The sequence below is a fragment of the Podarcis bocagei genome, assembly GCF_964188305.1.
Source record: "Podarcis bocagei genome assembly, chromosome: 5".
NCBI classification, from domain to species: domain Eukaryota; kingdom Metazoa; phylum Chordata; class Lepidosauria; order Squamata; family Lacertidae; genus Podarcis; species Podarcis bocagei.
Window position 1 is genome coordinate 47,148,035 of NC_138129.1, and position 143,733 is coordinate 47,291,767.

The 143,733-nt window shown below is 43.3% G+C and overlaps 4 protein-coding genes and 1 long non-coding RNA gene across 14 annotated transcripts in view; 4 read left to right on the plus strand and 1 right to left on the minus strand.

The window, feature by feature from the left end:
• Positions 1-1,668, plus strand: part of LOC308587930 (small ribosomal subunit protein eS10) — a 6,020-nt gene extending 4,352 nt beyond the window's left edge. The window contains exons 5-6 of the mRNA XM_081195903.1: positions 434-489; positions 1,573-1,668. Of these exons, the coding sequence (XP_081052029.1) occupies positions 434-489; positions 1,573-1,614 (98 nt within the window). The 3' untranslated portion in view covers positions 1,615-1,668. The remainder of the gene's footprint in view (positions 1-433; positions 490-1,572) is intronic.
• A 9,544-nt stretch (positions 1,669-11,212) lies between these two features.
• Positions 11,213-37,669, plus strand: NUDT3 (nudix hydrolase 3). Its single transcript, XM_081195902.1, has 5 exons — positions 11,213-11,762; positions 26,073-26,183; positions 26,971-27,015; positions 27,849-27,933; positions 29,769-37,669. The coding sequence occupies exons 1-5, from the start codon at positions 11,664-11,666 to the stop codon at positions 29,939-29,941; spliced, it is 513 nt and encodes a 170-aa protein (XP_081052028.1). The 5' UTR covers positions 11,213-11,663; the 3' UTR covers positions 29,942-37,669.
• A 13,070-nt stretch (positions 37,670-50,739) lies between these two features.
• On the plus strand, positions 50,740-63,403 carry SMIM29 (small integral membrane protein 29). 4 transcript variants are annotated; one of them, XM_081195924.1, is made up of 6 exons: positions 50,740-50,874; positions 51,096-51,181; positions 55,655-55,826; positions 59,327-59,352; positions 59,821-59,926; positions 62,343-63,403. In XM_081195924.1, exons 3-6 carry the CDS (start codon positions 55,716-55,718, stop codon positions 62,403-62,405), a joined length of 306 nt encoding a protein of 101 aa, XP_081052050.1. In that variant the 5' UTR covers positions 50,740-50,874; positions 51,096-51,181; positions 55,655-55,715; the 3' UTR covers positions 62,406-63,403. The 4 variants fall into 4 exon arrangements, with proteins under 4 accessions (XP_081052050.1, XP_081052048.1, XP_081052051.1 ...); XM_081195922.1 differs by having other exon boundaries at positions 50,742-50,874; positions 55,651-55,826; XM_081195925.1 differs by lacking the exon at positions 51,096-51,181 and having other exon boundaries at positions 50,761-50,874; positions 55,651-55,826.
• A 2,098-nt stretch (positions 63,404-65,501) lies between these two features.
• HMGA1 (high mobility group AT-hook 1) lies at positions 65,502-92,701 on the minus strand. 6 transcript variants are annotated; one of them, XM_081195907.1, is made up of 6 exons: positions 92,287-92,701; positions 91,426-91,512; positions 83,418-83,526; positions 79,758-79,841; positions 72,553-72,603; positions 65,502-68,045 (listed from the first exon to the last, which is right to left on the minus strand). In XM_081195907.1, the coding sequence occupies exons 3-6, from the start codon at positions 83,523-83,525 to the stop codon at positions 67,989-67,991; spliced, it is 300 nt and encodes a 99-aa protein (XP_081052033.1). In that variant the 5' UTR covers position 83,526; positions 91,426-91,512; positions 92,287-92,701; the 3' UTR covers positions 65,502-67,988. The 6 variants fall into 6 exon arrangements, with proteins under 6 accessions (XP_081052033.1, XP_081052032.1, XP_081052031.1 ...); XM_081195906.1 differs by lacking the exon at positions 91,426-91,512 and having other exon boundaries at positions 92,287-92,700; XM_081195905.1 differs by lacking the exons at positions 91,426-91,512; positions 92,287-92,701 and adding an exon at positions 91,725-91,878.
• Positions 92,702-99,366: 6,665 nt separating this feature from the next.
• On the plus strand, positions 99,367-143,636 carry LOC308587944. Of its 2 annotated transcripts, none has more exons than XR_014008570.1 (3): positions 99,367-99,479; positions 142,210-142,381; positions 143,512-143,636. It is a non-coding gene; the product is annotated as an uncharacterized lncRNA (long non-coding RNA). The 2 variants fall into 2 exon arrangements; XR_014008571.1 differs by lacking the exon at positions 99,367-99,479 and adding an exon at positions 109,161-109,268.
• The last annotated feature ends 97 nt before the right edge of the window (positions 143,637-143,733 follow it).

Here is a 143,733-nt window from a genome sequence, read left to right on the forward strand (position 1 = left end):
CTGGTACCTAGGAACCTTCCCCTATTGGGAGTTGGACAGTCTCTGAATATGAGCGCATGAGCAGGGTAGCGCAGCACAGCCCTAATCCTGGGCTTTTGCGATAATCCTTCCAGTTGTGCTTTGGACTTGCGCTAAGATAAAAAGTGAAGTGTGACATAATGGTACAATTCCCCTCTGCTTATATTCTAAACTGGTGGGAAGGTTGGCTGGGCTTGTCAAGCTTCCCAGAGTAGGAAAGGGATACTGCCAGGGCAAAAGCATTTGTAGGGCAGGAATATTGTATTTATGCAATCAACTTGCATAAGTAATGTATGCCTAAATAATATCTTGACTGTTAGCATTCTGATACTTTAAAAACGCTTTCAAAGATTATAGATACGTCTCTACGTGGTACTCCTTGCCTTGAATAATGTGGAGTGTTTTTTCTTCTCAGCTGGTGCTGACAAGAAGGCAGAGGCTGGAGCTGGGTCAGCTACTGAATTTCAGTTTGTAAGTATATATAGAATATTTAATTTTATGCAAATGCTTAAAAGAACATGTAAGCGCCTCTGACCAAAATCAGACACTTTCATATCTTCCTTGTTGAGTTGGCAACAGTATTGCAGGCACAATTACATGTATTTCAGGCTTCTCTTTATATTGCTGGGGTAATAATATGGATGGCACATGCTAATAAAGCTATCTTCTGAGTACAATATGAATTCTAAAACAGCATAGGGTGATGATGATTAGGCAGCACAGACTCCAGGCAAACTGTAGTCATCGGCAGCTAGTCCCACATAATAACCCAGAAGCAGGCACATGTCCCCATTCCATTGAAAAATGCATCTGGCTAGTTTGGGGTCACCAATGCAGATAGAAATGGGGAGCCAAATATTCATGGGCAGTAAGTGCAGGTGTCTTCCCATGTGAGAATCTCTCTTGCTAGAGTTGCTGGATTAGACAATGGGGACAGCTGCTATTTTTGCAAATAACATATTTCATGAATAATAAAAGATAGCAAAATGTTGCCAGTGTAAATCTGGGATTAATATTGAGCTACCTAACTTTCTCCTAAGGTTTTTCATTTGTTGGTTTTTTACATTGTCACGTTGCACCTTGTAAATTCTTTATTTCCTAACCTAACACAATTTTATTTATGGCAAATTGATCCCTATGCAGTATGCATGCCCTGCCAGATAAATGCTGGTGTTTTTCAACTACTTGATAGCTTAAATGCATTGCTATGCAGTGTATTCACTTGTCCAATTTGGTGTAGAAATTTTGATAACACTTGACCTAGGCTCTCATTGACTAGAATAATTGAACTTGTGTCTGAGCTACAGCTTGCCTGCTTTTCACCTGTATGCTCTCCAGGCCTTCTTTATAGATAAGTGCCTTTGAATGGCCTTCTTGTACATATAAATGATGTTTTGTTGCGCTTTGGCCCCCATTTTGCCTATCTTAGAATTCAGGTAACTTCTGTTATTTTTAGCAGTGAGAAGAGGCAGTGATGAATCATGCCAATGAATGAAATGTGTTGTAGTTGTGGGTGCACTGATAATGTTTTCTTTTTCTTTTTTTGATTTACAGAGAGGTGGCTTTGGGCGTGGACGTGGTCAACCACCTCAGTAGAAATCTATTGCTGTTTGGTTGCATCTTGTGTATAATAAATAGGTGAAAAATGCACTTTGTAGCTTTGAATCATTTAATTATGAAGCTTAATGGGTGAAATAATTGCTTGTTTTAAAATGTGGAGGATAAACCCCAAAACATAATAGGAATGATGTGTAAGATGACATGTGGTATCTTGACTATTTACTTTAAAAGACAGATATCAAATCCTTGTGGCTCTTTCTAAGACTCCTAACTTGAAGAAAATGGGAAAGGATTTCTTGATGTCAGAGGGATGAAGCATTAATTGTTGGTATACTTATCTTCCTTATCTTATGGCCATTCTTCCCTGATTATGTTCCCCATCTAACTGGAGTCTCCATGTTATCCTCTTTGCCTCTAGATGCAATCATCATTATCTTGCCTCCTGAAATTTGATTAAGTTGTGCAGAATGAATTGAAATTTTATATACAATTTGTTCTGGCCTTAAATTTCAGGCTTGCATAGTTCACAACTTCGTGGATTGATGTGCCACTTAGCAGTCAATGTAATCATAGTTGGGCATCATTGTCCCACAAAAAGTAAAAGCAGTCATTAACACTATTTCTTGCTTGACCTCGGTCCTGTTAGGGGGGAAAATTAGAAAAAGGCAAACAATTTAATGGGACATATTTCTAGATATGTTTTGTGCATAGGATTGCTGTATTGGCTTTATAGTTTTTTTAAAAGCTTTGATTAACAGGACAGGCTGCTATATTTAGCAAGCTTGTGATTCAATCAACCGAGCATAAAAAGCTTTGCTACAGTATTGGGATGTATTTGTAATTGGGGGTTGTTGGAAGTATAGTCTCTCCTGTCCCTGAGGCTTGGTTCCATCCATTAAACTCCACAAAAGCTCACAATCTCCACTTTACTGATGGAGAACTGAAAATGAGATAGTGGACCAAGCATTTGCCAGTAACAACCATTTGGAGAGAACTGGAAGAAAAAGTGAGCAGCGAATATATGAAACCTTTTCTATTTATGAATTAGAAGTGTAAGGTACTATAGAATGCAGTTCTTAAATAAGGTTGCCAGACGAAATTAATCCGTTCCACGAGTCTCTTCATCTTGCGGTTTTTTCGTCTTGCGAAGTACTGCTATTAACGGCTTAGCGGCTTAGGGGCTTTAAGAAAAAGGAAACAAACTCGTAAGAACTCACAAGACGTTTCGTCTTGTGAAGCAAGCCCATAGGGAAATTTGTCTTGCAGAACGACTAAAAAACGGAAAACTCTTTCGTCTTGCGCGTTTTTCGTCTTGCAAGGTACCACTGTAGTTTCACCAGTAGATGCTGAACAATGTGAAAGTAGGGTATGATTTTTTTATATATAAAATAAGTATAGCTGAGTTACGGCGTTTAGCATGCCAACCATGTTTGCCTTTTACTATTTAATACCCATTTTACATAGAAGAGTGTTTGCTGTTGTAAAGCTGGAGGAAATTGGTCTAGTGTCCAGTACAGTGGTACTTGTGAACACGATCAGTTCTGGGGTGCCGTTCGTACCCGAGAAGTCCGCAACTAGAGCGGCGCTTCTGCACAAGCACATAGCGCGATAGAGTGCTTCTGTGTATGCATGCACAATGAAGGGTTTGCCGCGTTCGCAAGCCGAAAAGACAATATGAACGTAACACAACATGAAGTATGACTATACTGGGCAGTCCTTTACATGCTTCTTGCGTATATCTCGAGAACCATGATGCCATTGGTGCTAATGACCTGCTTTTTGCACAGTGTGGTGATGATATCCTGCTTATAGGTGCTACTTTGTTCTGGGCTCTTTAGAAGTCTGGAGACATTATTGGAAATCCCCAGCTTTCCTTTTTGGTGTGATATAAGGTGTTAAGGCGGAATGAGATCTCTGAAGACCATGCTCTCAGCCCGTCTGTTATTTTAACATTTATATTTCACATTTCCTCCAAGAAATTCAATGTGGTGTACATGGTTCTCCTCCCTATTTTATTCTCATAGCAAACCCATGAAGGATAGGTTAGGTTGAGAGACAGTGTCAGGATCATATGCTTGTGAAGATAGGCTTAAGTATGTGAGTAATAACCAGGGTTTTAGGACAGTAACAAATTGACAGTTGTGCATTGAGTACAGAATTTGGTGTCTTGAAGAAATTTGCATTGTGATTTTAAAGGACTAGATAGAGGTTCCAGTGGTGAGACAGGATTCTTCTGCTCTGCATAATTCCTGGTCCCTTCTCAAGACTTGCAAAAGCAGAATAAATCACACAATGCATACAGTATATACCAGGGTGGGAAATGTAAAGTCATGGGGCCATATGCAGCCCTCCAAGCCTCTATTGGGAATCTTTGCAGGTCACGCCCCACTTTCGCAGACCACATGTTAAGCTGCCTGATTAGAATGTGTCCTTAAACATGCCTCTTGCTTGTCTGGGTGAAGAATGAAAATATGCATATGTGTAGAAATCTGACTTGTGTTGCTGGAATATCTGCTTCTTTGACTCACACACTTTTTCTGTTCACCCTGTCCACACTTGCATGTAGCCCCTAGAAATTGCCCATGAAGGAATGTGGCTCTTGAAAAAGGTTTTCCATCTCTGATTCACACATACACATACCTCCCAGAATTCAGCTCTTGACTCTCCCCAACTTGCACAGAGCATAATGGCTCTGCATGTTAACTTTTCTGTGGTTGGTAATGTTGTGCTCCAACTCAATAGATTTTATTCTTTTCCAGCATCATTACTGAAATGCAATTAAACACAGTATTAACGAGGCTATAACAAGAAGTACAAATATATCAGCAGGCAAACATGGTTTAATGTTTTCTCTCTGCATTTTGTATTAGGGCTATGTCAAAATACACAGTGAGATGCAACTGTTTTCAGATTTGTGTTGCTAGTTTTAAAAATGTGCTCCCTGCTTAGATTGGGAAAGTTGGCATGCTTTCTAGTACTATGTAATGAGATGGATGTCCAGAGGGCATTTCTTTTGCTGCTTTGTCAGTGACAGTCTGGTGGTTTTAAGATTTTTTTCTAAATCTCAAAACGGTTTGAGCTTTTTGTGCTCATGGAATTGTCTACTGAATCACTATTGGGCTAAATATATAGTGTGTGGATTGCATACTGTGGCGTAATGCTCCATTAGGAAGTGTTTCCACCCATCTCAGGATGTCACTGAGTTGCACTAGATAAACCCACACCTAGCATGATCTGAGGCAAATGAAAACATCCCCCACTTCCCGCAACACAACATTGATCTCCAGTTATTTTCAGAACAAGATGAGGGCCCATCCTATGCACTGGGTCTGCTTTCCATTAGGAAATGCTTCTCCCCCAGCTGGTACCTGGGCTTGTGGCCCAAAAGCCAGCTGGAGATAGAATTCAGAGGCATCCTTATCCATTAATGGAATCATAATCTGGAAATTACTTTGTTGGTGACAGCAACAGTGAGTTTTCCACATTATTTACAAGAACAGTCACAGTACTAAATTGAAACCCTGTTGGTGGGTTCAATTTGTAGACTCAGTATTTTCACATCTCTTTCCCCCCAAAGGGACATGTGTTAGTGTGTTTCAAAAAGTTTTTGGTGCTTATTTCAAATTTAGGGGATATCTTGTACCTCCCAAGTTTTCTGCCCTGTCCTGGGTAACATAGGGCTTCATAGTATTCGACAGTCTTTCCTTTACTCTTGGATCCTCAAGGAGGTGGCCTTTAAGAAATTTTACGAGGACTTCAGTAGCTTTCATTTCCCCATCAGTTCACACAAGAGATTTAATTTTTGGACATCTCATTTACATTCCTTTATCAAGTAGAATACAGTGGTACCTCGGGTTAAGTACTTAATTCGTTCCGGGGGTCTGTTCTTCACCTGAAGCACCACTTTAGCTAATGGGGCCTCCTGCTGCCGCCGCGCCGTCGAAGCACGATTTCTGTTCTTATCCTGAAGCAAAGTTCTTAACCTGAAGCACTATTTCTGGGTTAGCAGAGTCTGTAACCTGAAGCGTATGTAACCTGAAGCATATGTAACCTGAAGCATATGTAACCCGAGGTACCACTGTATACCACAGGATCCGTTGGGCTACAGTACAATCTCTACACTCCAACTGCATTTATTTTTCTTTCCTGGACAAGGCCTTAAACTTGAACTCCTCCCACCCAAGTACTCTTAAAGCTACGCTGAATGAAATTCAGTGAAAATGAATTTCAGTGAAATGAAGGAACAGACTGGCAAAGCCAGATGAACCTAGGAGCTGCCTGCAACAGAACAGTCCCGAAGAGAAGGTGACAGAACACCATTAATCACCTATAGCTTTCAGCTAAAAAGATTCTGACATCGGGAGCTCATTCTGTATAAATTACAGGTTTTGGGTAGTAGCATTCTCACACGCTCCCTTAATATAAGGTCAGGGTGGGGAACCTTTTTCAGCTTGAAGCCCGCATTCTCTTCTACTTAAACCCTTTTCTATCCTCAATCCAGGCAAGCAAGACATCAAAGTTAAAGGAGAAATTCAAGCAAGCCAAAAACTTGAGTGTGTGAAGCAGGGCTGTAGCTTGGGTGAAGAGATACCGACAGAGACCTGGGCTGCATTTGCTGACCCTCACACCCAGTCTGAGGTTCCCTACTGATGTAGGAGCTGGGCATTTTTTGTTACTTAACTTACTTTTTAATTGTATACTGTTTTAAGCTATTTGTATGCTGCTCAGATATTTCATATGGTGGAAAGGCTGATAACAGTCTTGCAAAATAAATCCGTTAGTCATACCATCAGGGACTTGCCTTCCAGTGTGAAATGCCACATCATCTACCAATAATGACCTTTTGCTTTCCTCACAAGTTACAAAACAGGTTAAGCTCTCTGAAAAAGAATGGACACAGTAGTAATGTTCAGCTACTGGGGGGACATATTTAGGGTGGCTAGGGCACACTCATGTCATGGGTGCTGTTTTAATTCAGTAATTCCTTCAATGGGAAGTTCTAGTATGAAATTATTGAATTAGGATTTCAGTAAATCTATTCAGTTTTATTCTGTTTTTAATGTTTTGTTGAAAGCCGCCCAGAGTGGCTGGGGAAACCCAGCCAGATGGGTTGGGTAGAAATAGTAAATTATTAACTATTATTATTCTTGCCCTATTGTAGATTACTGTTACTACCAGCTACTGTTGTTGTGACTGGATCACACTAGTCTTGTAGTATACATCTGGGTTTTGTGTAGAAATGCCACTTGATTGGGAGAAAGGCTCATAAATTGTGGAACTTTCTTCCAAGTAAATCCATGTATTAGTCTTTAAAGGTACACAAGCACACAATAGAAGTATTGTGGTATAACATACATAGGTGACCTGAAATAGTCTCGCTGTCATTCAAAGGCAGCACTGCCTTTACATTGTGGTCAGCTAAATATAATTCTTAGTGCAAAAGTCTATTCTTACTTTACATTTCCCCTTTTGGTTGCAGCGTATACATGTATCATCACTCTAGATATAGTCTAGGATTTTAGTCATCAGTTATAAGTGCAATTGTTTTGGCTGATGTAGTTTATTCTTTAGAATTCTTTGAGTTTCCCTAACAAGGTTAGCTGCTGTTCAGATAACATAGGTATTATTAATGCTACTCATTTTGAACTTGTGCTTTATGAAGTCAACAAGAGGAACTGACACTTATAGGGCATAGTCAGCCCCTCTGGCATGCATGGACACTCAATGCTATGCTTTTGACTGAAAAGTAAAAACAGGTTTAATGGCGAAATGGAGGGTATGCACAGGCTTCCCATTTAATATAACAGCATGATGCAGTGTCAGCATATCATGAAGGCAGGAGGAAGAAACACAGCTTTTACCTCATGTGCTATGGGAATCCCTTCAGGTTTGGACATTGCATCCACAGTGGACTGGCAGAAGATCTCTTATTTCTGATTTATATGGATGCCTGCAACAAAGAAAGGCTGCAATCTCACATACACTGAACCTAGGAGTAAATCCCATTTTCTTTAAATAGGGCTTCAGGGTTGACACACATAGGATTTCACTATAAGCCATCAGTATGTTAATGACACTCAGTTCTATATCTCCATAACATCTGAATCAAGAGAACTTGTGTAGGTCCTGGACTAGTGCCTGAGTGCAGGGTGGGCTTGAATCCTGTCAGGATGAAGGTGCTATTCAGAAAGTGGCCAGCTGCTTGCCCTGGATGGAGTTGTATTTCCCCTGAAGTAACAGGTATGCAGCTTTGTCAATTGAGGCCCAGCTGGCCTTAGTGGCTAGGAATGCCTTCGGCTCGTATGACAATTGCACCAGTTGTGGGATAGCTTAACCACAGTAGTAGTAGACAGGAACTAGATTTACTGCACAATGCTGCAGCCCAATTACTGACAGGACTAAGTCCCCCTTCCACACTTGCTTGGAGAGCTACCTTGAACTCAGCAGCTTGGGACCAGTTTACGAAGGATTGCCTTACCACATAAGTGTCCATTTTGATCTGTGGAAGTGATACATTTTGATAAATGTATCTACCTGCTTTTAAAGTTCTGAGTTTGTTGGTATTAGGTATTTTTTTGTATTGCTTCAAGTAAACGACTTAAGAGGTTTTTGTTGATTAAGCGATATATAAACCGTGTTAAATAATAAATAATGAAATGTTTGCATGCTAGACAGTACATAAAATCTGTACTTTTAACATGGGGCCATTGTGTCCACTTAAGTTTGGGGGGCCTTTTTAACCTATAAAGCCTTATGTGACTCAAGGACCACCTCTCACCAAAACCAGGCTGGACCTCAGAACCAACATGGACCTTGCAATCATCATCTGGGCCCTTCCTCATGTGCTCCCTCCTCAGGAACTCCATAGGGTGGCAACATGAGAATAGGACTGTTCAGTGGTGGTAATCCACTTGTGGAATGCTCTCTCTGGGAGGCTTGCCTGGTGCCATTAATACATAGCTTTAAGTGCTAGGCAAAAGCATTTCTTTTCACCAGGCCTTTGGCTCTTATCCTGGCCCAACTGCACTGGCTACCAATTAGTTTCCGGGCCAAATTCAAAGTGCTGGTTTTGACCTATAAAGCCTTAAATGCTTCAGGACTGCAAAATCTCAAGGCCCACCTCTCTGCATATTAACTGACCTAGACCCTGCAATAATAATCTGAGGCCCTTCTTCATGTGCCGCCTCTGTGAGAAGTCTGGAGGGTGGCAACACGAGAACGGGCCTTTTCTGCGGTGGCTCCCCATTTGTGCAATGCTCTCCCCAGGGTGGCTTGCCTGATGCCTTTGCTATACATCTTTAGGCGCCAGGTGAAAACATTCCTCTTCTTCCAGGCCTTTGGCTAATTAAACAATCTATGGCCTTTTAAATTGTGTGTAGGGTGGGATTTTTTTTGTTATAGTATGTTTGTATTTTAAACTGCCCTGTGGTTTTCAAATAAAGGGTGGTATAGGTATTTAATTATCACCTGTAGCCTCCTTGAGTGGATGGGATGTTTTAATCCTGCCTTTTAAAAATAGGATTCTCTTTTAGATTTGTCTTTGGTTTTCCTTTATACCAGTTTTAATGCGTTTGTTTATATATTGAGTTACCTTGGTAAAAATTAACCAAAAAAATTAATAAATACTACTGATGATATAACTCATTATTATTATTAACTGAGGGTTTAAAATATCTTGCAGATATAATAGTAAAAACATTGTCAATGTTTTTAATTTTTATTTTATTACTGTTTTGTTTGCTGCCTTGGGCTCTTTTGGGAAGACAGATGGGATAAAAATGTACTAATGCAAGAAAACAATAATGACATCTGCACACCTTAAGAAAATAGAGATAAACTGGTAATAATACCAAATCCCGTCTCAAATTCTTTTATATGTGAGGACCATCAACCTCTGCTTTTAAAACAAATTCTACTTAAATGCCTAGGCCATGCTTGTAACCATCTGCAGGTTCTTTCTTCGTTATATGGCCTACACAGAAAGATTTAATAGTTTGTGTTGGAGATTTTCCAACTAGAGTGTTCTGTATTAGAGAAACTTTGCAAAGGAACCCCTTGCGAAGTTATCCTGTTTGCTACAGTGTGAACTTTTGGCTGTACACTCAGCTACTCCACACTAGTGGTTTTCAGTATTGGAACAGAGAACTGAATTGTACTTCTATGTCCGCTCATGGCTTAGGGTAGCTTTTGCCTGAATGTTTAAGCAAATGAGAGGGTGGTTTGCCTGTGGCCTTGATGGATGCCAAAGAGGGAGGCACCTCAATTTGTTATGCTCTGTTGGGCTGCAAGAGTTTAAAACAAGCTGGCTTGGTGTAATTCAAAGTAAGTGCCATTTCTTCTAACTGTAGGAATGAATGGGGACCTGCAATGCAGCCTTAAGCATTTCATGACAACCTCTGATATCCCAGTGCTTTCATTGGGGCTTCCTTGCGTGTAGGATTGTAGCTTTAAGATGTCAAAAGCAATACAGGGACTGAAATCACCCTTTAAAAAACACCACCATTCCCTACGGACAATGTAAAAACAATAGAGGTCTGGTTTGATTTTATATGTCAGTAAGGAAGAACAGAGTTTGTCGCCATCCTTTCCTCCTAAGAACCAACCTGGACCTTGCGATCATCATCTGGGGCCCTGCATATGTGCTCCATCCTCAGGACATCTCTCATTCAATTTGAATGTAATTAAAGCTGCCCTAGATGATGGAAGGTAAAATGCCATGCATTCTCTTCTTAGGGTTAGAAATGAGTCCGTGTCCTGCTGCTGTTGTAAAATGCAGGAGAGAGTTAACTTTGCTCTAAGGGGAAACGTTTTTGTCTGGCCTTAAAACTATTATTATTTGTAATTGCATCCTAGGTATGTCAGCTCGGAAGCAAGTTCTATTGAGTTCTGTGTGACTTGCCGCCTGGTAAGTTGTACAGACGGTGGGGGAGGCAGAAGAGAAAGACAACTTAAAAATAACATTTCACGCCGCTGCTCGCCCATAGACATCCCTGTATCAATGGCAGTCGCACAGAGCACACCTTGCAGACAGTACTCGCTATATGCCTGCTCGTTCGAGGAGGGCGGGGACACACCATAACTGGGGCAAAGTACTGCAGCCTGAGTGCTGGCAAAATTATACAGTATTTATTCGCAAAGGAGGCGGAAAATCCCTATAATTTTACCTACTATGCGCCCTGACTTCCAAGTAGGTGCACCTTTGACTTAACGAAAAGGAGACTTTTATATTTTTTTTCCTCCACCACCACATAAAGAGGAGACACCCCTTTCTTCAGCTTCTCCCCCTTTCATTTCACGCTCCCAAGCCTGGCTTCAAGACTTCGCCGCCGTTACGTTTTTGGCGTGCTGCTCCTCCTCACAAAAGATGGGCATTGTTTCAGTCGGGCTACGCGTTTTACGCAGGGCCGCTGTCAGCCCTTGTGCAAAAACGTTGCGCCAGATATCTGGCTTAGTGTAGTTTCGGCGCGCGGAGGCTGCGTAAGGCTGCGATGGCGACGGAGGGAGAAAGGCGCCCCTCCCCCTTGCTCTCGACACCGTTCCGCTTAGTGTGGCGGCGCAACCCTTGCGCTGGGAGGCGACGCTCTGTAACGGGTGTCCGGAACCGAAGGGCGGGGGCGCGCGCGCGCGAGAGAGAGAGCGCGAGCGATTCCCAACCCTCGGCTACGCCGCTTGCGCAGCGGCTCGTCGGAGGCGAGAAGCTTCAGCCAGCGCCTTTCTCCTCCTGCTGCCACTGCGCCGTTGGCGTAGCATGTCCCAAGATGGCGTCGCGGTCGTCGTCGTTGGCGGCGGTGGCCGGAGCGCTGGCGGCAGCTGGGGTGCCGACGTGGGAAGAGCTGAGAGGGGGAGCGAGGCGGCGGACGGCGGGTGGTAGCATTAGGAGCGAGTAGCGGCTGCGGAGAGGGTTTCCCCCTCCCTCTCGGCTGGTGTGTGAGGCAGAGACTCTCCGGGATAGCGGGTCCCCGCGCCTCCTTCCCCCACCCCCCACCCCGCGGTTGGGAGATCCCGACCTTCTCCCGCGCGTAGCCGACACCCGTCCCTCGCCTGCCTCCCTAGTGGGTGCTCCCACCCCTTCTCCCGAGCGGAGGATGATGAAGCTCAAGTCCAACCAGACTCGCACCTACGACGGGGACGGATACAAGAAACGGGCGGCTTGCCTCTGCTTCCGCAACGAGAGCGAGGAAGAGGTGAGTGAGGGAAGCGGGCGGGCTGCGGCTGGAGGTGGGGGAGCACGAGCCGGGATGGGGGTGGTAGTGGTAGTGGTGGGGGGAACTGGGTGGCTATTCAGGGGGAGGGGCGCCAGAAGAGGCTCCGTAAGTGTTGCAAGTGGGGGGGGGCGGTTAGCAATGGCACACCCGACATGTAAGGGAGGCGGGGTATCAAACGGGAAGCTCCGAAGAAGCCGGGGGGAGATGGGGGAGGAGGCTAGATGGGGCTGCTGAAAGAGGGGCAGAGGATGAGGAGATGGGTGGAGCTTGTGTGGGGTGTCTATTCTTAAAGGATTCGTAGGGTGCGAACAACTCCCTTTCCCCAGACGGAGCTTCCCCAGACGGCATGCCGCAGTTTGAAGGAGGACGGAGGGGCTTCCTCCTTAGTGGCTAGTAGCGAGAGTAACATGCGGTTGTTACTAGGCAAGAAGTGACATGACGCCTCTCATTAGCGCCTGTCTCCTGTCTGTGAATCGTTTGGTGCTGGGAGGTGGCAAGACACTTCCGAGAAGCAAAGCTTTCCGTTGTTTAAAAGCTCTGGCTGCACACTTTGCGCCTCCGGCCCAGGGTGGCCAGATGTCCAGTTGCACGTTCGGTATCTGCACCTTTAAATAGTTACACAAGCTACACTTGATGAAATTCTCCTTCATAAAAGGTGAAAGAGGGCTGTTCTCTTTTGTATCTGGCCATTTTCCCCGGAGCTCAGGAATGTGTGCAATGTAGACAACCTTAATCTCCTAGAGTAAGTTCCTGTGTAAACGAAGGGGGTCCTCATAGGAAGCGCTGAATTGTTACACGTCTGACCTTAAGTCTCCAGAGGCATCAGAATTAAACTCCCAAGACATAGACAGGCAGGTGGTGCAATAATTTATTTCTAGGGGCCAAAGCGAGGACAGTTGACCAGGGTTTCATACTTTTACCTCTACATCTTTTACGTGGGAAATGTGCAATCCCATGTATGTTTTGGTAACTTCCTCAGTGTTCAGTTTGGGCTAACTTCCAAGTAAAGTATGCATGCACATAGGATTGCAGCTTGAAGGGGAGTGGCACAAAGAATCTGAAGTGCTAGCCTCTAGAAATTATGGTTAAAAGATCAAAGGTTGTGTGTGCGCGCAATTGTCGAAACAAAAACTGTTGTGGCTCTTTTCATGTAAAGAATGCTATGCAACAAGTAAATGGTTTAGATTGCAAGTTTTTGGGAATATTGACCCACTTTTTCTGCTGCTAAAGTTCCATGTGAATTGATTGGGCTGTATATCTAATCTGTACTGTTAAAAAGAATGGCTACTAATCTTGGTCTTTAAAAACCAGAAGCATGAGTAAGCAAAACATACTACGGTACAGGGTAAGTATATGATTTTTAGTAGGAAAGTAACAGGCAAAATCAAATTATCAAGAGCACCTCCTGATTTCTAGAGTCGCTTAAATGATGTGGATGAATGAAGGAATAGTTTTCTCAAGGCGCAATTAAGAGGACAAGAGAGCTCAGTATTGTGATGGGATAGAAATGAGGAAAGCATGCAGAATGAAAGATTTAAAACAATGAACGGTGACATGAACTGGTGTGGCGTGGCATGGCATGGGATTTGGCAGTGATCTGCTACCACCATGCTCAGCTAAGCACATCATATGACATGGCAGAAAGAAATTTGATTCTGGATTTATAAAAAGAAACTGGGATAAAAGGAACTGGTTACTTGCCAGAAATTGCCATTAGAGGGGCTTGTGAGAGAAAAAACGGGATTGAGAGACTGGTTATCCAGACAAGTCCTACCCCCTCCCCACATATTGAAGGGGGTAAACTTGCATTTAAACAGTTTATTTCAGTATAAAATTTAACACATATTTTAGGTTAAACATCAATATATTCCTGTTAAACTACATCTTAGATGTACATTTTATTTAAATAATCTAAAATTTATATAGTGTTGAAGTGTTCAAAGTGCTTAACATGCAAGTAATAAGTCATTAATCCTTTCAATAATTTTCTAAAGCAGGTTAAATTTGGTTATCATCATACTGCAGATAGGCAGCTGAGGTTAAACGAGAGAGCAGCTTCTCTTTACCTACATACTAACTTAATAACTGAGGTGAGATTAGAATTAAAGATTTATGGAAGTCCTAAGTAAATAGTGCAGTGTAGCAGCTTTCTTAGCTACCACTTAGAACTCCCTAAGTAAATTCTGTTGGATTGGGGTTGTCAATGCAGGTTTTTCAGTAGGCTCCAGTAGACTTCCAGGTAGTCTCTTGCAGTTTGGACTGAGGAATTGGGTTTAAATCAGCAATTATGGGACATTGTTGGCCTCCCCAGTCACCTGATCTTCTGGACTAAAGCTTGCAGTATTTCTGCTGACCATCTGCAGGAAGGCTCTGTAGAGCAACAGCTCATGGTCAGTAATTCCCTCTGCCTGTAAGCTGACTTGGTTGCACAGGGAATGTGGTGCCTGGGCCTAGTTGCTGGAAGCTGTTGGTGGATAACAAGGCACCAGTATTATGTCAAGTTAGTTTTACTCAGTTTTCTGTTACTTAAGTTCATTGTGTTGGATCCAGATTGCTAAAATTTATTTTCATTGAAAACAATAGGATTTCATTTAGTCATAACTAATCAGGCCCTTTGATTTCATTAGGACCTACGTTAAACTAGAAGTTAGTTTGAATCCAATGTATTGTCATTCCCATTATATTTGTAACTAGAAGAAATTGCCACCAGGAAGAAAATGAATTATTATTTCTTGCACTTATTAGCTATTTTCTACTTTAGACGTTCCAAACTGATCTGCATTAAAATCACAAAGCAAAATAACAATAAATTCAGTACAATAATATTAACATATCAAAATTTGGAATAAAAGTCAAATCAAATCACAGAATCAATAAAAACCAGTATTTCTTATCTTACTTTATCTTTAATGAATTCAGTGTGACTTACAGAAAATTATTAAAATAATAAAACTTCTAATTACAAACCAACAGAATGAAAGATAAGCAATAATAATAATTTATTAATTAATTATACCCTGCCCATCTGGCTGGGTTCCCCCAGCCATTCTGGGCGGCTTCCAACAGAATATTAAAATACAATAACCTAAATTATTATTAAATTGTCTATACCGCCTTTCACCTGCGGATTACAGGGTGGTTTACAATATAAAAACACAAAAATACATACCATAGTAATACCCGCCGACAGTTTAAAAGGTCATAGATAGTTTAATCAACCAATTTAACCCCAGCATAAAGAAAAGTGGAATGGCCTTTATTGTAGCAACTTAAAATCAGCAAATGTCCCACAGTATTTTAGGATTATCCTTAACCTTCCTTTCACCATTTTTGCCTCTCAGGAATGACCCTCTTCTGAGAAGAAAATTGAATGGCCCAATGCAACAATTGAAGGAGGCTTGGGTCATGTTTAAGCAGATTATGAAGCATGGGCGTAGCCAGTGGGGCAGCTGCTCCCCCCATCAAGTAAAACAATAGAAATACTTAACTAGCAGACCAATCACATCGGTTCTGCCACCCTAACAAAGTTCTGCCCCCCCCCCAAAAAAAATCCTGGCTATGCCCATCTTATGAATTCATGAATTTATGAGATTCAGAAAAGGACATACTACCATGGTTAGCTATCAACAGCTTTGGATAAGGGTCTGTCGGGTTCTTGTCTCAACTTGAAAATAGGGGCAGCTTTGAAAGGGTTTGACATAATGAAAGGAAAACAAAGAGGAGGTAAAGGAGGAAATGTACCTTAGTAGAAACTGCATCTATGCACCACAGCAACAGGGTTGAGTTTTACATGATCAGCTTTAGGACTGCTCCAAGCTAGGTCAAATGATATTCCCTCCCCCCCCCTTGATATAAATGGGTGGGTTTGAAGAGGTTCCCCACTTCTAGTTTATGAAGCCAGGAATGTTATGCCTGAATTAGCTCGATGAAGACACAATTCTTAGGCATTTGTGCCTGAAATAGGTAACTAATATCATAACTGAGAGGTTGGCAATGCCTTTGGGGTGGGTCCAAGGTCTGTGTTATCACTTGTTGCCATTAAGTGTCATTGATACTTATATATTTTCAAATTGGATTGTTCCTGAGACAACTCAGCACATTACAAAAAAGTGATAAATTCTAATACACCCTAATGCAATCTTATTTTGAGCATTGTAGTGTTGGGAAGAGGAAGTAATCTTCTTAGCACTTAATCGTATGGTGAGATGAAGAATCCTAACCAAACTGAACTCATTTAAAATGTGTTTTTAAAGTGTGGGATCTTGAGATAACTTTGTTTCCAAATATGCATTTTTCCATAAATAAGTTTAACATAGTTTATCAATAACACATTTTTGATGACTAACCATCACGATGTTGCTAACACTAACACAGCAATTTTAACAATCTTAACCAGTGGTGTCGGTGGACATGGGGTATTAGACTAGTCCCCCGGGAAGCTTCTGCCCGGCTTAGTGAGGAAGGTGTGATGCTTAGATGGGCCCAAGAGCCTTAGCACCACCTTCCCAAAGCCCACCCGGCTTTGAAGGAGTAAGATCCATTGAGTATAGTGGTGTTTACATGTGAAGAATTGTTCATAGAATTATGCTGTAAATATGCAGTTGTTGGATCAGGGTAGAAGGCATGCTGTTCAAAAAATAGTGAATTTGGAACTTTATTGAATTATGAAATGAAAAGTGCTTTTGCCAGGAAACCAATGAAAGTAAGTGTATTCCGAAAAATGCCAGGAGGATGAGAAGTTGATCAAGTTTCATGGGAACAATAATAGCATCCATCTTTTTTCCTCACAACGAATGAACTATTGTTATCTTATACTTCAAATAGTTTTCTGCATTTTAATGTGTTATCTTTATAGCAATTTTAAATCTTATGGTTGGAATCTACAAATTAAATCACATGTTACAATCAGCTTGAGTAGATACTAGAAAGCAGCAGTATCTACTGTAGAATTGGAGTACAAAATCCAAATGGAAACAGTCTAATTCATAATGCTTCTCATGTAAAACATCCTGGACTTGTCAGCTGAAACTTCATTGGAATTTGTTCTTTGTTGTTTCAGTTCAGTCTCACACATGGTACTGGGATGTAAGTATTCTTTTCTTGTCAAAAAGTATCCTTCCCTAATATAGACACAAAAAGCTTTGGAAATCTCCAGTGAAATGTAAATATTACAAATTTACATTGTTGCAAACATAAGCTATGGTCCACTTTCAGTCTTTTCAAATTGGTCCTTGCAAATAAGTTCATAAAGTTTACTACGATAACGTGTGTTCTGACCACTCACATGCATGCGCATTAAGTCACTTTTGGAACATTAACAGTCTGAAAGTGGGGGCTGCATTTTTAGCATCTCACAAAAAGTTTACTTACCCCTGAGTTGGTGAGGCTCATCTGATAACACAAACTTGAGCCTTCAATATCGTTGGCCCAGTTGGATGAAATGTTCTTCCAATAAAGATTTGGCAGGTGTCCTGATATTAACTTTTAGACATTTGCTGAAAACTTTTCTATGCTGCCAAGCATACATAGACAGTTACAGGAAGGGAATCTTTTTTTTAACAGCTGCTGATCTGTGATTCTGGTAGTTTTTGTGGTTTTTATTTATATATGTTGTATGCGACTTTATTTTTTTTGCAAAATTGCACAAGTATTTTTATAATGTTTATTCTGCCTATTCATAAGTACATGTGTTTGAGACATTCACAATGTAAAAGGAGGAGACCAAATATTATCATGTTCAAATTTAGAGGTCTTAATTTTTTGCTCACCTGGAACAGTTCTTAATTTTGACAGGCTTCCAGAGAAGTTGGCAATTCTCTCTTTCGTGAAATAAAAATGTGTCAGATATGGGTACCTTATTTTTAAGCATTAAGCAAAAGACTTTTACATGCTAGATAAACTATTCAGATTCTTAGTATGCAATCCTAACCATATCTCCTCAGAAACTTCACTGGGGCTTATTCCTAGGTAAATGGGATTAGGATTGAAGCCTTAGGGCTGTATCCAATGCTACATGGACACCCTCTTCTCTCTCCATGTGGCCCCAAACATAGAATGCATAGATGATGGCCCTAGGTTTGGGGGGAAATTGCCAATCTGATTTTGAGACCCTTGAAAGTTGAAGGTTTGAGGCTTTTCCAGAAAGTGACGTGTTCCCATTATTATATGATTTTTGAGAACCGAAGAACAATTGGAGCTTTTTTGCTTTTTAGCATATTCTGCGGTTTAAATATTACTTCAGAATGAAAAACATGACACAACTCAATTGCTCTTTTAAAAAAACAAAAGAGGAAAGCAACTCCTTTACCCGCCCGCTTTTCCATTCTGTGTATATCGTTCATACAAAGACCTGCTTGTTAAGCTGAAGGGAGAGAATCAAACTGTATTTTCCTCACTTTCCCCCCTTCCTTTGTTCCTGACAGTTCTTCAGTTGCTTTTCATAATACCAGATACCTGAACTCACAATGGGTTTTAAGAAAAGGGAACAAAAAGAGTGGTGGTAGAATTGTTAATCAGTGTTATAAGAGAGATCCCAAAATAAATTGATTTCATTACCCTTTTTCTCAGAGTTTAGTAAAATTGTTGGGAGGGACTTGGCAGATTGCTTTTACCACTTTCTCAAATGTGCTCTCTTTCTTTCCTATTTCAGTAAGTAGTAGTATGAACTGCAAGAAACAAGCCGCCTTATTTCTGCTATACCTATGTCATTTGCTATTGAACTTTGCCAGAAGCTCCTCCCCCTCCTTCACTCTTTCTGCCATTTGATCACTTTGCTGACAGGTCATGGGAGTGAAGTGAGTATTAAGATCCAATTCCTGCTTGTGTTCTCACACAGTCAGTTGAGCAGTCTTAATCGGTTGTATACACAGTAGGATGCTTCTCACACTTCCCCTGAAGATTTAGAGAAGTGCTATTTGAATTTTTGTTCTGTGGAGTGTTTCAATTTAGCAGATTCCTCCAGGGAATGATATATGCAAAATTAAAGTTTTTAAATAACTCTGGGTGGGATCCAACATCATGGCAGTGGAAGCAACCTGGGACTTCCTCATCCTCTTCTACCTTCTGCATCCGTAATCTGCTCTGGAGAAGGGAAGCCCTGTTTGTGCAGGCGAAAGTGTGTTGCGCCAGTGGGACACCACTGTGGAATATCATCATTAACAGTATGCTGAGCACATACTTATTAATATGTATTGCATTTATTTGTTGCTTTATACAGAAAGATGGCTCAAAGCAACTTAAAAACCAAAAAAATTACAAAAATAGCTAAAAATTGATTTCCAACTATATAACAAGCAACATAACTTACTTAACTGTCTGCAGTTCAAATCAGTGAGAAGTTAATGCTTAACTTAACTGGATCACGCCCTTGCTGTTTTCTGAATAATTACTTAATTAGAGCATTGCTTTCAGAATTTAACTGCTGAGTGGTTTTCACTGAGAAATAGCATATATGTTTAAACTTATATGGAAATTTGAAAATCAGTTTTGCAACAAGCTTTTCTCACCCCATTGATTTTACCAATTTCAGAACTCTGTTGCATGACCCTTATAGATGAAGAGACATCAGAGGGTTCCCCTTTTATAACCACACTATAGGTTAGGACACAGGATTGTGACAAACCACCTGGCTATAAAGCATTAAGCTTTGATATGTTGGTTAAGAGTTCCTCTGTAGCAGGCTTTTACTGTAGCCCAAAAAATGAGAAAGGCTTCTTACTCCAGCAGGTTTTCTTATGGGCTGAAATCTTCTTTAGCAGTATATGCTCATGGGGGTGAGTAGGAATATACTAGTGAAAATATTGATGACAGGCCCCTAACAGTTATTGATTCACCATCTTCTGTAAATGGATCTAATTCTTTTTTTAAATTCTCTAACGATCAAGCTTTGGTTAGGAATACTGCATGGTAGCATTTCCTGGATTATGTCAGTTCAGATTGCATGTTTGAATGCTTCTGTAAGTAAAACAAATGCTTGCTGCAAAGAGAACAAATAAGTCAATGAGAAGGCTAGGCTGGAGTCCTTCTCCCCATGACAGCCTTTTATGTGAAGCAAGTTTTAACATAGGAGAGAATTCAAACAAATGAGCTGCTATGCAACTTGGGACCTTTATATAATTCAATCTTTATACCTGCATGGTTGGCTTCCTCCTCATGCACCCCTGACCTCACATTAGTCAACATTTTTTAGAAGGGGGAATGCTATTAACTCTGGTTTTATTTTAGGGTGGGATAGTGGTAGTGTAGTGTAGTGTAGTGTAGTGTAGTGTAGTGTAGTGTAGTGTAGTGTACTAGTCCAAAATAGAATTTTTCTTTTACCAGTTGGATCTTAAGTGTAGTTGGAAAACGTTGAAAAATGTTGTGGACAGCATTTTGAAAATCAACTGAGTAGGCCATGTAACATTTAACCATTATTTAGTAATTTGTGCATGAGCCTCTTTGAGCTCAAGTTCCCTTTCTTCTTCCTGCATGGGCAGGAAGACTTTTGCTGAGTTAATTTTCATTTTCAAAGAGTCTTGATTTAGTGTTGCATACCAACTAGGGATCCTCCTTTACAACAAGTAATGGCTAGTTGCAACCAGAGAACCAGACCATAGTTTTAACTGGATCATATGTGTCAGCATGCCCATTGATACACCAGAAACTGATACTCAAGAAGATTGATGAGGCAATTTATTTTGCTTTAGAAGTCATGCTGAGCATTCCATAGTAAGTCTTGTATGAGAATTTGATGGCCTTACAGGCCTAAATGCTTTCTATGAATTTATCTAGAACGAGATTTAGGTTGACAAATTTGTGATCTTTGTTTAAATAACACCATTTTCATATTTAACAACTCCCAAGTGAATACCATGAGGCTTAGTGAGTTGTTACTTCTGATTCTTTTTCATTAGTTTCAAAACTGCATCCTGTGCACTACACTGAAAAAGAAGTTTGCTGTATGTATCATATGACCATTTCTGCAGGGATAATGATGCAACGAATTCATTCAGTTTTTCTTCTATGCATTCTTCAGCATTCCTATTTTTTGGTCATTTAGTTGTTTAACTGCTTCTGACATTTCTGCTTCTGCTTTCCTTATACTGTGTTCTCACAAAAATGTGTACCAGACAGTTGTATATAGACTAGCTATTCTCTCATGCTACCCTTTTCTCTGCAGGATCCCATAGCAAAGTAATTAATTATACATAGGTGAACATCCTGTGCACAATTTGTTTCATATAAATCAGTGTAGAATTGTATTGTATTTTGCCTTAGATAATGTTATTCAGTTACATAGTCTTACAAGTGATTTTTTAAGTGTTGGGAATCTTGGAGGTCTTGGAGACACTTTGACTTAGTAAGGCTTGTACTCATTTCATAAAGTTATCCGTGATAATCCAATTATTTATTGACTTTGTGCTAGTGCGCATTCTGAAGAGGTGGTGACAGGCACTCTAGCTGAATGATAAGTCTGAAAATTTTTATCAAGCTTACCTAAAACCAAAACATAAATCATGAAGCAAGAGCTGACAACTGGGCAAGATAAATAACTCAAGAAAGAGAGGTAAAAGGTAAAGGTAAAGGGACCCCTGACCATTAGCTCTGGTCGCAGACGACTCTGGGGTTGCAGCGCTCATCTCGCTTTACTGGCTGAGGGAGCCAGCGTTTGTCCACAGACAGCTTCCGGGTCATGTGGCCAGCATGACAAAAGCCACCTCTGGCGAACCAGAGCAGTGCACGGAAACGCCGTTTACCTTCCCGCTATAGTAGACCTATTTATCTACTTGCACTTTGACGTGCTTTCGAACTGCTAGGTTGGGAGGAGCTGGGACCGAGCAACGGGAGCTCACCCCGTTGCGGGGACAAATGCAAGTGTCTATATTGTGGATTATGGACATGGCTATCAAATTGTTGTGGTGGGACGCGGGTGGCGCTGTGGGTTAAACCACAGAGCCTAGGACTTGTTGATCAGAAGTTTGGCAGTTCGAATCCCCGCAACGGGGTGAGCTCCCGTTGCTCGGTCCCTGCTCCTGCCAACCTAGCAGTTCAAAAGCATGTCAAAGTGCAAGTAGATAAATAGGTACCGCTCCAGCGGGAAGGTAAATGGCGTTTCCATTTGCTGCTCTGGTTTGCCAGAAGCGGCTTAGTCATGCTGGCCACATGACCCGGAAGCTGTACGCCAGCTCCCTCGGCCAATAAAGCAAGATGAGCGCCGCAACCCCAGAGTCGGTCACGACTGGACCTAATGGTCAGGGGTCCCTTTACCTTTATCAAATTGTTGTAGACGTTGAGACTATCTTTTCTTTCGTAGGGTTGCTACTAAATTATCTCAATTGGAATTTGAAATAGATTGGGAGTTCTGTTGTTATGAGGGTTCAAATCAGTGTTGCCAAGAGGGTAGGGAATGGATAGAATTCTACAGGATGTGGTATTAGTGTGTAAAAACAGCCCAGATCCAATGATCCCCAGATGGTGGAGAAGTCAGGCCCAGGCATCTTCACTTGGTCGCAAGTGGTTGATAGCCAGGTGCAAAATGTGCCTGGCACCTAGCTAATTTCCAGTCCTGGATGGGAGCAGAATGAAATATGTGACAGATAAAAAATGAGATGGTCAGTATATATGATGTAAGCCTGATGTAAGCATATCAGACTTGAGTACCTGAAGAATTCATAAGGCATTCTTATCTACTGCTTGGGGGAGCCAATATGTAGAAATACAGTGCTCCAGTAGTAGGAACTGAATCCTGTTGTGCTATAATTGGGACTTGTGCAGCTCTTTCTGAAGCTGGGAAATGGTGCTACAAGGGGGTGGTTCAAGTATGTGCTCTATTGGCATAACCCTTCATCCTGAAGTATGATGTTGGTTTGTAAACAGTTTAGATAGTAAGTGGGGCAGTGCTACATCACTGTGCTTAGTTGGAGATACTGCCTTAGGTAAAGTAGAACAACCCTAAACCAGGCTGTGTGGCATACAGATGGTTTTGTTACAGATCCTGATTTATGGTCTAGAATGTGGAAAAATAACAAAATTTAAATGTTATCCCTTCAGGACTTGAAAATAATGCAAATTCATTGGTGCCAGCATAAAGTTGTTAGGGCTATCCTGCCCTTTGAGAATTTTCTTCACTCTAAGAACTTTCCAGCCCTGTTTGAACTCATTATAAGCCTTACATTTTGCATTTTCACTTTTGTAGTAGTCTGTGTTGTGACAGCTTGTTTTTACAGCATTCTGTTCAAAACATGCTTCCTCTTTAAGAAATAGTACCTCTTATGAATAGGCTGGAGGGTTGCAAAGAGATTTTCATTGTATCTTGCTACCTTCCTGGGGTTGCTTTTTTTCCTGGACTAGAATAGAACTCTTCTACCACACCAGAGGAAAACAAACCTATTTACAAGACCCTAGAAGAGGAATAACCAACTTGGTATCCTCCAGATATTGTTGGACTAAACTCCCATCAGCCCCTACCGGAGGTCTAGGTGGGGGGGCATTTAAGGTTGGTCAGGGGGACGGATGGAGTTGTCTTAGTCTTCCATGCTTGCATCTGGCAAAGATTCACACTCATATAAATGCAATATTCAACTTGGAATGGACATTCAGTGATCAAATAGTTCCAAATCTCATAGGTAAAATTGCCTTATAGAAGAGTTACTAACCAAATAAAGCATCCTATGGAATTGAATGGGAGGATTCAAACACACCTGTGCAAGGGCACTTGGATCAAGAGCTAGTGCTGGGACCCTTTCCTGGGGCTGGTGCAGTAGCAGTTACTTAATACCACACTATTTATCTCATATGCCTTGCACCCCACAGCTCAATTTGAACTTTTCAGATTCCAAACAGTAGTTCTGATTTGCGGCTGAATTTCTGAATTATATGAGGCCTCTTTTCTCTTCAAATTTTCTGTTTTAACTTGAAAGAGTTCCATATACTTATTTCCTTTAGAAGCTCTCCTGGAGAGTGTGGGATACAAAACTGTTGACCATAAAAAGTGTGCCTGCTGTCAGAGAGAGGTAAAGGCACAATCCACCAGCAGGACAATTAGTCTACAGAAAGGGCAAAACACAACTTGTCAGTAAGACCAAACTTTTATGTAGCAAAACAAAAATGCAACAAGCCCGTGTTCTGCAGCATAAATTACTAAATTAATGTGCATTCTTCCATTGAAGGATTTTGAGTCAAAGTGATAATACAACCAAATACAACCATATCTTTTGCTCAGGTGACATAAAGGCCTCATTCATAAAAAAATGCTAAAGCATGGTTTAGCGTTATGAGAATGTGCTTGTGCAAGCATCAGATTCTCACCCCCCCCTTCTTCAACGGCTGCAAGAATGAGTTTGGAAGGTTTCACTTATGCTTTTGACTAAATGTGAAAGGGGACGAAACCTCCAACATTATGTGGCTTCTTGCAAGTTCATTCCAGATCTTCAGTGTGGATAAAGATATATGTATGTGTGCAGGATAAATGCTATGGAACTGGCACATGGATTTACTTTTTCTGAAGTGGTTGTTCTGAAGTGGTTGTCTGAATCTATTGTAATCATATTGTCAATTTAATAATTTATGTTGAAATCCCCAGAGCAGCTATCTTCAATCCCTTTGATAATGGTTCTGATGGAGTTCAACATATTATAAGAGTCGTGGCAGGAGTTCGGAGTACCAAGTGCCAGCAGGAATTTCTAGTTGCAGGGAATGGCAGGATACTCCAACAATGCTTTTAGAGTCTCTAGTCAGGGTTAGGTTTACTGCCATATTTTACTGGGAGAATGTGGAGGTAAAAGTGACAGTAAGAGTATTAATGTTTAAAGAATACTGTCATAGAACACCTCTTGAAAAAGGAGGTATCTTCAAGTTCCTTGGTGTAGTATGTCTGTTAATAACATGGAATGCAGGAGGTGAAAACAAAACAGACTTGCTTTTCCTGTTCAGATTAGTTCTTCTGAAGAGCCTGATGCACCCCTTGAAGAATGTCTTGCCTTTTGTTAAGACAGCTGAGCCAGATGCTCAACCAGCTGGTGTCCTCACATAGAGGGCCATGATGGAAATGGTTGGACTCTTGGAAAGGTGGATGTTGAAACCAGGTAGCCTGCCCAGGCACTGTTGATGAGAAATTCTCCCCCATTGCTCTTGGTAATCAGTAGGTCCATTCCCACTTGAGGAAGTCTGATACAGCCTGTACCTCTGGAGTGGTGAGTCAGGCTGCATTTCCAGCATAGTGGTGGAGGAGGCGGTTGCCCTCCTCTACACACATTCCAGCTTGTCAAGATCCTTCTTAGACTGTGGTGCCCAGAACTGGACACAGTACTATACAAGTGGCCTGACCAAGGCAGAATAGAGCAGTAGTGTTACTTCTCTTGATCAGGACACTGTACTTCTTTTGATGCAGCCTAAAATAGCATTAGCTTTTTGCTTTGCTGCTGCACCACACTGTTTGATCTACAAGCTCCTTTAGTACCCTTGGGTCAGCTATTTCATTTAAATTCATTGAATTCATTTAAAGTAGCTAGGTGTTACCTTAGCACCTCTTTTTTTATCTTGGGCTTCAACTCCCTTCTTGCATTGTTTATTCTGGTATCACAAGGTTGGGCACGCTTTCCTTTGGGGTGAAGAAAGAGGCAAAGTAGGTGTTGAGCAGTTCTGCCATGTCTCTGTCACTGAGTAGCATTTTTCCTTCTTCTCCCCACAAGGGATATACTACTTGCTTATTTCTCCAAACATAGCTGAAGAAACTTTAAAAATTATTTTTAACCTCTCTTGCAAGCCTGAGTTCATTCTGAGCTTTGGCCTGCCTGACCACCAGTCCCTGCAACTGTTGACTACTCATGTATACTCTTCTTTCATGATTTCTCCTTTCTTCCATAGAATTGTAGAGTTGGAAGGGACCACAAGAGTAATTTCTTATACATGCTCTTCTTACATCTCAGCTCATCTGTAAGCTTCATATGCAGCCATACAGTTTCTTTGGATGCTTACTTGTTGGGATTGTCTGCCTTTGTGCCTTCAGTATGACGCCTTTAAGAAACTCCCATCCCACTTGGACTTGCTTTTCTTTGAGTATTTCTGACCATGGGACTTGACCCAGTAGTTCCTTAAGCTTTTTCCTTTGCCTGTGTATAATGAAGCTCAAGAGGACATGATGACTCCATAAGTATAGAGAGAAGATTAGCAAAAAAAGAGAGAGATTTCTTATAGGAACTTAACCCCCCCCCCATCAACAGCATTCTTTTGTAGCAAGATTGTATTCTGAAGTTGGGCAACCATATAGTGAAATAATGTATATATGCAAGTACTCTGTTTCCCCCCATGTAGGTGCTGTTAGTGAGCAGTAGTCGTCATCCAGATAGATGGATTGTCCCAGGTGGTGGTATGGAGCCTGAAGAGGAGCCTAGTGTGGCTGCAGTGCGGGAAGTTTGTGAAGAGGTAAATCTCCAAAACTTGCTTCGGACCTAAGCTGTTCGTGCTGCTTATCAATTTCTTACTATGTTTCCTTGGTCTTCTCAAAACAGTCCCTCTATTGAAACAAATCTCTAACCAATTAATAGTGTTATGGTTTTATTAACTTTTTATGAACAAAACTCATTGTTAGTTCCATCTGTGAGTTGAGATGGATACTGCTGTAGAATTTGCCCCAGTACTCATAACTATAATAGTTATTATGATGCAGGGCAGGGATTTTCGAATACTTCACTGAGTGCCTCTTTCAACAGATTGTTAATAGTATTGCCAGTTGACTTCAGGCACTGGGGTCTAGAGTTCGTATATGTAGATATGTACTATCTCTTGGTGATGTTGCTTTGAGAGGGTGTGGTGTGAAACACCAGATTACATGCATACATATGTGCATTTAACCCCTTGTTTTCTTGGCCCAAATTTTCTCTCACCCCTCCCCTCCCCTGCTGGTTTTAAACACTTCATGATGTCCCTTCTCAAAGCCGCTTAACTCACCCTGGGGGACGGATAGCAGCTTTGGGGGCAATTGTAATCATGAAAATTACATGAGGAAAGGATTAAACATCCTCTACCCTAGTGCTGCTATCAGAAGCCAATCCTCTCTCCCGACCCTCCCAGCTGTTTTTAAGCTTTGGATCTTCCATAAGCTTTTTCCGTCATAGACCTTCTACACCATGTGTAATTTGGCCCAGACTGAAATATTGAGCTGTAACTTAGAACATTAAATCTTTCTTTCCTGTCTTTGAATTTCTCACAGGCTGGAGTGAAAGGGACATTAGGAAGATTAGTAGGAATTTTTGAGGTAAGTATAAGCATTTTGAAGAGTTGATTAACACTTTTCTCAATGGCCCTGTTCACACATCCCTGTAAGCTACAAACAGTGCTTGGAATGAACTCCTTTGGTTTGGCAAAGTTCACTGAAAGTAGTTCCTATAATTGCTAGGTGAAGTGAACATGAATTAAAAGTTGCTTTGCAAAGGAACTCTAGTTCAAGTTTGTTCTCTTATCTGTGTTTTTGACTCTTTAGACCAGGGATGCAAAACTACTTACAGAAGGATAAATTATAACAGGGTTCCTACCAATGCCAGTCAGCTGATGACTGCTGTCAGTGAGTCCCACTTACCAAGGGACAATCAGAAGCTGGCTATGTCTTTACCTGCCCCATAACCCAGTGTCATATATGATGTTTGATGTCAGGTGTGGGACAGGTGGGTGTGATTTGAAGTCCTAGTGGGCTGGAGGTTCCCCTCCATCATCACTTATGCCTTACTTTCACTTGCAGATGCAGCCATTGTGGTATCATGCATGTTACATGATTGAATTTTGAAAACATAGAGCATCCACTGAGACAGATTGTTCAATTTCCCTATGTTTTGTAGGTTTCTCAAGACTGAGGAGCTAGAAAACAGTAACGTTTGGCAAGATGTCAGGGCAAAACTAGTAAAAATTATGTTGGAAATGTTTTGAATTGTTTTGTGTTGTAACTACTTTTGAATCTTCATCATTTATCTTGGTAGGGCTTTGCTGTTGGTGGAAATGTTTTAACAATATACCTATCCCCACTTTCCTTAAGAATAAATTTTTGCAGGTGTTATGAACCTTGGAACCTAACTTTAATGTTGCTCCTCCTTTTAGAACCAGGACAGAAAACACAGAACATATGTTTACGTACTTATTGTCACAGAAGTATTGGAAGACTGGGAGGACTCTGTGAATATTGGTGAGACACTTACATTCATCTGTATTCCTGATTCTCTGTAGGATTGTAATAGCAGAATCATCTTCTCTGTATTAGATTCAGCATTATATCAGGTGTGGAGACTGCAATCCTCTCACCCTTTCTTTTTGGCCCCCAGGCCACACTTTTCACTAGCCCTGCTTCACACCCTCCTTTACTGCTTTTGCCTGGCATCTTGAACTCTGGTAGATGTTGCTTAACCGGATGAATGTAGGGGTGTGGGTGTGTGTAGCAACCTCTGATTTTTGTGTGCCTGGAATGCAGCCAAAGAATCACATTTGATTCTCTGTCCACCTACTGTTTTTTTTTTTTAAAGTAGAAAAGGACAACCATCAGCATACAGCTGCCAAAATACTTGTGACTTGTCAGCTCTTGTCAGACTCCTTAATTCCAGCTTCCTTTAAAAAAAGACAGATAAAGAATTCTAGTACTGATGATTTCAAAGAGAATTTGATTTAAAGAGCTGAACAGTCACAAAGAGGGCTAAAAAGCAGATTTTGGAAGTGGAAGAGTCTTAACTATCTGTTTCCATTATTATTATTTTTTTGCAGTATCACTGATTTTTTAATTTTAGTTTTTCCATGTTTAGCATGTGTTTTGAAAAGGAAATTTACTTTAAAAAGGGGGGGAAGGAAATTTACTAATTGCCCCTCCTATATCAGTCTTAAATCGTTGCAAAATTCATATTAATGTATTATTCTTTTCATCCAGTGCTTCTTCATGCCCATGTTTTGATTCACTTTTCTGTATGACGTTATATATCCTGTAGAATAGCATATTACTTAGAAAATTGCTTCTTACCAAATTTATTTCCCAGCTTCAAACTAACCACAGTCCTAACCTTGTTTACTTAGATGTAAATCCTATTGAAATCAGTGGGGCTTATTCTCAGATAAGTGGAATTAGGATTGCTGCCTAAATTATTTACAGAATGGAAAGAGATGCATATATCTCTCAATGAACTTCACAGGCAACACAGTGATGCACAGTTTTGCCTATAACTTTCCTTCTCCCATTGATTTTCTCTAAGAAAAGTGAGCAGCTGCATTCTGTTAGTCTCAGGAGCTTCCTTACTAAATGCACTATTTTCCAGCTCATTCTCCTTTAGAAGAAACAAGTGAGATCTTGGGTTTTTAAAAATTTTTGGAAAATATTTGTTAAACTAAAGATTTGCTGTTGTAATGTACTGTAGGGCTGAAGAACCTTCCTCCTCCAAGCGCCACATTCCTTTGGAGAGCTGGTTATTGGGGACAGCATATTGGCATGACTGGGGCTAAAGCCCAAAGTACACTACCAAAGGATATACATCCCATTCTCTTACCTTGCTTTTGGGCTTCCCATAAGCATCTGGTTGCCACTGTGAAAACACAGTGCTAGAGTAGATGGGCCATTGGCCTGAACTAGCAGACTCTTCTCGTGTTCCTCCCATACATGTGCTGATCTGCTGGTAGGAGGGATACCGCTCAAAGGTGGGGAAAGGAGAACCTGAAGAGGGTATGAGGTTCTAGGGAGAGGCTGGTGGGATGGTTGGGAAGGCCTAGCATGCAAAATTGAGCCCACAGGCTAGAGGTTGGTCCATGTCCCCCCCCCCCCGTGTTGTATTGTGTGAAGTTAATTATTACAATTGTATATTGAAGAAGTGAACATTCAGTGAGTCATCGTATCATAGGTGCCATTGAATTACTGTGTGCTATTGCAGTGCATTTGCAGTAGGAATAGGCATACTATATGTCTGTGGAAATTATCTATAGAAGGAACTATAAAATCATCAATTGTTTTGCTGTGTTACTAATTTCCCCCTCCCTCTATTTCTACAGGAAGGAAACGGAAATGGTTTCAGATAGATGACGCCATAAAAGTTCTGCAGTATCACAAACCTGTGCAGGCTTCATATTTTGAAACCTTGAGGCAAGGCTATTTGGCTAACAATGGCACTCCTGTTGTGACCACATCATTCTCAAAGGAGAGTGAACTGTCCGACATCAGATGACTGAAGATGGTCTTTTGAGAGAAACAGATTTTGAAAAGTAGACTGAAACTTGGATTTCCTTTTCTCCCCTCTTCTTGCCTCTTTCACATGCTTCCTCTTGTCAGACATGACATCAGCGGCAGCCTTTGGCAGAGCAAATATTTGAGTGTTGCATTCTAGTGCAAAGTGGGGTTTTCTTGCTTTTTCTTGGATATGTATTTTGTAAAACACATATTGTGCATGAAGTGCCCCTTCCCTATTAACACAGTTTTGACAACCTGAAAGTCAAGGCTACTAGCTTCACCTCTGCCTTGTCTTCTGAAATGCCCCTGTGTATGTTGTCCCAGCCATAGCTAGGCCTCTTTATCCTTTCAGTTAAAGAAGGCTGAAATGTGAGCTCAGTTCTTTTAAGTCTTAGATTTTGTACAGTAAGGTGCTGTTGAGATCTGTGTGGTGGTCACTTTCTCAGCGCATGCGTGTAACCTTTTTTTAGATGGAGAAGCCTAACACTTTGATTTTGCGGGATTATTATTTTTTTTAAATGAGCTGCTTCTGTAAAGGAGGGCTTCATAATCTTGTTTGCCTTTTGTTTTTTTAAAGAAACTTATTTTGTGACAGTGCTAGTGGCTGGGCCGGTTTGACTCCCTGAACCCCACTCCCTTGCCCAAATTTAGAACAGTGACACTTAGAGGAGGTGGCCAAGTTACAATACCCTGCAAGGCATTCTTGGTGCTCCGTTCTTTCTACAGGTTCAGTCAATATGTTGATCATCTTAACAATGAACAGAAACGCAAGGAATTGGCCACTCACTCAACAGCACACGGCCTCAGAAACTAAATGAATTCCAGCCTCAATAAATAGGAATCAGGGATTCAAAACGAGTTTAAAAACTAGTGAACTGAAGCATCGAGCCACTGATGCTGTCTGCTGGTGTGGAATTCTTTCTCTTCCTGCTGCATACTGCTGATATCTCTTCTTGTCCACATGCCTTACACCCTACTAAACTGGATGTTGTAATTTGTGCTACAACATTGGATTGTACTTTTGAGTGTCACTGCATGGTGGGACAGTTGCATTATGTCCCTGAAAAGAAGTCACAGGGAAAAGCTTCAGGTGTTCAATCTCCTTTGTAGCATTGCAGCACTTGTAAATGCACCACGGAGCATGCTCAAATGTAAACTTTATCCCTCAGTGGCAAAGGTACAACTGGCTCCCAAGCAGAAATGCTGATGTGGAGAACTGTGTCATTTAATAGGATACCTAACCTGATACATTGGCACATGTCACATGTCACATGTTTGTTTCTATTGATGTATGTTTCATGCTGTCTTGATTTGCCAACAGTGTTGTCTAGTTGGGAGATTTTGGAAAGGGTTGTGGGAGGGGGTGGGCCTGGGGAAGGTTTGGGGAGGGGCATTAGTTAATCCCTGGCTTGGGACAGGACCTAGTTGCTGTATTTGGTGACTTCTTCTTTGTCAGATTATAGCCAAGATGTGAAATTAAACCTGCAGTACTCTTATTTAATTTATCATTATCTCTTCCCATTATATACTTAACAACATAAAAAATATATGAAATAGTCATGCAGCATGAAGTAAAAGTATACTTTCTACTTTGGAAAGTTGCTGTCAAATTTGAGATACAATTCTGTTTATTTGCTTGAGTTCCCTATTTTTAGTGAATGGGATAGCATTCCATAGTGTGGGATCACAATGGCAAAAGTGAAGCCAGTGATCACTAATGCCAAAAGTTTTTACACAGGAGAAGGCTGAGAGGCATTATTCAATGAGTGGCTTAAACGTGAATGTCTAGAAAAAATCTGAAATTATGCTGTGCCACTTCGCTGCCCTTCATCTTAAAAAACAATAAAAATTTAATTCAAAGGGCTTGCCTAGTGTCTAGAAGTGTACAATATAATTTCTCGTACTACGCTATATGTGGCACTTTCCAATATAGCAAACTGTTGCCTTCAGCTAAGGCGTTTTGTGTCTCATTGAATAGATTAGGCATGAAAGATTGAAAGAGAACTGAGATGCCTGTAAGGGTGACTGCAGTTTTAATATCTACAGCATGCACACTTTTATAAATAAATAAAAAAACACTCTAAAATGTTTTTATAGGGCTGTTAAACTGACAGTTTAGAATAGAATATCGTTAATGATTTGCTAACAGCATTTTTTTTTGGGGGGGGGTGTCCAGGAAAAATAAATTGTGCCAAGAAAGTAGTTTAATGTGGGATGGATTTATGCTGTTAATTCAACTGCAGTGAGTGGCTGATGTTTGCCTTCTTAACTGGAAATGGAAGATGCAGCTCCTGAGGTTCAAATAGTCTGGAATTCTTCACCAGTTGTGTATTTTAACCCAGTCCTTGCTCCAGCTTATTAAGCCTCACCTTTTCACCTTCTATTAATGCACTATAGAGATAAGTCTACAGCTTTCCCAGTATCTCAGGGTATTCTGTAATTAACAATTCATGAAACTTCCTTAGCAAGATAAATGAAAATGTCACCACATCAACTCACCTTTTCAGAGCATTTCTAATTACACTGGAACATTCTGCATTGGCAAACAATGCATCTAACATAGGGTAAGTTATGGGGTGTTTAGATTCAAGCACAACAGTACTAAGAAGGTAGACTGATCCTCCGTTAAGAGTTAAGAAGTCTTAATTTAGACTTCCTGCTGTGCTTTACCATAAAAATGCAGCTTTCTTTGGTCTCTAAATTCAAAAAGCTTTTAGATTTATAGACTGTATTCAGGTACTGCTGAAAAGGGAGGTGAAAATGCTTAAGAATTATTTCCTTCCAATAAGCTTTAGATTTAAATTGAGGCTGAGCATCCAACATCCTGAAGACTGCATCTGCCCCTCCACCTAACCACCTGTGCATCCCATAGACCTTGGGAACCCCAGCTTTTATTTTATATGTAAATTTCTAGTCTTTAACAGTTGCAGAGAGGAGGTTAAATCTTTGATTGCAAAAATAATTGCTGAACTTGTGCACTTGAGTCAGACAAATGCTGGTACATCATGAGCAGTGTGATAGATCTGTTGATATATATTTACAAATAATTTGTTCTAAGTCCAGATTTAATGCCAGTGCTTAGTGTATTGTTCCTCATTTAGGTGAGGTCTATGTTGGTTTTTGCATTGAAGCAGCCCTACTTAAATCAGGGTTCTTTCTTGCTGCTTAAAACTAGTTTTGGCAGCAAGTTTGCAAGTAACTGCTGGGTAATCTTCATGAAGCTGAAGCACGGTAGCATTGTGAGTGAATGTACAACCTCTGGTGTTTTTCCAGTATGGAGAGAGATGGATTTTCTTTGCTGGGAGGACAAAACCAGCTTCAGGCTCTCTGCAGTTTTATCTGTCATCCTGTTGCGAAAAACGCAATAGTGCTTTTCTAATGACATCCCTTCTGTGTTTCAGTGTCATAGATTAGAAAGTGTGTGATGTAGAGTAAATAGAATATGCTGGAGTGTTTTGATGTATCTAATTAATATTTTTGGGTTTAACCTTGAATTAGCTCCCATTAGATCCTCTTGAAAATAGGAAAAAAGAAATCTTTGTATGAAAGTTTGACCTGAAATTACCGTCATTATTTTAGATGCAGCATAGCTCTTATTTCCCGAAAAACTTTATACTTGTTGTTAGCCATATTCTTGTAATCACACCCCTCTGTCGCCAACTCTCCTTTTTTCTAAGAAGCCCTCATTTTGTTAACTAGTTTAAAATTTTGCCAATAAAGAAATGGAGTGCCATTCTATCCTAGTTAGTGGTTATACTAGAACTTACAAAATAAGAGATTGTTGAGCTGCTTGTGTTCTGGGGGGAAAAACAGCTTAGTTAATTCCGAGGCAATTAAAATTTGGCTTACCCAGCCCTCTGAATACCCAGACTTACTTCTCAGCTACCACCTACCCAGCCCCTTCCCTCTCACTTAACCATCAGTCCCTCAGCCTGACTTGCTTTGCAAGTATGGCAGGTAGCAGCAGTGGGCTGTGGAGTTAGGCAGGGAAGAGATTTCTTCATGTCCCCTTTCTGGCCTGTGGTGCACTGCACAGCCACAAATAGCTCTGGGGTACAGAGTTTTCCCAAGGGCTGCTGGAAGGGTGGAATGCTTACCTCCCTTCCTTTCCTTAAAGCTGTAGCTAGCTGCTGCCACCTATATCAACACCATAAAAAGGGCTGAAGGGAAGAGGGATGTTGGGGTGTGCATGTCTGTGGGCAGGTTCAAAAGACAGGAGTTGAGAGAAATTTGAATTAAAATTTGATCCAGAGAAGAAGTTGGGGGTTGCAATCCTTTTTGTAAATGAGCATTACACAATTTGGAGGATGAGCCTCCTAAACCTTGTTCTTCCGAGCCAAGAAGTACAAGCTCAGCAAACATAACTTCTTCCAACTTTGGTGTCGTTTTTCATGAAAGTAAGATAATTGATGAAATTTGATTCAAATTCCTGCTGATTCTGAAATCAGATTCCTTAAAGTGAGTTACTCTTTAAGAATTATAATTGGAGTATGTATTAGTGAAAAATTCCAGGAATCTTGTGTGGTGGTGACTGAATTCACCTGTTTTCTAACATTAAAAGTGCAACTTGCCTGAAACAGGAAAATAACCATTTAAATCAATATTGCGCATATTTCATAATGCTTTGTCTGGTTTTACTCATCTGTCAATATGGTTGTATCCAGACACCGGGCGTTGTACTCTTTTGGTGGTGGGGTGGGGGTAGCGTGTGTGCGTGAGAGAGAGAGATGGCAGTGTTGTGGGCCTGTTTTACACTGGAGTGGTATGTAGGTATGTATGCTTTAATCTCTGTAATAAAGAAGCTGCTTTTGAGTACTATTTGCCACTTCTCATGACAACAGATTTTATTAGAACCATTAATACATTTTTTCAGTATGATTGTTTGCTAAGAATGAATGTTGAACTGTCCATGTAGTTTGATTGGCATTTTAGTCGTTCACATGTATGTTTGGTAAATAATGCAAGTGAGCATTCAACGAATCTTGGTGTAATATCACAGCTACTTGCAAAAGCAAATAACCACCTTGAAGGGGTATACCTTTAAAAAACAAAACAAAACCCAGACACACCTCCTACCATCAAAACAGTTTCTCCATGGTAGAATTGTGGAGAAATTTCTGTACAGTTCAAGCATGGTTCTCTACTTGTAAATGTAGGCAGAGTTTCCCAAACTTGGGTCTTCTACTGTTTTTGAACTACAACTCCCATCATCCTTAGCTAGCAGGACCAGTGCTCATGAATGATGGGAATTGTAGTCTGAAAACAGCTGGAGACCTAAATATGGGAAACCCTGATTTAGAGGATACCAGTGCTGTTTAAGGCTTGTTAACTTAATGTCTCACATGACCATCAACAGTGGGGAATGCTTACTTTTGTTTGGCACTCTTTAAGAGGGAGGGGTAGGATCATTTATTTTGGCCTTGTTTGCTATAGTTAAATAGGAAGAGCAGCATGCTGGTGCACGTTGTTCAAAAGTTACAGTGATGCCAGTTCCCCTGCTTTGAAAAACAAGCCTGAGCCTGGCTTGTTGTGTTGTCAGAACCTGGGCTTGTAGTTTGGTTCTCCTCAAATATACCATGAGCGGTAAGTCAGGAACAAACCTTGGTTCCACTTGTGTGTTTGGGGGAATCAATCTGCAGGCACAGGCTTGGATGACATGGCAAGCCAGACTGGCTTGTTTTGTCAAGTGGGGGAGGAGCTCACTCACATTAAACCATAGGCAAATTGGGCCATTGTCTCAAATTTCCGAATGTTTGTGGATCTGTTGAAGAAATGTTTATTTCCGAACCCTTACATCCCGTGTTTTATCTATTGTCTTTAATTGCTTCCTGTGATGTAGGATGTGATAAAGTACCTGAGAACCATTCTGCCAAATGTCACCTGTGTCCCCTTTGACATGGCAAGAGGTAGCCTTTTGCTCCACAAAACTCAACTTTACTGAGCAGTATAAAAAGAGGGTTTGTACAGTCTGACAATGTTTTTCATGTTTTAATTTGTACTTGCTGGTTCCCCTTTATTTTTGTTAAATGCATAGTATGAGAGATGGCTTCTTGAATAGTGACAGACTGCAGCTGAACTTGCAGCTGAATTCTGCCAAGCACTTGTCTCATGTTTGGATATTATATTTTAGTGTGCCCTCTGAGAAATGAAACTGTCAAAATGGGCAGCTAATTTGAGTATAGCAGGGTGCTGCTATTTTGGGACATGAAGTTCAATAACATATATGTCAAATGGCCCCAAGATGAACTCTTGCCCCATCCTTAATGTTACTGTCCTCAGCGAGGCACATCGGCTATGAGGCCATTGAGCTCTGTGGACCATGTGATGTGTGAATAGAAAGAAATGAAACTGAACCTTTAACGGAAGGTTTTTTTAAATCATTGTTAATAATTGGAATTTTCCTATCATTAAATTAAAAGAAAGGAATGAATAACTCCTTTGCTGGAGGTGAGGAAAGTAAACAACTTATCTGCTCTGTTTTTGTGCCTGCAAATGTGCATGGCTGCCCAACTGCTCAAGTTTGAGATAGGAATAGCTTCTGTTTTCAGCATAGATTTCAGGAGGCTAGGATTCTACTCCTAGTCCCAGATTTACATTAATTGTGATACTGGGTAGTTCACAACTATGGGCAGGATCCATAGTTACATTATCAAGGATATGCATTGTATGCAGAAAGTCCCAAATATAATAGAGACATCTAGTTAAAGGAACTCAAGCCGTGAGACCTGTACCTGAGATCTGTTGCCAGAATAGAAAATACTGGGCTAGATGAACCAGTGGTCTGACTCTGTATAATGTATCTTCGTATTTGCTCTAACTCAAAATTTCATATGTATACTTAGCTATCTATGAAGTTTGTTCAGTTGATAAAAAGTTGCTAAGTGGGTTTTTTTAGCACATATGTTTGTAAGTACAAGTATTATATTACAAAAACAAGAGCACTTTCTAGTTTAACACTGGAAGGAATATGGCTTAATACCATCTTTTGTAATAACTTGTGAACACATAAATGCACTTGTTTCCTCTTAAATTACAATTCCTTTTATATGCTCAGCCTCTCTAACCTCCTTCCCCAATTCAGTGTAAAGGGCAATGTGTATACAATGCATTTATTGGAAATTATAGCAAATAATTCATTAAAACAACTAGTGTAATATTTACTGGGTGCTAAGGTAATCTTAATTGATCCCTTGAGACCATGGCCCATTTTAATGACCATCGTTGAGGTTGAATAAAGGCTCTGACTGCTGCTGCTTCAAGCAATGCAATTATTGTTTGTCAAAAATATTTCAGGTTCCTAGCCTGGAGACTGTGGGACCATGGATTTCATTGCTACTATCAGTGGTGAAAAAAATACTAAAATGTGGGCTGAAATTGGTATGTAGTTAAGTTTTGTAGAGGGATTTCCTCTATTACATGCTAATGTATATTACACAGTGTCGTGTATTTAATGTCACAAACAGTGCACAATGAACACAGTATCAGAGTTAACTCGGAATCTTTAAAGATGGAGAATTTTTAAGTTTTTAAAATTAAAAATGAAGATATTAATGAAAATGCATAATGAATCCTACTATCATAAGCATTGCCTAAAAGCCTAGGATCTGTAACCTGTTTTGTTTTTATTTACCACATAATCTCTAAAAGACCATGCACTTCTCTTAAGTGCCCAGCACAGAATGGGAAATGGCATCTGGAATATTTAATAAAATCTTCCCCATCCCTTTCTGTTCTGCAGCTCTTTCTTATTACAAGTAAATCCTTTTGGGTATTCAGTGTCAATTGTAATTTGGGAAATAAGTTGATTCTCAACGAAGGTGGTTCAAGAATGATAGCTTTTAATACAAATGCGGTATACAATTGGTGGTTAGAGTGTGGCAAAAGAAGGTTTGTGCCTTTCACGTAGCACATTTAGGACCTTTCTTTAAGAGTTGGTCAGTGCTTTTGCCAACCACATTTCAACCTGTGCATGACACTCACGCAAGTACTGTAGATTGGGAACTGTACAGCTGCTTCCCCCTGGTTTACAAAAGAACATATTTTTGCTGGGATAAGGAAATTTGTCTTGATGCTTTTGCTACACTAAAGACAACAACAACATGGTTAGATGAGGGTACTGGCACTGGAGCTGAATTGCTTCAAGTGTTAAAATGTTTAAAAGGTCACAAAATGGTGCAGCAAGAGGAAACATCTCACTCGTTCCATCACAGGTCATTCCCAGAAGGTGCTTGTAACACTTGTGTATCCGTGACTAACTGCTCTTTCTCAGGGAAGAATTGCATGTATCCAAAATATTGTAATGTGCCGATTGAGAAATGAAAGGAAAAATCCCTTTACAGAAACAACATCTTGAGAAAAGGCATGAGAGTTGGGTATGGCAATACAGTTGATTGCACAGAGAGGCCTTTCGTGGTCCCATGCCAATCAAGGTGGAGGGTAACACCAGAGTCAAAAGTGGGTAGAGCAATGGATGGGACTCTAATCTTGTACCATAAACTACATTGCAGTCATGCACGGAAGTCAGATTTCTATGCAGACACACACACATGCACATAAACCTAAGCGGGCAAACGTCACATTTCAAAAACACATTCCAGCCAGGCAAAGTACAAAGGAGGGCATGGAACTGGGCTGGTGGGAAGTGTGGCATGGGCAGAGGTTTCCCCCAGGTTTCCTCATCTCTGATCTGTGTGTAGGAAAGCCATCACCTCATTTGGTGTCTTAAAACTGCACTGCATTAGTGTTTTCAACAGTTAGAACTTGTACCGATAAAACCTCAAAATAGTTTTGGGTTTAGTTCTTTGTGGTTGTACCTCAGTCACAATGCTTTGTGCTATCTTAAGGACATTTCACTTCATGGAAGTAACTCCCATGAATTCATTGGGACACTGCCAAGTAAATGGTCATAGTTTGTGGTGTGTGCATGCACTTGCTGTAAGACTTGGCTTGGAGTGTATGTACCCTTTCCACTGTCCATATGGCCACGAGTTATATTTGGCTCCGGCTCCCAGGGGTGTGTGTATACATGCATGCTTATGATGAAATCGATGTGTGCTGCTGCTGCTTCCAACATTGCAGTGTGTGTAGCACTTCGTAATTTATGAAGCAGTTCTTGCTGAATTCATTACCTTGTGTGCTGTGCTTGAAAAAACGGTCTCCAAGCTCAAACAAAAGAAGAGTCCGAGAGAAAGGTTAAGGATAAAGGCAAATACGAGGGGAAGCAACTGCACATTGTCAGTAGTTCCTGCCTGAGACACACAAATAATTTACATGTGTAGGACTAGCACACTGCATTACTGTTGGAGTCATGCTGCCTGCCCTGAGGAATATATTGGCTTCAGTATTAGCATTCCAATGATTGGTTTTCAGTAATGGAGATAGGAGTGCCTGGTAAATACCAATGCATATCAGAATAGGAACATGTTAGATGATACTGCTAATACACCAGTTAGCCTTGGGCTGCATGGGACCCACAGCCGTTTTATTTTTAGCCATCCTGGCTAATAATAATTGATAGGTCTCTTTCCCGTTAATTACTTCTCTCCATCATAAGTTAGGAGGGGGTGAAACTTGGGACATACAAACTGTGTGTATGTGTGAACTGGGAGAGGTTTTTAAAAAGTCAAAATCCTCTTGGTGATGCTGGTCCTATTTGAAAGCCAGGTTTTTCGGAGGCAGCACCTTAATAGAACTCTCCCCGTAGGCAAGTGCAAATATTTTCAGTGCCACCAGAGGGCTGACACCTAGTACATAAGCTTTCCAGGGAGCATTCCTTGAAATTGATTGCCTTTATTTTTAGCTGTGATTAAATGGGAGGGAAAACCTCAGCTGTAGTTTTCTTCTATATGATGATAAATTGTTGATCTCATCCTCCTAGACTTGTTGGGTACTTGGCTGCAGTCCTCACCACCTCTGACTATTGGCCATGCTGACTGGGACTACTGGCAGCTGGGGGCCAACATCTGCAAAGCCACAGGTCATCCCTCCTCCCTCCCAGCCTTAACGATGGACATCTTCCCTGCTTTTCTTTAAGGGTGCATTTCCTCTGCAAACCTTCCTCTCCCTGCCCCCCTTTGCAGGTCTATTGACACGCCTTCTGTTGCCCCTTCATGCCATATGCCTTAGGAATGGGGGCAGTCTCCGATCAGGGCACACGCCCTCTAGGGAGCCTTTTCAGGATCACCAGGAAGGGATGCCTGGCATGTTCCTCCAAACTTTGCTTCGGCTTCCAGCTGGAGAGCAAAGCCAGGGGAGGCCATCGAGAGGACCGGTGTGGGGAGGAGTTCCTTTGGAGAGAATAGTTAACTGCAAGCTGTGGAACCAGAATGGGGCGCATCAAGGGAGATCTGATTCCACTTAGGAGGTTGGCAAACTGCGTATATGGGCCAGGCGGGCTGAATAATACCTTTTCAGACAGAGCTGCAGCTTCCACGCCAAGACTTGTTGGCTCTTGCCTACTTTGTTGCCTGGATGGAGAGCAGAGGCTCTCTGCTGCCCAAACACTGGAGTTGAGAATTGGGTAGAGACTGCAGTGCTGGATTTACGTATAAGCTAAACAAGCTACAGCTTAGGGCCCCACTCTCTTGGGGGCCCCCAAAAAATTTAAAGGAAAAAACCTGGATGTACATTTCCAAAATATAAGATAAGTTCAACAATTACTTTGATAAAATACATATTATGTTAAGTGCAAATGGCTTTAGATACCTGTTAGGTCCATAAATTATCATATAGCATATATTCAACACAAACAACAGTGACAGTTTGTTGTTGACAAAGGACAGCTGGGCATATAAAGGGCCCCATTACCTTCAGTAGCTTAGGGCCTTATCAAACCTAAATCCGGTCCTGGTAGAGAGGCCGCTCATAACTTTAAAGCTGGGCGCAGTGGATCAGGTTTTGATCTGAGCAACAGTGCTACGGGGTGGTTAGTCTTTCCCTTGTGTTTTCTGTTTCCTCGTCTGCCAAGCTATTAGTTACCCCGCTGCACTGGGGCGGGGAGGGGAAGGAGAGAGAGGAAAGAAAAAGATGCAGGCAGCAATGCCATGCAGCTGTCAGGGCCACCATTGTTGGGGTTTGTGTGTCTGTCCAGCCTGCTAATCTATCACCACGTGCACGTTTATGTGTCAACACCGCAACGTAGAGAAATGATCAAACCTTGCATCACTTCCACGAGGGCTTTGTGGTTTTCAGCCTGACTTCTCAGTCAAACGATTAATGGATCTGTGCCCTAAGGTAATTTTCAGTTTAGGCGGGTTTCCCCACGTATCCAGCACACAGGTACGTATAAATCAAGCGAGGTGGAGGAGGAGAGTGGGAGGGAAACTACTGTAATTTCTACACTGATCATTGCTACTTTGGAGTGGAACGGGATTACTTCAGGTAGCTCAGCCAAAGATGTTAGAACACCAACCCCTTTCTCCAGAATTCTCTCTCTCTTCCTCAAAAGACTCTGTGCTGATGTGGGTAGTCCTCTGCACCAGGTTTTCAGGGGCTGTGGCTATTTCCTTAGTGTATCACATTTGTACTAGTGTTAAATATATCATGCAACCAGGACACCCCACTAAATGACCCTTGGGCTCCCTTCCAACTCCATGGTTTCCTTATATATGAGCCAGCCTTAGCCACATGGATCATGGGTAGGGAACCTTAGGCCCAGAGTCCAAATGCAGCCCTCCAAGCTTCCTGTAGGTCACATAACTCACCCACCCTGCTCCATATTCCTAGGTGCTTTTGCCTGACTGGAATGCAACCTTAAACTGTGACAATGCCTCATGCTTGCCCGAATGGAGAGATTTGTGTTTTGGGGAGGGGGTTGTGACAAACAAGCAAACAACTAAAATGGAATGGAACGGAAAGGAGGGGGAGATGAGGAGGTCATGACTCAAATGTTGTCTACTTTATTGATGTAGAATTAATAGAATCATAGAACTGAAGAGTTGGAAAGAGGATCATCTAGTATAACCCTCTGTGATCAGCAGCTGAGGTGGGGTGTTCTCCACCGCTGGGTGTGAGGCGCCTCACAGCCAGAGAGGGTGGGCGGCAGCATTGCCACCAACTCTCCTGCTCCTCTGCCCTGGGTCATGACTGTTTGTGCCCCCTCTCAAAATTGCGGCGCCACGGCACCCCCCACGCTACGCCTCTGCCTGCAATGCAGGAATCTCAGCTAGATCATACAAGACAGGTGGTCATCCAAGCTTTGCTTAAAAACCTCCAATGAAGGAGAGTCCAAGTTATGAGGAGTCCGTTCCACTGCCTTAACAGCTTCCTGTCCTAAAGTTATTCCTGGTGTTTAATCAGAATCTCCTTCCTTATCACTTGAAACCATTGGTTCAGGTCCTACTTTCCAGAGCAGGTGAAAACAAGCTTGCTGCATCTTCCATGTGACAACCCATTTGTGTCTGTTGCCCCACTCATAATTGGCACCGACTCTGTAAACCAGTGGCATGATGTGTCTTCTGGAAAGTTGCCCATAAAGAAATAAGGCCCTTGAGCTAAAAAAAAATATTTCCTACCCCTGTTTGTAGACAAAGGATCTCTACACAAATTTGCTGGGACACACAGCAGGACCTCCTCCAACTGAGTCAATACTCCTCTGAATAGCAATTGCTGGAAATCACAGGTGGGCAGTGTGCTGTGTGCGCAGGTCCTGCTTGTGTTGCTTTTCACAGGTATCTGGTTGGTCACTCTGAGAATGCTGCACTAGATGGGCCCCTGGCCTGATCCAGCTGGGTTTTTTTATGTTCTTTTGACCAGCATGGTCAAACGGAAGGAGATGGTTCTTCATGCATGGTGGTCCTAAACCGTTTAATAAATGCAAGTAATTTGTAACTGAGCAAGCAGGATCCATGGTTGCCAAGTTAGCATGAACAAGCCCTTTGCGTGTTAACTCCACACTTGACAAATTTTGACTTTCAGCCGCCAAGGAATCTCTGAGGCTCTTTCACAAGGCAGAGAACTTCCAAAAGTCCTTTGCTGTGCTGTAGCCTAGAAATCATTAGGGGGTTCACAAATTCACTGGATTTCAGCAAAACTGTTGACTGATTTTACAGACAACAACAGCAACACTTTGTTTTCTGCTTTTATAAATGGAAAAATCTCTGTGCATTCTGTAAGTTTGGGCTTGAAGGACAAATGATAAATTTGGGATGATTTCTTTGGTGAATTGCCAATGGCTGCAGAAAAGTGAAGTCATTCTTTTGGCAGCAGAACCCTATTTGGGTATCCAAAGTGCTTCTGTCCTCTTGCTACATCTATCTTTATTGTCCTGTTGCCATGTACTAGCAATAAAGGCACAGTACTGTAAAATGCTTGTTTTTCCTGAGGATTTCTAAGGAGTTGTATAGAAAACACTGAAGGAAAGAAAACCCTATGAGGAAATATTAGATCTGTGCTAAAAGCATTAGCTGTATGCTCCGAAACCATTGCCAATGAAGTTTTATTCTCCAATGCCATTGAGGGCACTGAAAAGATTAGATCTGTTTCCAGTTCCCATGAATGCCTGTTGGAGGTGAGGAATAAACCCTGGTAAACAAAAAGCCAGTGACTGGGCTAGCACGAATTAGCCTGTGATGTTATATAAACAAGAGGCAGCTCATTTGCCTCCAAAGAAACCATGAGGTATGTTGGGAAGTATTTCCCCCATGCTGCTCTTTTGGACTATGAACACCAGATGATGTAGCTTCTATCCATGGACATAGGGGGCTGACTATGAACTTCCTGGTTGAATAACAGCAGCCAGTCTTGCCAGCCCATAGAATTAACTTATTTTAAAAATGGGAAAGCAAGATGTGTTTCCATTTTAGTTTTGCCCTAGGGGTTGTATACTTCCCTTGTTTCCCTCCTCTTTCAATTCTTCCTGTCAAGTACTAATTGCATTTACAATGTCAATTCTTATTATGATTCAATAGTTTTAACATTCTCCCACAGGAGCTGACAGCCTCCGCAGCACGCTGCTGATTGGTGAGCTCACTTGATCCCTCAGCTTGGGCAAGGGAAAAACTTCACTTGGTCTTAAGGGTGTGGGGAGAAAGCCTTTATCACATTAACCTGGTTGGCAACTGTGCCTGAGATAAGCCACTGAAGTTATTCAAGGTGAATGCAGTTGGCGCTCAAGGAACTGAATGCTGCAAGTGGCTAGAAATGTTAGCCAAGGACAGAATCTGCAGCCTTGTAAGGAGCTTAGATTTATGTTTTTACTGATAATACTTTGATATGACAGCGATAATAACACTGCAAGAAGTAGCTGTGGCAAAGTAGTTGCAGCAGTGTTTGGGTAATGAGAGACACAACTTTTGGGGCTGTTTCTCGGCTCTGTCCAAATGCCGCAACGCTGCAGCTTTGCATTCATAATGCTTTGATATGGTGATAGTAATTACGCTGTAAGATGTACTTGTGGCAGTGCAGCTGCAGCAAGCTGGGTTATGACAAAGATCACCACAGAAGAAGTGCAATGGTCTTGGGCCATTTCTCTTCTCTGTTCCTCTGCTGCAATTCTGCAGCTTCATCATACCTTTCTTTTTCTCCTGGGCTCTGCTCTATTCTCTCTAGTATGGGAATTGCTGCTCTATTTCCTCTTTTCATTCTGCTGACACAGCATGGGTTTAGTGCCTATGAATGTCACTTCTATGTTTATCAGGCAAGTAGCCATTATGACCATGTTGAGGAAAGGTGAAGTGGGTTGTTAGAGAAAGAGAGAATGTTGTGGCAATGATTTTTAGGTGTTTTGTGCCATCAGTTCTAAAATGCCGTGCTACAACCTTTTGAAACCCCCGGAAGATTCTTTAAGAATTTGCTTGCACAGCTCCTGCCTGCCTTTTTTGTTTTTTCGTTGGCAGCACTAGGATACTTGACTGCTCAGGGAAGTTTAATGGATGGTATTCACCTAAGCTTTACTCAGTTTAGACCTATCAAAATTAATGGACCTTAGTCGTGTTCATTAATTTCAGTGGGTCTACTCTGAACAAAACTGAATACTACCCAATGCTCCTAAGTAAGCTGCAGTCTTTGGAGGAATGCTGAGCTATGTAGCGTTGGTTGTAAGCTATTGAGCTAATGGATCAGTTGAAATCATAAGTACTTGCTTTGACACCATCTATCTGCAGTCTCGTTTATCATATTTTAGGTGTTGTGAAACAGGATGAAGCCCAGGCCAAACCCTACTCCCCTGAGGCTCTGAGGGTGGAGGAACTACCAAGAGGACCTCCTCAGCACTCAGGAGAGTCTGTAGGAAAGGATATGCTCTTTCAAATATTGGGGGCCTGAGTCATTTAGGACTCACATTAGTTGTTAATGTGAGCACCATGAATTGGGCTCGGAAACAAATTGACAACCAATGCTGCTGTTTTAAAACGGGTTATAAACAGAACCCTAGCCAGTAATCTAGTTGCTGCATTTTGGACCAGCTGAAGTTTCCAAGTCATCTTCAAGGGCAGCCCTACATAGAGAACCTTGCAATAATCCAATCTAGAAGTTACTGGAGCACGGAGTGCAATGGCCAAGCTAGTTCTGTCCAAAAGAGGTTGTAGCTGGGGAATCAGCTAGAGCTGAAAAAAGGCACGCCTAGCCACCAAGGGCACCCGAGCCTCCAGGGAAGTTTTGAATCAAAGAGCACCCCCAAATTATGAACCTGCTCCTTCCAGGGCAGTGTAACCCCTGTTCAGGGCAGGATGTGAGAACCTGAGACACATAGCACCTCTGTCTTTCACTCATTGGTGTTTCTGTATTTTCACTTTACTACTGATTTATTGCAGGAACAACCACTGGGAGTACCTGTATCACTGTGACAGCTGTACTTCTCAAAATAATAGTACCTCTGGAAAATTAAGCACTTGTAGAACATTAAAACATGTGGTCCAGTCCTTATGGGACTGTACATGTCTCATATATGTAGGTGGATAACTGCTTGTTTGAAAGTGCTCTTAGCACCTCAAAGTTACCACATACACATAAATGCTATGCACCTGAGAGAAGGTTACAAACAGATGCTCCTCCTACTGTATACTTTAGGTGGTATATATAACATTTAACTAGTATTTCATTCTAAGCCTTTGTGGAAAGAAAATTGTAGGCAGTTGCAAGCTGTAAACAATTTTTGGCATTTTAGAAAGAAGCAACTTCCGAGAGTGTCCTCCTAAAACAGTATTCTGTACTCCTTTACTAGCTATAATAGAATGTGAGACACGATAATCAGTGTGGAAAAGGGGAATAACACCATATGGCTGAATCAGAAGCAAAGTAGTTACCATGGTAGTAGAAGCACACATAGCCACTCCAGGAAGGAGAAATATTATGCAATCATATAATTAGAAAAAGTGGTTGGATTAAAAAAAAGTGCATATAGCATTAAATCCTATTATATAAACTTGCTTCATTGTTATAACAGAAAATTACCCATAACTTTTCATTTTTTAACTCCCTTATGACTGAGAAATTATTTATCTAATTTTTATTTGTTTAGTTTTATATAAAAGGGCATCTACTATATGTATCATCCTGCTAGTGATATTTGAGGTGGAAGAAGAAGAAATAAACCATGTTGTTTTTATTGTAAACGGAAATAATATTTATGGCCATATGGCTAAAGATGTACTGTACTTTAGAACTGCCTTGTATGGTATGTGTTTACCCTGTTCTTAGAAACAGACTTGTGGCTTCAAAGCTTGCTTGTTATCCTACCTATTCTTTTCTCCTAGGGCCCCCTTTCCCCCTCCTAAGTCCCAAAATTAAGACAGGTGCACCCAGTGCTCTGTGCTACATTTGAATGGGTGAAGAAGGGTAGTTCCAAGTATGATCCATTTTTATCATTCTTTAAAAAAACATTAATATTTTAATTGGTTTCTTCATTTTATCCAGCACATTGTAAACTGCACATCGTGGCAATAAAGATCAAATTCCATTACACCAGTAAAATACAAATGAAAAACTTCAAAAACCAGAAATAACATACCAAGAGGGCAGATGACTGGCAACCAACTGGAACATGGTGACTATTCCATATTTTGTGTTGCAGCGGTATGCTAAAATGTGCTTTTGTGCATGGAGACACTTATAAATGTTCAAATGTCTCCTCACTGGGTTGTCTTAGCAAACCAGTCTCTGCATATATATTATTTGGAAGAAACTGATTTTCTGGATCCATTTCAATCGGGGTTTAGGCTTGGTTTTGGCACAGAAACTGCTTTGGTTGCCCTGTATGATGACCTCTTTAGAGAGAGAAACAAGGGAAACATGTCCCTGTTAATTCTTCTCGACCTCTCAGTGGTTTTCAATACCATTGACCATGGTATCCTTCTGGAACGACTCTCCAAACTAGGGGTGGGTGGCACCGCTTTGCGGTGGTTCCAGTCCTACTTGGATGGTCGTTCCCAGAGGGTGTTGCTTGGGGAATGCTTTTCAGCCCCATGGAACCTTCAATGTGGGGTTCCTCAGGGCTCAATCCTATCCCCCATGTTGTTTAACATCTACATGAAACCGCTGGGTGGGGTTATCTGGAGGTTTGGAGTATGTTGTCAGCAGTATGCTGATGACACTCTGCTCTATTTCTCCTTTACATCTGCAGGTGAGGCAGTGGAAGTGCTGGACTAGTGTCTTACCTCAGTAATAGACTGGTTGAGAGCCAACAAACTGAAACTCAATCCAGATAAGACTAAGGCACTGTTAGTGGGTGGTTCCCTAGATCAGATGGGAGGGAGATTGCCTGCTCTTGATGGGGTTACATTTCCTCTGAAGAAGCAGAGTCGCAGCTTGGGGGTATTCCTGGATCCTTTGCTGTTGCTTGAGGCTCAGGTGGCCTCAGTAGCCTGGAGTGCCTTCCCATCAGCTTCGGCTGGTGGCCCAGCTACGCCCCCATCTGGACAGGGATAGCCTAACTACTATTGTCTATGCTCTGGTAACCTAATGTTAGATTACTGCAATGTGTTATACGCAGAGCTGTCAACTTACAGATTTGAAAATAAGGGACCAGCAGCCTCAAAAATAAGGGATCAGCAGCCAAAATAAGGGATTTTCCTAGCACAGGTATGTTCAACTTCTGAGCCCCTCTGAGCCAAAGGCAGAAAGCCCACCCAGCAGCCAAACAAAGCCTCAAGCGATGGTTCCCACAGCGCAGCAACCCAGCAAAGGGGATGCAGCAAGGAAAACCACCGTCACCTCTCCGCTGGGAAGCGCTGAGCAAAGGCGAGTCCCCAGGCAACGTGGCTGATTTGATCGGCACAAGGCATGCAAGCTCCACCCCCCAGTCCTTCTTAGACTCCTTATTGGGTAAGCAACGTAGCCAAGCAACACAGTTGGAGCCTCCCTCCTCCCTGGCTGGCAGGGAGGGAGGGAGGGAGAGGAGCTGCTTTCTTTGAAACCCAGGAAATTTAAGGGAGAGCAGCGGGACACGGCGCCTGGATAAGGGACTTTCCCGCCAAATAAGGGACAGTTGACAGCTATGGTTATACGTAAGGCTGCCTCTAGATGGTTTGGATACTTCAGCTAGTGCAGAATTCAGCTGTCAGGTTGCTCACTGGAGCAAGACAGTTTGAGCATATTACACCAACCCTAGTCTGACTGCACTGGCTACCCATTAATTTCTGGGCCCAATTCAAAGTTCAGGTTTTGACCTATAAAGCCTTAAACGGCTCAGGACTGCAATACCTCAAGGACCACCTCTTTCCATATGAACCTACCTGGACCCTGAGATCATCTTCTGAGGCCCTTCTTTGTGTGCCTCCTCCTTGAGAGGTTCAGAGGGTGGCAACACGAAAACGCCCCTTCTCTGCAGTGGCTCCTTGTCTGGAATGCTTTCCCTAGGGAAAGTCGCCTGGCGCCTTCATTATACACTTTTAGGCCCCAGGCAAAAACATTCCTCCTTAACCAGGCCTTTGGTTGATTTGATTGACATCCTATGCCCTTTTAAAATGTAGGGTTTGGGGGGGGGGCGTTATTGGGTTATTGTTTTTATTTTGATGATATATTTGGCAATTTACATTCAGGAGGACAGGGTGCATCCTAATTATAATTTATATCTCTGTCGCTTCTTCAGCCTCCAAGGAAAGCTATACAATGAAGGTGCCAGATACACCTCTTTCAAGAAGGAATCCTGCAGCTTTGGGGCCACCAGAGAGCCCCCTCCTGGCCACAGATCTTTCAGTATATGGAGTATGGAGGTAACAATAATAACCCACTCAGCACTGTCGTACATATTTTCAATATAATGCATAGGAGGCGTGCTGAATATGACTTGAGACTTGCACCCTCTTGTGCCAGGGGGACATATTTCATTTTTATAATCTGAAAATCTCCCTGTCCTTACGCTGTAGTCCTGTTACTCACTTTCCTGGGAGTCTGCCTCACGGAACTAAAGGGAACTTCTGAGTAGAAACGCACAGTTGTGCGCCATTCATTTATTATTATTATTATTTTTAAAAGCACCATATTCTGTACAGTATACCCTGGCAGGTGAGGCTGAAAGGTCACCTGGCCTCTCTGTCTCCGCCGCATTTCTCTGCGCGCGCATTCCTCGCCTCCGGCTTCCTCGGAAGACGGGGCTGGGGGCGGGACGAGGGGCTCGCGGCTGCTCCTCCCCTCCGCCTCCCCTTTGTTGTACCGCCTATCCGTGTTGGCGTGGGGATGCGCGCGTGCGCCAAACGAATTAAGCGTCAGCTACGCGCGAGAGGGGGCAACAGGGGGTGTGTCGTCTCTTCCTAACCCCCCCCCCCAAGAAACAACATATTTTGTCTCCCGAACCACTTTTTTCCTGCCCCAACCTTCAGTCCTAGAATACGAGGAGGCGGACACCACTGGCCTTTCCCCTCATGGTGCATCTAAACAGCCTGGCCGCACACACGTCTGGGACTGGGACTCACCTTGGCAGAAAGGTTTTCTGGGTCCTTCCCTTTTCGTTTTATACGTAAAGCAGCGACAAACATGCATTTTAAATATAACCCTTTTTTCAGAGCCCCCTCTAAAAAAAATGCGTGCCTTCGCCCCTGCCCCATGCATTCATACAGGCAGCCACCAGCAACGCACAATTTCTAAAAAGAAGACCACGTGAGCTCTAGCGTAGGCTTTCCTCAGCCTGATGCTCTCCAGTTGTTTTGGACTACAATTCCCAGCAGCCTTAGCTAGCAAATGCAGGCTGGGGCTGATGGGAATTGTAGTCTAAAAAATCAGGAGGGCATTAAGTCAGGGAAGGCACTCTAGTGGCTGACAATGTGATAAACACACTGGGCGTAAGAGATCCTAGAGTACTGTAGGAGTGTTTCAAAATAATTAAAGGATTCAGGGCCCATGGAGGAAATGTCTAAAAGACCTCTGGGAAAATTAAGGTAGCAGGTGTCCCACTGGCACTGCATATTGCAGCATACCCAGCAAAGTAAACAAAAGCACACACAGCTTGTTTAGAGCTAAAAGCAAAGCTCTTAGGAAGGATCAGCTGGGATGGTGTGATAGCAGCAGCAGCATCCTCTTCCGAATCCTCATTACTAGAGTATCATAATAAATTACCATAACCGAGTATGGTTGGATTACTATGTTAAGGTGTTAATTTGCTGGAGACAAATTAGGAACTCCAATCCTTGTGAAGCTGGTTTGAGAAACAGCACATCAGGCCGTAGTACCTTCTTGCAAAATACGGGCTGCATACGCATTTCGGATAACATCGTTTGAACACGGATAAAAACGCAGTGCAATCTCAAAAAACCAGCCTGATGCTTTTCGTCATTACGGCCTTCCTTCGCGTTTATTCAGGCGCCTGCTGCCCTCTACCGTCCCCAGTTGCCCATGGCACGTTGTCCTGCCCACGCTTGCCCGGGCCCGGCTCCTCCTCGCCCCTCGAGGATTGGCCGCGGCTCTTCTGGCTCTGATCTGCGCTGTCAGTCACGCGCTTCTCGGCTCTTCCTGGTGGCGGCTGGAGGGGCGTGAGCGGCGTGAGCGGCGGCGGCGGCGCAGGTGAGGAAGCGATTGATCGCCTGGCCGGGGCGGGTCTGTTTGGAGCGATCGGAGGCGGCGGCGGCCGGGGTTGCGGTGGGACGGGGGTTGTAGCAATGAAAGCCAATGGAGAGGTGGATTAGACGAGAAGGAAGAGCTGGCGTGGGAGAGGGGGCGGCGGAAGCCTGGCGAGCAAACACCATAACCGATTCTTCGGCGCGTGGTCCTTTTCTCTCTCTTAGGTTCGGGAGAAAGGAAGATGGATCCCTAACTGGGGCCGTGACAGTTCCCGGAGCTGTTGTCGTGGGCCTCCGGGAGTGCTGGAGGGGTAAGCTGTCTTGCTTGGAGTCGGAGAAAGGGGTTTAAATTTGCTGGGCAAGGCTTGGCCCTCCCCGGATTTTGGCCCCAGTTGCCAAGTGACGCTGCTGGGATTGCGCTCTCGTTGCGAATTGCTGTTCCGCGTCCCTGTATAATTATGCAACCTAATCCTCTCTGCTGCTGCATGTTTTTACTCGGTTGCATGCGCCACGGAATTAAGGAGGGCTTGTTCCCGAATAGAAAGGCGCACAGCGCGGGACTGCAGCCTTGGAGCCCGATTCTGAGCATCCCTACTCGGGAGGAAGTTGTTTGTTAAACTGAGGTTGCTTCTTTGCGTGTAGGATTGCAGCCTGAGAGCACTGGGAAGCTGGACGTGAGCTGGGGTGGAAGGAAGGCTGGCTGTAGGGGAGCCGTTTCTGAAATGAACTACGATGGGAATCAGCTAGCTAGCTAGCTGCACGCTGGTGAATGCAGATTTGAAGCCCAGGCCTGCCATAGTTCAGGGCCGGCCAATGAACCTGTGCTCTTGAGAGTGTACTGGAGTCCTTTAGTGCGAACAGTTTGGTTCCTTTTGGGAGCAGGGCCTTGTTGCTCTTTGGATATACTGTTGAGGGACCTTCTACAGCCCAAGGGCCATATTCCCTCCTAGGGATGCCAGTGGTAGGTGAGGAGAGCATATATAAAATATATATTTGCACAGTAGGCTTGTTTCTGTGCTGCACACACTCTCACTCACATCCCCCTGGTTTCCCCAATCTAGACAAGCAAGAAGCACGATCAGAATTCCGTGAAGTGTGTGTGGGAGGGCGTTATTGGAGTAGTTTTGTTGTTATTATGGTATGTGTTGTGTGTGTTTATATTGCAAACCATCCTGTGATCCTTGGATGAAGGGCGGTGTAGAAATTTAATAAATAAGTAAACAAACAAACAAACGGATAATATTTTGCCACACTCGAGGAGAGTGCAAAGAAGGGCTGGGGAAGGTTTTAGCTTGAGGATTATTATTAAACCAGTCTGAGAATTGTAGCTCTGTGAGGGGACTAGGGGGTCTCCTAACAACTCTCTCCGCACTCTTTATCAAACGGCAGTACCCAGGGTTCTTTGGGGGGGGGTGCCATGGCTGTTTAAAGTGGTATGGTAATGTTTTAAATGCATAGTGCAGATGGGGCCATAGTTAGGTGAACTAACAATCCCCCCTAGGCAGTGAGGAGCTTTCCAGACATACGTTTCTCAAGCCACTCTGCAGCACACTGGTATACGTGCAGGTCGGCTGGCTTGCAAGTTTTTGACCTCTGATAAGCCTTATAGAGTTATCTGCAATATTTTACTTGGGCGATAGCACGTTACCCCTTCCCCAGTTTTAATCTCATTGTTGCACAACTGCCTGGTGTTGATAAGGAGGAATGATCATCAGCACCAACATTTGATGTGATGACATTTCCCTCGTAAAAATGTACTTGGGCTGGCAGGCTAGGACTTGGGTGACCAGATTTCAAACCTCCACTCAGCCATGAAGTTTACTGGATTGGGCCAGTCAATCCCCAGCCTACCCTACCTCATAGGGTTGTCGTGATGATAATATGTAGGGCGGAGGAGAGGCATGTATGAGCTCCTTGGGGGGAAAGGTGGGATATAAATGGAGCAGCAGTCGTCATCCTCATCCTCATCCTCTTGAGAACTTACTCCAAAGTACCTTGCTGCCCATCTTAAAGCTTGAGGAAATGTGAGGAGACTGGGGTGGAAACTGCTTGATCAAAGGAGTTGTGCCCTTTGGGGGAGGGGCTCCACATAGAACTTATGCCACACGGCTTACTGTATCTCATGGCTTGAACCAACTCAAAGCTAGGTCGCGGCCATGTCTCAGGATTAGACCCATATTTCACTTGCATTTAGGATGAACTACTTTTGGGGAAACGGCATTCTCCTTGCGGTGTCTGAGGATCCCTAAGATATGAACTGGTTCCTTCTGCAGATGAAAATCAAAATGATGAAAGGGGAGTCCTCCGAAAGCTTCTGAACAGGTTGTCTTGACACTGTGTGTGTATTCTTTGGAAACATTAGGAACCTAGGAAATGGCTTTATACTGAATCAGGGCTTTGGCCCATCCAGTTTAGTGTTGTCTTACCCTGGCTGGCGGTGGTCCTCCATGACTTCATGTCCCCAGAAATGCCTGGGATCGAACCTGGAACCATCTGTGTGCAAACCATGGGCCCTCCCCCTAAGCTTTTCTTAAGGCACAGCTGCCCTGCTCTCTTGGCAACAGGTCTGTAAGTGGTGACCTTCTGCTTAGCCAGTAGTAGCTCTGACTGTGCCAGTAGTGTAGATTTTGGGGGCCAATAGATGTGCCCTTAAGCACACAGCTTGTTACTCCCCCCCCCCAATTAATTACAGGGCTTGGGGAGCCTGATTATCACTCTGAAGGGAGACTTCGCTCCTGCACTAAGAGCTCCTTGCCTACTAGGGGTGTACCTAGGGTTGGGTTGGGTTGGCCCCTGCCAAGGGCACAGGCCCAGGGGGTTGCAAAAAGCACTAGGAAATGTGGAAAGAGCCAATGATTGCCAGGGGTGCAAGGGACTCGGAGTGTGTGTGATACAGCTCATTGCTAAGGGCACAAGGAAGCCTAGGTGCGTCTCCACCTCCTTTGTTCTGCCCGGACACTGAGGTCCAGCTCCGAGGGCCTTCTAGCAGTTCCCTCGCTGCGAGAAGCCAAGTTACAGGGAACCAGGCAGAGGGCCTTCTCGGTAGTGGCACCCGCCCTGTGAAACGCCCTCCCACCAGATGTCAAAGAGGAAAATAACTACCAAACTTTTAGAAGACATCTGAAGGCAGCCCTGTTTAGGGAAGCTTTTAATGCTTAATAGGTTATGGTATTTTAGTGTTCTGTTGGAAGCCGCCCAGAGTGGCTGGGGAAACCCAGCCAGATGGGTAGGGTAGAAATAATAAATTTTATTATTATTATTACTACTACTACTAGTTATGCCTCTGTTCCCTACAGCAGTGTTTCCCAACCGGTGTTCCGCGGCACAGTAGTGTGCCGTGGAACTTTGCCTTGTGTTCCGTGGAGGCGGGCGAGTCGGGCGGTGAGAGGCGGGGCGGCGGCGGCGAGCACACGCGGGGCGACGAGCGAGCGAGCTCCCACATCCCATCGCCGCTCGCTACTGGGCCTGCGCATCCGCTCGCTACTGGGCCTGCCCCAGGAGGTGGGGTTGCGGGCATCACGCCCTTCCCCACGTGAGCGGGGAATCCCATCCGCCCCCACGTGAGCGGGGAATCCCATCTCAGCCCCCGCGAGAGCAGGGGAATCCCATCCGGCCACGCCTCCTGGCCAGCCAATCGGCTGGCTGGAGGGGGCGTGGCTTGCCTCGAGATTTTTTTCATGAAACAAGTGTGCCTTTGCCCAAAAAAGGTTGGGAAACACTGCCCTACAGACCCTCTTAGGTGCTGAGATTAGCAGAGGGTGCCCTCTTGGTCGTTCTTCCACCATCAGAGGTTTGGGGGTGGTGGGGGTGGTGGCAGCAGCAGCCCAGGAGAGGGCATTCTGTGTGGTGGTCCCTAAGCTGTGGAACTCCTCTTTGCAAAAGTCCCCTTGGCACTATCATTGTACAGCTTCCAGAGTGAGCTGAAAGATGTGCCTCTTTACTTTGGCTTATGACACTTTAGTTATATCACCCAACTTATATTTGTGATTGTGAGTTGTTTTAAACTGTGTTTAATATTGTGTTTTAATGTTGTAACCCGCCCTGGGCCCTTAGGGTGGGTAAGTAACAATAACAGTAACAATAATAGTTTGTAAGTCACTTTGGGTTGCACTGGGCAAGATAAAGCACTTAACAACTTTATTTAAATTATTATTATTAATGGGGTTCCCTCCCCTCCCAGGATTAGGAGGGACCCTTTTTGCTTAAAAAAGATGGTTTTTGACTTTTTGGTTTGGACTGGTGGATGGAGCAAATTAAGATGACTGAACCTGGAGTTGTGCTCTGTATACATTGCAGGGAGGTGCAGGTGGTGCTCTCCCTTTCCTCCTGCTCTCTCCCCCCCCCCACTGGCAAAACGAGCCAAACATGGCTGAATGGGCAAAATTTCCAATCCTGTACTGCTGTGTTTGCAGTGCTCTTGTCCTTCCTTTCCATTGGAGCAGCTTCTTCCACATCAAACTGCCTTGGGGCAAACAGCATTGCTTAACAGAGCAGTAGCAAAGAACCTCCTCACTTGCCTTTTAATCCTTTATCTTGCTTCAGACACTGTGGATCCATGCCTCGAGGCTAAATACCACTTAAAAGGGTTTTATTCACCCCCTCTGTAGTACCGAATCTAATGCAAAGGGGGGCGGGAACATGTGACTGGCTTGTGACTTAATGTACCGCCTCATGCGCAGTTGTTGTTTTTTTTTGGGGGGGGGGAGAAGGAGAAGAGAGGATCATGGCTGCTTGAAGAATGTGTTTTAATCTTTTGACTGTTTGTTTTTGTGATCGCCAGACAGACTGTCCGATGAAGACGGAAGCTGCTTTGCTGTTCCCCCTTGAGCTACAGCTTCCTATGCCATGAGTAACACCACTATGCCCACCTCTGCTGGGCCGCCCAACGACTCCTTGGTGGGCTATGTTCTGGTGCCATTTTTTCTTATCACTGTCGTCGGAGTCATCGTAGCTGTGGTGAGTTGTCTTGAATTCAACCAGATGAGCTCCAAATGCTACACATTTATTTACTGGGTTTCTAACATGGTCATTAAAAATAATCCGAGAGCAGAGTACAATCTAATAAACTTCCTTCCTTCCTTCCTTCCTTCCTTCCTTCCTTCCTTCCTTCCTTCCTTTCTTCCTTCCTTTCCCTCCCTTTCTTCTTCTTCTTTTTCTTCTCCTCCTCCTCCTCCTCCTCCTTCTTAATTTGCTTTATTAGTGGATAGTGCAGTTGGTTAAAGCATTGGTGCTGATAACATCAACAATGCAGGTTCGAGCCCCATAAGGGGCAGTTGTATATTCCTGCATTGCAGAGGGCTGGACTAGATGATCCTCAGGGTCCCTTCCAACTCTACAGTTCTATGATTCTATACTGAAAGAAAAAGGTCTCTAAGTGACCTTTGGTTAAAAGCCAAAATGGCTTAACTTCATTAGAACTTTTCAGACAACCTAGAAACAAACCCAGCAGGAAAACTTCAAAAACAGCAGCATCCAGAACATTTCGTCCGATAGGCCATCATCAAGCTTGTCACAAACTGTCCAAATGCCGGGGAGATGAAATAAGTTTTAATCTGGTGCTGATGTGGATAGTGCCACCACTGAGAAGAGCATTCCACAGAAGGGGAGCCACCACCAAAAGCCCCTCTGTCTTGTTGCCACCCTCTGAACATCTCTCAAAGATGGCACCCAGATGAGGGTCTTTTGGAGAAAGGTTCCTATTGGGAGAGGTCCTCTAAAAGACATTGGGGTCCTAATCACAACCAGTACAGTGGTACCTTGGGTTAAGTACTTAATTCGTTCCAGAGGTCTGTTCTTAACCTGAAACTGTTCTTAACCTGAAGCACCACTTTAGCTAATGGGGCCACCTGCTGCTGCTGCGCCGCCGCTGCACGATTTCTGTTCTCATCCTGAAACAAAGTTCTTAACCCGAGGTAATATTTCTGGGTTAGCGGAGTCTGTAACCTGAAGCATATGTAACCTGAAGTGTATGTAACCCAAGGTACCACTGTACTTTGAACTGAGCCAGGAAACAGAATAGTACATAAGTTATATAAACCAAATCATACTTTGAAACATCAACAGTAGCAAAACACACTGATCTAGTGGGGCAGCTTTGCCCATCTTTACCAACAACAAGTTAAGCAGAGGCTTAGGTTCAAAAATGTATTTTCGTTACAGCAATGGAATGCATGGATCTGCCCCTCCCCCCCAAAATTCCCCCCCCCCCCCAGTATAAATCCCTGAGCAAATCTCTTGTAAAAGTAGCTGGTTCAAATCAAGCGGCTGGGCAGCTGGCTGTTGTCTCGGTATTTGGTCCTGGTTTCAGCTGCGCTTCCGTTTCTTACCAGCGGTGTTGCCAAATTGGTCTCAGAAACTGTTGAGCCTCATCTGGAATTAGCATGACATCTGGTGAGGTGCATGAGTGGGTGCAGTGAGGAGCGCTTGGTCTGTTTGGCTGATGCTTTGCTTGTTCTAGAATGGGGAAGCTCAGTCATTCACTGTGTCCTGCTGAGCCTTGCCACCTTTTCTGCCTTCTCACTTCTGCATTATAAAGTTGCACCTTCTTTCCAAACCATTTCCCCTTCCTGTTGAGCTAGAAGGCAGCCAAACTCCCCTGCCCTGTACTACAATAACCTTTAGCTTTTACTTAACCCTACTGTAATCAGCGGGCTGCTAAGCAGAAGTGGGCAGAAGGTAGAGCTAGATCTCCAGATAGATCTCTGGGGGAATCTGAATTAGATTGGCATGGGTTTGCAATTCCCAGCTGCTTAGTAATAGCAACATCAAAATGGCTTTTCCTACCTAGGTTAGGCTGCTGAAATGAAGAATGCTAACCTGTGTGGAAGAACAGTGAGCTCAGTTCAGTTCTGAAAAATAGAAGGCTGGTTTTGGAATGTGCTTAGAGGCCCATTGAATTCAAACGTCACCTTTTGCAGCTGGCTCTGGTTGCAAATTAGATTTAGCAATTAGGTTATTAAGCCAGGTCTAGATAAAGTTCATGTACTCATTTAACTGGGCACCTGAAATTAGATACTGCTGTATAAGGGTTGCTTTCAGTGATGTAATTTGTAGCTGGGTGTAGGTACCTTGAGTTAAACTACATAATTGCTGATCTGGTTTTGAAGGAAGCACTTCCTTTCATTTTAAGTTTGTCTTAAGAATATAGAAGGAGTAAATGGGAAAGGACTGGGCCCCTGTTTTGAAGTATTTTAAAGGCAGAAGCTCGACATGAGTGTGTCCTTCATAATTTACAGGGCATACATATTATTTATTTACTTATTTGAAGTGTTTTCATATGGGCTGCAGCTTAGCGGCAGGTCCCAGGTTTGATTCCTTTCATCTCCAGGGAGGGCTGGGAGAAGCCCTTTTCTGAAACCCCGAAGAGTTGCTGCCAATCTGTGTCAGGTAGTACTGAGCCCAATGAACCCAATGGTCTGGCTCTGTCAAAGGCAGCTTCCTATGTTTCTGCTCTTCAGCCAAAAAAGGCTCCCAGAGTAAACTGCAAATTTCAGTAAGACACTCCCTGCCCTCAGGCGTACCATGATAATCATCATCATCATTTATTTGTACAATCTAAAAGACTCGTAACAAAAGAAAAGCAGTATTGTGAGAGAGGAGGAATAAAGCACTTGAGTATGACTCTTGAGAATCTTGATTCTTTCCCTGCCCCAAGTGGAGGGAATTTGAAATATTTCCCTGTTCTATGTTAAACAGGAGCCAGATGGGCGGGGTATAAATAATAATAATTATTGGACAAACCCACCATTTTAATGTGTTAAATCTGGCCCTTGTGACTGCCATTTCCCTTAAGGATGCCCAGAAGCTGTGGACTTAAAATAAGTAGTTTCTTCTTTTGCCTTTGCTTCGCCTAAAAAATGGATAATAGGATGGGACTTTGGGCTTATTCGTACTTCTGCTTGCGACGTGCCTAGAAAGGGGGAGCAGTTCCCCCCTTGCCCTGCTCCTTTCCAAGGGAAAACCCGCTCTTTAGTGATAGTCCAGAACAAACAGCAATCTGGGGAAAACCCAAATTGCCATTTGCTCCAATTAAGTGCTGAAGAGCGGTTTTCCTCAGGGGAGACAAGTGTGGCTAAGCCCTTTGTTTCCTTTCAGTGGAAAGGGCTAATGGAGAGTGCAGTGTGCTTTGTGAAGCTCCCTCCTTGAGAAGGGGTATGAAAATATTTTAAATAAATAAATAGATACTGTCATGGAGCGGCTTCTCTTGATATCTTTGTTGTCATCCAATACCGAGAGCCAGGGGTTCTCATGCTGCAGCCTAATATCGTGTGACATCGCCATTGTCAGGTTTGCTCCTTGTCTGCGGACGGGTGTAGGAAATGCTTCTTCTGCTGCTGGCGTCTGTTGCCCTGTTAATCCTTTTCTTTCTTGTTCCATGCTTCATTCCTCGAAAGGAGAAATAATCCGTAGATGCTCTGTATGCTTCTCTCATAGCTGTTTCTCTTTTCACATTGCAGATGATGTACATTCAGAAGAAGAGAAGGTAAGGGGCTTGTGCTGGGTGACCAATTAGTTCTCGTTGGAAATGAGGAGTATGGGGTCATATGGCTCTTCAGAACCAACTTTTCCTTTCTTGCTCAAGAAAACAGCTTTTGTCTCTGCTTGAGAACACAGAAGCTTTTGTGTGCAAGGCTATCAGCTGTTTATTTAGCTGGTTCTACATATGATAAGTCAGTTTCTATGCTTTGGGCAGTTTATGGGATTCTTTGAGATAGACTCATGCTAATTATTTGTGTGGGTGTGTGGAGATTAATAGTATTTTAACTGTTGCATGCCCCTTCCCTTTCTACCTGGGGGAAATGGTTTCTGGGAATAGGGGTGGCTTTCAGTGCAGGGAAACACTTTTCCCGCAAACTAATCTATCCACCCTAATTTTGCATTTGCTCCTGTATAAAAGCCAGTCGCCACATGGGAAAGTGGTATCATTTCTTTCTGCTGATCTGTCTCTCAGGTATGACCGGTTACGCCATCACTTGCTGCCGATGTACAGCTATGATCCTGCAGAGGAGCTCCATGAGGCTGAGCAGGAACTTCTGGTGGAGCCAGAAGACACAAAGGTGAGCTTACTTGGGACCTACAGAATCATAAAATTGTAGACTTGGAAGGGTACCCAAGGGCTATCTCATCCAAGCCCCTGCAGTGCAGGAAAAAAGTCTGATCCTCTATCAACTGAGCTACCAGGCTTGATTTCAAATTTTCAAGAACAAACTACAGTGGTACCTCGGGTTACAGACGCTTCAGGTTACAGACATTTCAGGTTACAGACTCCGCTAACCCAGAAATAGTACCTTGGGTTAAGAACTTTGCTTTAGGATGAGAACAGAAATCGTGCAGCGGTGGCACGGCAGTAGCAGGAGGCCCCATTAGCTAAAGTGGTGCTTCAGGTTAAGAACAGTTTCAGGTTAAGAACGGACCTCCAGATACGAGAGACTTAGCACATAGCTCTGTAAATCAAGAAAACCTTTAATAAAAATACATTTTTTTAAAAAAGAACGGACCTCCAGAACGAATTAAGTTCTTAACCCAAGGCACCACTGCAATATGATTAATTAATTGCAGGCCCATGCAAAATACCCTTACCTCTCAAACCATCCATCCTTTGGGGCATTTCTCTCTCTCCACTCACATACCAACTATCCATTAATGCACCCACCCAGCTCCCTTCCTGCATTTCTTTCCTTTTCTGCATCTCGGGAGAGACAAGGTGTTTTCCGACGAACAAAATGGCACGGTGCAAAAGGGGGAATAGACCTGTGCAGCAATTTTGTTAGGCAGATTAGAGGGCAAGGGCTTTGGAATAAGGACCTCAGGATCCTTTCTGAAATGGGTTCACATAACTCTGTCGGGAATTTCTTGGCCCTGGGCAAGGAAGTATTTTGCAAGCATGAATCCAGTGGGATCCATGCTTACAAAGCACACTCTCTTCAAGTGGGGAGGAGGGTGCCTCTCCCAGGCAGGAAAGCCATGGGTGGAGCCTGCCAGAGATAACAAGGGCTGCATAGCATGCAGCTGAGAGTTGCCCCACACCTGGTGTAAGACGCATGTGCTTCTTAACTTTGTGGTTTTGTGATTTGGATGTGGATTGGTTCCAAGGCATATAAGCACTACATTTTAAAGCAATCTTTCACTGGATTGGCTCTCTTTGGTGTTCTTCCATAGATCAGAGATGACTCACTCCAATAGAAAAAATAGTGGCTGCACCCATTCTTAGCGTTTTAGTACATTAGAGCTGGGGTAGACATCTTTTGGGTGTCAAGGACTGCATTTGCACAGGGTTTTTGAAAATGTCCCCTAGTCTTTCCATCTTCAGCCTCTTATGTGAAAAACAGCAATGGGGAGGGGGTGGCATTTAGAAAAATGAGGTGCTTAGTTCTCTGGCATTTCCAGCTTACTGTTTGTCAGTTTCTGGAAGTTTGAGAACCATTGCATTAAGCCATTGGAATGCCACAGACAAGCACTACAGCTGAGCTACCATTTAAAGGGTGTGGTCAAAGCCTAAAAGCAGCCAAGCATATGTTTAATAATGCTAACCAACATGGAGTTTTGATGAAAATTGGGTCAGTGACCCAAGCAATACCTAATTTGTGCAGGGGTTCTTCTAGCAAAGAAGTGTCTACAGCTTTTATGAGTAATCAGTATCTATGCCGTTGTGTTAATAGTGAGCTTGGTTTTAAGTTCATCTGCCCCTTTTCATAGTTACATAATATGTCAGCAACCTGCTAACAGAAGCATGAAAATGTTTTAACCCTACTGTGGCTTGTGGGGAGTGGAGGAATCTCAGGTTCTTGATCATTTGGGAATTTTACTGCTTCTTCAACTGTGTGCAGGGCCTGGGGCACGTGCCTAGGACCCAGAAGCATTTTGAAGCCTTGGTGTCATTGCCTTAACACGCCTGCATTGTCTGCAGAGTTTTGCTAGCTCAATGCGTTTTGGAAGATAGATGCAATACAGGCAACTGTGCGGTTGGCGTGCATGGTACAAGCTCTCTTCCTGCTAATGTTCCACCCAAAGAATAAAAAATGGAAGTTCAGTTTCCGTTGGTCTAACCACCACTTCTACCAGCAGAAGCCATGTTGTGTCTAGAGCTAGTTATGTAAGGTGTCCCATAATAGAGATGTTCAGCAGAAATTTAATTAGTGCGCTGGTAGAATCAATTCTCGTACTCATTTTGGTAAATGTCAATTGCCTTTTTACTTTGAGCAGTGAACTCGCAGTGTGTCTGCTTTCTCTTTTCTGGCTCTGGCATGATGCAGGAGATTTCCAGTCAATCAGCTGATTTGGCTCAAAACAGTGCAAGAAGAAAAACAATCCCTTTGAAACAGAAACTGCCAGCTGATTGCTCTCAGTTGCAAATATAAGACTGCTCTGTTGTGGGAAGTGTTTATTCTGAGAAAATGAGACGATTGCTGATGAAGGTATGATGGATGTACTTGATCGGGTGGATGCAATGAAAGTGTCTATTGTACATTGCAGGTGATGCGAGCCTGGGGAGGATATCAACCCTACCGCCCTTCTTTTATGGATGTGAAAGCTTAATGCTGCTCAGCTCAGACCAACGACAAGTTGTGGACACATGACCTCATCTACTTGGCATGCATGCCAACTTTAAGTACTCTCAAGGGCCATTAAGTTTGAACCTACTGCCTTTCTTTCCACTTGAGAACTGTGTCCTTTTGCCTAGGTTCCTAGTGAGGGAGGTGAGTAGGTGTGGGTCCCTGCTGCTGACACACTTGCCTGTGAAGATTTTGTGCACAGAGCAGCCTAGAGAGTTGCACGTATGGATCTGGAAAAGCTCTGGCTTGGCATGGCATTCCTATTTCATTTGAGATGGATATAGGTGGAGGTTCTGAAGATCCTGACACTTCAGGTACTATGAACTACAGTCCTGAAAGGCTCAGCTTTATGAAAAACATACAAAACCCAACTGACCTCTGCTTCCTTTTGTGACAGCAGTGTCATAGCCGCAGCAGTTGTGACATTACAGTGCAATTGCTAAATGCCAGCTATCCTAAATGTCTCCATACATAATGAGTACATCACTTGGTCGCTGGGTTCCCATGATGTGCCCCTCTACGGAGGCAGGGAAAGTGAACACGTTGCACAGCTAATCTTTTGTTTTGGGGGTGTGTGTTATAGTATTATATCCTTCATTTTACAGTTGGAAACATGTGGTAATGAACATGTGCCCAACAGTGTATCCAGGGGGATGCAGTTTTGCTGGGAGCACTATGCAGGGAGCACAGGGTTGGGGAACCTGTAGCTCTCCAGAGGTTGTTGGACTCCCATTATCCCCAGCCAGTTTGGCCCAGTGGTCACTGGTGATGGAAGTGGTACCCCATCAACCTTTGGAAGGTCACAGGTTCCTTCTTCCTAGTTAGTATGTCAGTTAGAAGGGGCCTTAATATATTTCTTCAACCAAGCATTTTAAGTTGAGTTGGGTACTTCTTTCTACAATGACGATTTTGTATCTGGGCGCTTGTCTTTGTTTTGTAAATAAAGTTTGCCTTGAACAGGAGCATCTCTGGCAAAACTTCGAGCTTTTCCTGTAGCCTGTAATGCTTTATAACTTACCTTTAACCCAACTACAGCGGCTTAAGCAAGTGCTGGGGGCAAGATACATTGCTGGCCTTGCCGAAGCAGAAAAAACATTGCCATTGGTTGGCTGCCAAGCTGGGAACTAGCTATTGAACGTAACCTATTGGCATGATTAAGAGCTTCACAGGTGACTTGGGCAATACATGTATTTGAACTGTTTCATTTGCCTTTGCCTTTCTCTTTCCCTTTCTCTTGTCCCAACAAACAGTGTTTCAATCTTCAGCGTTCTGGCTATCCACCATGGTCTTCCTTGTATGCAACCAGTACTAGAGAGCAAGGCTGGTGCTCTCTGACCCTGCAGTGCAAATGTCTTGACACCTAATGATGCCTTTTTTGGTTCTAGATAATTTCTAGCTGTCAAGAGAAAAACAAAAATGAAGTCTGTGGATGTGGAAATAAAGAGACTTTAAATTTGCACATGATAAATTGACTACTAGGGAACTTGTCATAGCGCACGTTGCACCAGTTGCCTCCTTGTCATTCTTAAGCACACACCTGGCTAATTCACATGTTGGTTAAACTGATATAACAGGTTTGGGGATTGAGTTTACCTGGCCTAAAATTGCATCCTACTAAAGCAGTAAGCAGTTTTGCAGGCATCAGAAGGCAAGAGCCTAATAAAGCAATCACAATGCAGTTTAACTCATTTGTACACTTCCAAGTGTAGCTTTTTGTCTAAGCTCCTCTGGATCTATTCAACCTATGGGCATGCTGCCACGAATCAACTTGACTGAACCAGCTCAGAAAAGAATCCCTTTGTAGATGGCCACCTTCTAATGATCACTTTTATTTTGGGATGTGCTGTTATTATCCTTCCTGTTTGGGAAACATTAATAGTGGCAGTGGGAGGGCAATCCCTATTGACTTGAGTTCTGCTCTCAGGCAGTAGCCTTATATGTGCACAGAAATGAAATTCCCATTTAGCTTAGCTTTGTGCCGTTACTGACCATGTGGAAGGCTTATTAGCTACATGAGCATCAGCAGGAGATGTTAGCTGGCCCATCTATCAGGGGTAGGCTATAAGATTTTCAAGTTACTTCAGAGGTGCTAGATTTAGCCTAGTACGCAACAGGAAGTTGTGGCCAAGTGTCTCACCACTTGAGATGGTTGTTTAGACACTAGTGCAGGCTTCCTCAAACTCGACCCTCCAGATGTTCTTGGCTTACAACTCCCATGATCCCTAGCTAGCAGGACCAGTGGTCAGGATGATGGGAATTGTAGTCCCAAAACATCTGGAGGGCCGAGGTTGAGGAAGCCTGCACTGGTGTATGTACTAAGAACAGTAAGGTGGCAGGGCTTACCTAGGGAGTCTATGGCTATTGAATGGGTAGTATACATATAAATCATTTACGTCTCTTGTTTGTAGCCTGCTCTTGCTATGTAGGAATTTTGTGCAACCTATTTCAGAGAATTTTGCCTTCCTGGTTTGGCCCTTAGATACATATATGCATACACACATTTCATTAACTTCTCCCTTTCAAATATACATGAGCAGTGTTTACATCTGTCTAAGAAGGATGCTGCATATAGTTACAAGCAATCAGATCCAAGCTAGGTTTGCCCTTGAACTGCAGTCATAAGCAACTCTGTTCATAACTGAATCCCCATTCAGCTCAGTGGGATTTGAGTCTCAGATAAGTGTGCACAGATAAGATTGTAGTCTTTCAGGAGAGCTATGACCAGTTTGTTGGAAGGAGGGAAGTATCTGATTTGAGTTAATAAGGCCAGCTATTTCACTGTTACAGCCATATCAGATTTGGTGACGCCAAGATGTAAATCTAGTTTAGGTTCCAAGTATGCAACAGCAAGACACAGCCCAATGCTTCTGGGTTCAGAGCAAAAGGAAGTGTGCCAGATTTAAGGCAGTGCCAAGGCAGAATTCCTTTTTGTGCCTTTTGGGGAAGCTCATTCAAGTTCAGATGCCTGGTTTGGCCTGCTGCGTGCAGGACTGCTAACCTGCAAGCTGTGGTCTCATCTACTCCAGCTTAGAAGGTAGCATTCACAGATGCTCCCGAAACAAAACACAAAAGGGAAGGCTTGAAACATCAAGTGTTTTATTCAAGTAAACTGCAAATAGGAAATCAAGAAATCTTTAGCAATGGATCAGAGATTCATATAGCAGCCTACAAACCACTGCTCACACCTTCCTTCCCCCTCTGCTGTCTGTTCTTGAGTAGCTGAGGCAAGTTAGACATTATCATAGTTCAGAACTCACATTTGATTTCAGACCCATGGCCTTAATTAGCTGAAAACATCAAGCAGGGCGGGGGGGAAAGGACCAACCAACTCTTTACATTTTAAGAGGCAGAAAAAGAGACTGTCCCTTTCTTCCTATTTCCCTGATACATCAACTATAACCTTGTAAAAATTTGAAACTGACAGGTAGCTGGTTAATGGTAAACAGTGAAGTTTAGTCTCTCCCCTCAACTTCATGCTAACATATAATTTAAGCACCACATTAATCCTCAACCTGGAAATTGAAGAAGTGATTTGTTCCAGCATTGTGCAAATCATGTTATCCAAGTTTAGAAAGATGTCTATTTCAGCAACAACAGGGCTATTACTGCATATTTCTAGAACATTTGGGCACAAGAGAGACAGAGCCACTTATTGGTCTTGGAAGAGGAAAGACCCAGCAATTTTAAAGAATTATGCAGCAATCTTAAGCTACCCCCTGGATAGAAAGCCCTGAACTAAGATGTTGTCAGGTTATGGGCTATGCATCCAGTCAGCAGCTTCTCCGAGCAACTGCATTATTAAAATCAAAGTATATGCATGTAAGCAACAGATACTAGAACCAAGTTAGGTCCTGGGGACGAGTGCAGCGCAGCCTCCAATTTGGACTGCCACCATGGTAATCACACTCATTTCCCAAGCTGAACAAGAAACAATCAGCACAGGAATTTACATGGCACCCCCTGAACAAACTGCCTTGTGGCTGTCAGGCATACTGATCAAGACCAATCGCACACCAAGCTCTTCATCCAGAAGTGCTCTTAAAATTGAACCAACATTAAAGGCTATCCAATGCAGTCTCCTCTAGCCTTCAAGGATGGGGGCTCAAAGAAGCCCACACCTACAGTTTGTCAGAAGTAGCTCGCAGTTTTGGATAATATGGTAGGAACCCAGTATTCTTCATGGGCAGCCAACTCATGGAAATGAGGCCAGTCTGCAAAAAAACAAAAAACAAAACAAAACCCTCTCCCCAATTACTCACCAGTCTGACAAATGTAGTATTTTTTCCCTTTTTAATAGCACAATCGTTTTAGAAAGTCAACTCAAACTAAATCATCTATAGTGTAAAACGTCAGTTCCAGAGAAAGAAACCAGACAGAACCTGTTGGAATAATAAAACTTTGTAACCGGTACAGCAGCATCAGAAGCAGCAGCAACAAAACAGCAGCAACTCCATGTTTTAAGAGAATGAAACTTAAAATTATCCAGAGGTAGTTGTGAATGAAGGAAAAAGAAAAAACCTTGAAAGACAACATGTTGTGGAAAGACAACAGTAACTAAACACACTAACTGTGCTATTTCCAATGGAGAAAATAACCCAAAAAGAGACCCAGGGAAGGGGGGATTCTGCCATCATGTTTTCCTTGGTCTTGGCAAAGTCTTCTCCGGTTTCAAGAAAGATCCAGTAGTCCTGTGTGTGCAGAATGACTGAGCACAAAGGGGGAAAATATTTGGGTGTGGGCTTCCATCTGCAAGAGCCCTGAGCAGGAGCTGGGGCTACAAGAGGAGCAGATTGGAGGGGGACTTTTGCAGTTGTTGGAAAGAGCTTTCCCATTGGCAGATGAGAGTCAAACAAAGCCTCCCAACTAATATTGCCTATGGCAAACCTAAACTGTTTTAGCTCCAAGGCAGCTGACTGAGGCTAGATTGCATTGCTGTTGACTAGAACGCATGGGGCCTACTGTGAGGAGCCATATTATTATTGACGCATAGGAAACTGAGCATAAAAACAGGCAAAAATCCTCTAAAACCATTAACCAGGAAAACAGCAAAAACTTATCATCAGCCTCCATTTCAATGCTTTGGCTCTTTCCAAAATGCCCACTTTCCAGAAAAATGCACACAATGCACAAGGGGAGATCAGGGTTGATAAGGAAAAACTAGACTGCCCCACTCTGTTCAACATGAATAAGTGGTTACTATAAAGATTTATATACTCCTTTCTCTACAAGGAGTGTAATTGAAGAGACAGGCCCAAACAAAAAAAACCCAAACCACCCTCCCCCAAACAACCAATATAATATAGAACTACATGAACTGGTAGGCTAAAACTTTAACCCTGTCAAATGAGAGGGGAAAACAAGATACATAGTTCTCCCATTGAACATGACACATCAAACGTGATGGCTGATTTGTTTTACACTGTACTCCAGTGTTGCCGTTTTGACTGTGAGAACATTGGGAAAGGTGGGTCAGGAAAGGGGTGAGGATTCTTTGTTCCTTCCTCAGTCCCAGAACTTGACAAGAGACAGGAAAACTGAATTGCGAGGTAGAACCAGTTGACTATTTTCACTGCTCCTCTTCCGACGACTCCTGGGAGATGTTGACCTCTTCTTCATCCTTCTCCTGTAAAGGGAGAGAAAAAGGATTGGAAGAGTCATTTGGGGAGAGGTGTGTGTCTACTGTACTTTGATCAAGTCTAATCCACATTGTATCATCACCAAAGCATGTGTAAGAGAACTGCAGGAGATCAGGCCACCTGCTAGCCAATTCCTCCAATGCAGATCATGCTATTTGCTAGTCAAAGATGTGTAGGATTTGGCTGCATCAGACACACTCCTACGCAGTCTTATTCTAGAGCAGCCTTCTGGAACCTGGTGTCTTCCAGCTGTTTTGGATAGCAATGTCCATTATCCCTAACCATTGGCCATGATGGCTGGGACCAACAGGAGTTCAAGAACATATGGAGGACACCAGGTTGGAGAAGGCTGCCTTAAAGAACTAAAATTACTACTTTATATAACCCAGGACTGAACTATGGCATTGAAAAGCAGGTGGAGGGCCAATTTACTGCACTCTGGGTCAAATGGAAACCTGAAGGTCATGCTCCCAAGGGAAATGTTCTTCTCCAGCCCTTTAAGGCACAAGTATTGCACAAGTATTCAACTGGCTGACCTGTATATTTCTCCCTGGTGCCACTCCTGTTCCTTCAAATCCATGCAGCAGCTAGCTCCTAAGAACACCTGCAGTATGTCCTCAAAAATTCAGAAAGATGGGCAGAAACTTGTAGAGATCCCCATCCTGCTAGTATTGATGGTACAGTACAATATGCACCACCTTTGCTGCTAAAGCAGCAGCAGCAGACACATCTAGAAAGAGGAGGCTTGTATTGGAAGGAATGCTGGAGTGGAGTCTAGCACAGAATGCTCATTAAACTCCTCCCCCCCCCCAATTATTTAAAGTCATCCTCTGGCTGTTAATGTATTCCAATACCATAGTACAAACTCTGCATGAAGAGCCTCAGATGTAGTGGTTAGTCAATATATCCGGTCTGCCACAAGGGGGACACAAGCATTAAGAAAGCCATCTAATCCAAACTTGCACTGAATCCACCATTTCTGCCCACTCAATGTGTAGAACCGCTATCCACACCCATCCAACCCTAAAAAGCAATTGTTTGTGTTTGAAGGGAACATATTTCTTCAAGGAGGTCTTTCCCGCCTGCTCTCTTGAAAAAAAATATGACTGATGCTGTCAGAATGAGATGAGTCATGGCTGAGTGTGCGTGTGAGTCAGCAACCTCCACTTCCTTGAGTTTCATTCATAAAAATATACATTTAAGCCACTGTGGAATGTGCCTGCCAAGTCTGTACAGCAAGTTCCAGGGCTAGAGACCTCATTTAGCAAAGGAGGAAATGACAGATGCTACTTAACCTCTCTCTGCTTCTTGGAGAGTGGGCTGCTAGCCTAAAACCAGAAAATGTTTGGCAGACTTGCTTAAAGAGAACAGGAATGGCTGCATGCAGGCATTGGACATTTGCAATATAAAATTTAGAGCAACTTAACATCACCAGCTGATTTTATAGAAAAGCATGCAGAAGCTTTAAGGACAACTGGAACAATCCTTTATGTGTCTTTTTGAAAGTAAGCCCCATTGAGACAATGGGGCTTGCTCCCAGGTAAGAAGGTATAGGACTTTTCAGGTTTGCAGTTGCAAGATCACCATCACAGTTGTGGGGGGAAACCCAATGCTATCATCAGCACAATGGCTACGCCCAGCACACAGCTCCCCAATAAAATATTATGCATTGTCAGCGACATGCAAAAACCTTTAGGACATGTACATCCAGCACAACCCAGTGTGAACTAGCTAAGCCACAACAAGAAACACCTTCTACTTCTGCATAATCAGGCAGATGAAAGCATCAGATTAAAACAGACTAAAATTTAATGCTGAACCATTAAAATACTAAGGCCTGGGATAAGAGGAAGGTCCTTGGCGTTCACCAAAAGCTTAGTAGTGAGTGCCGGGTAAGTTTCTTTAGGGAGAACATTCCACAAATGGGGAGCCACTACTAAAAAGCCCCTCTTTTGTGGCCACCCACCATGCTTCAGAACGAGGGGGCATTTCAAGGAGGGAGATCTTCGGGCACAGGTACATATGAGAAGAGGTTTTCTCTTAGGTAGCTCTGTCAACTACCCTGTTGGCTTCATTCTCACCTACAAAGGGTTGTAGAAAGAATCTCAAAGCCTATGTGCCATGACCCTCCACCCTTCCAAGAAGAGCATGACAGTAAGAGGAGATCTGCTGGATCAGGCCAAGGTCCATCAAATCTAGGATTCCCAGAGTGGCCAACCAGATACCTGTGGGAATCCAGAAACGCCTATAACTTCATCTGTAGATTTGAGCTCATGGCCACCCCCAGTCATCTCAGCAGTGTTGACTTTAGGCAGAAGAATGCTGCAGTTTAGCGATAGCAGAAGAATCCAAGGTCCCCATTCCTGTTGCCATTTTTTTTTGGGGGGGGGGGAGAAATTATAAAGGCCAGATGCTTTTGTCTGTATTGTTCTATGGCAGCATTGGAAGGAGGAACAAACAAACAAAAAACCCTCGCTGCAATTCTGGTTCCATGTTTTGGAAGGCTGCCTCTGCCTATTAGGAGTGTTTCCAGTCAGCTGCTTCTGGCAGGGTTGCCCTACATTCAGCTCATACTTTGGTGGCTGGGGACAGTTTTGAGTCGCGGCGCCATCACCTACTTCTAATGCTCTGGGGGTAGGATGGAAAGAGCAGCGCGTTCTGCGCTCAGAAACACGATGGCACACCTGCCTCTGAATACTTAAAAGCTTTAAAAAAAAATAGCAGCAGAAAAATGTTGCCGTGTGCCAATATGCTAAAAAGTGCTTTAAAATGCTTAATAAGCATTTTATTAATTATGCCATTGCAGTGAGGTGGTTCTTCAGAACGGGAAACAAGTATTCCTTCCTTTGTCTTTAAACATCCCAGTTACAGAAAAGGGAGTGAAAGACTCATGGCACACATCCTGCAATCCTAATGCCTCTGCCCAAGATACTGAATTGAGGCTTTCGAGCAGATCACAGCTCCATCTCTCCCCTAGGCCCCATCTGATACTTAACAATCTATACCTCAACCACTAAACTGATAGATCCACACAGTCCACCCAGCTTTGCTTTCCCAAAACAGAAGCAAGAGCTACCCATAGAAAACAGATGAGAAATAAATTATTTTAGTTTAGCTGTGTCCAGGCAGCAGTGTTGCTCTACCCCCTACCCCCAAAGCAAAATGAACAAAACAACAAGAACCCACTGCAAAAAGGACAGGCGTCCCTGTCTGGCATTCAGTGTGACTCCAGAAGTTCCCCATCCAGACAATGGGGTGAATTATTCTACTTCTCACCTTTACAGGCTCAACTGACATCAATATTCCTAAGATGTATAAGTTCAGAGGTGATTTTGCATGTGCACACATAAATTTGTATACTTCAGCATAGCCACCCATGTTCATATGAACCACTTCTTTATTTTACATCTCATTTCCAGAGTGTCAGGCATAGGAAGGGCATAAAACAGAGCTTCAACATTATCAGAAATGAGAAACAGCCTGAAGTTACAGTAAAGTCAGGCAAGTGACTGGTCCTAGTAGTACTGCTTACTGCAATTGGAAAATCTCATTCTGTCTGTGAATGCTTGAAGACAGTCCAGAACACCTTACTGGCGGCAAAATACAGTGGTTACTTAACACAAGCAAGGCCATATGAAACTGTCTGAAACTCGCTCTGCAGGAATGCAAAATGCCACACTTGTAACACCACATCTATGCCAGCTAATAAAGAACAAGCCACTTCCTCTTACTCAGCTGTGGGCAAGAGAGAGAACACACTAGGAATACTTATAAAATGGAAACATAGTGTGAGGAAGAAGCCCAAATGATGCTTTGCTTAAAAATAGAATATGCCATGAAGAAACCCCCAAGGGACCAAAGATAGAAATACCTGCGAGCAGCACAGCCCTTGGGGCTTCCAATATAGTCCCAACAAGCTCCTCCATGCTGCATAAATAGCTGCCAGGCAAGACTAGGATCTGTTGCAGTTTCTCAGGGCTTCCAGATCCACAACACAGTTGCATATTACCCCATTTGGCCTCTGAATTCAGAGGGCCACCAAACAAGCTCAAATACAGAGATGCTGCATCCTCTTTGTATCATAGCATTTTTTAACTTGGGCTTTCAACTAAGCTGAAATTGAGTATTTCCTGTTTCCTAGTTTGCAAGATACACATCACTTCCTGGGGAAAATAGGAAGAGTATACTAGCCTCCTGCTGACTGTACTCTAGAGGAGTAAGGATATTTGTGTGCGCATGCACTCAAAGGTGAAAGGAACCAAAGGTTCAAAAGCAATAGCAACGGGTAGCACCAATTAGAAACGTAACAAAACCATGTGGTGTTCCATATACTATATCTCCCTATCTAGAGAACCCAGTATTCAGGAACAGATTATGGATACGAACCCTTTAGCTAGCTGCAGTGGCTCGAGTGTCTTAAAACAGAAACAAAAAAGTACACGCCATTTCTTCCAGTAGAAGTGGTATTTCTCTTGAACAGAAACAAAAACTTACTGATTTTTTGGGCCGGCCTCGAGGTTTCCTCCCAGGTGTCACAGCAGCTTTCTGGGCAGACAGAATAGAAAGAGGAAAGCTTTAAGATAACGTAACAACCCTTTGCCAGACACTCAGGCCTATTTCAGACCATTGTTTCAGTCTTTGGATCTTTTGCTTCTTTCTTAAATACCAACAGCAGTGCAGGTTTCATGTTAACAGCTGGTATTCCTCAGAGAGGAAGCCTTCTGCTCTAGAACAGGGACAAGGAACCTCTAATCCTCCAAATGCTGTTGAACTATAATTCCCATCATCCAGACCAATGACCATGTTGCCCAGGGTTGAATGTTGTAGCTGAACTTCTGGAGGGCCTCAAGAAGAAGAGAAGAAGAGTTTGGATTTGATATCCCGCTTTATCACTACCCGAAGGAGTCTCAAAGCGGCTACCATTCTCCTTTCCCTTCCTCCCCCACAACAAAAACTCTGTGAGGTGAGTGGGGCTGAGAGACTTCACAGAAGTGTGACTAGCCCAAGGTCACCCAGCAGCTGCATGTGGAGGAGCGTAGACGCGAACCCAGTGCACCAGATTACGAGTCCACCGCTCTTAACCACTACACCATACTGGCTCTCCAAGTTTCCAATCCCTGCTCTAGAATATAAGGGTGGTTATATAGTCCGATTCTTTGTTGTTATTTCTTTTTTTATTATTTTTAAAACCTTTTTTAAATTTTCAGAAGGTATACAATACAAATGTTAAGAAACAACCAAAGGGATTCTCCAACTTCGAGAAAGAGGGTCATATAGTCCAATTCTGATTTAAGTGGAGAATCCTCTAAAAAATCACCTTGTACAGTTGAACTGTGAGTGGAGAAGGTGGGTGGTGGACACTGTGACCAGAGTAGAGCGGGGGAGAAGGCGGCACCTGGTTTGGGGGCCCCTGGCAGTGTCTCTTTATATACCAGCCTCCCCCAACCTGGTGCCCTAAAGATGTGGGGATTATAATTTGCATCATCCCTAACCACTAGCCACGCTGACCGAGGCTGATGGGGGTTGTAGTCCCAAACATCTGAAGGGCACCTGGTTGGGAAAGACTGGTGTACACACACACACTGCACATTTGGCGACCTTCACAGCTGCCAAGGAAAATAAAAAACAAGACTCTTCAAATGTACTCAAAAAGGAGATATTACAAACACGCAAAATCTCATGAATTCTAAGTTAATCTCACAATCAGAGGATGTGACTCATGAGGGCTTGAACATTTGGGGCTGGCAGTTGTCTCTTGGCTTTTCCTTTTGGGGTCAGTGCCACAAGTCCATCCCTTGTCATCCTTTACCATCACAGCCATTTCCAAAAGGAGCCATCTGGGCTCCAGCCCCATGACTCAGAAGAATGCAGGATATGAGTCGCGTGTTTTCAAAACAGGTTTAAAACCAAAACATACACACACCCCATTCTTGGAAATTTGTGGAAGTATCTTTTCTCCCTGAATATCTTTTATTGGTGCTTATTATACACAAAACCTTTAAGGGGCCAATGAAGAAGGAGGATTTGACCTGGCATGTGTAACAGAGACTTGGTTGGATGAAGCAGATGGGCCTGTCCTTGCTGCTGCTTGTCCACCAAGTTTCTCTTACGCACAGCAACCCAGGTCATGTGGGCGGGGAGGGGGGGTTGCAGTGATTTTTAGGAAGTCATTAGTTTGCACCAGGCGTCCTATTGGGAAGACCCAGTTTTCTGAGTGCATGTTCTGGAAGTTGGGCAATAGGGGCAGTACAGGATTCCTTTTGGTGTACCGACCTCCCCGCTGCACCAAGGATTCCCTGCCCGAGCTGCTTCAGGTCGTGGCGGATATTCTCCTGGAGACACCTAGCTTGGTCGTCCTAGGGGATTTTAACATCCATGCCGACACGACCTTACAAGGGGCCGCTCGGGACTTCGTGGAAAGCATGGCCTCCATGGGGCTGTCCCTGAATAAGTCTGGCCCAACCCATAGCCGTGGACATGCCCTGGACCTGGTGTTTACCTCTATGGATGTTGGTGATCTGACACTAAGTAAAAGCGAAACGAAAGAAGTGCCATGGTCAGATCACTTCCTGGTGCAACTGGACTTCTCTGCGACCCATCCCCTCTGCAGGGAGGTGGGACCAATTCGGATGGTCCGCCCCCGCCACTTAATGGATCCAAATGGTTTCCAGAGAGTGGTAGGGGATGCTTTATCCCATGTTGATGGCCTTTCAGCTGATTCCCTGGTGGCCCGCTGGAATGTGGAGTTAACCAGGGGTATTGACTGTTTGGCTCCGAAGCGCCCTCTCCGATTGCATGGAGCCCGGACAGCCCCGTGGTTTTCCACGGATCTGAGGGCAATGAAACAATCGTTGAGACGGCTAGAGCGCCGGTGGCGGATAACTCATTCCGAATCTGACCGGACACAGGTTAGAGCTCAACGTCGAGCCTACCAAGTGGCAATAGCAACGGCGAAGAAGAATTTCTTCACCGCCTCTATTGCATCTGCAGAAAACAGCAGCAGGAGACTTTCAGGTGGTTCACAATTTAGCGGAACCACCTGCAACATCGGGGCCCAGTACGGGCCACATGTTCTCCTGCAATGATTTTGCAAAGTTTTTTGCAGATAAAATCGCTCAGATTCGGGAAGAAGTAGACTCCACCGTGGGAGCAGGGCCGGGGCGGGAGAGTGCTAGAGCTCTGTCTAGTCAAGTTGAGTGGGATCAATTCCAATCTGTTACCTCCGAGGATGTGGACAGGCTGCTTGGACGAGTGAAACCAACCACCTGTCTCCTGGATCCTTGCCCATCCTGGCTTATAAAAGCTAGCCGGGAAGGACTGGGCGATGGGCTTCGTGGGGTGGTGAATGCTTCCCTCCGTGAGGGAGCCTTCCCAGACCCGCTGAAAGAGGCGGTTATTAAACCGCTTCTTAAAAAACCATCTTTAGATGCGGCCACAATGGCCAACTATCGCCCAGTCTCAAATCTTCCATTCCTGGGCAAGGTGATTGAGCGAGCGGTTGCCGAACAACTCCAGGCACGCCTGGAAGAAGCGGACCATTTGGATCCCTTCCAGTCGGGATTCAGGCCTCATCATGGGACTGAAACTGCCTTGGTCGCACTGGTTGATGATCTCCGGCGGGCTAGGGACAAAGGTGAGAGCTGTTTCCTAGTTCTGCTGGATCTCTCAGCGGCATTTGATACCATCGACCATAGCATCCTTCTGGACCGTCTTGAGGGGCTGGGAGCTGGGGGCACTGTTATACAGTGGTTCCGCTCCTTCCTCCTGGGCCGTGTTCAGAAAGTGGTGGTGGGGGATGAGTGTTCAGACCCCTGGGCTCTCACTTGTGGGGTGCCTCAGGGTTCTGTCCTCTCCCCCATGCTTTTCAACATTTACATGCGGCCGCTGGGAGAGATCATCAGGAGGTTTGGGCTGGGTGTTCATCAGTATGCGGATGATACCCAGCTCTACCTCTCTTTTAAATCAGAACCAGTGAAGGCGGTGAAGGTCCTGTGTGAGTGTCTGGAGGCGGTTGGAGGATGGATGGCGGCTAACAGATTGAGGTTGAATCCTGACAAGACAGAAGTACTGTTTTTGGGGGACAGGAGGCGGGCAGGTGTGGAGGATTCCCTGGTCCTGAATGGGGTAACTGTGCCCCTGAAGGACCAGGTGCGCAGCCTGGGAGTCATTTTGGACTCACAACTGTCCATGGAGGCACAGGTCAAATCTGTGTCCAGGGCAGCTGTTTACCAGCTCCATCTGGTACGTAGGCTGAGACCCTATCTGCCTGCGGACTGTCTCGCCAGAGTGGTGCATGCTCTGGTTATCTCCCGCTTGGACTACTGCAATGCACTCTACGTGGGGCTACCTTTGAAGGTGACTCGGAAACTACAACTAATCCAGAATGCGGCAGCTAGACTGGTGACTGGGAGCGGCCGCCGAGACCATATAACACCGGTCTTGAAAGACCTGCATTGGCTCCCAGTACGTTTCCGAGCACAATTCAAAGTGTTGGTGCTGACCTTTAAAGCCCTAAACGGCCTCGGTCCAGTATACCTGAAGGAGCGTCTCCACCCCCATCATTCTGCCCGGACGCTGAGGTCCAGCGCCGAGGGCCTTCTGGCGGTTCCCTCATTGCGAGAAGTAAAGCTACAGGGAACCAGGCAGAGGGCCTTCTCGGTAGTGGCGCCCGCCCTGTGGAACGCCCTTCCAGCAGATGTCAAAGCGATAAACAACTACCTGACATTCAGGAGACATCTTAAGGCAGCCCTGTTCAGGGAAGTTTTTAACGTGTGATATTTTATTGTATTTTTGGTTTTTATGGAAGCCGCCCAGAGTGGCTGGGGAGGCCCAGCCAGATGGGCGGGGTATAAATAATAAATTATTATTATTATTACTGACGTTTGATCCCTATCATCTTGGACTGACAGTTTGACAGATGGTTCCCAACTACAACAGTGATGGAGAATCTGTGACTTTCCAGATGTTGTTGGGCTACAACTCCCATGATCCCCCTTTTATATATAATTTTTATTAAATTTTCTGTTTTACATTTTAGAATATTCATTTAAACAATCTTAAAATATCAATGACTTCCCTTCTTCTCTTTCCATGGTTCATTTTGCATATCATAAATCCCTGCATATTTTACATAATTAAACCAGTCAGTATTCCATTATTACATCCATCAAAACTTGTTTACACTGTTGAATTTATCTTAATGCTGCCAACGTTTTCAAGTGTACACAATCCCCCCCCCATATATTCAATAAACATTTTCCAAACTTCTTTAAACGTATGTTCTTCTTGTCCTCTTATTTTATATGTTAGGTCCACAAGCTGCATATATTCCATCAGTTTAAGTTGCCATTCTGGGAACTCCCTCGTTTTCCATTTTTGGGCTAACAAAACACTGGCCACAGTAGTGGCATACCTAAATACAGTAATGATTCCTGATCTCTTACCATTCTGGCAGTGGCTGATGGAGTCCAGCAATATCTGGAAGGCCACAGGTTCCCCAATCGTCAGGTACAGCATCCCAAACCATTCCTAACCTACTGACAGCCTAACCCTGTTGTTCCACTTTTAACTAGTTGGGTAAACTGTGGCTGTGCAATTCAAAGTAGACAGGTGAACATTACAATTCAGCACACCCAAACACCTAGAGTCCCCAAGCTTCTTTGTGGGACTAGCAGGATCAGTGTGGGTGACCAAAGAACAGGAGAGCGACTGTTTCAGAGACCTCTTGGGTACATCATTTGCATGACATATCCTGTTCTGGTTTGGCGATAGGAGGAGAAACCAGCTGTAAGGGAAGCAGTCTGGACAGGTGCTAAAGCAAGGCCACCAGGGCAGCCTGGTGTCAGTTTGCTCAAACCTCTGCAGCAGCCACGATAGGCCCAAGGAATGGTCTGAAAGGAGTTAGGTACCTGCAGAGCAATGCAAGTACCATCACATGATGTGGTAGTAGGCAGCAACAAGAGCACCAAAAGCAGCTGCTTCAGTGCTGAAGTGGACTGCAAATCGGATGGTACCATTTAACCAACACAGTGAAGGAGGCATTCAAAGGCAACTAACAACAATATGAACCTATCAAGTAGTTTTGTCAAATCACTGAAATGTTGCTGCATCAAGCCACTGCAGAAGCAAGATCCCTAACTCCCTACTTGGAGTCAACTGACTATGCAAGAGTCTCCTTTCCAAAGCCCACAAGTGAGAGGGGAGGAGGGAGAACAGCGGCTCTGGGGAGCCAGGTGCACAACAGGCAGGGGCAACTGTTTCCAGCATTTGCTGGATCCTCCCTTCCCTTTGCATTTATCACTGGAACAGATGGCGAAAGGGCTTGGGTTAAGCTGAGGTGTCCACTGAAATAACCTCTGCAGCCTGGCTGCCAATTCAGGACCAGGCATCTGCTGCTCAAAAGCAGCTGGACACTTAAAAAGATCCTTCTTGGTATCTACTTGTGGAAGGAGGGGGGGAGGGAGGAAGAATAAGCTCTTTTGTGAATGAGTCCACTGTTTTGGATTTCATACACATACAAACAGCTGTCAAGTCACCAACTGTGGGGTCATTTGCTTACTATCTTCCCAACCCTCTCCCAGTTTCAATCACATGGGACCCAATGGCACCAAGACTTTGCTCTCCACCAGCATGGAGAATGCGATGGCCAGGTACCTGTGACACAGCATAAACAACTGGGGCCAAGGTGCGAGGGGTGTGGGGAGAACCCATCCCCACCCCTCGATTCCCATTAATATAAGATTTCCCCATCTTCCTTCTGCACAACTGAATGGGGCATATCCCTTTCCGCTCTTTACAGCCATGCAAACTCCAGCTGCCAGGACAAATGGTCACAACAAACAAATGTCACCAGCTGTTCAGCTAATTCAAAAAGCTTTTGCACACAATAGCTGAGATTTGGATGTATGCAAGATTCTGGTACAGTATTCCTTTCCCCACAAGTCCAACATCCTAGGCCTCTTTTTTTGAATTAAGTTTTCAAGACTGACACAGGGCCAAATGTATGGTCTCTAGTCTCAATGTTTGCAGAGACAAGCATTTACAAGGGAGGATTGAGTGCTCAAACACTCCTGCATCTACGGAGTCTTCTCTTTTTAAGGCCCCCTCCATCCCCAGGAAGAGCTAAAAACTGACTTTTTTGTGGGGGGCACTTCAGAGGAGAGTCAGTGGGCAGCTGCAGAGGAGTAAGTGCTCCACTTCTGAGTCTGCCTGCAAATGTTCCCTTTTGTTAGGTGTTGGAAGGCCAGGCCAGGCCAGGCTTAGAACCCAGCTTTCCTCTTCCAACAGTTTGGTTTGTTTGCTCTTAAAACTTCTGGGGATTATATTTTAGTTCCAATGCCCAAACTGAACAGATGAGAAAACATCCCCCGCAAAAAGATAGTAAGCACAAAACCATGGGGGGGGGGGGAATCCAGAATGAGAACGATGGTATAACTTTATTAGAACTACAGCTCACCACTTTGCTATTGTTAGTAGGTCCTAATAAAAGGTATCTCAATAAAACGAGTGTGGGGAGTATGCTACTGACACTTCCTGTGACTGGCTCATTCTTCCATGGAAAAGAATTTGTTCTTTTCGTGTGTGTCCAGGCAGAACTCCAGATGCAGCCTTAAGAGTCATCTTCAGTTTAGCAGTATAGAAAAGAGTACATGCGGGTGGAAAGGAACTCAAATTTGCTGCCCAGCCTTGAGAATACCTACCCTTCCCTTTGAAGTGGCCTTATTTTTGCTCCCCTTTGGTCTACCGCGTGGTCTCTTGGGTGTTGGTGCCTCAGTGGGTTCTTGCTATAGAAAGAAATAACAGTATAATCAGCAGCCGGCCAATAAAGAGCAGATATGCCTGCACATCATCCCAGGCAGATTAAGTTCCGTCTGATTCCTTCCCAGAAGCTTCAGTGATCGACATAGGAAATCCCACAAAACTACAGCAAATATATATATATATTTTAAACTAGTGTGACATCTACTGGAAAATCACTACAGAGTAATTTCTGGTATTAGTTCATATCTTTAACAGCTGGAAATGATGCAAAGCTTCACGTTAAAGTGTTAATGCCATACCTACATATCAGTCTTGGTTGAGGCAAAGAATGTGCCCCATAGTGCTTGAAGCACAGTGCTGGGAGATGCCCCACTGATGCTTGCCTGCACACCTTCAGTAGTGTAGGACACACAGATTTTGCTCTCTGTACACTGACCAAGTTGGTGCTTTGCAATGCAGTGGGCACAGCCTTCTATTGCAGAGCTGTTTGCTCTGGGGCCTGTATTTCTTCAGAGTTCTCACAATGCATGGTGAAAGGCAAAGATCCACTCAGACTGCATGATGAATTGGTCACAAGACACATGCACAAGCATCGTAACTCTTATGACACAGAAGGCATTGCCCCTTAAAAAAAACCAACAACTTGGTAGAACTTTTTTGAATGGGAAGTAGTAGAGGGTAGAAAGAGACAAGCTGCTTTTCTATACAAGCCATGAGATCTTAAGACAAAAACCTTTTCTGTAAACTCAGGAGTGTACATTTATTACTTTAGACACCCACCCCAATGCACAAAAGCACAGCATGGACACCTGGAGATTCATTCGTATACTGCGAATTATATCAATTCTGTCAAGTTAAGCTTCACACAGCTACTGTTTTTAATTTCCCCGTCACATTCCATTTATAGCTGCGGCTAATAGCCAATCAGTAATACACCAGCAGCCCTGTCCTCTCCTTCCCAAGAGTAACAATCTCATTCAGAGAGCTCAGGCAGATGCAGAGTGGATAAAAATAAATGTTTTTTTTTAAAAAAATTGTTTTTTTATTTAAATCCAAAAAAAATTATTTACATTGGATTTTTAAAATAAAATGCTTTTGGAGGAAAAAATCTTTAAGTTACATTATAGTCCAAAGGCTATTCAACAGGAACTAAGGATTTGTTTTAAGTTTTTCCTATGTGCTAAAACTCAGGCTAAGTTTTTTTTTTAATTGTTTAACCACATCAGTTAACAAACATGGATACATATGTTATAATGTTATTGTTTTAGTTAAATAAATTGTTATTAAGGAAATGATTATTTTTCTCCTTCCAATAAAATACAGCAGAAAAGTTGTCAAAAAATAAACACGCAACTTATTAAACCTCACAATAATTTCATAATTATCTGTCTATGTATTTCTAATAATATAACCAAATCAGTATTTTTTATATAACTGTAAAAACTACTCTGGAAATTTATTATTCCAAAAATGAAACCTTCATCTGATTGTAAATATTAAGATTATACAAGCAAGGATGAGTCTTTCTATAAAAAAATTGATTTAAATCAATCTGATCTAAATCAAATCCACCCTGGGCAGATGGGAGGAGGAAGATGGCACTGCTGCCTCAGACCAGCTAATAGAAATGCCAGATGTAGCAGCTAGGTTTTGGTTTTACTTCTTCCACATATGACCCACAGTAACAGAGGTCAGGACCCGATATTAGGATGGAAGAAACCACAAAAAATATTTCTATCTCACTTCTATCAGAAAATAAATATATTAGAATATGGAGAAAACAGCAGATGCACAGAAGGATCCAGAAGACATCAACTCAGTGTTAAAGAGTATTGCCACTCAAAGTCAAAATTATGTTTAAGCTCCTGTGGCAGGTAATCAGTTTGATAGGAAAATACTGGTAATTCTTTCAACCCAGCCTTATTTTAACTCCAGCTACATACAAAAGTTACTCATGGGGCCAGTGCAAGGATGAGGGACCTGTGGCCCTCCAGATGTTGGACTAAAGCTCTCATCACCCCTGACCAATGGCACATTGGAACACATTCTTTCAATACGTTGTGAGCTGCCTTGGGAGGATTAACTATGAAAAGTGGTCAGCTAAAATCAAAGTGAAAAAATGAAATGCTGGAAAATGCTGTTGGGAGTTGGCACCATCTGGAGTGGCACAATCCCTCACCCCAGCCCTAATGGAACCCAATTCTAGAAGCATCTATACATTTAGACACCCTTTCAAACATACTGCAGTGAAAAGGTTAGTGCCATAACTGAGTGACAACTTGCTCACTTCCAATGACTGAAAAGTTACCTGACACACATATCACAACAGGCTTGGAGGAGGCAGGAAGGATCACAGTCATACAGGTGGCACATTTCTTAGAACGTAAGAAAACTAGTCCTTTTCACCACTAGAAAGCAGGCATAAAAAGGTACTGCGGGGCAGGTTTTATATGCCACTGCAGGCAGCACTGACACCAATCAACAATACCCATCAAGAAACCACAGAAAAAGAAGTCAAGAGGGACAGAGGACAGTGAGCTCAAAGCACAGAATGATGACCTTAAATGATGAAGGCTTGTGGCAGAAAGATTCCTTCAGTTAGAACCTGGTCTTTTTAAGACTCGCATAACAGGGGATCATGCAACTCAACACCTTGAGGAGCTCCAGAGCTGAAGCCATCTCTACAGGGAAACTCAATTTTCCCTAGGATCAGAATAGTTACTGTAAAGGGGGGGGGGGATTCTGCTGGGATGCAGAAGGCACACAAGGGTAGCAATATCAATTGCAGATAGCCATCTATCATTTTGTGGCTCAGAAGTCTTTGACTACATGGTCAGGGAGGACAACATTATGATGATTGCAGAGCACCAAAGGATCCCCAGAGCGTGAGATTCTTTCAGGCAGTCATGTCCAAGGTGGAGGGGGGTGGGAGAGAAGTCACTACCGTATTTTTCGCCCCATAGGACGCACCGGCCCATAGGACACACCTGGTTTTTTTGGGGGGGGGGGAAATAAAGAAGAAAAAAATATTCCCCCCCCCCAGGCGCTTGTGGGGCCAGCAGCGGGGAGAAGCGCTCTTCTCCCCGCCACCAGCCTTCAGACCAGGTCCGGGGACAGTGGGATGGTGCGCTGCGGCTCCCCGCTGTCCCCCGAGCTTGCGGGGCTGGCGGCAGGGAGAAGCACGCGTCTCCCCGCCATCAGCCTCCAAACCACATCGGGAGACAGCAGGATGGCGGCGTTCCGCCTCCCCGAGCTTGTGAGGCTGGCGCTGGGGCTCTCCTGAAGTCTGCATTGGCCCCATAGGACGCACACACATTTCCCCTTCATTTTTGGAGGGGAAAAAGTGCGTCCTATAGGGCGAAAAATACGGTACTTTGATTATTGCCAACATCAGGCAAATCTGCCCTTCTCCCCAGAGGACAATAAAAAGCTGGTGTCCTATTGATCTCCTGCCTCATACTGTATCAACAACTTTCCTTTCCATGGTAGTAGTAGTCCTCCACATTACCCTTTTACCATGTTTTAGCTTTTTCTAGCCGTAGTCAATGAGAAGTGATAAAGCACAGCTTGCAAAATGTGAAGGGAAGAATTCCACAAACCTGAGGCTTCTTCCTGGGCCGCCCTCGTCCTCTCTTCTCAGTTACATCCTTGTCCTGTTTGGCAGCCAGGGGCTGACTCGATTTTGCACTGGATTCACTCATCTTCATTCTTTTAAAAGGCAGAAAAAAAAATAAAAGTTAAGTTACAGTAGGTGAAAACTCCCACGATGTAGACAGTTGTACTCTCGGGGCCAATCCAGTCTCCAAATATTGGCCTGGCAACTGAAAGTAGATTTTGTCACACGAACTGGCCACCTCAGGATCATCAGACTGTTATTTATATTAAAATTGGCATTATCTAATAGCAAGGGCCCCACTGTTGAAGCCTATGCACTCTGACACAGCTGAGACCTTGTATAGAAAAATCCAAGGAGATTAAGTGTAGACTTTACAATGTGAACATAGCCCCCCCCCCCTTTATGAGTAAAACAGCAAGTAGTATTTTTATTACAATGATCAAAAAACTGATAGACCACCAGTATCAGATAAAGTTGGGGAAGGAAGGCAGCTCAGTGGCAGAGTGCATGCCTTGCATGCAAAAGGTTTCAGGTTAAATCCCTTGCCTTTCTAGGTAGGGCTGGGGGGAAAACTCCTGTCTGAAACTCTGGAGAAGCCACTGCCAGGCAGTGCAAATCATACTGAGCTCGATAAACCAATGGTCTAATTTAGTAAAAGGCAGCTTCCCATGCTCCAGAATCTGGATATGTGGGTCAAATGTTTTATAGAAAGAAATGGGAGCTCTAGAACAGGCCTGCATGACTCCAGACCCATGGGCAGATATGGATCTTAGAGAATTCTAGTTGTCTGCAACTCGCTTACACGTCTCTGTGACACCTTCTGTGGCTCTCATATGCCCATTAACAGCAGGGAGTGAGGAAATGCTTGAATCACTTTTCCTTCCCTTTAATTCAAAGGCATATGGTAGCACTGTCCTGTTTTTCCAACCAGTTGCAGCTAGGTTCCCATGATTGAGAGCCTCATCTTAAAATGTAGTGCATGAAGTAGTCGAACATGTCTGCAAACACACCATATCACTAGATACAAGATCCAGGACTGGTTACAACTCCCTTGACTGTAAACCTGGGTTTGCTACCAGTGGAAACATCTGGACTGGAGGATTGAATTACTTATGGGAAGCTGTAAAGTTCAGTAGAAGACAGAGCAGAAAAGCACTTGAAGTCTAAAGGAAGAAAGCAGGGGTAGATAGGGATATAGAGAGACCTGTGGTAGTGTAAAAAAATAAGAAAAAGTGATAGGATAGGTAGAAAAGAGGAAGTTAAATAGATCTGGGAATAGAAAGGAGAGAATACGCTATAAGGAACAGAGAAAAAGGCTAAGAGTGGGCTAAAAAGAAAATATGAGGTTACAAGATGACAAAATTCCTTGTTCAGTTCACGCAGAAGGGATCCACAGAGTCGTTTAAGTTATGTGCATTCATCCTTCCATCTTGGCCCACAAATATAATTATTATTACTAATAGCTCATGGTATCTTGAGAAAGCAACCACTGACACTCCAGCCATCAAAATGATAATCTCAAGTTTCATGGTCACAACATTACCTTCACAGCTTCCCTCAGCAGTCTGTGCCTCCTTCCTTACCACCATTGTTTTACACTGGAACAATGGGCTCCCATGAGTAATACCAGTAAATATTGTGGAAGCAGGCAATTACGATGGGGACTCACAACGCTCTTTGGAACAATGACCCTTCTCTGTATTTAGCTTCTTAGTTTCTTTACAAAGCAGTGATGGGGAACCTGTGTGCCTCCAGATGTTGACGGACTGCAACCCCCATAATAACCCTAACAATTGGCCAGACTGGCTGGAGCCTCAACAATATCTGGAGGCCCCCATGTTCCCAACCTCTGATGTAATGCAAGACTCACCTCTACATAACGCACCCTAATGCAGCAAAACCCCTTGTTTCAAAGGAAGCACTCAGGTTTGGAATTGCTTGTCACAGTAAGGAAGTGCTCTAAACTGGAGGTCAGTTCTGCACCCATGTTTGTGCCTTTTAGATTAAGATTAGGAACACTTTTTACTGATGATCTCGGGGAACAACTGGTACTAATGAGGGAGGGGGATGAGAAGGAATTGATGAGTGTCCCCTTTTCAAGCCTACTGTTAGTTGGTCCTAATAAAATTAAAGGAAGAGTCAGGCACAAGGCAGGGCTGCTATTTTGAACTAGCCTAGGCTTATCTTTCTCTTGAAGGCCAGAACCCATGCATACACTGTGCCCACTATCACCATGGCAACACCACCTTGCTCTGGGTGGGGCAGGAGTCATACAGAGTTTATTGTGCCCCTGGAAGGAATGAGAAGAGGAAATTATCATGAGATTACTTTTTTGTGTGCTGTAGAGCTAACAGCTTGGGGTAGGGAAGAGAAGATATTTATTGGGGAAAAGATTTAAACCCTAGTCCCCCAAGTGCTCCACTCATCGCCTCCGATTTATGATAACAATGAATGTGTCAGGATACAGATCTAGTCATAGGCTTTTGTGTCATTTGGCCCTTAAGCACTCTTCCCCCATCAACTACCTCCCCCTCACCTCAAGAGCAGTCAGGATCAAACAGGGAACACAAATAGGGCCACAGAAATATTGACTACCTGCCTAGCAGTTGCCATGGTGACCCCTTGGCCCAGGAGTCACTACACAGCAACTCCCACACAACAAATACCACTGCGCCAATCTGAAATGCTACTGGAGGAAGCACCACCCTGCTTCCAGTTCTAGAAGACAGGCATCCCCAACTTCACATTTAGTACTTGGCTGGCTGGACAATCTCATTACCCAGAGGTGGTTTCTGGGCAACTGAAGTACAGTATCTGAACAGAAAAAAAGAGTAAACATGGAATTCTTCTATGGACCAGAATAGATAGAACAGCATTATATTCTCTATTCTAATAGCATAGAGAAATTCCCAGCATCTGTACACATTTTGAGCACAGATGTGCTTATCTAGATGCAGGCATACAGATTCTAAGAAGAAAGGAGAAAAACATTGAGGGGACAGCAGTTCAGAATGGCAGCCTCCATCATCTTGCTAGAAAAGCCTTATAGGAATATTCTGCTATAGCAGAGGAAACCCAAACCAGATGAGAGGGCTGTGATGACCAAGGAGAGTTAGGGCTCTTGGTATGCAGTGGTAAAAGATTTATAGGGGGCGAGAGATTTATAGCAACTGCAGGAAAAGGCTGGGCCAGACCCGAGATCCAGCCACAAAGGAACACATAAACTCGGCTGTGCCAAACAAAGGCTGTGTTGTGTATCACCTCCTTTTATTGCTACAGCAAACATGTAAAGAACTCAAGTCATATAATAAAAAATGCCTTACACTAGAGAAATGGAACCCGTGGCCCTGCAGATGTTGTTGGACTACAACTGCTGCCAGCCCTGACCACTGGCCAGGCTGGTTGGGGTTGATGGGAGTTGTTATCTAGAGGGCCACAGGTTCCCTGTCCCTGCCTTACAGAAATCAGAGTTTATGTCTTCAGTTGATGCTTAGTCTACGGCAAGGGCAACATGAGATGGGTTCTCCTCATGTGAAGGTTTGAAGAATGTGACTATTAAATCTATGAACTTTTAAGCAGGATTCACAAACCCAGGTAAAGCTGTACAGTGCTACCTCGGTTTAAGAACGATTTGATTTACAAACTCCGCAAAACCGGAAAGAGTGTCTTGGTTTGAGAACTTTATCTTGGTCTAAAATAGAATCTGAACAGTGGAAGGGCACCAGCTGCGGGAGGCCTCATTAGGGAAAGTGCACCTCGGTTTAAGAACAGTTTTGGTTTAAGAACAGACTTCCGGAACGGATTAAGTTCATAAACCGAGGTACCACTGTATTTCCATTCATTCATTCATTCATTCATTCATTCATTCATTCATTCATTCAAAGAAAGCTGTATTAAACTTTCCAAACTCCATCTGTTGCTGTCTATGGAAGACCAATTTTTACATTTTGACTCTTATTCCCAAGTGTATAGCAAGCAGATAAAAAGGCTCCAACTATGTTAATGAAACTGTCCTCACAGCTTGTAAACTAAAACGTTGACAGAGGTCCATTTTCTGACCAGCGTTACATTTATTTTTAAACTGCAGAAAAATCCTAATCTGCCCATTATAAGGGCTTTTACAAGGCTGCTAAGTGTTATTTCAGGACTTGGAATTGGCAACTTGCAGGATGTAGATATTTCTAGGAATAATGTTTAAAAATAAAAATCTACCCTTGACAGACACACAAACATTGAACACATAGTCTTTTTACAAATATGTAAATTGACTCATGTTCAGTTATGGAAGTGACTCATGAGTTTAAAAACATCCTCAAGATTGTTGTGTGGGTTTTTTGTTTTTTTTTAACAAAAAGCAACAGACTCATATAAACACTCTTTTAAAACTTTAAATATTTAAAAGGCACTTTATGACTGCAATTCTATGAAACCTTATTATAGAGTAAGTCCTACTGAAATTAGTGGGACACTTTTGAGTAAGCTAGTTCAGGGTTGCACTTAAAGTATTTGCTTTCAGAAACTCAAATATGTCAAAAACATTGCAGTGTTATGGGTTTCAGTGCAGATAAATAGATCTGCTCATCAGAGACTAAACCACTGCCATCAGATCACATTCTGGAAGCATCAATACATCTTTGAGGAAGATTGCACACCTTCCTTGCAGGGTGAGCAGCCGTAAGTGCAGAATGTTGCTGGTCCTATAAAATAGGTTTCTCCACAGTGGGAAACTCTTGTAGAAGACTGGGCAAATATGGTCTCTTTTTGCTGCAACACTCAGCCCTGATCCTCTATCCACTGCCCACAAAGATTCCCTTTCTAGTACAGAAGAGACTCTCACAAAACTGAAGTATGCAGCTACAGTGTCTTGACACTCTACATGTATTTTGAATAGAAGTGCAGATTGGAGAGTGGAGTGGGGGGAATCAGGACAACTATAGTGTACCTTGGTTCTCAAACTTAATCTGTTCTGGAAGTCCGTTCCAAAACCAAAGCGTTCCAAAACCAAAGCATGCTTTCCCATAGAAAATAATGCAAAATAGATGTATCCGTTCCAGACTTTTAAAAACAACCCCCAAAACAGCAATTAAACGTGAATTTTACTATCTAACGAGACCACTGATCCATAAAATGAAAGCAAAGCAATAAACAATGTACTGCAGTCACACAATCAATCAATCAATCAGTAGCTGAACTGGGTTCCACACAGTCACAAAAACAAAACAAAAAAGCTGCAAAAACAAATACGCAAAATAAATAGCAAAAACAGACAGACTTCAGCGTAACACTCAAAACGGAAGTGTGGCACTCAAATCGGAAGCATAGCACTCAAAATGAAGCATGTTCGACTTCCATAAGAAACTTTGCAAACCGGGACACTTACTTCCGGGTTTGCAGTGTTTGGGTTCCAAGTTGTTTGAGTACCAAGGCATTTGAGAACCAAGGTACCACTGTAACAAGATATATGGTGCATACAAGCTGGACATAGAAATACAGTGATGAACTTTATCCAAGAAAATAAACTCTGGTCTTTTGTGAACCTCTCCTGTAAGGAGTATGTGGGCTGAAGATTTAGTCAGTTTTTAACGAGAACATAACTATATTTATTACAGCTATCATAATTGGCTTTTAATATTTTATAAATCCAAATAACTTATTTGTCAACAGAAAAATAAATGTAATTGGGAGAGCTTTCTAGTGTCACGCTACCACCACAGAAAAGGCCTTGTCTCTTGCGATCACAGTATCAAATTTCCTGAAATGATCAAAGTACATGCACAAGTAATAAGAACTCCAGACCCTCCAAGTGTCCCTATTTTCCAGGGGCTGATTTAGAGAAGCCAAATAGTATAATTATCATTATGAAATGGGATGTCCCTATTTTCGTTGGAGAAATGTTGGAGGGTATGCAACTCTGATGGTAATTTCATTTGCAGAGAATCCATTTGTTTGTGTATATGTCTGTCTAGTGCCCATGTGATTCAGGTAGAACTACAACTTCACTGCCCAGCAATATTGTCAGTTAATCAGTTAAAATAAGCTGGTACAAATAACTGCAAGTGAGAAGTGTTACCCAGATTTCTAGCACAACAAGCTCAAATCAGAGTTATTGAGTTGAACTGCAAAAGCTAGTGACATTCCGATTTGTTTCTCTAGTAGAGAAAGAAATGACTCATTTAAAATCAGGAAACAAAGTTCTAGAGGCAACTGGATGATCTATCAGAAAAAGGACAGTAAGCTCTCTAGTTTTTACCTTAGTGGGTCTACATCACACTTGGTGTCTCAACAACCACAATTGTCCATGGGGTATAGACTAACAACTGGATTAGTAAGACTGGGGTGGCTCAATTGGTATAGCATGGGACATTTAATCTCAGGGTTGTGGTCTTGAGACCCATGTTGGGCAAAATATTCCTTCATTGCAGGGGGTTGGACTAGATGCCCCTTGTGGTCCCTTCTGATTCTACGATTATATGACTTGGTACAATGTTTTTTTATTTTATTTCTGCACTACAATACCAATATGCCAATTCTTTACTAACGGCACCCCACAAAGAAAGTTGCCTTTGGGACCACAAGCAAACCACATACCTCTCTGACCTGTTTTCAACATGGACTGCTGTCAACATGCCTCCCATCAAATTTAGGATTACATTTCATTTATAAAACTGCCCCTTTAAAAAAAGACAAAGAAGGTGCTGGTGCCAGGTCACATCATCCTCTTATCCACAAATCTCTGCATCCCTGGAGGCCAGAGAGAGCCACCTCCGCTCCAAAGGAAGTTAAAATGCCAGCAGCAGCCACAACCTGCCACCCTAAGGAACAACAATCCTCTGTTGTTCTTCCAACACACAAACCTGCCGATTCCACTCCCAGGTTCCCACGCCCCCTGGATGTGGTAATAGTTCACTTGCGCCATTAACTACTTTGCTTCTCTCTGCTTTACAGCCAAAATAAGTTTTGAAAGGCAAATGGTTACTTAAACCCAGAACTCTTCAAGCCCAAGATGGCTGGCCCGATTCCAAACAGCGTGGCGTCCCGGGGACATCTCCTAAGGGATGGATCCGTTTCTTACAACACACACACACACACAAACACACACACAAAAAACACACAACAAAAACCGAGAACTTGAAGAGCCTGTTTGATTGAGGAGGGCAGGCGGTTTTCCAAGGGGATTCTTTGAAGCCCCGGATGATGGGCTTTCAAAAGCAAAGCAACTTACTCTGCTTTAAAACGAGCACAATAAAAGGAAGTGATAAGGGGTGGTGAGGAGGAGTTGGAAGCCATACAGAAAGGGTAACAACCCGAGACTTTAGGCGTCCTGCAGAGATCATAAATCCAGCCCCAGGAAGCCTAGATTCCATAGGTGGTCCCCCTCGTCAAAAAGGAAGCATCGGGTAAAGAATTCCTTTAAACTGTGCAGGAGGCATTCTAGGGCAGGAAAGGGAGAGGGAGGCTGAGCTTCAACAGTTACGGCTCCTCCACCCCCGTTACTGATATCAAACATGTATTAAAACAAAGTGAAAGGATAGTTGAGAGGGGAGCACCCACAAAATCTCCTAGAGTTAGATGCAATGCTGAACTTTCCTCTCTCTCCACTGCCCCCTCCCCACGGTTTAGCCTCACTTGAACTATGAGTTAGCCAAGCAGCAGTATTAAGCCGGCCGGTCACACCGCTTTAATACTGGGCGCATTTTTAAAATTCTACTTTCCCCAGTATTTCCTAAGTGAGCAATCCACCGACTAAGATAGGCAGATACAGCAAGAGCATGCAATTAAAAAAAAAAGAGAGAGAGAGATGGGTGCCACCTTGCACCGAACTGAAGTCACACACATTTCATGGGCAGGAGAAGCGTGGAAACCCAACAATAGCAAACCAGTTGCTCAGGAATGCAAGCCAGGAAACTATATAGGCTATACAGTACAACGCCTTTTTTTATAAAAGAGAGAGAGAAGCAACTCCACCAAGCAGAAAGCGTAATCAAACCTACCAGCCGTTTTTTGACACTTGCAATATTACCGCTCTGATTATCATCCCGATTCTCTTTAAATGGAAAGGAATAGCCTGGGATCTGCCCCTTTAAACAAGAGCGGAAGGGGGTGTTTCTAGTTAGCTCAATGCACTACCTGCTATTTGCACACACACACACAATTTCCAGATCTGCATGTCTATTGGAAGAAATATATTGCAAGAAAAGAAAGAAAAATTATTAAGTGGAGGAAAGTAGTGTCGCGCGATTTGAAAACGAAACAGCCCCGCGTGCGAGAAAGAGGAGGGGGGCAGGGCAACCTGAAACACCAGCCGCCACAGCAGAGCGGAGCCTCGCAGAAGCGAGCAAGTTGGAAGAGACAACCCGGAGCCGAGCGCAACCTTCCAGGCAAAGCATTTCCAACCTTCACCTCCTCTCTTTCCGCACAGAGCCGGGGTGGGGGAGGCGGGAGAAATCCCATCCATCACACCGAGACCCGCGTCAAGCCACCCACCCCCGAAAGAAAAGAGAACCAAGTGCCCTGGGATTTCGTATTAAAGGCAGGAGTGCTTCGCAGAATCGCACCCCGCCATCTCAAAAAGACAAGGCCACTTTGCCTCTCCCAACCCAACAAGCTTTGCCAAGAATCCCCCCACTACTTACATATCCCTCCTCCACTCGCACTGCACGATGAGAATAAAAGGCAGGAGGGTGCATTATTCCGCATGCCTTACTTGCTTCCTATTGCAAATTCCGAGCACACACATTTTTCATTTTTTTTTTGGTAAATTAAAAATGACTTTGCAAAACGCAGTTATAAATTTTGCAAATGCTAATAAAATAAACGCAAACTTTTTCCCCCTTTAGAAATCAGAAACTTACAATTGCTCTTATTCGCGAATCTGTGTGTGTTTTTCCTTGTGTGTTGTGATGAAATTAAAATAAACCCCCCTTCTGGCTGCTGATGGTTGCAAATGCAGATCTGAAGCAGAAGGCAGAGAGACTCGCACGGGGGGGGGGGGATAAAGAGAGAGAGCGCGAGAGCAGACAGGCCCCCTCTTATTTATATAAATAAAAAAAAATGTTCTAAGAGGAAGGAAGCTGGGTCAAAATCATTTGCAGAATTTAAAAAAAAAATGAAAAAAGGAAGGGGAGGGGAAAAAAATACCCCTCTAAGTCTCACTGGAGAGAATCCAGAAGCTAAAAATAGCAAAATCACACTCCAAATTAAATAAGGGCAGGCTGGCTAAGGGGAGCTTAGCCCTTCCAATGGAAGAGGAGAGAGAGAGGAGAGAGAGAGAGAGAAGAGAGAGAGGGTAAAGGGGAGGGGGCGGAGCCACTCGGAGACCGCATCATCACCTGTGGGTGGAGGAAATGTAAAGAAAGCAGCAAGGGTGATTTAAAAGGACTGCTCCAGTTAGAAGCAAGTGCTGGAAAGAAAGGTGGCTGCAGGAGCCGCAAACTGTCAAGAACAAAGGGGGGGGGGGGACAATGGCAGAATCACGACAGCCTCACCCGATGAGCTGAGCAAGAAATACGCAGGCATTCGCTTCCAAAACTTTTTAAAGCAGGAGAAAGCTCCCAGCGTTAGGGCTTCTATTTATTTATTTAAAGAAGCACTCTCATGCGAATTGAGAAAGAGGGGATCCTAGTGTGGCTGAGGTAGGCTACTAATTCCCAGTGGAGGATGATTTGATGATGTGGGATGGGTATGATTTGGTTTTCTCCAAAGCTAGGCCTCATCTGCACCAGGCATTTAAAGCAGTATCATACCACTTTAAACAGTCAGCATGGCTTTCCTCAAAGAATCCTGGGAAATGTAGTTTCTTAAGGGTGCTGAGCAGCATTAGGAGACTTGTTCCCCTCACAGAGCTGCAATTCTCAGAGTGGTTAACAATCAATCCTTCTTCTCAGGGAACTGTAAATTTGCAGTTTTGGCCCAGGGCTGTTGAAGGTTGAAAGTGTGCTGTACATTTAATTATTAAGGTTACACTGGGGTGAAGGGGCATATGAACTTGAGTTCCTTATTCAGGTTCTGATATGGCTTTGTTGTGAATTTGGAAGTGGGAACCAGTAGCCAACTTCATCCTATGTGGGCCTAACACACATGGGACTTAAAAGTGCTTAGTTTTGGCTGGACTAAGTCCTTTATACGTAAATTTAAATAGACTTTTACTGGCTGGTTGATAATTATTCCTAAATTATATCTGGGCACAAATATGACATCTAGAGCCAAAATTGTTTACTTGCACATAAATGCCATTGAATTCAATTGGAGTGGCACATAAAGGTTAGTGTGAATGGGCTGTCTGTCTTCCAAGCTTTATAAATAAGTGAGCATACACAGAATCGGGCCCTTTACCTATGTTCTTGAAAGCAAGTCCCACTTAACGGAATGAGACTTATTTCCTAGTAAGGGAACACATGCAGTAGTCAGTCTTATTGAAATCAATGGGATTGCTTCTGAATAAGCATAATTAGGACTAGGTGATCATATTTACATCACAAGCCTATGCCAGTGTACTTTAAGTAAGCCTCATATGTTTTAATATGGTTTGCTGCCAGATAAATGTACTTAAGACTGCAACCTATGAAAATAGGTGAGAATTCCTTTAGGTGATTTTACGAGCGCCCCTTCTTTTCTGCATTGTTTCCTTTTATATTTGTTCATTCTAGTGGTATTAGTAGAAATTGTTTCCATGGAAAAATAATATTGTGAAAGTATTTTATGCATTTTTAAAGTCTCTTAATGTGATTTTAGCAGCTGGAGGTTAAGAGAAGTCAATTCCATGTGACCAGTTATTTCTCCACAGAGCAATAGCCCGTGCTGTGCAGAATGATTGTAAACAAATCTGTGTTTTTTCACCTGTGTTACTATATTATACTATGTTGCTATACTTGCATAATAAATCTGCTAAGAAGGGATTGGATTTTTAGAGCTATGAATCTGATGGAGGAATGATTTAAACAGGGCAACTTGGATGTACCATGTACACTGGCCGAAAGTCTGATTATAAATTTATAGCCTTAAAAGTTGTACTTTACAGTAGTGGTTTTCCCTCCTTCAAAGGAATGTGTAAAACATCCCTTGCCATACTTTGACAGGTCTTTCTTACAGCAATGATAATAATCATTTGTAAAAAATAAATAAGTAATTTTAATGGTCAATATTCTTCCAAAATATGATAGTTTAAGATTATAGTCTACCTATCCAATTCCTTTTAAAATTTTCTTCCCCCAAGTTGCTTAATTGAGCCCATGATGATCTTTATTGTTGTTATTAGTGACGTAAGCACTAATATTAGACTAGGAGTATTCCTAATGATACAATTAATAACATTTTCTTTTCTTCTTTGTATTTGTTTAGAGAGTGAGAATGACCAGAGTTTGTTTCTTGTGCTGTCGGTCTTAACTTTCCATTCAATTAAATACTTTTGTACTCAAGATTTTGGTGTGGATTGGCATTATTTATTCTACAAAATTTACATACTGTGCTATTTGATTGTAAAAAACCTCTCTAAGTGGTTTAGGAAAATGTAAAAAAGAAACTAAGATTCTTGATTAAAAACAGTTAAAAACAAGTATTCCATGGAATTCCATTGAATACTTAAAATCATTCAAAAGATGACTAAAATCAACAGTAGATAAAAACACATATAACTTTTACATGTCTGAATGGGCTTGCCTAAACAAAAATGTTTTAAGCAGGTGCCAAAAGTATATGGTGACGGGGACTTCCTGATGTCAGTAGGCAGTTGCTATGTCATTGTTGTAGTGATCAGATGGGATTGTGTGTATTCTTATTAATCAGAGTTCAATCCTTCCTTTACTTTGGGAACACCTCAATTGTATGTATACATCTATAACTCAGTCTCATAGTTATCCATATTCATTCCTTTTCACTAAGTGTTTTCTCTGATTCGCCTGGTTTGTGCACAATACTTTGGTTGGTTTAGCCAAAGTTTAACTGCAATTTGGTTTGAACGTCTCAACCCAGTCCAGCAGACTAACCATGGTTTGCCTTCTGGTAACAAACTATGATGTGAAGCCATGGTTTTTTTGTTGGCTTGTTTAATTTGTTTATTGTTTAATTTTTAAAAGAGTGTACCAACAATGATTTAAAATACAGTTAAGCCAGTCAGCTAAACCTCCCCCCTAATATCCCACTTTACTAAATTCATAGTTGAAGAGCTCAAAGTATTCCCAACACAGTATAATAATTTGCATTTTCTTATCCTTTGTTACACCAGTGATTTGGAAAAGTCAATTTTTCAACAAAATAGTCATGATTTTGTCTACTCTTTTGTACTCTGATTAAGTTAGTTTATCCATACAGGATATATCCCAGACTTTGGTCAACCACTCCTCCATGGATGGATGCCAAGTTTTATTCCTCTAATAAGCAATAGTTATATGTGCTGCCCTCAGTAAGTAAAGGACCATCTGTCTATCATCTGCTGGTATAGTAAACAAAAGGATCAATGGGTTCATTGGTAAAACATGTCTGATTACTTCAAATTCCTTAGTACTATTTGTCCGAAATTTCCTTATTTTAGGACGATTCATGAAAATATGTGAAGACATTGGGCATCTTGTATCCTCAGCATAGACTGCTTGTCATATTATACATCTGGTTGAGATGCCTCTCTGTTAAATACCATCAAAACACCTTATAAAAACTTTTCTTGAGACTTACGCTGATGGTATTCTGTGGCATACCCATCGGAAGAATACTTTCAAATGTTGCAGAATATAAAATAAATTCAGTTCTGAGGTGCAATTATGAGGCTGAGTGAGACGACAAGCTCAGCAACGGGATTTGGAGACAGCTTTTAGGGAGGCTGGGGTCCTGCACACCTCCTCCTGCCAGCTCCCCATTCTGTAAAAGTCTGGTTCTGTAGCCAACCAGCTTGCTGCCAGCTCACCTGTCTCATCCATGGAACACTAAGCCTACACACCCTTTCCTCACTGGCTTAGAAGGAGAAGAGGGAATCAGAGCAGTAGTTGGGAAGACAGAAGTGAAACAATGAGGCAGTGGCGATTTTCTCTTTCTCTGCTTGGTTATTATCTTTACCCACTTGTCAGGGTCAGAGGATCCCAGTTCAGCAGCAGAAAATTCTCCTGTATGAAACCTTTTAGAGCAGCTTCCAGTCTATATAGACAATCCCAAACTAGATGGACCAATGGCCTGGCTCAGTATAAGGCAGCTTGCTATGCTCTTAGAAGCCCCAATAGACTTATTTCTGAAACCGAAGGTGGGTCTTGTTGATATTTGCTCCGATGCACAATTCTGCCTTTGCTTAAAATATGGACCAAATTCCACACATTTTATCTTGGTTATGGACAGAGCTCCTGAACTCTGATCAGCAAAAGAACCACATGAGCACCAAAAGTACACAGATAAAGTTCCGGAGAAAAGGGGAAGTATATGTTTATGGTTTAACATTTTCTTAGTAAAATGCACACTTTTGCACAGAGAAGCTGGGGAGTCAAATTTGGGGTAGGGTTGGGCAGACTAGGAGGTGGTCTTTCCCTACTTTCCCCCTGTAGGTATGCAGGAAAAAATGCATGCATGCACGCACACATACTGTGCAGATGTTAACAGGCATGGCAGATAATGAATGTTGCTGCTGTTCATTGCGAAGAACACTGTAGCACCTTGTTATATGGGGCAAGCCCCCCTGTGTTAGGTAAAATGAACCATGATTCAGACTAACATGCTATGCCAGAGGGCTCAGGAGATGAAGATGGAAGACATCAAGTGGGAATGAGGGATGAGAAGGTAGCAAGGAGAAGGCATAGACCAGAAGGCATGCAGATTCTTGCCAAGTGCTTCTGTTGGCACCGGAGTAGGATATTGGCCTTGGAGATATCAACAAACAGCATTTCACTATGGAGTCACTAGGAAGTCAAAGAACACAAGAGGTATAGCCCTGCATCTCTTTTGCAAAATAAGCAAATGCTACTTTCACCTTCGTTAGGCAAATTGTAAGGTGTAGGTCCACCATCCATGAAAGATGGGAAGCCTTGACCAAAGTGGTTGCTTCACTCCTTGTTTTGGAAATTCACTGTGCTATGAATTTGGTATATTACAAAACAGAGTTAGTTTATGCCCCTTGACTATTTTGAATGTTACTGTTTCTGGTCTACTGCTATGGGAATTGAGGGTTGCCTCCTTTGTTCCTGGCAGGTCTGCTGTGACTTCAACAATTGGAGGATGGACAGCTATTCAGCATATGAAGGTTTTCCTGTATGAAGCTGTTCAAGGTACAGAGCTAGTATCAGGAAAAGAGGGAGCAACCTTAATTATCTTGATTTTTTCTGGTGGAAGAATTTGATGAGTCATGTGGAGATGCATTGTCTTTCACGTCATGAAGGCCTATGATTAGAATTTAGGGCAGGCCCCACAAATGGTTACACATAAGGAACAGCTCATACACTTCTTGAGCGTTACTTCTTGCCCATAACAAAGCATTCACACAATCACTTCCACTTGGGCATGACTGAATCTGGGTTGATGTTTGGATTGCAAGTATGTGGCTGGCCATATGGCCATGTCAGTTACCATTAAACAAGGCAGACAATGAAAAGAGCATGGAAAGCAGTCAGAAATCCAAATTAAATACCAACTCTTTAGGAAACCAGGCTTTCATCAATGTTACCAGGTTCTCTGCCAGAGCCACATCATGTTGGGTGGGGAATTGCCTCACTGAATTTGCTGGTTTACAGATCTGCCTTACAGGTTTCATCAAAACAAAGCTGTCTTCATCCCCTAGAGCATGGGTCACTAACATGGCACCCATGTGCACAATAGTGCTCTTGATGGCTTCCCTTCAGACCCACAAAACCTCTGAGCCCCCCAACCCCCCTGCCCCATTGCTCCCTTAGTTGTGAGGTGGGGAGGGTGGTACCCCCTGCCCTACAAATAGTAGTTTCCAATTCCCTCTTTGAGCTCTATGTGGTTTTAAAGGTCAGATTCATTCAGATTCCTTGAGAAAGCGAACTATGTGTGTCTGCTTGTTGCCTGCCCCCCCCTCTCTCTCTCTCTGTGTGTGTATGAGAGTGAGAGAGAGCACTGGGGGAGGGGGAAGAGAACTGACCAGGCAGTACTCATGGAACTTAGTCAAATACACATCATATTTTTCTGTGTATAAGACTAGGTTTTCCCCCTAAAAAATAATGCCAAAAATTTGGGGGGTGTCTTATGTGCCCCTTGACCTAAAAAGCCTGGCAACTCGTGCCTTAGGAAATACTACCACAAGTTCATCAAGGCTAGTGATGTTTCTCTCATATTCGGCTGAGTATCAACAAGTCCTATGACACTAGCACGCAATGCTCAGCGTGGGACAAAAATAAGGCAAGGGAACTGGGCTTTCTTTTCCTTGCTGGGAGAATTTGCAGAGGAAATGTCTCTTAGAAAAACCTTGAGCCACACCTTAAAAAAATCTTCCTGTTTGTCTCTTCTCTCCCCAGTCCCTCATGCACAAACATGCTAGGTAAATCCCTGGTCCCAGGTGCTGATCCTGTTGAGGTCTGCTGCTGGCACAGATGCTTGTTTACTCAGGAGCCATGCTCTGCTTCTGAACACCTGTGCACTCCCTGATAGGAATTTCCCCTGGGAAAGAGAAGACCAATGTTTCTAAAGGTGTTGCTGGGAAGCGCACCGCTTAGCTCAGGTTGAACAGGTGTTGCCGTCCTTTTCTTCCATGTCTTGACATGCATGTAGATGCAACTGATCACAGATATTCTAATACTAGCATGGCAAGATTTTGAAGATGGGAAGTGTTAAGAAGGTACATAGGGCTTTCTGCTTCTAGCCCGTTACAAGAACTCTGGTCAGGCACACTAGATCAACCATTTAATGTGGGGGAAATTTATTTATTGTTTGTTGCATTTACATCCCACCATTCCTCCAAAGAATTTAAGGTGGCACACATGGTTTTCTCCCTCCCCATTTTGGTTAGGCTGAGAGGCTGTCACCCAAAGTCACCCAATGAGCTTCATGGTGGAATGGGGATTTGAAGTCTGGTTTCCCAGGTCCTAGTCCAGCACTCTGACCACTACCTGGCCAAAAGGTTTGTAGCTCAATATCTGTTTAATAATATTCAACAAGGTTCTGTCTTTTCCTTTCCTAAAGTGAGCTGTTTCTGAATTTGTATAAAGACAACTATGAAAAATGCTGGTCGGAAATTAAAAAAGATCTAGAAATATGGTCAAATCTGAAATTGTCAATGTTAGGCCGAATTGCTGTGATCAAAATGAATGTATTGCCTAGAATGTTATTTTTGTTCCAGACCTTGCAGATCCTGGATAAGATGGAATGTTTTAAGAGGTGGCAGAAAGATATCTCGAAATTTGTCTGGCAGGGCAAAAAGCCCAGAATTAAATTTAAAATATTGACAGATGCTAAAGAAAGAGGGGGTTTTGCCCTGCCGGACTTGAAATTGTACTATGAGGCAGCAGCATTTTGCTGGCTGAAAGAATGGATGCTCCTCGAAAATACAGACATCTTAGATCTGGAAGGTTTTAACAATGCTTTTGGTTGGCATGCATATCTATGGTATGACAAAGTTAATAGCGTCTTTAAGAATCACATTGTTAGAAAAGCACTGTTTAATGTTTGGAGAAGATATAAAGATCTGTTGGAAAACAAAACCCCTAGATGGGTCTCACCAGTGGAGGCCAAGGCAGTGAAGAAACTCAATATGGAGGTCGGATGGCCGAAGTATTGGGAAATTTTGGAACAGGATGGAGATAAGTTGAAATTGCAAAGTTATGAGAAACTGAAGCATAAGGTACAAAATTGGTTTCAATACCATCAAATAGTGGAATTTTTCAAACAGGACAGGAAAATTGGCTTCCAGATGGAAAAATCAAAACTAGAAACTGAATTGTTAGAACCTAGTACTAAGAATTTATCTAGAATGTATAACTTGTTGCTGAAATGGAATACACAGGAGGAAACAGTCAAATCAGCCATGATTAAGTGGGCACAGGATGTTGGTCATAACATCATGTCAGATGACTGGGAATGGTTATGGAACACCGGTATCAAATTTACGGCATGTAATGCCTTAAAGGAAAACATTATGAAAATGGTATACAGGTGGTACATGACCCCAGTCAAGCTGGCAAAAATTTATCATCTGCCCGATAACAAATGTTGGAAATGCAAAGAGACTGAAGGTACCTTCTACCACCTTTGGTGGACATGCCCGAAGATAAAGGCTTTCTGGGAAATGATCTATAATGAAATGAAAAAGGTACTTAAATGTACCTTTCCTAAAAAACCAGAGGCCTTTCTCTTGGGCATTGTCGGCCAATTGGTGGCAAAGAAGGATAGAGCTTTTTTCATGTACGCTACAACAGCAGCAAGAATACTCATCGCAAAGCATTGGAAGACACAAGATCTACCCACTCTGGAAGAATGGCAGATGAAAGTGATGGACTATATGACATTGGCTGAGATGACAGGCAGAATCCGCGACCAAGGAAAAGAGACAGCGGAAGAAGAATGGAGAAAATTCAAAAGTTACCTTAAGGACTATCATAAACTCAATGAATGTTAGAGTGTTTTGGTTCTTAGGAACAAAGGGATACAGTGACATAAGGTCAGAATATAGAGATGACTAAGATGACTGAGGTTGGAAAGTAACAATTGGGAGTTGCTATAAAATTATAGACATTGGGATGCAGAAAGGGGGGGTATGGGGAAGTCCCAGAAAAGAGGTTTATGAAAATATGTTATGAATTTATACGTGTATGTTTGTTTTCTTAAGTGTTTGTCTGTTTTTTAAAATTTGTAAAACCAATAAAAATCTTTTTTAAAAAAAAAAATAAAGTGAGCTGTTTCTGGCGTTTAATGTTTTTTCTGGGTTGTAAAATAGTTGTTCTCTATTTGGCTTAGAGTAGGGGTTGCCTACTGTGTTAGGCCTGTGGGCCCATGTGGAATTCTGGGGAAGAGTCATGGGTAAAACGGTATTTTAAAAAAGCACCACAAAGAATCAAGACAAAAAGGAGAACAGTCTCGAAGTTTTCTAGTACTGTACATGACTCATTTAGCTCTATGTAGAGATTCTCCTATAGACATGGAGAAAATAAAATTTTGCCTTCCCACTTTTTCAAAAGTGGTTCTTAAGTTCAGGTTTTAAGAACAAGGTGTCTCTAAATTTAAAGAATTTGTGAGCTTTTGAAGCTCCTGAAGAAGGAATGTTCCACTCTGAAATTCATAGAACTAAAATAAAAGGCTTGTACTGGTGCCTGATCTTTGTCTTAAATAGTCATGGGCATCTGTCAAACGCCACCCCTTCCCAAGAAAGATTAAAGGGCTCCAATAGCCACTAGCTTGATGGCCAAACCCCCACATAACCCCCACACATACTCCCATGCATACATAAAGCCCATACCACACATGTAAAGGTAAAGGGACCCCTGACCATTAGGTCCAGTCGTGGCCGACTCTGGAGTTGCGGCGCTCATCTCACTTTATTGGCCGAGGGAGCCGGCATACAGCTTCCGTGTCATGTGGCCAGCATGACTAAGCTGCTTCTGGTGAACCGGAGCAGCGCACGGAAACGCTGATTACCTTCCCGCCGGAGCAGTACCTATTTATCTCCTTGCACTTTGACGTGCTTTTGAACTGCTAGATTGGCAGGGACCGACCCACGGGAGCTCACCCCGTTGCGGGGATTTGAACTACCGACCTTCTGATCAGCAAGTCCTAGGCTCTGTGGTTTAACCCACGGTGCCACCTGCGTTCCATACCACACATGTACATGCACACAAATGCATACAAACAACAGACATGCACAGTCATTCATTCCTTGGCCCCCAGCAATTAGTCTTGGAAAACAATTGTTGTAAAAGCAAAACTTGGCTTGGTATGAGGCCTATTGTCCAGCCCACCCCGCGCCTCATTGCCTTGCTACACTATTCGGTAGAAATGGCTCGCTTGGTGTTGGTGCGGTTGTAGCAATAGTTTCCTAGCAAAAGTGTCCCTATTACTTACCAGTAGGAGGAGTGGGGAGAGGCTAGGTGGTAGCGAGGTCAGGGCTGCACAGTGGACACACTGGTGGAGCCAATCTGGAACTCCCGCCTGAGTCTCCGCAGAGCCCTGATCTAGAGTGTCCAAGTGAAAAAGGGGACAGGCCTCCTGCACTTTTGAACGGTTGTGTAAGAAAAAGGAATTTTAATTAATTTTTAATTTTTAAATGTTTAAAAAAAAGGGAATTTCAGCAGCTGTCACTTGTCATTCAAGCAATGATCCCCATTCTCTTTTTTCCCATCTGGCTACCCTACTTGTATCCCATCTAATTCTCTTCTGCATTCCACTGTTGATAAACCTTGGTTATACCCTGACTCCTGGCGCTTTCAACGCATTCCTTGTCAAAATATGCAAAGCATGAAACACTGTAACCAAAATAATGTGATTTCAGCACAAACTCCTAGGTCATATTATTCTGAAAGCACTGTTCCGACCTCTTGGTAAAAAGAGCTTTACTGTACCGTATTTGGTTTTGGTACCTGGTCTGCCTAGCTGCAGTCCTGCTTCCCTGCAACGTCCCTTGCCCGGCACCATGCTCTGCTGAAAGCTTGACACCCTGGTGGCCCATCATCACTGTGTTGTTGGAAGGAGCGCTCTCAACTAGAAAGCCGTCTTGCCAAGCACATCTTGTTTGCTCGGTCTCCCAGTCACAAGCGTCATACACAGGGAGAGGAAACATTTTCAGAAACACACGTGAGCGAGTATGACAAGAAATCAGTGTGTGCTTGTGACTTACGGTATTAGTGGACTGATAAGTTTCATTAGGATGATTCAGAGGGGCCACCCAAAAAAGACTGGAAAGAGGCCCACAGAGAGGAAAAAGGTGTTACTGATTTACTAGGGTAAGGATTCTCAATGAGAGATATGAAGAGTCATTAAATAGGGCTCAGGTTGCAGGGAGTCCATCTGGCAAGCTCTTCAATCAAAGTCTTTATTGCAATGGGTATTCCTGCCACAGAACAACAGTAGCAAATGCATGGGAGGCAGGTCAGTGATCACAACTATTGTTGGAGATCTTCCCCCAAAAGTTGTTTTGTTAACATAACTTAGTTCTCAGGACACCACTCTGCCTGCCCCCCCCAACCCCGGTCTCTTATAACTTGTAAGTGAAGGATGCTGCAAAGCAGTGTTGCTGAGAAATTGTAATATCAGTGTTGTGTGTGGCTTTTGTTGCCATCTCATCACTTTGTGTGAATTGTGCGGTATGCGTAGAGACAGGGAAGCAAGGATGACTGTGGCTGCCTACAGACTGTCACTATTTTGTGAGAGGTATGCAGTCGCTTATTAGAAATTAAGGTTTGTGCAATTAAAGTGGATCAAAGCGTTCTGGGGCAACAAATCCACTTTCGAAAAATGACTCTTTATGGTTAGGGAAGCAACAGGGAAATGCACTAAAAAGTGTGGGATAATTATCGTTATCACTGATTGGAAGACATCCAACTTCCCATCAAACAACACAGAATGAATGCTCGTTGTTGTGTAACCTCCCCACAAACAAATCAGAACAGATGCTCAAGCAAAGAGTGGACATCCTATAACTTTTGTGCAAGTAAATCAGGAGGCAGGCACAAGAGATCGGCTTCTCGGGAGGTGCCCTGTGAATAGGTGCTGTGAGGATATGCAGGGCTGGCATCCTCAGGCAGTTGTTGATGCTTTGTTCTAGCTACCCCACCCCCCACCCTGCTCATCTATTTCCCCCTGCTTGGTTTTATGTGGCAGTGGGTGTCTCCATAGGGAAATTGGCAGAAAATTACCTGCTGCTATTGTGGAGGTGGTCCTGCTGCTCACCATCAGTAAGCCCACTAGGGTAAAAACTGGAGACACTGCTGAAAGTTGATAGCCAGTATGGCAAAAGAGGGGTATGTTTTTCTTCCTTCTTCCCAGCTGGGCGGAGGTGTTACCCAGGAGTCTTGTGACAAAGAGAATAATAGACTGGCAGCTTTGTAACTGCAAAGTCAGACAGAGAGAGGCTGAGTTTTAGACTTTGGATGAAAACAGACTTTGGGGGATTTGAAGAAGCTGTGAGCTTTCAACAACCATTGGAATTCACGGTGCATTTCCATTTATGTTTAACTTCTGTGTTTGTAGCTAAATGCAAACATTACAAAATGCCATACATCTCCGGGGACCTGATTCAAAAGGAAATGGAAGCTGGAGACGCATTGCACCCTGGAGTTCTCACTGCTGGGAAAACTGGGATGCATATGAGAATACAGTTGGAAATATTCTGTTGGAGAGAAAGCAGCTTGGGGATAATTTGGAATGAAAAAGCTGCTGCAAGGGAATAGTTTAAGCACCACTTCCAAAATGCTGCTTCTCTCCAATTTCCTCTATTCTGAAGCTGTTTTTAAAAATGGGGATGAGACGTGTGTTTGCATGTAACTTGTAGGTAGCCCTTCATTCGCAATAGTGCAGGAGTTTTAAAAAACACTAAGGATTATGACAATTTTATTAAGATGTCATAATGGTGTAAATATGATCATAGGCAATTAGGCATGCTGGTAACACCATTTGCTTGCATCCTAGAGGCCGCAGAATAAGCATGCCTGAAATACGCCACCAATGGCATGATCTGGAAATGATACTTGGAAGGACTTTTCTTTTCAAAACCAGCATTTCTAAATTAACCATTTGCTTTACAGCCAAATAAGGGGGTGGGGGGAGGTGCTGGCCAGTGGTCATAAAGACAGACTTGTTCTATGAAATTTGTGATTTGCCACAAAAAGAAACTGTGTAGATCCCTAACCAGCAGCTAATATTCCACCATACTTTATTCTTGTTTTAACTATGGACATTTTTTTAAAGCTTAACAAGAAAAAGGACAGCAGATCAATGCAAAACAGATGATTTTGTCCATCCAATAAAATGAAGCAAGAATAAGAATAAAGTAGAAAGATGGTTAACTGTAATTAATTCCTGAGTCATTATTGTGTTTACCAAAGCGATGAATATATGTTTTTACGCGGAAGAAAATTCAGAAAGATTACCAGCCTAGTAACAACAAATAATAGCTAAAATAAAATAGCTAAAAGTTGTTAAAACATACAAACCAAGCCGTTTTTGTGAAAATTAAATGTTTTTGCATGCATGTGGGAGTTAGCAGCTGAGGTACCCAAGGGACACAGTAGTAGCTGGTTCATTACAGTACAGTGGTACCTCTGGTTACGTACTTAATTCGTTCCAGAGGTCCGTTCTTAACCTGAAACTGTTCTTAACCTGAAGCACCACTTTAGCTAATGGGGCCTCCCCTTCTGCCACACCGCCGGAGCATGATTTCTGTTCTCATCCTGAAGCAAAGTTCTTAACCCGAGGTAATATTTCTGGGTTAGCGGAGTCTGTAACCTGAAGTGTATGTAACTTGAAGCGTATGTAACCCGAGGTACCACTGTACTGCAATTGGGACACTTCCCCATCAACCACAGTCTGCCCTCAGCAGCCAGCCCCCACTTGCCTGTCTTCGTACTTACATCCAGTCTGAAGGCTCGCACTGCCTGTCAGCTTCCTTCTCCTTAATTTTGTATTTGTAGGATTCAGCAGGGAGGAGGATGGGGACAAAACTAGAATTACTTGGCCCTGTCTGTCATTGGCTCTGGCTCTGGTTACTGTAGGCCTCCCTGCCTTCTGCCCCACCTATCTCAAGAGGACCAGCCAACACTATAGCAGAGACCTTCACAGAGCCCGTTGCTGTGGCCCAAATGTTAAGAGCCCCTTTGCCAGTGATCTGGAGTGAGAGGCACAAACCTATACATCTTGAAATTCAGGGTGTTGGCACTAGCCTGTAAGCCCCTATATAGCTCAGAGGCAGGGTGCTTTAGAGACTCCCTTACATACTTCTGCAGGATATTTTCTCCTAAAAATTCCAAAGTGGCGAGAATCCGGCTCCACAGTAACTTGGAGCAGGGCTTTTAGCGTGGCTGCCTGTGTTCTGCGTAACAAACAACACTCCTTATTTTCTGTGCTGTTTTAAGTTGTTGTTTTTATATTCACTTTGAGACATATATGTGGAAGGTGATATAATAATGACAGTAATAATAACTTTTTTCTCAGAAGAAAGTCTCTTGGTTTTCATTTTTCAATGGCGCTTACTCCCAAGTAAGTGTATATCGGATTGCAGCTTGAGGTATATAATCATGATCAGGCTCTACTGCTGTTCATACAAGGGAGCAGAGGAACACTGTGTGTGTGTGTGTGTGTGTGTGTGTGTGTGTGTTGAGGAGCTCACACAAAATCCTTGATACATGGCAAGGGAGAGGTTCCTAGAATGCAGAGCTGTGCATTCTAGAGGACACCTATCAGGAGTGCTGCAGCAACATATTTCCTGCGTTGGTAGAGGCTTGCCGCTTGACCTTTGGGCTCTGTTCCTCTTCCACAGCCTGATTCTGTGGGGTCAGTCTGAGCCCCCATCTTCCTCTCTCCCATTAGGACTGCTCTCTCAAAGCAGTCCCGAGTTTTAGCAGCAGTGGTAATGCTGGGGCACACCAAAAGCATGGCATCCAAAGAATTTGGGAACGGTCGCTGCTGCTGTTCAATTTCCACACACTAATCTTAAGCATCGTCTGTGACAATTCTCCAGCAGCTGTTCAAGGCCTGCTGTTCTTTTCGAGGATTTGGACGACGTCAGTGGCACGAGTTCACTGTGGTAAAGGGAAATAACTCGGGGAGATATAGCAGGAACCTTGTCCTTGCTCCAAGGCAACCTTCTCGGTTGCCAACATTCCTTGACAACTTTCCCTTTTACTCAGCTCCGGTTTGAAAAAGTACCCAGTTGAGGAAGGGACTTCCCTCTCATGACTCACATGTCGGTCATACGCAGCGGTGACTCAGCAGTGTTTGACACCAGGCCATATGTTCTCATGGGATCTGAAGCAGGAGGGGAGGAGAAGGCGAAATCAAGGGCAAACAGCACAGGAGAGGGCAGAGGGAAGAGGCAGAAGGGAAGGAGAGAAAAAACTGCCAGGGATTCATGGCAAGAGGACTGGGGCTGTTATACAGGACTAGGTACTGTTTTAAACACAAAGCCACCTTGTAATGGGTCAAATTATTTGTCTGTCAGCTGATACAAGGAAAAAACTGCTCCTTTTCCCTTATAGCCTTATGGGGTACCCAAGAGCCCATATAGAGTCCTCTTTTAGGTTCTCTATCAGTAGGAGAAAATAACAGAGGCAAACCAGAGGATATTGAGACGCAAGGCAGCTAGTCAGCCTTATTAAAGCTGTTGCAACAGGGTGCTTCCCCCACATGCAGGAGAGAGGAGGGACCCAGAACAAAGGTGTGGCCGGCCTTATATAGACTTTTGGAATTGCCCACCCTCAAACTCCAGACCACCCCCAGAAACATCATACATACATCACAGAAAGGGTGTAGCCCAGGACCACCTCCCCCAACACATCATTCATCCATCACAGGGGGTGGTCTAAAACAGAATCCTGAGTGTGTCGTTTATCTCCTGTCTGGCAGGTTACCTGGTTGTATTATCTGGGTTTTGGCCACTCTTTTGTTATTACAGTGGTACCTCTGGTTGCGAACGCGATCCGTTCTGGAGCCCTGTTTGCAACATGAGCAGAACACAATCTGCGTCTGCGCATCTGCGTGTGCGTGGGTCGCAATTCGCCGCCTCTGCTCATGCACGCGACGTCATGAGCGGCCAAACCTGGAAGTAACCCTTTCCGGTACTTCCAGGTTGCCGCAGGATGCAACCTGAAAAGATTTAACCTGAAGCAAACGTTACAAGAGGTATGACTGTATAACTACTTAATTCCTGAATCCAGGTCACAGGCTCACCCTATTCACACCTTAAATGTGAGCACAGAGACAATGGGGAGGTTTTTTCAGTTCTTCCCTCCTTGCAGAGAAACTTTTGGTCAGTTTGGGAGAGTCAAAATGGTTTCAGGACTGTCTTCCTCTACAGTTTCAGACATGTGGTTTATGTATTTATGTACGTGTTTGCCTTGTACATTCAATTTATATATTCAAGACCTTAAATTCTTATAACACAGCCCAGCATTGCTTGTTATGCCTGGCACTGGCTCTCTGGTGCAGAGGGCCTTATTACTGGAGATGGCAGGGATTAAACCTGGGACCATATACATATAATATGCTCTCAGTCTCTGAAGGTTTTTGTTGTTGCTGGCCTCCCTTTGTCCTTCTGCCACAAGTGTCTGGCACTCTCCCCTGTGGCTAGAGAGTAGCGATGGGGGACCCTTTCCAGGGCAAGGACTGCAATCCTTTTGGACAATTATCCAGGAGCAATATGCCAGTGGCTCCAGAGGCAAAAGTGGACATGGCCAGAGAAAAATGTGGCCAGAGCAATGAATGAGAAATTTAATTCTGTGCAGTATTCAGGCAAACAAGAAGCACTATTAGGGTTCATGTATACATTCCAGACAGGCAAAAACATTTGGGGAAGGCACAAGAAGTGTTGGCGAGGTGATGCTGGCCAGGGCTTTTTTAGCACTGGATGTGGCTCAGGAGATTATGTGGCCTGGGAAGAGTCGTAGGGGCCGGAAGCCTTGAGGTGCTCCATTCCAGCTCTAGAAATTTTAGTGTGCTAAATACAAGGCTATCATTTCCATCTAGGCCCAACTTACTGAGGGTGCCTCCCTCACGACACCCCTGGCCATTGTATGCATTAAGCCTCAGCCAGATGCTTTGCCAATTCCAGAGGGGAAATAGTTGATGGTTGCTTAGCAACACCAGACACTCTCCTCAACATGGTTCCGGTTAGAGGCCTAGTACTCATTGCTCTGTCCAACAGTAGAGATCTCTGCGTTAGCATGTCCTAACTGTGAATTGCTGTCGCTTGTGTGAAGCTGTTCAAAAGGTACCCTGCTCCAGTATTGTCTGATTTTGACTTTTAGGAGTAAGTTCTTGAGAAATTAGTCCAACCCCCTGCAATGCAGGAATCCTGCCCACAGCTGTCCCTGGGTGGGTTTGAACCACCAGCCTTCTGGTTAATAGCCAGACACACTGACCCATTGTGCCACAGAAGGTGTAGGTAAGAACCCATTTACTATACCACCCACTTTTGTATCTAGCCCCACCCACCTGCCAGTATTTTAAAACCAGTTGCCAAACTGTTCCAGAGGTTGGGGGTAAGATGGTGTTGGTGATACCATCTGTGCTAGCCAATTGGCACTACCTCAGCTAGTGTGTTCCCATTCAAATTGCACCATTTCATAAAGCTGCTGAACCGGTTTCCTCAGAGCTCTCTTTGGAATAGGAAAAAAAAGATACCTTTGGACTGGTCTCAATGAGAGAGGTAGCAAAACATGCCATCTGCTCTACAAATGTGACATCTGTCTTTAATCCTACCTAAGCTGGAACAGGACAAAGGCTGTCAGGAGGAACAAAAGGCTTTCATAAAGGGGCTACAAGAATGAGGCTTTAAAAAAATTAACCGCTAACAGAAAACACAGAAAAAAGTTGGAGTTGTGGTGCCCAATAAATGTTTTGCAGTGGGCTGTGAAACCAAGGAGAAAGTAGCTACAGGCAGCGACCAATGGACAGCAGGGGTTTTATCTCAGGTACAGTTGCAGTCAACTTGGGGTGCTGCCACTCACCTGACCTCTGGATGGTTGCATCGCTGTGATGGAGAGTTTGCCGCAGTGCGAATGCATTGGCAGGATCACCGGATTGGTTCTTCCACTGTGTTTGCATCATGCTGACCTAGCCACCATGTTATAACTGACTGGAGGTCAGGTGAATGGCAGTACCCCATCATACTGTTTGCTACCACCCAGGTCTCATTATCATCCCTTGGCTAGCAAGCCACAATTCACAAGTGCATTTTAAAAGTGATGTCAAATTTTATGTTTTTAAAGAACCATATGTACCCATATGTGCTCTTCTGCCACTGTCCACACCAATCTGTTTAGGGCATTTGGAAAGCATTAATAATTCAAGGTTAGCTTATAGCTTCTCAGGTTTCGTCATCTCCAACAACTCTCCACAGTTCTCTGTCTTGAGCAAGTCATTGCAAGTCAGCATACATCTCCACCCTTTCCCTTTATCTTAATATTATACCTTCCCAGTTCTTTTGCATATTGGGTGGTTTCTGTGGTTGTGTACAACTGGGGTATAAAGCAAATGTCATCTTGTGGCAGCTTGTAAGAACATACGTAAGAACATACATTTTGTTCATTTAATACAACAGCACTGGGGCGGAATTAAACAAACTTGTCATTGTTTGATTATAGAATTTGACTTCTGGGACACCACAGCCCATGAATTGATTAATGCTTATCCAACAACAAAATATCTCTTTCCCCACTTACCACTGGATGCTCGATAGTACCAGCCTGCAACCTGGTGCTCATCCAAACCTTATGGGACTACAACACCCATCTCCCCTGACTATTGGTCATGCAGGCTGTGACTGATTGGAACTGGAGTCCAACAGCATCTGGAGAGCACATGGTTGCGGAAGGCTACTCTGTGGTCTTAGTACTCTGCTAATACATTCATGCCCCAGTGTCATCACCTCCCCTACTGTGTACCAGAGATCCTATTTCTTCATGCTATTCTTCCACCCTCCAATAGCCAAAGCAAATTAGTGGCTAGAGAGAGCCTAGCAGAGAAGCAGTAGCTGAGGTCCCTCAGAAATGCTTCTCCCACCAGGACATTTATTATGTGTACTGGCTACATTTCTATGCCATGCTTTCTGGGCGGTTCACAGAATATTTGTTTGTTTGTTTTCTATACTGCCCTTCAGGCAAGGATCACAGGGTGGTTTACAGTACAAAAACACAAAAATACATAGCATAGTAACAAACAAAAATAAAAGCAATAACTCTCTATCAGACTAGAGAGTCTCACAATAAAATATAATAAAAATCTAAAAAAAATAAATCAAAATATTCCTGGAATAAAACTAAAGCAAAACCAACAATTGAGGGCAATGGCAGCGTAAGGACTGGAAAAGCATGAACACATTTTTAACATAAAAAAATTCCTTCCTGTAGCACCTTAAAGACCAACTAAGTTAGTTCTTGGTATAAGCTTCCGTGTGCATGCACACTTCTTCAGATACACATCTGAAGAAGTGTGCATGCACACGAAAGCTTATACCAAGAACTAACTTAGTTGGTCTTTAAGGTGCTACAGGAAGGAATTTTTTTATTTTGACTATGGCAGACCAACACGGCTACCCATCTGTAACATTTTTAACAATAAAGGACATCTGGGATTTGAGCTTGCTATGCAGGGGTCAGATGTGTGCCAGAGAACTTTTGTAAGATGCGTTTGTGAGACTGGATGTGTGTTTATAGTGCTTTTTCTGGGGGCGCTCAAGAGTATGCAGCACTGGCACCTTTTTTCTAGAAGAAAAGCAATGTGTGTTTACATGGTGCGTTTGTGTGTATTAAAGAGATATAGGGAGAGAGAAAGAGGAGAAAGAAAAGAAAAGAAAAGAAAAGAAAAGAGAACAAAAGAGGGTTTCCAGGCCAAATGGGGACTTAATATTGTAAACTGGTTGTTGACATACCTCAAATGGGTCTTGGCCACAGCACTGGTCCCCCCCCCTTTAACTCAATGGATTTCCCACACAAAAATGAGGGGGGAAATATGACCTGTTATTTTGTTGCCAGCATTAGGTACCTGCTTTTTAGAGTCAGACCACTGCTCCATCTAGCTCAGTATTGTCTACACTGACTGGCAGAGACTCTCCAGGGTTTCAGGCAAGGAGTCTTTCCTAACCCTACCTGGGGATGCTGGAGATTGAACCGGGGGCTTTCTGTATGCAAGGCAGATGCTCTGCCACTGAGCTACAGTCCTTCCCCACACATAGTATGGGCACTGCAAGCGTGAGAAGCACCAGCTCCACAATAAACCCAAGCGTCCTGATGAAATAATACAGAGAAAGGGTTTATTTAATAAGTAAACTCAGACGCAACATTTCATGGATTTCCACTGGTTGAGCTATATTCTCAATTAGTAAGTGAAGGTAGCTCCATTTCAGTCAATGGATAAGACCTTTGGCCACCACAAAATCAATGCTGCTGCCTTCAAAGTAATGGGATAGGTTCCAGCAGGTATAAATGACTGCAGTGCCATTTATTGTTCCCATGCAGGCTTTCTGTACCGACATCTGAGGAGCTCGGAGGAAACCATTTCCATGGGCTTTCTTACCATCATGTGCACAAAGGGACAAAATATATTTTCTTTCTGAGCTGGTAGAGATCCCTCTATACACGGGTGTATTGTACCTTTAGCACATTTATACTCTTGGGCTCTTTACCAGAAAACTCAAAAGGGTGCCACTGAAGTTGTTTTGTCTGACACACATGAAACAAGAAGATGGCACCCCTCAATGGAGGCATGACTCAACAGGCTCAAGACAAAACACTGTTTTCTTTTTCCTTGGCTTCTGACTTGGATATGATAAGAACATAGTGCTGAATAACTTCACTTCCCTGAGTGGTGAGAAGAACAGAATTTAAGATTCAGAAAGGATTGTGTGGATCATCTGCTCCAGGCACCCCCAAACTTGGCCCTCCAGCCGTTTTTGGACTACAACTCCTATCATCCCTAGCCAACAGGACCAGTGGTCAGGGATGATGGGAATTGTAGTCCCAAATCAGCTGGAAGGCCGAGTTTGGGGATGCCTGATTCTACTCTAACCCCTTGTTTTGTATAGGAGCTACAATGCAGAATGTAACTACGGCATTTCAGGGAGATTGCCATCCAGTCTCTGCTTAAATGCCTATTGCCAGTGATGGCTTGTGCCTGTTGAAGGCAGAAAGAAGGAGGAGGTGACAAGGGTAGGGGGCGCAAGAGCCAGTAACAGACGGAATCAATTACGGTGTCATCTACACAATACTTTTCAAATACAGTATCATACCACTTGGCATGGCATCCCACAAAGCATTCTGGGAGCTGTAGTTTAAGGGTGCTGAGAGTTGTTGGGACACACCCATTCCCCCCCACAGAGTTGGAGTTCCCAGAGTGGCTTTGGCAGCCAACCCCTCTTCCTAGGGAACTCAGGGAACTCCAACTCTGTGGGGGGAATGGGTGTGTCCCAACAACTCTCAGCACCCTTAAACTACAGCTCCCAGAATGCTTTGTGGGATCATAGAATCATAGAATCATAGAGTTGGAAGAGACCACAAGGGCCATCGAGTCCAACCCCCTGCCAAGCAGGAAACACCATCAGAGCACTCCTGACATATGGTTGTCAAGCCTCTGCTTAAAGACCTCCTAAGTAGGAGACTCCACCACACTCCTTGGCAGCAAATTCCACTGCCGAACAGCTCTTACTGTCAGGAAGTTCTTCCTAATGTTTAGGTGGAATCTTCTTTCTTGTAGTTTGGATCCATTGCTCCGTGTCCGCTTCTCTGGAGCAGCAGAAAACAACCTTTCTCCCTCCTCTATGTGACATCCTTTTATATATTTGAACATGGCTATCATATCACCCCTTAACCTCCTCTTCTCCAGGCTAAACATGCCCAGCTCCCTTAACCGTTCCTCATAAGGCATCGTTTCCAGGCCTTTGACTATTTTGGTTGCCCTCTTCTGGACACGTTCCAGTTTGTCAGTGTCCTTCTTGAATTGTGGTGCCCAGAACTGGACACAGTACTCCAGGTGAGGTCTGACCAGAGCAGAATACAGTGGCACTATTACTTCCCTTGATCTACATGCTATACTCCTATTGATGAGGCCCAGAATTGCATTGGCTTTTTTAGCTGCCGCGTCACACTGTTGGCTCATGTCAAGTTTGTGGTCAACCAAGACTCCTAGATCCTTTTCACATGTACTGCTCTCAAGCCAGGTGTCACCCATCTTGTATTTGTGCCTCTCATTTTTTTTGCCCAAGTGCAATACTTTACATTTCTCCCTGTTAAAATTCATCTTGTTTGTTTTGGCCCAGTTTTCTAATCTGTCAAGGTCGTTTTGAAGTGTGTTCCTGTCCTCTGGGGTGTTAGCCACCCCTCCCAGTTTAGTGTCATCTGCAAATTTGATCAGGATGCCCTTGAGTCCATCATCCAAGTCGTTGATAAAGATGTTGAATAAGACCGGGCCCAAGACAGAACCCTGTGGCACCCCACTAGTCACTCTTCTCCAGGATGAAGAGGAACCATTGATGAGCACCCTTTGGGTTCGGTCAGTCAGCCAGTTACAAATCAGTCAGCCAGTTACAAATGCCATGCCAGCTGGTATACAAATCAATAATACTAAATATTGGCCACAGATTGAGTCAAGTAATTGGTACACCTAGGCCAGTGTTGTCTACTCTGGCAGTGAATGGCACCCAGAATGGTCTCATGCAGAGGTTGCACCCAGTCCTGCTATCTGAGATCTGCTTTTAATTGGAAACCTTCTTCATGCAAAGCTGGGGCTCTACCATTAAGCTATGACCCCATCCCAGATTCTTACAAATTCCGCTGAAACAGCTGATGGATCACCAGTGTGGCATACTATCCTTTTATTTTCATGGTTGACGCCGACCAACAAAGATCTTAAAGCAAAATCTGGCCACAGAAATGCTTCCCATTTGCAACTTGAAAGACAGGCATTGGGCGGCGAGAATGATGGATTTGACAATGGGATTTTAGGGCAGTCTGCTTTGCAGATGGGTGCCTTGGCCCACTGCCGTCCATCCCATCCTTGAAGCTGCTGCTCTGTAAAACTAGTGGCTGATCTGAGTTCTAGGTACAAACAAGTTCAAGGTCTGTGTCAGGCTTAGGTGATTTTGTGGCAGAATAATCATTACCTTGGGAGGGACGCGGATGGCACTGTGGGTTAAATCACAGAGCCTAGGACTTGCCGATCAGAAGGTTGGCGGTTCGAATCCCTGTGATGGGGTGAGCTCCCGTTGTTCGGTCCCTGCTCCTGCCAATCTAGCAGTTCAAAAGCACACCCAAGTGCGAGTAGGTTTGCCAGAAGCGGCTTAGTCATGCTGTGCACATGACCCGGAAGCTGTATGCCGGCTCCCTCGGCCAATAAAGCGAGATGAGCACCGCTACTCCAGAGTCGGTCACAACTGGACCTAATGGTCAGGGGTGCCTTTACCTTTACCTAACCATTACCTTACTAATGAGATTTTTGGGATAGAGAAATTTTCAGCACCGCAGTCCCATTAATGGACTCAGTGGGATAGCTCAGTCGGGAGAACATGAGACTCTTAACCTCAGAGTTGTGGGTTCATCCTCTGCCGACTTAGCTATCCCTAGGAATAGTACTAGAGCACCACAATATCTTACAACTAGGTAGTAAGCCTGGGGTCTCTAACGTGGTGCCCATGGTGCAAAAGATTCCTGCATTGCAGGGGGTTGGACAAGATGACCCTTGTGCTCCCTTGCAACTCTACGGTTAGATGATTCTATTTCAAGCAACAGACTTGCAAGGTCTCCTTGGGTAAGTCCGTTACTTCCTCCCCCCCCCCCATTTGGGATGACCATCAAAAGTAATTGCATGCAAGCACTTTACTCACTCACTACAGACTGTCTTGTATCCAGTGGTACCTCGGTCCTCAAACTTAATCCATTCTGGAAGTCCATTCCAAAACCAAGGTGCGCTTTCCCATAGAAAGTAATGTAAAATGGATTAATCTGTTCCAGGCTTTTAAAAACAAACCCCCAAACAGCAATTTAACATGAATTTTACTATCAAACGAGACCATTGATCCATAACATGAAAGCAATAAAGAATGTACCGCAGTCACACAATCAGTCAATCTGTAGCTGAATTGGGTTCTTCCACACAGTCACAAAAACAAAACAAAAAAGAGCTGTGAAAACAAAAACGCAAAATAAATAGCAAAAACAGATGGACCTCAGTGTAACACTCGAAATAGAAGTGTGGCACTCAAAGCGGAAGCGTAACACTCAAAACGGAGCACATTCGGCTTCTGAAAGAGGTTTGCGAACTGGAACACTTACTTCCAGGTTTGCAGTGTTTGGGTTTTGGGTTTCAAGTTGTTTGAGTACCAAGGCGTATGAGAACCAAAGTACCACAGTACAAGCGATGCCTCCCTCCCAAGATTGTGGGGATTTGCTGCCATCTTGTGTGCAGCTGGAGCATAGTGTCTAGTAGATAATCGTATTCAGGTAGGTAGCTGTGTTGGTCTGACGCAGTCAATATATATACATATATAACTTGTCCAGATAATTGTATGGGAGGCTGCTGTGTAATCATCACCTTGAGACTATGCTGCATCTGCCTTGAATGACTGTGGGTGGAATATTTTGTTTCTTTGTGAAGAGGGAACCAGAGTTTCTGTTATGGAGAGGGGAATAAGAGAGCATTGCAAATACATTTTAAAATGTTTGACTGCTTTCAGTGTTGCAAATCTGAAACAAGAAAACTGTTCTGGCAAATATTTTGCAGTGCCTTGTATTCTGGGAGGGATTTTAGGTGCACAAATGTCTTGCTGCTAAATAAAACATGGAATAATGTACACGCACAAACATACTGACCAGTTCAGCTTCTGATATACATTTGCAATGATGCAAATAATTCTATCTAATAACATCTAGCAGAAGAAGAATGTAGGCTATCAAATGGGTTGGACAGTCAAACATATTTATTCAGCTTTTATTAAATCAATTTCTTTAAATTCAGATTATGATCCTTAATAATTGTCTATTTTTCTGGTTTTTCATCTATACACATCTGAAGCTTTTTTCCTGCTGCTATTAAAAGCTATAAAGGTTTAAGCCAGTGTTTCCCAAACTTGGGTTGATGGCTGTTTTTGGACTACAACTCCCATCATCCCTAGCTAGCAGGACCAGTGGTCAGGGATGATGGGAATTGCAGTCCAAAACCAGCTGTCAACCCAAGTTTAGGAAACACTGGTCTAAGCAATTAAAAGCTATAAAGGTCTGAGAGTGCCCTTGTACAATCTGTTTTCATCCTTATAAAATGAAATGTGCTCACTGCACTCCCTTCCTTGTGTCGCCAATTTAGTGGGAGTTTAAAACTGTGCTTCAGTTCACCAGGAACTGATGAATTACTGGCCTAGCAGTAGCTTTTTAAAGTATATATATAATATTGTTGCTGAACCCAGAGGAGGAACAGAAGGAAGCTTGTTGTGTCTGAGACAGAAATGTCATGTTACGGCTGAATTAGAGGAATACGATTCAGAATAAACTAGCGGGAATTAAGCTTTCTGAGGGCAAGCACAATACGCTGAAAAAATAAGTGATATAAATATTCAGCAGTGTTCTCCACTTAGATTCTGAAACATTAAGGGTATGTTCCTCTGGGAACTTATATGCAGGCTTCATTTATTTTCAAAATGAGAAAAATGGAACCCAGAATACAAAGACAAAACAACTTCAGTAAAAGGGTATTTTCAGCAAAAGATGCTAAGCTTTTGAACTGAGGAACTCATCAGTGCGTATCTTTGAGAACAAAATTACATTACTCAATAGGGATGAGTGTGATTCTAAAATTGACCAAATTAGACAAAATCCTTGCCTAGTGTCTATACAAAGATTTAGATAACCATTTTAATCAAGTGATAAGAATTTTAAAATTTAAATACCAATTTGAGGCTTTATGTGTTTATATAGTTAGAAGCTCACCACGCATGTACAACGGACAGAAAAATATTGGCAAAGTTGGGGTAAACCTAAGGTTTACAGATGTCTGAAAATCTTTAGGTGGAAAAAGCCTAAGGAGTAAAGTCAGTGGTGTGTTTCTAGAAAAAGAGGTGCCAGAGCTTGCCATGAACGCCTCCCTTGTTCTCTTATAATGGCAATGGCAGCCACCTGAGTCCTGCCGGAACTGAGTTGTAGTGAGTTCTGGCTGAAAAAAAGCCCTGGGTAAAATCCATACCAAAAGGGCCTCATAATAACTGGGACATTTTAGTGAGAGGGGGAAATCCTAACAATTGAGTGGGAGGGGAGAATAGAATAGAGTGGGTAGAAAAAATGGTGCGTGTGATACATGAGAAAGACTAGATGGGTCTTTTAGACTGCTCAAGCAGGGCTCAGTGGGCAAGAAATGCTGACTGACTGAAGGAGTGGGATGAAAACTGAAAGAGTGTGTGTGTGTGTGTGTTGGGGTGGGGTGGGGAATGAAGTGTCTGGAATCCTGTACAAAAGCCCTTCACACTACGTTTTGTTGCAGGTCCCCTTCATTCCCTCTACTTTTTATGTGGAAACTGTGAGTGTCACTGCTTATGTTGTCGACATGGTGCCATCCTCACACAGCAGGGAGGTATCTTCATCTGGACCTAAGGTTTGCTGAAGAAGAAAAATCCTTTCCAGGAAAAGAAATACCCTAAAGGAAGGGATCGCAGAACAGATCAGTGAAAGAAGAGTAGGGTGGACATAGTGAGAACATTGCCTCTGTGAACTGCTGCTTTCGCCATGCCCCTGAAGGGCTGAGTCAGTTCAAGCTCTTTTAGGGAGTGGATAGACTAAGGAGAAGGCTGGGGAAGGACGGAGAGACTGTTACTGGGTGCTCCCAGAGGACACTGAGGAGAGTGCCTCAGCGCCCACCTCAGTAATTGCACAGAGTGCAGTGGTGTGTCTGTAGAAAGCATTGCTAATAACAAGGCCAGTGGAAGTGATGATATTCCAGCTGAACTATTTAAAATTTTAAAAGATGATGCTGTTAAGGTGCTACACTCAATATGCCAGCAAGTTTGGAAAACTCAGCAGTGGTCAGAGGATTGGGGAAGATCAGTCTACATCCCAATCCCAAAGAAGGGCAGTGCCAAAGAATGCTCCAACTACCTAAACATTAGGAAGAACTTCCTGACAGTAAGAGCTGTTCGACAGTGGAATTTGCTGCCAAGGAGTGTGGTGGAGTCTCCTTCTTTGGAGGTCTTTAAGCAGAGGCTTGACAACCATATGTCAGGAGTGCTCTGATGGTGTTTCCTGCTTGGCAGGGGGTTGGACTCGATGGCCCTTGTGGTCTATTCCAACTCTATGATTCTATGATTCTATGATTCTATACTGCACAATTGTGCTCATTTCACATGCTAGCAAAGTTATGCTTAAAATTCTACAAGGCAGGCTTAAGCAGTATGTGGACCGAGAACTACCAGAAGTGCAAGCTGGATTTTGAAGGGGCAGAGGAACCAGAGACCAAATTGCAAACATGCGCTAGATTATGGAGAAAGCTAGAGTGTTCCAGAAAAACATCTACTTCTGTTTCATTGATTACACAAAAGCATTTGACTGTGTCGACCACAGCAAACTATGGCAATTTCTTAAACAAAAGGGAGTGCCTGATCACCTCATCTGTCCCCTGAGAAATCTCTATAATAATAATAATAAATTTTATTTATATCCCGCCCTCCCCAGCCGAAGCCGGGCTCAGGGCGGCTAACAACAATCAAATAATCAAACAGTCAAATAGTCACACAATCTAAAAATATTTCATTATAAAAATTAATTAAATCAAATTGATGGCAACCAATTAAACAAAATTCTGTGCAGGTTGCCAGAGGAGGGAGTCAGGCTGCGCCCTGACCAAAGGCCTGGCAGAACAACTCTGTCTTGCAGGCCCTGCGGAAAGATGTCAGGTCCCGCAGGGCCCTAGTCTCTTGTGACAGAGCATTCCACCAGATTGGAGCCGCAGCCGAGAAGGCCCTGGCTCTAGTTGAGGCCAGCCTAACCTCTCTGAGGCCTGGGACCTTGAGGATGTTATTATTTGCAGACCGTAGGTTTCTCTGTGGGGCATACCAGGAGAGGCGGTCCCGTAGGTATGTGGGACAAGAAGCTACAGTTAGTACTGGATATGGAATAACTGATTGGTTCAAAATTGGGAAAGGAGTATGACAAGGCTGTATATTGTCTCCCTGCTTATTTAGCTTCTATGCAGAATTCATCATGCGAAAGGCTGGACTGGATGAATCCCAAGCCAGAATTAAGATTGCCGGAAGAAATATCAACAACTTCAGATATGCAGATGACACAGCCTTGATGGCAGAAAGTGAGGAGGAATTAAAGAACCTTTTAATATGGTCTGAAGCTCAATATAAAAAAAACTAAGATCATGGCTACTGGTCCTATCACCTCCTGGCAAATAGAAGGGGAAGAAATGGAGGCAGTGAGAGATTTTACTTTCTTGGGTTCCATGATCACTGCAGATGGCGACAGCCATCATGAAATTAAAAGACGCCTGCTTCTTGGGAGAAAAGCAATGACAAACCTAGACAGCATCTTAAAAAGCAGAGACATCCCCTTGCTGACAAAGGTCCGTATGTATAGTTAAAGCTATGGTTTTCCCAGTAGTGATGTATGGAAGTGAGAGCAGGACCATAAAGAGGGCTGACTGGTGAAGAATTGATGCTTTTGAATTATGGTGCTGGAGGAGACTCTTGAGAGTCCCATGGACTGCAAAGAAGATCAAACCTATCCATTCTGAAGGAAATCAGCCCTGAGTGCTCACTGGAAGGACAGTTCCTGAAGCTGAGACTCCAATACTTTGGCCACCTCATGAGAAGAGAAGACTCCCTGGAAAAAAAACCCTGATGTTGGGAAAGATGGAGGGCACAAGGAGAAGGCGACGACAGAGGACGAGATGGTTGGATAGTGTTCTCGAAGCTACCAGCATGAGTTTGATCAACTGCGGGAGGCAGTGGAAGATAGGAGTGCCTGGCGTGCTCTGGTCCATGGGGTCATGTTGCCTTCCCACTTTTGCAAAAGTGGTTCTTAAGTTCAGGTTTTAAGAACAATGTGTCTCTAAATTTAAAGAACTTGTGAGCTTTTGAAGCTCCTGAAGAAGGAATGTTCCACTCTGAAATTCATAGAACTTAAATAAAAGGCTCTGGTTCATGGGGGTCATGAAGAGTCGGACACGAGTAAACGACTAAACAACAGCAGCAGCAGCAGCAGCAGCAGCAGCAGCAGCAGCAGCAGCGGTGGTGTGCACTCAGTAATGCACTCTGAAGATCAACAAAGAAAATGCTGGTGGACAGGAGAATGGGACTTGCTTGAGCAAAACCTGATTCCTTTTTTTTTTTGCCTTGGACTCACTAAAGTGACTCAGAACTGTGGCTTTAAGAGCTTGCTTTTTCCTCCTCCCTCCGATGACTTTGTTCTCTTGTACCATGTCCTTTTAGATTGTGAACACTTCTCCTCTGTTCAGTAAGGATGGGAGTACAATCCTGGCATCCAATGAAATGGATGGGCATGTTTAAGGGGATGTATTCAATGTAGGAGAGGCCGAGCTAGTGCAAACAGGAGCTTGGGGCATTTGGATTTTTTTACTGAGTCTTTTTGTGGGCACCACAGGAAGTACTCAGTGTGGCTGATGCCCACTAGACCTGGTAGGGTGCTAGGCAGTCATGGGTACATAGCAAATGAGATCATGGGGGCATAGCCAGTTTTTCTGGTCCCCCCATCCTCCTTTGCAATGGTACTGTAGACAATTAAGCATTGTAGGATGAAGAGTCACTCAGGTCAGTAGTGGTCAGTAGTGGAGAGCGAGAGATGGAAGGGTAGTGGTTAACGGAAGAAAGCATGAAATACTTTCAGTCCTCTGGTGATGGGTGGCAGGGAGGGGCAGAGAAGGAATAGGAAGAGGGGTGGGTGGAAATGCCTAGGTGGAAAGGGGGCATTTGGAGGGAACAGAGAGAAAAGGAAATACATAGGGGTGTGAGAGAAAGAGAGACAGAGAAGGAGAGAGGGAGTTTTATGCCTCTGGTGACAATCAAGAAACAAGCTACATGCACTGGACCAACTCCATCATGTCAAGAGCAGCATCCTCAACTTCAGAGTTGCCACAGAAGTAGGGTGCCCAGGGAAACTGGCACCAGCTACACCCCAGAACTGTAAGTGAGATCTTCAATATATTTTCAATTGTCAACCTAGACTTTGGCTCAAAGCTTTCTTTGACTTGTAGGGTATCACTGTTTGTGCCTGACAAAGCAGCTAGTTTTTCATGTTATTTTTCATCTCCTTGTGTTTGAACAAATGCATTTGTTTTTGTGTGTTTCAGGTGTGTGATAAGGAAAGTATTTACCCAGATCTTAAAAAATGGGGTCCAGTTTTTTGGTTTTTTGGCAGTGGCAGCAGGAGAGGGGCATGAGTAAGTAGGGTTAGCAAGAAGTAACTTCTTGATCTTTGAACACAGTCCTTGGTACTGATGCAAAGTTTGCAACTAAGTCTTCAAAAGCAAAAACATTTCCAAGAATGTTAAACTTCAATTATTATAATTCGAACACTGTGCCTTTCTCTAAAGTGCGTGACAATGACAAAAAGGGAAGAAAAACAAATTAATGGGAAATGGTGAGGAGAATTTATGGACCAGAAAGATTGAGGAATTTTATTGGCTGTATGAAGAACAGATATTGTTGCAAAGACTAAATCAAAGTGATTAAGATGGATTGGCTGCATTTTAGGAATGCCTGCTGAAAGAAAACCATGACAAATTTTTAGATGCATTGCTATAAGGTAGAACTTCAGGATGGCCTTGACTAAGATGCATAGATAAGATAGAAAGTGGTTTTTAAATGAGTAGTGTGTTTACAAACTGGAAGAGAACATGCCTGGAAAAAGAATGGAGGAAAATTGCTACCCTGGCAGCAAAGAGCCTATATTGAGAGATGTTCTTTATGCAGAAAAACCTCTTATAATCCCATTAGTCAAGATGTATGGAGTAACAACTAGACGCGACAGTGGGAGATCTGTTTTGGACTGTTTGGACTGTAATCCTATACTCACTTTCATGATAATAAGCTCTATTGAACTCAGTTCAACTGATTTTGGAGCAGGGGTATATAGGATTGTGCTGTTTAAAATGTACCATAATAGGACCTCTATCTCTCTCAGCCTCCCCCAATTTGTTTTTTTTAAATAAATTTTTATTGGTTTTACAACATTTTTTAAACAATACAAACATAACCTTTTTTCTGTAACCTTCGTTTCTCGGACTCCCCCATACCTCCCCTTTCTGCATCCCTATTTCCAAGATTATTTCAGCAGCTTCTAAGCAATTTTATCAAATATGTGTCCTCTTAGTCCTTTCTCTAGCTTAATCTTATGTCACTGTTTCCCTTTTTCTCTCACCACCTCGGCATTTTAACCTTCATCAATTTTATAATAACTCTTAAGATAAATTTTAAATTTCTTCCAGTCCTCTTCCGCCGTCTCTTTCCTCTGATCACGGATTCTGCCAGTCATCTCAGCCAGTGTCATATAGTCCATCACTTTCATCTGCCATTCTTCCACGGTGGGTAGATCTTGTGTCTTCCAATACTTTGCGATGAGTATTCTTGCTGCTGTCGTAGCATACATAAAAAAAAATTCTATCTTTCTTTGACACCAATTGGCTGACAATGCCCAAGAGAAAGGCTTCTGGTTTCTTAGGGAAAGTACATTTAAGTACCTTTTTCATTTCATTATATATCATTTCCCAGAAAGCCTTAATCTTCGCAGCCTCCCCCAATTTGGTGGTCTCCAGATATTGTTGAACTACAGCTACTAGAATCTCTGACTGAGGCTGATGTGAGTTGTAGTACAAAACACTGGGAGCAGGGAGGGCACCAGGTTGGGGAAGACTGGCCCATGCTTCCTCCCCATGGGGCAAATTGCAGTTATGGGATGAAAGTGGTATGGTATGGGGGTGAATCTCCATTTTACTAGCACCATGACCCCAAACTGAATAATGACCTTATGCTTGATTATACTTTTGAAAAACTGTGGAAAAGAAGATCATGGACCTTTCACTTAGTACAATATAGTATTTTGGCTCAGATAGTCCAGTCCTGTGAGCGATGATGTCTACATGGCAATACCTAGGACAGGGGTCAGCAAACCTTTTCAGCAGGGGGCCGGTCCACTGTCCCTCAAACCTTGGGGGGGGGGCGGACTATATTTTAAAGGAAAAAAATGAACAAATTCCTATACCCCACAAATAACCCAGAGATGCATTTTAAATAAAAGCAGCTACGGCCACCCCAAAACCATCTGTGGTAATTTGGGGGCGCTGGGCGGATAATTGCACCCCGGCATCGCATCTGCTAAAGATGGCCCTGGCCTTCCTCTTTCAATTAGCCTTTTAAGTTGATATCTTTCCCTGTCTGCATACAAATTAGATTTTTTTCAATATGTTTTCAATATCTTTTTATTGTTTTATTACTTGTTCTTTGCTGCCCAGGGGTTCTTTGGGAGGAAAGGTAAGATATATATATATATATATATATATATATATATATATATATATATATATATATATATATAATATGTCTTTCTTAAATTTCATGTTCCCATTATTTGTCTGCTTTGATTTAATTAAATCATTCAAATGTATTCTACTTTTGATCTGATTCTGGATGTTTTTTTAAAATTACCATTACTTTGCTGCAGGAGGTTCAGCAAAGCTAAAAACATCTATTTTCAGTCACTTAGCTTCCCTGGAACTGAAGAAGCTCTCCTTTGGTTTTTCTGAATGTACGAGCTTTCAGGAATGCTGTGACAGAATCTGAAGAAGCTTGGAAGCTCAATGAGCTCCACAGAATGCAAAGGTTCTTGTGGGATTTTGTAACCAGAATCGTGATCTATTTACCATTGTTAATAGCACATGCAAAATCTTTCCTTCCCTCTCTCTGGGAAGCCTTTTGTACTGTGCTTTACGGGTCAAATTGTGTTATTAGCAGAGGGCCTCTAGAAGGAGCTGTTGCTCTTTCCAAGTGACCTCCAGAGAAAAAAGAAAAGAGAAAAGTGCTCCCTATTGAGAGACGCTGGCTGGCTTTGTCAGACAACATAGCCCCAATTGGAAAGACAAAATGTGAAGATGAGAGAGACGTTGGTCCTGGAGGTTGGGTTTGAAACTTGACTCATGTTATTATATTTGAAGCCTCATTTCAATAGCAACTGGTTGCCACAGTCAAGTTTTTCAGATTTATGGTTTGAAACAGACTTGTGAAAAGGCAAAATCAACAAGGACTCCGGTGGCGCCTTAAAAAAATGAACAGATTTCTATTTTCCTAGGCTAGAGCCAACTTTTCATGCAGTTCTTCAGCATGGTGAGCCTTCCAGATGTTATTGAAGTAGTAACTTCCACTGGACTTGTGGACTGAGGCCGATGTGGAGGTAACAACATCTGCAGGGCACCAGGTTTGAAAAGATTCATATAGTTAAACTAGACCATATGAATGTCTGGAGGCAAATGAGTTCCAAAGATAAGGTGCCACGGAAGAAAGTGCATGGTGTTGTGAGACAATAGATGCTGGTTTTTGTTCTAAGGCCTAAAGCAGATATGATCTGGTAGAAGAGCCAGGAGTGTCTTTCCTTAGGAAGATGCCCTTTGCAGATTGATAGAGATGGTCTCAAACCCCTTGTATGGAAAATTATAGATTTAGCTTAGAAGTGCCATTTGCATTCAACCACAAAAGACAGATCCCTCCTCGGAAGAGCTTACAACCTAATTTTAGATAGATGGGAAGCCTACAGATGGCAAGATGGAAGAGGAGAAGCATTATCCCTAAATGAGAAGAACCACATTCCTGGGACTGAATGTCCAGTGTTGGTACTTGCTCTGCAGAAAATCCTGGAGATTAGGCCGATTCCACTGTGCGCTCACTATACATATTAATAAGAACCTAACAAGACATGGGTTGTTGTTTCTCGTTTAATAGAAGCCACAGGGACCCTTGAATTGAATCAGGACCATAGCACTGAAGAATGAGATTAATCCTTTCTTTTTGTAGCATTATTCCAATTAGCCCTCACTGCAATCTGTAGTTTACTGGTACCGAGGTATCCATGCAAGATCTGTAAGTTTTATTCTGCAAGGTGCAAATAGAAGATATGGGCAAGAGAATTTTAATCAGAAAAATAATATGGAGCTAACCCTACCTATTCTAGTGTCATATTCCTAATCTAACCAGTATCTCCTCTTTGCACCTATTTTTTTAATGCAGGAGAATCATAACTATCCCACACTGCGTCTAATTTGGGCCTAAAAGACTGACTTTAAAAATTAGTAGCAGAAAAACACTGGGCAGAGGAAAATGTCTCCTGTTAAAAAATAATTCAAGGTTAGGTAAGACATGGAGGAAATCAGCAGGTAGCCAGCCTTGCATATGCCTTGCTAGAAAAATGGCACATCAGGAAACTTGAATCTTGTGGCCAGAATGAAAAGCGGAATTGTCAAGAATGGGATGACATCAAAACCCTCCACCTAGTGCACTTCCACAGTGTGCATAGTGTATAAACTGTATGTCAGGACTGGAAATATTGGTGATAGAAAGGAAGGCGGGACTACCACCTTTCTTGGTTTGATTTCCTGTGGGGTTTATTTTGGGACGTTTTGGCACGTTCTCACTTGTCCCACATTACATTGCTCCCTATGATGCCGGACTCCTACAATGATTTAAAAAAATAATAGGGAGCAATTTACTGCAGGACATATACAGACAAAGCCATCTGAAGCAGGCGACCCTTGCAGTAATAATTCCCTCAGTAAATCTGGTCGCAGCTGTTCCTGCTGATGCACTGACTCGTGGGTGAGATCAGAGCGCAGTAGAGCAGGGCTGCTCTGTGACTTCCTGAGTCATCAATCAGACTAGAAAGCATGTTGACACTACTAAGCTAAAGGACAAGAATCAGTGACACCTTGGCGCCTCTGCACGGCACAGGCTTGTTCTGTTAGCAGTCCCGGGGGGTTCTGGTGTCTCTGTCTCTCCTAGCTGTTGTCAGTCTGCCTGGCACCTGGCACCCTTTTCTCTGGCATTGACTTCCACTGCTAGGCCTTCTGGCATGGTATGCCGAGCCTTCTTTTCCCAGATTGCTGTCTCATGCTCTTTCCAAGCCAAGGTGTCGCTAACTAGCCCCTAAAAACAGCATATACCATCTCTGACGGTTCTTTTATCAGCTTCTGTTTCCATGTTCAGTGCCCATCTTGCAAATGCAGCTGTTTGCACGGTTATGTTCCAAACCTGTTCCTGAAAGTAAAATCCTGCCCTCCTTTTCCATCACCTTATTCATAGAATGGTTTAACCCTGTGAACCCCCCTGATGCCCTTGCAGAGGAGTGTTGGGCTAGAGTGCCATTCTGGGGTTGCCCCTTGCCCACCTCCCTCCATCCCTGCCCACTCACTGTCTAGGGAGCATGCCAAGCGAGGAGAGAGTGAGCCATTCAGCAAGGGGGCTGGGGACACGGCGGTGAGGCCAAGCTGGGCTTTGGGGCAGACAGGGAAGGATGGAGAGCCAGGGACAGGGCCCACCAGAATGCACCTGGGTGGGACGATGATCCCCACAACAGCCATTGTCTGCGTGGGGGTGCCTAGTTTGTGCCCCCTCAAAATTATGCGCCCGGGGCCATGGCCCTCCTGGTCCTCCTGCGTTACGCCCCTTGGGTACATGTGGCTCATGCAACCACATGACAGGATGTATCGAGGATTTTTTTTGCATTAGAAAGGGGTGCCAGCTATAGAGGAAAGGCCCTACTGCATGGTTGCATTGGGTGTATAGAGCCATCAGCCATGCGGGATCATGTTATGGAAAAGGGTCTCTTGTAAGTCTGCTGCTGCATTTGAAGGGCGTCTCACCCGGGCAGGGTGTATTGACGAAAGACACCCTTTTTCAAATGCAGGGTGCTGTTTAGCTCCTCTTATTGCTGTGATGGTTAGAGTACCAGAACACAGTACTCTGCTGCACTACATTCTCTCCCCATCCCCCGGCCTCTCTGCTTCCCTTGAGTTTTACAAGCTGTGCCCTGGGTCTGCATTCAGCTTCTTTTCACTTCTGCAAATCCCGGCCTCAAGGCAGAACAGGAACAGGAGCTATGTGAAATAGCTTCAGGCACCTGCCAAGGCTTGGCTCTTAATTTTGGATTTCCCTGTGCATCAGTTTCTCCAGATCATTTTTCGTTGCTCAGGAGGAAAACTGATCCATCAAGCACTTTTCTTGTATCGCCTGTGGCATTGTCTAATTTCACACCCCCTTGTCCTACTCACAGCATGCTAGACCGATCTGTCTCTCTTTGATTTCACATATGCTGAGTCTTGGATCTTTTTTGCATTAGAGGTGTTGAGGACTTGATGCACTTCCTGCTCCTCTTGTTGGAATAACCCCCAGCACAGGCAGCCTCCCCTTTAGGATGCTGTCACTGAAGCTGCTTGATAGGGGAGCGAGCTAGATGGTTTTGTGGCTGCCCTCTGTTTACACATGTCCTTTGAGTACAAGTCTGCTCTTGGTTAATTGCAGCAGGGCTCATGTCAGAGGCACTTTTTAATTGGCTTATGGTGTGAAAAACCGTGAAATCTGGGCCATGTTTTATTATAGTTCCTATCGCTCTGAACAAGATGGGAGTAATTAAACTCATGCTGTCATTTTAGCTCAGCTCAGCTCTGTTCAAAGCAGGGTTTATTTTTAAGCATTATAGATACGCCGTAGCCTTCTGATAGCAAAGTCAGGGATTTTGTGTGTGCACATTTCTATTCTCTGCCATAACCTGGTTGGTCCTGCCGTCTATGCGCTAAAACAAATGGGAGCTTTAGCCTTCCTACGAGTTTTGTAAGAGAAGAATTTGCTGCTAAGCCGGTCCCTTCTAGTGCGTGGAGTTGCTTTGCAGCTGCTAAGTGGACTTATCTTCCAGACACTATAATGTTTTTGTTCTGATCACTAAGCCTGTGAGGAGTAGGCACTTAGGAATGCAGTTTTGAAGGGTAAGAATTTCATTTCCTACTCAGCGTCACAGAGGATGCCAATCCCATTTTCAGGGCATACTTTTGAGCCAAGGCTCATCAGCATTAAGCCCCTGAATCTGCTTTGAATGTCAGGGAATGTCAGCGTAAAGTAATGGCAGTGGGTGCCTCTGAGTACATGCAGAGTGTCTCTCCCCCCCAAGGGATTTCCCCCTTCTCCTCCACCCATGTGGACCCAGCATCATCTCCAAATCTGCACCAGAGGGTTGGGGGAACCCCAGAATGGATTTAGGGGGCACTCAGGGGGAGAAGAGAGGGATAACTTTCTGCTGGGCAAGGAGAACTCTTTGTGCTGACAGAACATTTTGCTTGGTGCTGCATTGGATATAATTCATTGGCTTCCACCCTTTCTGCCTTCCTGCCCCTTATGCCTGGAACTGCCCTCCAAAACATATGCATGTGACCACTACCCTCTCCTCAAAGCTGATCTTTTCCAGGACATTTTTGGAACAACCTCCTGGTCTCAATACTATATCACAACTAAGCCAAAATACCTGTATTTAAAATAATTGTATATTCTTTCCCTGTTTATTCCTGTCTCCATTTCACCCCTTTCCTCTTTGTTTTCCACATGCCTTTTTAATGTTCATAAGTCCTCTGCGACATGGATTTGTCAAACATGTTCTTTGTAAAGCATTATGTATATAGATGATGGCGTCCTCATCAATGATGGACTTGGATCCAGAAGATTTGGGTGGCCTTGGAAAAGTCACTTTCTCTCAGTGTAGCCTACCTTGCATGGGAGCTGTGAGGGTAACTCTGGAGTCCCTTGAGAAAGTATGGAAAACAAATATGCTAAAAATCACATCTCTATTCCATGGAAGCATCTTCTGCGTAGGAATTTGGCAATGTGTGAATTGGTCCTGACAACAGACTATGATTCCACAGTAGGTCAGAGGATCTTGCTTCAGGCAAAATGTTGTGTCTTAGGTTTTTTTTTGAAAAGTGGATTTAATTAAAAATTAATTGGAAACAAGTTTAACTATTAAAATGGCACTGCCCTATGAATAATGGATGGGATTTTAAAACACTGCCTTCTAACTGCCCAGCAAGAGCATACGTCTGCAAACTGGGGTTTTATGGGTCATGCATTAATTATTATTGTATCTGCTTCCTTTTACCCCCTCCCATTCTCACAGAGAGCAGCCACTCTAGGATTTTTCATCAGTGGGTTAGCAGTGGCACAGTAGAAGGTTAGCCGCAAACCCCATGGTGTGGGATGGATTTTCTCTCCTTGAGCACAATGTGGTAGATCTAAATGCCCGAGGATGTATGAAACCCAGGCTGGCGGATGGGACAATGTTATCTGTTCAAATAAATGAATGCTTTGATGCAGGGCTTGAGCTGAAGGGGGGAAGGATTTGTTCTGACCCCTCTGACAAAGACTCAACCTCCAGCAGAGAAAAAAAGCAGGCACCATAGTGACCTGGAGTAAGCTGAAGGTTGGGTGTACTGGAAGAAGGCTACGTCTACTGCCTTCTCTTCCATAACAATGGACAGGGTGGCTGGAGGCTGCTGTTTGAGCAAACCCAAGAGCAAAGTGGCCCTTCACAAATTGATGGAGCTTCTCAGAGCATTACTTTGCCAAACCAACCATGTGAGAAGCGAACCTCTGAATCGAGCCATCAAATGCTAACCCATTTGGTCACTAGAGGGAGATAGAGCCATTTTTGTCTTTCAAAGGCTCTTAAACTCTAGAAGAGTGGTTTTCTTTAGTACCCAGCCAAAGAGTCTCAGAAAAGAATTGTCTGAAAATTTAATTTCTTGAATGTTGGAGAATTTCAGCTCTCCCCAGGAGAATGTTCAGCAAAATGTCCCCTGAATCTTGCCACCCACAAACAGTGCAGAGAACGCTGGCAGGCCATTTCCTCCCAGTCCATGTTTTATTGCTGCAAAGAGAGGATTATTATCTCCTTGCCGTAGTCAAGGGGGAACTAGACTGCAAAAGCAGAATCAGGCAGCTGCTCTTTGGGTGTAGGGAAAAGCATTGCGCTGTTTTCGTTCCTGAAGCACACCCCATCCACCTGACAAGCTAAATCGATACTGAACATAATGACTTGAACAAAGGAAAATCCATGCTAGCCTTGAATGTTCAGCCATGCTCCAAGGAAGAATATGTTTCTTACTAAGCATCATCAGGGCATAAATATTTGATGGCTGAGAGGAGGCCACTGTATGAATTATGGAAAAGTTCCAAAAGAAACACAAGCCATTATTGCTGGAAGGCCATATTGCTGCTGACTTGAGGAACAAACACCTGCTGGGCAACCCCCTCTTTTCTCTGCAAGGATGTGTCAGGGGAGCCGTGGTCCATGTTAGAGCAGAATCTGTGTGGTGCTTATTGTTGCTGTCTTGGGAGAGGGAGTCTCTGCCCCATCGAAGAGGTGTAGTTCACTCCTAAGCATATTTACTGAGATGCAGCTCTGGTGGAGTCCAGTTGGGGCTTACTCCCTGCCAAATATGCTTACGGTTGCAGCCTTAACGGCTAAGTTTTGCTTGCTTCAGAGCCTTTTGATGCAATCAGCTATTGGTACAATAGTGACAAGTTTCACACAGACCATATGCCTTCCCTCAAAGATCCATTTCTGTGGCGAGAGCATCAATTCTTCCCAGCGATCCAGCTGCAATTGTATCTGGGAAAATACAAGACTTCCCGCAGCTAGCACGTTTATTTGTGATTGTGTTAATGATAGCACACCTCCCTCCCCATGTCTGTGACCTCATTTTTGTAGTCTCTCTCTTAAACTGCTATTCTTCACAGTCTCTCTTCCCACTTGCAACTTCAGCACTTAAAGGCTCATCCAGCAATATTTCTTAAAAGATTTGAAAGGCAGCAGCATTAACCCTCTGCAGCAACACCCTGTCATTTTTTAAACCTTTAATTCCAGGTGTTTATGTATAACATTTCTCAGTGGCCTTGGCAGTAATTCACATTCTGAGTGGTGTTTTTCACTTTTTTATGCTTTGCACTGCAATATGATGACATTGAGTTCATGTTCCGTGTGTAGTCCTCTCTTGCACATGAACTATCCTTGTTGTCAAGATGGTAAAACGTGGGGTGGACAGTACCACTGTTTGGTGGACCAACAGCTGGTTGGGCAACCATACCCAATGAATGCTCATTAAAGACTCTGCGTCTTTGGTGGAGTGCTGCTGCTCTGTCCTGCAACTATTCAGTGACAAGGTGAGGGTCCATAGCTCAGTGGTGTAGTACATTTCTTGCATGTATCAGGTCCCAGTTTCAATCCATAACCTACCTCAGTTACACACAGAGAGAAAAATGACCGAACTCTGAGGATGGACGAAGTAGTAAGGATTATCTTCCTTACTTTTCCTGCCAGGGAAAGCAGGGGATATGACCTCACAGAGTATTCTCTCTAGGAATTTACAGGGGAGAACTCCATGTGTCTTAACCCTTTGCTTGTCTAGCAAAGCTTGAAGTTTTAATTTGGCTGTGAGATTATTTCTCACAAGATGGGGTATAAATGTAAAAACTTACAAACAAACATAAGAAGAAGCATAAGAAGGGCATCTCACAGTGGTGAACCAGATATCTGTGGGAAGCCTGTAAGCAGAAACTGAGTGATAAGAGCACTCTCCCTACCTGCGATTTCCAGCAACTGGTATTCAGAGACATACTGCCTCTGAGGTGTTCAGAGACTTAACGAATGTGCTTTGCATGCAGAAGGCCCCAAATTCAATCCCTGGCAGTTCCAGGTGAAGGTCCAGGAAGAGCAGGGGATGTGAAAAAGGCCTCTGCCTTGGACAACCCCTTACAGACATACTAGGGCTAAACGGACAAATAGCTGATGCAGCTTTCTATGTTCTTAAATAAACCAGGATTCTTGTTGTGTTGTGACCATTTTTTGTTTTCTCCAGGCAACGTGATCTGATACGGTGTTGTTTTGTGTGTGCGCATGTGCCCTTGAAGTTTTCATCTTATGTGAAGATAGGTATATTGACTTCATTATTACATAATAGATACAAGAAACATGACTGTGCTTCTTTAGGAGCCAGGTCTGTGTGACACCATTGCTTCATCAATAGGCAAAGTACTCACATGGGTCCATGCCTTATTCTCATGGTCCTACTGAATGGATCAGTGACGACGTAGCAATTAAAGCTAATTGGATTTCAGTTGCTGGCAACATGCAGTAGCTTTCCTGTGCGGATCTGAACAATTTTGCAAATGGGCAAACACCAGGGAAAAGCTGCCGGAGATAGTGAAAGATTAGTTTTATCTGCTGCATCTTCTTCTTCTGCAGGTAGGCTTCACACATGTGCCCTGCTAGCCCATTAGATGAGTTTAGTGGTGAAGGCCAATTTTAAATAAACCAGTGAAAGTGGCAGATCTTCAGGCAACATTATGAGAACCATCCAGTGCTTTGGAAACGTTTGTGCTGTCCATTGTACTCCAAGATTGCAAAGGGCCCATGTTATGTGCATAGGTGCCAACTCCTAGGGGTGGGGGTTTCTTTGGTTCCCTGAATATTTGTTGGCAGGGGGCTGAGCCCCCACAATGTTGAGGGGGTGAGCATGGAGCCATGCATGGTGCAGCATCAGTGGCTGGCTCCTCCTGAGCACAAGAGACGAGGAGCCACTGGACATTGAAGCTGCACAAGCGCTGGACTGCATGCTCAGCCTCCTCTTGACGATGTGCACGTGTGATGTCACAGGTATGTGACGCTGCTCATACACGCAACACTGGGCTCCTTCAATATTGGATGCAGTACTGGTTGTGTATGCCATTAGTGAGGCAGGAAGTTGTGAGATAGTGGAACACAACTTTCAACTATATGTACCTCTGCAGCCACATGTATAAACAGTGAATGTGGAATTGCAGCATAAAAACTCTGGTGACTGAGAATCTACTATGGACCAATGCTTGCTAATACAAGATTTAATGAAAACATACTATTAAAATACAGAAGGTACATGTAAATGTTGCTTGCTTCATTGAAATGATCTTATTATGCTGTTCAGATAATGACTGCAGTAGTTTATCAAACACAGTGGGAGTTGACCTTTTAAAATATCTATCATAATGGGACTCATTCAAGTGTTTCACTGTTTTTAGGAGGATTCATGTAATGCATAGTGGGAGATAAGGGATGGAGACAGGGCAAATCAGGATCCTGAAGGGCTTCAGAGAGAAGCAAGAGGATAGCTGCTGTGGCTAAGACAAGACGTCCAAAACGGAAGTCTTCCAAAAAGCAAGATGTCTATGCTATTCAATAACCTGCTGCAAAAGATTTGTGAAATGCTTTGAGGTCAACATTGCTCAGATATGTGCTGAACCTGATGCTACAACTAGTCCAGGTCTGTTGGAGGTCCCTGGAGTAATGTTGATTTTCAACATGTGGGATCAGTTTCAATTGTCTAGCCCAATGACATGGACAGGACACTAATTCCCCAGCCATGGCTGTTTCTGGACCAGAAAAAGCTGCCCTTAGTAGGTCTGCCTTCACTTCTCCAGCCTCTAAATACTGCAAAGCTATAAAAAAGTGAAGTTCATTGTAATAACATTTGAAAAATGTAGGGACTGGAATATGAGTGATTAGACCTCTCCTTGGTAGCATTTGTTCTTGCTAATATGTGAAAGATTTTTCTCTAATCGTCATGTCAGGAGCAGAGAGAGCATGTGCTTACTATCTGTCACAGTTAATTTCACCACCAAACACTTTCATAAAGGAGTGAAAAATAGAGATGGCTTAGTATTACCAAATGATTTTGGAAGTTTAAAAAACCCTCAACACATTTCAAAATGTGAGCTCTAAGAATGTGTCTGTTTCTTCCTCCCCTCTGGAAATCATTATATCTGGCATTTGCAAACATGATCACATTTCTGGAGTGCTGTATGTCAGTAGAAGGAACCAGGGCACATTTTTTCTTTTTCAACTTACCCTCCAGCTACATGTAGAATAACAGATGGGGCTGCAGTGAGATGCATGCAGGAAAAGGAATTTCCTGGCTCAATAATTTGCTCACTCTCTCATATAAGAGCATTTTATATCATGTAAAGGACTCCAAGGCCCCAGCTTATCCTGTGGTCTAACGCAGGCAGGGCTCCCAAATGTGTTTATAATGCAAAAGATAAACTATGCTTTAAGCTCCATTTTACAGATGGGAAACTCTTTGATTCATCCAAAATTATATGGAACGAAAAGGCAGGAATTGCATCAAGCTCACTTCAAGTCCCCAATCCGGCAGTCTTAGAAATATGTCCTTGGAAAAACATAATCACAGAGCCTCTTGAGAAGACTGTGTGTACACCATTCTTCTGCAACAAAGCAAAATGGAATAAGTCAAAGGGTTTTCTTTTGGCTGGTAAAAACAACCAAGAGTCTTGTGGCACCTGAAAGGCTAACAAATGTATTATGCCTGTGAGCTTTCTTGGACTACAGTCCACCTTATCAGATGCATAAATTTTATCCTGAGTTGCATGGGTATATAGAAATGTGATTTGGAAGGCGGGGAGGTTGGATACAGTGAGGTCAGAAGAAAGTGAAATGCAGAAAAGTACAGATATTGATAATCATGTTGTTTGGTTGATGTTTCTCTGAGCACTTGCTTCTTCTCTAAAGCTGTTGATGAAAACAATAATTGGTGTCTCAACTTGCTGTTCAGCAGCCCTTGTGGGGAGAAAAATGGCCTTCCCTCATTCTATTATTTGGAGCAAATGATTCAGCAAAGGAAACACAGCCCAGAATAACTAAGGAGATAGTACAAGAATATTTGGCTAGTTTAGATGTATTCAAGTCTCCAGGGCCAGATGAACTGCATCCAAGAGTATTAAAAGAACTGGCAGATGTGATCTCAGAACCACTGGCAGTCATCTTTGAGAATTCCTGGAGAACAGGCGAAGTCCCGGCAGACTGGAGGAGGGCAAATGTTGTCCCTATTTTCAAAAAGGGGAAAAGAGAGGACCCAAATAATTACCGCCCAGTCAGTCTGACATCAATACCAGGGAAGATTCTGGAGCAGATCATTAAGCAAACAGTCTGTGAGCACCTAGAAAGGAATGCTGTGATCACCAATAGTCAGCATGGATTTCTGAAAAATAAGTCATGTCAGACTAACCTGATCTCGTTTTTTGACAGAATTACAAGCCTGGTAGATGAAGGGAATGCAGTGGATATAGCCTACCTTGATTTCAGCAAGGCATTTGACAAGGTGCCCCATGATATTCTTGTAAAGAAGCTGGTAAAATGCGATCTTGACTATGCTACCACTCAGTGGATTTGTAACTGGCTGACTGACCGAACCCAAAGGGTGCTCATCAATGGTTCCTCTTCATCCTGGAGAAGAGTGACTAGTGGGGTGCCACAGGGTTCTGTCTTGGGCCCGGTCTTATTCAACATCTTTATCAACGACTTGGATGATGGACTCAAGGGCATCCTGATCAAATTTGCAGATGACACCAAACTGGGAGGGGTGGCTAACACCCCAGAGGACAGGATCACACTTCAAAACGACCTTGACAAATTAGAGAACTGGGCAAAAACAAACAAGATGAATTTTAACAGGGAGAAATGTAAAGTATTGCACTTGGGCAAAAAAAATGAGAGGCACAAATACAAGATGGGTGACACCTGGCTTGAGAGCAGTACATGTGAAATGGATCTAGGAGTCTTGGTTGACCACAAACTTGACATGAGCCAACAGTGTGACGCAGCAGCTAAAAAAGCCAATGCAATTCTGGGCTGCATCAATAGGAGTATAGCATCTAGATCAAGGGAAGTAATAGTGCCACTGTATTCTGCTCTGGTCAGACCTCACCTGGAGTACTGTGTCCAGTTCTGGGCACCACAATTCAAGAAGGACACCGACAAACTGGAACGTGTCCAGAGGAGGGCAACCAAAATGGTCAAAGGCCTGGAAACGATGCCTTATGAGGACCGGCTAAGGGAGCTGGGCATGTTTAGCCTGGAGAAGAGGAGGTTAAGGGGTGATATGATAGCCATGTTCAAATATATAAAAGGATGTCATATAGAGGAGGGAGAAAGGTTGTTTTCTGCTGCTCCAGAGAAGCGGACACGGAGCAATGGATCCAAACTACAAGAAAGAAGATTCCACCTAAACATTAGGAAGAACTTCCTGACAGTGAGAGCTGTTCGACAGTGGAATTTGCTGCCAAGGAGTGTGGTGGAGTCTCCTACTTTGGAGGTCTTTAAGCAGAGGCTTGACAACCATATGTCAGGAGTGCTCTGATGGTGTTTCCTGCTTGGCAGGGGGTTGGACTTGATGGCCCTTGTGGTCTCTTCCAACTCTATGATTCTATGATTCTATGATTCTATTATTTAAACTGATATTCTTCTGATTAACAGCCATGTTTCTCTGCTATCATCAAAAAAGGTGAATCATGGACTGCTGACATTTTCTTAGTTCATGCTTGCAGATTTTAAATCTCTGATCTCTCCCTAGCCTTCTGAAGCGTGAACACTCCTGGTTATTACATCTCTTTTGTCTTTTTCTCATAGGCTGTGCTATGGCACTTCCAGACTGTTGCTCTTTTCTGGTGGGGTTCAATTACATACTGGCAAATTCAAATTAATTTGATTTGTGCTCTTGTGCAACAAATCTGCCCCCATCAGTCTTTTTGCGATAAGGAAAGTGGTGGGAGATGTTCCCACTTGTTTCATACAACATTGAATAACCTCCTAGCAAATTAATCAGAATGAATGTGCAACAAATAACTGATGTCGCCTAACCTCCCTGCAAACTTTGGGCAAACAAATCTGGATGAATGCTAAATTAAGTATGGAGCTGACATCAATCTCCTCTGAACCGTCCCCAGTTAGTGATATCCAAAGTGAACATGATATTGCAAGGAGGGTATCTCTATTGCTGATATTTCATTTTTGTGAACTCATACCAGAACAGCAGTGCCTGTTTCGTTCTGTAGCCTCTTACATTTGAGATCTAAATTATTCATTTGCTGCGAAAACTTTACCTCCGTTTGTGTGTGTGTGTTCGCACGTGTTCATGCTTCAGTATGGATTTCATTCATAATTTCCTCTTGGCTAAAAGAAGGTTGCTAGGCTTCTACCAATAAATGTTGGAGACAACACATCATTTACAAATGGGGCAAATACTCAAACATTATGTAGAAGGGTAACTCTATGGGTCAGTCCTTGTCCACCAAGTTATATAAAATCAGGGGTGGCTAACCTGTGGTCCTCCAGATGTTGTCAAACTGCAGCTCCCACCATCCTTGGCCGTTGGCCAGGCTTTCTGGAGCTTATAGGCGTTAGAATCCAACAACATCTGGAGGATGCCAGTTAGCCACCTCTGTTCAACGTATTACCCTCAGAACTCAACTAAGAGCTTATCCACACTTACTTTTTGCCCTGCCCTTTCCAGGCAGAGGTCTGCACTCCAACACTCCATGCCTAAGCATTTTGCATTTTCTTTTTGGGTTTCTCTGTCTAACTTCTGCCAGAGTAAAGTAGTAATACAAATAAGTCTGAAAATAAGGTCTGCATCACCTTTCTAGCAATGGTGAGAGCAAGAAAGGACAGGTTAGTAAGGCAGAGGAACATAGGAAACAACTTTATACCAGATCATTTCTCCACTAAGTCCAGTATGGTCTCCTCTATCTTCCATTAGCTCTTGAGGGTCTTAGGCAAATGCTCTTTCCCATCTCAGTCATATAACCAGAGATGCTAAAGATTCAAACTGGGACCTTCTGTTTGCAAAGTTTTTGTAACATTGAGCTACAGTCCCTTCCCCTGACAGAGTTACAGAAAAGAACAGGGTCCATCACCTGCATTCTAATCTAATGCAGATATGGAAACAGTGCTAGCTGACATCTGATGCCCACTATCAATTTGCTATTAGGCTGAATTTGGCCCTCTGTGTGGTTCATTCCTCAAACGACAATTTGCTGTTCATGCTTCCTTTGTCTAGCAAGAATTGCAGCCCTTCTCTCTGTTTGCACGTGCCGTGCACCGTGCAGAAGCCTTTCTGAAAGCATAAGGCCCTGGAATAGAGCTCTTAGTGGAATTTTGGCAACTGGCATGCCTAACAGATTATTTTTAAAAATAGGCTGGGGAAAAAATGCCCCCAGTGACAGCCGCAAGCCTGTTCTAAATTGGGATTAAAACGGATTTTGCTTTGTACAACATTTAGCCTAAAACAAATGGCACCACTAATGACATTAGCATGGCCAACATTCTCTGCTTATTAGGCAGCTCTGTGGCTTGGGCATTGCAAAGAATCCCTCCAGGGCTTAATAAGCCTTATTGGCCTCATGTTATTACTGTAACAGCATGGCTCCTTGAGCTCTGAGCCAAGGAGATCAGAGAACACAAACGATTCCAAGCTCAGCAAGAAGATGACACAAAGAAACTTATTCAATTTGTTTTAAATTTGGATCCATGCGTGACCTTGGGCAAGCCGCTTAATTTCATTGGTTTTCCATCTTTAAGATGGGAAATGATTATGCTTCTTTGACCTGTCTTGGGTGTCTCATTTGTAAGGCTTTAGGACAAGGATTGTTTCTCACTCGAGCTGAACTAAGCATTCGCAGCACAACTCATATCCATCAAAATTAGCAATTTAGATCATCTTAATCTGGATATAGAACTCTTCCCCAATTTGAAAGGTCTGCCAGCAGAGTTGTGGCTGTTGCTTAATGAACTAAAAGGCCAATGGATGAGATGAAATACGTTGAGCCAGAGAAAGTGGGCACACGGAACTGGCAAAATGTACCAAGCACACAACATGACTGTGCATTACTATCTTGCAGAAAGATCAAATGTGAACATACCAAAGTTTCTCTGTTCACATATCCTCCGCATACAGACTGACATTTTCAATCTAAAGCCCGCAGAACAGGAATGGGGAACTTGTGGATTTCCAGATGTTGTTAAACACCAATCAGGCCAACCATAGTAGCACTTTGCACAATCAGAATCCAGTCTCTGCCAAGCTGGTAATTTAATGGTGATGACAATATCAGATTTGCATGGATATCTGCAAATCTGATGACAATATCAGATTCACCATTGGGTTCAGAGTAGATGATATGAACGTTCACCCAAAGATGTATCACTTGAACTATGGGAGCAATGAATGGCTCCTTCCCAAAGCATCCAAAATATTTCCTCATCTCAGGTTCAGTCTTTCAGCACTGTCTTGCGTTGTGACCAACAAGTGAAGGTTATTTTGACCCTATGCCTTGCACTGAGAGCTAATCCCCAGACTAGATTTAGGGAGCTGCCTTATACAGAGTCAGATCATGGGTCCCTCCAGATCAGTGTTATCTGTGCTGGCTGGCAGGTGCCCTTCAGGACTTCAGACAGGAGATGCTGGGGACTGAGCCTAGAAGCTTCTGGATGCAAAGCATGCACCTTTCCATGGAGCTACAGTCCTTCTCCAGAGCACAGTACAGACTAGGCAAAACACAAATACACACACACACGACTTTGCTTCCATTTGTCAATTGAGTTAGCAGGCCAAAACCAAAATAAATTCCTTCTTAGGCCTTTACATGACCATCTGCTCCTGCATTGTGATCCAGGTGGTTGGATGCCAAATCTGTTCTGAATATGCCAACTGAGGAGTGGGCACTGGGCTTACAAAAAAGAAACACAAACAACCTCTTCTAAGCCTTGCCCTGTCCAGCTCCTGACATCCCTTCCCACATGAGAAGGATGCAAGGCTGCCAGACCCCCAGACCCATTTCAAGGCTTGTGTGCATGGGGGGGGGGTAGCAGGGGTTGAAATTTTGTTAGGATGATGGTCTGTTCTAGGTTGGCAGTTGGAACAGGCAAATGCTTTCCAGTAGCATCTTAAGTTTGTCTCAAACCCAAATTGACGTTTGCTTGATCCTATTTAGGTTTCCTTTTCCTCCTTTGCTGTGCATTCAAGGTGTGTTGCAATATATTATCACTTGACCTGCTCACAAGAACCCTATAAAAGGAAGGTGAGAGAGTGACCTACTCAAAGCCACAAAATAAGGTTTGAAGGTGGGGTTCTCATGTCTAATCATATGATTTTTAAAAAATAAAACAACCAACTTAATTCAAAGTACCATAATAAAACCTCACCTTAATCTCAGCATCTGACCAAGATGTCTAGGCTATGCATTGGACAGGGAGCTTGGAGTTTCCTGTTCCAAATGTGTTGGCAACAGCCCAGAGAAAACCTCCCAGGTGTGGGAGAGTGTAGATCAGGTGAATTCACTTTGAAATGCAGACCCAGCAGATTTGTTGAGCATCCCTAGCTGACATACCTTAACACGAATCCCCCCCCTCAATACAAGTAACAATAAAAATCATACCAAAATATCAGTAAAAAACTATTTCCGTCTACTGCCTCACCTAGTTGTTAATGGCAAACTAAAGACAGGCCAGCAGTTCTTATCACTCAAAAGTTTTCTTGAATAAGTGGGTGTTGCACTATCTCCTAGAAATCAGAACAGAAGTAAACAATCATGCCTTGCATCACCATATTTTATATTCAGCAACCACGGGTACTCTTTTCTGGAGGGATTCAAAGCATTACAAGTTATTACACATCAATCAATTTCCTTAAAACGTGTGCAGTTACAAAATCAGCAAGCCCTTGATTGCATCTCAGGTATTTGGGTAGTGTTAGTGCCTGTCAATCATGCATCCTCCATAACTATACGGTCTGTTTAAAAACTCCCTTGCTATGTAAGGCAGGGAGCAATCAGATCTTCTCTCACTGCCTAAGTAGGTGGGAGCTGGCCCCCTTTATATATAATATGCATGAAGCCCTGGGCAGACCATGATCTGCCCTTCTTTGAACATGACAGAGTAATCAGCAGCAGAGTTGAAAATTGTTCTAATTGCTGAGTGTAGGCTTTCCCACCGTGCAAAGTATTATGGTGACACGTCCTCTCCCGCCCTCATCTAGCTTCCTCTGTTGCTGGGAAGGTTAATTAGTGTAAGACAGAACATCATCTCCTTTGATCTTCCAGCCTTGATTCATTAGTTTTCAAAAAGAACCAATGGTGAGAGCCAAGAGGATCCTCAAATCTCATATTAATCAACCCCCCATTCCTCCCCATCAGTTTTTGCTTGCTCAGAGATGGATGGATAAACGCAACATTACTGTGCTCTATTCAGTAAAGTGCTAGGCGGGATTCCATGAAAGATTCATTTGCTCTTTCTTCTTTTACATAATAGGTAGAGAGTGAGCACACATCTCTTCGCTGTGAGGAGCTGCAACATAAAGAATCCCACCAAGAGGGAGAACCTTGTATCTTTTTGATAGTGGGTGAAAGGCACACTTGTGAATAAATTGTTCCATGGCAATTTTGGCAACTGACAACGTTCTTCTTCAGCGCAAACAACTGATGTAAGTAAGGTGTTAGTTAGTTAGGGTTTTTTAAACTCACTTTACTCCAAAATGAGAACAGTGAGACAAAGTTGGAAAGCTTAGAGCCTTGACTTTAAGGCTTCTACTTCCTGGAGAAGCTCTCTTTTAACAATACTTTGAGCTGCTCCTTCTGTGATGGGACAAGAGAAGAATGGTCCAGTGAGTGCATGGGCTGCAGCATCTTTAGTGAAGATAGCATACTCATGCCTCACATTTATATTCTACGCCATTCACTATTGGAGGGTGGGAATGGATGGCATGGAATAGGCTCCTCTCTTGCATGTGGCCCTCCAGATGTTCATAGAATCGTAGAGTTGGAAGGAACAATGAGGGTCTTCTAGTCCAACCCCCTGCAATGCAGAAATGTTTTCCCCAACATGGGGCTTGAACCCACAACCCTGAGATTAAGAGTCTCATGCTCTACCGACTGAACTATTGGGCTACAACTCCCATTATCCCTGGACTACTGGCCATGCTGGCTGGGCTTGATAGGAGTTAGTTGAGCAACATCTGGAGAACCACAGGTTCCCCATTAGAAGGTTCTATTAGCACATCATCTAACAATGGCCAGAGTCAGGGACAGGACAATGGGCAGGAGGAATCATTGATTTGGTTCAGAAGGCCTGCTCTTTATCCATGCTTGTTTGCATGACAATAATGGCAACATATGGCATTACACAAGTGATCTTTTTTCTAAACAGCTGCAGATGCTTTTTTTGTACTATGCACGTATTTTGAGGGGTCTGAGTTAGTTATTTTATAGTTATAATGGTTATTGTTATGCTTTATTTATGATATTATTTTGTATTTTATACCCTGTTGTATATTGCCCTAGGCTCCCTTAGGAGGAAGAGTGATTTATAAATGAAACAAACTAACAAATAAATCTGTCTCTTTTTCCATTCATTTATTTGCATTATCTACATAGAAAAAAAGTTGTAATGAATATATCAAACCTGCAAGTCTTGAAGCAGAAGCTATACATCATGAACAAAAATGAAAGAGGGCGAAATGGCTATGATTTATACAAAGGTTGCATATTTAATTTAATTTAATTTAACATGATTTATATACCACTCAACAGAAATACATATGTGTTTCATTCACAGGTGACTGATTTCAAGTTCGGAGTGGCCTTGCGGGAGTCTTCAGCAACTGCTTTCCATTGCAAGTCTCTGTCCGTCCCCAATCTGAGTTGAAATCTGAGTCCAAATAAAAGCCTATTGACTTGGTAGTCTTGCCTTTCTTCTAAGGCATTATGAGGCCATCCACTTTATCAGTGAGGATCCCAGCTGCAAGTGGTTGGGCATGTGGATGGGATTATGCCATTG

Bases quoted from the DNA above. Each gene is read 5' to 3' on its own strand.
- SMIM29 (XM_081195924.1), top strand. From the start codon at position 55,716: ATGAGTAACACCACTATGCCCACCTCTGCTGGGCCGCCCAACGACTCC. The intron at 55,827-59,326 runs GTGAGTTGTCTT...TTCACATTGCAG, and splicing joins TCGGAGTCATCGTAGCTGTG to ATGATGTACATTCAGAAGAA. The intron at 59,927-62,342 runs GTGAGCTTACTT...TGTACATTGCAG, and splicing joins TGGAGCCAGAAGACACAAAG to GTGATGCGAGCCTGGGGAGG.
- HMGA1 (XM_081195907.1), bottom strand. From the start codon at position 83,525: ATGAAGATGAGTGAATCCAGTGCAAAATCGAGTCAGCCCCTGGCTGCC. The intron at 79,842-83,417 runs GTTTGTGGAATT...TTCTTTCTATAG, and splicing joins GGCCCAGGAAGAAGCCTCAG to CAAGAACCCACTGAGGCACC. The intron at 68,046-72,552 runs GTAAGTTTTTGT...CTCCCTTTACAG, and splicing joins GAGGCCGGCCCAAAAAATCA to GAGAAGGATGAAGAAGAGGT.
- NUDT3 (XM_081195902.1), top strand. From the start codon at position 11,664: ATGATGAAGCTCAAGTCCAACCAGACTCGCACCTACGACGGGGACGGA. The intron at 26,184-26,970 runs GTAAATCTCCAA...AATTTCTCACAG, and splicing joins TGCGGGAAGTTTGTGAAGAG to GCTGGAGTGAAAGGGACATT. The intron at 27,934-29,768 runs GTGAGACACTTA...CTATTTCTACAG, and splicing joins GGAGGACTCTGTGAATATTG to GAAGGAAACGGAAATGGTTT.